The sequence below is a fragment of the Rhinatrema bivittatum genome, chromosome 9, assembly GCF_901001135.1.
Source record: "Rhinatrema bivittatum chromosome 9, aRhiBiv1.1, whole genome shotgun sequence".
Lineage (NCBI taxonomy): Eukaryota > Metazoa > Chordata > Amphibia > Gymnophiona > Rhinatrematidae > Rhinatrema > Rhinatrema bivittatum.
In genome coordinates this window covers 175,606,665-175,750,843 of record NC_042623.1, presented here as the reverse complement: position 1 = coordinate 175,750,843, position 144,179 = coordinate 175,606,665, and the positions used below count along the sequence as shown (strand labels likewise).

Here is a 144,179-nt window from a genome sequence, read left to right as displayed (position 1 = left end):
GGGTTCTCTGCCCTATAAGGGGAGACTGCTTTTCGGACAGCAATTGGAGGATATGATAAAGTCACTGGGGGAGAACAAGGTCCATAAACTGCCGGAGGGATAGGCCCAGGACGAGAGGCTCCTTTCCTCAGTGGGCGAGGTTTCGGGGGAATTGACGTTTTCGCTCCTCGTGGTCTGCCGGATCGTCCTTTTGCCAAGGACAAGGCCGCCAAAACTCAAGGGGGTCCCAAGTCCACACAATGAAGCGAGACCAGTTCACTCTTTGGTTCCAAGAATTAGGGGCAGGTTGTCCTTGTTCCTAGAGGAATGGACCACCGTGACATCGGATCAATGGGTCCTAAATATAATAGAACACGGCTACACTCTAGATTTTGCTCATCCAGTCCCCGACCACTACATGATTTCTCCGTGCTCATACCATCAAAAGTGGCGAGCGGTGCAGGAGACTCTACAGCGTTTGCATGCTCTGGGTGCCTTCGTTCCGGTTCCCACAGGAGAGCTCAGGCAAGGGAGTTACTCCATCTATTTCATTGTGCCGAAAAAGGAAGGCACTTTTCGCCCCATCCTCGATTTGAAAAGGGTCAATCGGACGCTAAAGGTACCTTTTTTTCAGATGGAAACTCTGCCCTCAGTAATAGCGTCTGTGCACAAGGGAGAGTTTCTGGCGTCGCTGGACCTGACGGAAGCTTACTTGCACATACCCATCCGTCCGGATCATCAGAAGTATCTACGGTTCGCGATCCTCTGACAACATTTCTGATTTTGCGCCCTACCATTCGGCCTGGCGACGGCACCCAGGGTATTCACCAATGTGATGGTGATAGTGGCAGCAGCTCTGTGAAAGGAGTGCATACTTGATGCACCCTACCTGGACGATTGGCTAATTCGAGCAAAGTCGGAAGAACTTTGCAGAGTGGCGGTCTAGAGGGTACTACAGAGGCTGACCTCGTTAGGTTGGGTGGTCAATCCCAACGAGTCATCTGGTTCCTTCACAGTCTCTGGAATGTTTGGGCGCCCGGTTCAATACCGTCTTGGGCAAGGTTTTTCTTACCGAAGAAAGACTATCCAAGCTTGTCACTCAGGTGGACTCCTTGAGGTCCTTGCTTTGGCCCAGGGCCTGGGATTATTTGCAGGATCTGGGATCGATGGCTTCCACACTCGAACTGGTCCCATGGGCATTTGCGCATATGCGTCCTCTTCAATCCATATTGCTCTCCCGCTGGAATCCGCTTTCCGAGCATTTTCAGCTTCGCTTGCCACGGATGGACTCGGCGTGCTCTAGTCTCCTCTGGTGGCTTTGTCCGGGACAACCTGCGTCGGGGAGTGGATTTGGAGATTCTCTCATGGATAGTGGTAACTACCAATGCCAGTCTCTCCAGATGGGGAGCAGTGTGCCTAGGGTCGGCGGTACAAGGTCAGTGGACAAAGATGGAATCCTCCTTGTCGATCAATCGTTTGGAGACCAGGGCGCTTCGTTTGGCGCTACAGGCCTCCCTACCCTTAGTAGAGGGTCGGTCAGTGAGGATACTGTTCGACAATGCCAAGATGGTGGCTTACATCAATCGTCAGGGAGGAACCAGGAGTCATCCAGTGGCAGTGGAAGCACAGCTGTTGATTACCTGGGCGGAGCAACACCTCTACAAGATTGCGGCCTCCCACATCGCTGGGGTAGAATATGTGCAAGCCGATTTTCCTCAGTCGTCACCAGTTGGATCCAGGGGAGTGGGAGCTCTCTCAGACGACGCCTTCATCTTCTGTGCAAGTGCTGGACCATACCGTCCATGAACTTCATGGCCACGTTTTGAAATGCAAAGGCTCCTCGCTTCTTCAGTCGGCGACGGGAACCAGGAGCAGAGGGAGTGGATGTCCTGGTCCTTCCCTAGCCCAGGGACGTCTTGTTTTTTGTCTTTCCGCCGTGGCTGTTGGTCGGAAAGGTATTGCGTCGAATTGAAGTTCATACGGGCAAAGTGATTCTCGTGGCTCTAGAGTGGCCACGGCGTCCGTGGTTTGCAGATCTTCTGAATCTGGCTGTCGACGGACCGCTGAGGTTTCGAACGTCTCCGCATCTCCAGCGTCAGGATCCCGTTTGTTTCGGAGAGGTAAATCGCTTCTGTTTAGCGGCATGGCTTTTGAAAGGCAGAGGTTGAAGAAGAAAGGTTACTCTCCTGCGGTTATTGCCACACTCTTGCACTCCCGTAAAACTTCTACTTCCAGAGCATACGTTACAGTTTGGGGAGTGTTTGAAGCCTGGTTTTTGGACCATGACGTGCAACTGTCCAGGACCTCAGTTCCGGAGGTTCTGGAGTTCTTACAGGCGGGGTTGTCCAAGGGCTTGGCTTTTAATTCCCTCAGGGACTGTTTTTGAGGTAAAGTGCAGGGGGTTACGCTATCCTTTCATCCGGACATGGCTCGGTTTCTGAGAGGAGTTAAACACTTGCGCTCTCCAGTCCGGAATCCCTGTCCTTCATGGAAATTAAATTTGGTTCTCCATGCACTTTGTGATGCTCCCTTTGAGCCGTTGAAACGGGCAACTGTAAAGGTTGAAGGTCGTGTTTCTAGTGGCTATTTCATCAGCAAGGCATATTTCAGAGATTCAGGCATTATCTTGCAGGGAGCCTTTCTTGCGGTTTTCTGCTTCTGGAGTTTCCTTACGAACAGTTCCCTCTTTTCTCCTGAAGGTGGTCTCTTCCTTTCATTTGAATCAGACAGTGGAGCTTGCTTCCTTTTGCGGATATGGATTCTTCTACGCCAGAGGCCAGAGATTTATGGAAGCTGGACGTAAAGAGGGTGTTGTTGCGTTACCTGGAGGTTACGAACAATTTTCGTGTCTCGGACCATCTGTTCATCTTATGGAGTGGACCCAGGAGGGGTCATAAGGCTTCGATGGCCTCAATTGCACATTGGCTGAAGGAGGCTATTGTTTCGGCATATCTCCTGCAGGGTCGTCCGATTCCGGTCAGACTTTAGGCTCATTTTACGTGATCGCAATCGATCTCGTGGGCGGAATGCCAACAGATGGCGCCTCAAGAGATTTGTAGGGCGGCTACCTGGAAATCTGCACATACTTTTGCAAGGCATTATCGGCTGGACGTTCGGACCCCGGAACCCGGTTCCTTCGGAGCTAGTGTGCTCCGAGCGGGACTCTCTCAGTCCCACCCTGGTTAGGGAAGCTTTGGTACACATCCCAGGAGTCTGGGCTGATCCAGGTACTTACAGGGAAAGGAAAATTGGTTCTTACCTGCTAATTTTCGTTCCTATAGTACCACGGATCATCCCAGAGTCCCACCCATGGTGTTATAGGGAGAGTCCGCTCAGTCGGTAGCTAACAATCTTTTTTCTACGAGTTACATAATGTCCCCCTTTTTTAGGGTAAGAATTATTGGGCATGATTTGGTTTCTTCAGTTACATGTTTTTTATTACCTCTGCTCTTTGGGGGGAGATTGTTCATGTGTAAGTTATGGATTTATTCTCATTCTACTTGGGTATAGTGTAATACTGACAGACTCTAGGTGGCACCTCAGGGGTATACGACAGGGTCCGTTAAAATTTCTCTGTCTCCATCTGCTGGAGGGGAGGCAAAACCCAGGAGTCTGGGCTGATCCGTGGTACTACAGGAATGAAAATTAGCAGGTAAGAACCAATTTTCTTATATTCTTTCTGCACTGTGCGCTTATTTTGGAAGACCACATATAAAGCTATTGAACTTCTTGTGCAGGGCTTAAACTGTTTTAACAGTTCAGCAGTTATTTTTGACATACTTTCAAGCTGCGTTAGCAAGGGCAACAAATCTACCTAGCATTTAGTGGATCTGATTGGTCCATATTAGCTGTTACTTCAGGAATGACCTTGAACATGCCATGAATGAGCTGATCTTATGTCATGTAAGACAATTTATGAAGTTGCAAAGAAGGGGTCCCCAAAGGGATCAGGAGAATTGCAGGGGAGCTGCTAAAATTTACAAATTATGGCTCATTAACATTTTTAACTGATTTGGGGTGGGTTTTAACATTTTGTGCATGTTTTGAAATAATATTGATGGCTACACAGAAATTTTGATTTGCTTTTGAGAACTGTTATGAGCTTTCCACTCTGGGAGGTCTGGGAGATTTTTTTTTTAATGTTTTAGTTTTTCTAACTGATTTATTGTAAGCTGCCTCAGGCAACCAGTTAGAAATATTTTTAAATAAAATTTGGAACCATTCCATATTTTTGTATTATGCTCGGAATTGTTTACTCTGCATAGTACAAATACATCTTGACCAAGCTTGATGCAGTGGGTTGAGCTAACAACTGCCCGAGTAACCTTCAAAGTATTTCAGCACTGTTACAGTGCTCCATGTTCTTTAGTTGCCTTGTGAGGTAAAAATGTAAACACTGGTGGTTGTCTGATGTGTTTCATGGCTAGCATGCAACATGCATTTAAGGTTTCTTGCCCAGCTGTATATGTACCCATCACAGAACCTACAAGTCCCCTAACAAAATAATGCTGCACACCCACAAGAGGGGAGCACATCAGTGTGAGTGACTTTCGAGCTGGCTCCCACAAAAGTGCTATTTGAGTGCCTTTCTTCTATCTGGATTCATTAGACTTGTTTTTTTAAAACTAGCAGTTAGCATTAACACTAGATTTCTTGCTTTAGGGCGAAAAGCAACAAGACCATTGCTTAAAATTGTTTTCTTTCCACAGGGTGACTGTCGCTCATACAGCTACGTATGTGGGATATCCAGCAAAGATGCTCCACATTGGGAATCCCTCATGTTCCTAGCCAAGCTTATACCGCGCATGTGTCATAACATCAACAGGTAGGAGGTCTCATCTGTAACACCGAGATATCTTGTGCTTTGTAACAGTGAAGTTAGAAAATAGCCTGGATGTTCTAGTTTATAATCAAAAATCCAACTTCTTGATTTCTGTTTTCATTAAGATCTGTGAAATTTAGGGTAACTTAACCAAATTTCTACCTGCTGAAATAGCTTTTTGTTAGTCAGAAATCAGCTTTATAGAAAACACAGCAGTATGTAATGCCACAGAAAAAGAAGATTGTTCATAGTGGGGTTTTTTTTTTGGTTTGTTTTGTTTTTTTTTAGCACAAATTCTTAATGTATCTTGCTTTCTAGCACTTTTAACTTGAGAAATTCTTATTTTTCCTAGCATGTAGCCAGATGGACTCAAGACCAATGGGTTATGCTCCCCTGCCAGCAGATGGAGACTTGAGTCAGATTTCAAAGCTGATGTCACCCTAGATACACCCCTCCAGTGACCTCAGCCCTTCAGTATTTCTCCGTCTCCAGAAGATGGTGGACGTACCTCTCCCTATGGGGATTGCTGTACTTTTTGGAAGGAGAAATTTTACATTTAAATTTAAGAAAAAAATTCAGCCCCGCTCTCCTGCGGTGATACCTAAAGGTCCCTCCCCCAGTTGAAAATTCCTGAGGCGCTTTCCGAGATCCCTCAGAAGTGTGCCTTGGCCCAGTAGCTGGTTCCCGGCGTGGACTTTGCTGCTTAAGCAGCTGAAAGGCAGCAGGTGCAGGAAGCTGAGCGTGGCGGTGACAGCCAAAGCCACCTTCCCCCACAGCCGGAGAACATCTCTGTACTCAGCCAGAAAGCGCTGAGCGCAGGTAAGTTTTTTTTTAAAAAAAAAAAAAAAGAGAGAGAGATTTACTTCCCGATTCAGAGACATTTGGAGGGGTTTGGGTAAGACTTCTTCCGGTCTCCTAGCTTGGTGTGCCGAACCAGCATCGGCCTCATTCCGTTGAGATAAGGGGAAGTGGACGTCCGAGCGGGTTGAGTGGTCCCTCTGGTGGGCTAAGCCCCGCTTTAGGCTTGGTTGGTACACTGCGTAGTAGGCTGCGGTGGCACCATCTTGCACACTTCCTTGTTCATGCAGTATTGTTCTCCATAGAACGTCGGTACACATAGTGCGTCGGCTCTGCGCAAGCACTGTGCACATAATGATACATGCGTACAACCTACTAAGTGCAGAATACAGGTAAAGCCGGGTGCACAGGCTATGCATGTGCCTCGCCGCGTCCCGCCTAGGCACCCAAAATCTGTGGGCATAAAATTTTAAGCATGAGCCAACAGAACACAGAATTACCTCCGCCAATGGCTCCAGCAGCAAAGAAACATAAGTGCCTTTCTCTCTGTGCTGCTTGTCATATTAGGGCTTCACAGTCTGACTTGGATTCCAACATTTCAGCACTGTGAGGAAGTCCAGGAAGAGATGGCCTCACAGGACTTTGCTAAGCCCGGCTCCTCCCATTCAAAGAATGGATTAGGCACAGCCTTAACTGGAAGTACGCCGAATCTAAGTACTCCCGGGACTGGGTCATCCATGGGAGAGGGAAATTCAGTGGCACCTATCCTAGTACCTTCTGGGCTAGACAAGGACCCGGCTGCCTTCTCATGGGTGGAATTTTTCCAGGGCCTTCAAGCCTTCGTACAGGCACAATCTGCTACCCTCACTTGCCCCTGTCTGGACAGAACCTCAGCCGGTAAGCCCTCCCTCTCCCAGTCTATCATCAGACCTCGAGGCATGCCTCTCCTCACCAAGGGTGTCCATGGCAGGGACCCAGATGGCACGGACGAAGAGGAGGATACACATTCCTTGGAAGATGGGGAAATCCCTCCTGGTTTAGAACCGTATTGGACCATGTTACGGTTTTTCTCCCAGGACAAGCAGGATGGTAGTCCTCACATGTGGGTGATGTCACTGGACGGAGCCCTATCACAGAAAACTTTTCTGTCAAAGTTTCTAGAACTTTTGACTGACACACTGAGCATGCCTAGCATGCCATAATCCCTATAGCCACAGGGGTCTCCCTTCAGTCTCTTTTTTTTCCCTGCTGCAGTTTGCCTCGCGGTTAGGAGCTCTGTGAGAATTCTCTCACACAAGTTTCCTCACGGAAAAAACTTGAAGATTACTTCATTAAAAAGTTCCCTCATGGGGGTCTCCCATCGCGATATTGCTTTCATCGCTCGGTGAGTAAAGTTCACTGTCCCCGGTCGGTTTCTGCCCCTACCTTTTTCGGTGTCCGCAGGCCATCGACCGTTTTTGGGCCTCAACCTCTGCCATCATGGCAACAGGTTTCCGAAAATGTTCGGAATGCCCCCGTACCATGTCAATTACCGACCCACATGATGTCTGTGTGCTGTGCCTCAGCTCATTACACGACGTTTCTCACTGCCCAAGTTGTGCCCAGATGACTCTGAAGGGTAGGCGGGCTCACCTCGACAAATTGGAGACCCTGTTTAAAATCAAGCTGACTCTATTGACGTCAACCTAATCGTCACCGGCAGGAGCATCGAAGAAATTAGTCATCATGCCTCACCGGGAGCACTAGGGCAGCGGTGACAGTCTGTCACTGACTCAGTCTAAGGCATCTGTATCATCTTCCTCGGTGCTGGAGAAAGACCAGACCGAGCACTGAGGGAAGCACCGACACCAGGACAGATGCGAGTCTACTCCTGGTGCCGGCACCAACACCGCACCGGCCTCGATGGCTATCGAGCCGCTTGCGAAGAGGACACGGGTAGAGGAGCCGTTAGCACCCGAAAAATCAAGGCAATCCCCACCAATATCTGTGCCAGATACCGAGCCCCCACAAGTCCCTGTGGAGGTGCCAGTAGCACCTAGCCTGTCTCCGCCTGTAGCTGCGATATCTATACCAGCTTTCAGGGAGGAACTGGATGGTTTCATCCGCCAGGCAGTGCTCGATGCTCTTCGAGACTTACAGCCATCAATGCCGGCCCCCATACCGACCCCGGAGCCATCGATATTTACACCGTTGCTAACCAGACTGGATGCACTCATCAGTGCCCTTCCAACACAGCCCGGGCCACAGATGCCAAAGCAACCAGCAAAGTCTCTGAAAGTCCCGATTCCCATTCCGGGATCCTCGGAGGACGAAGGTATGGACTCCAGTCCCCTTTCAACACAGATTCCACTGATGCTGGAACCGATGCCTGGTCCATCAGGGCTCTCGGGACAGAGAGGCCCACATTTGCCTTCGGTGCCGTTGATACCCACACCGGGGCCACCGCATCTTCCATCGAGGCCATTGAAGGGTCCAGCGGTGCCAACACGTCCAACAGTACCAACCTTCTTCCCTCCCGCAGGATCTCGACTAGAGACCTTTTCTGACACATGGGAAGATGTTGACACAGATACATCCACGGAGGACATCTTATCAGAACCATCTCCTTCGGAAGAAAGGAGAAAATCTCCCCCAGAAGATCTCTCCTTCGCTAATTTTGTAAGGGAGATGTCAGAGACAATCCCCTTTGAACTGATTACAGAGGAGGACACACGCCACAAAACATTTGAAGTTCTCCAATTTGTTGATGCTCCGAAAGAAGTTATGGCTATCCCTGTCCACAAAGTGCTAGTGGATCTCCAGCATCGTCTCTGGGAGCATCCTTGTACTGTCTAGCCAGTTAATAAGAGGACATATGCAACTTATCTGATCCAACATATTCCTGGATTCCAAAAGCTACAACTACCTCATCAATCGGTGGTGGTTGTCTGCACAGAAGAAGGCCAGAAGACTGCGACCTCACTCTTCAACACCTCCTGGTAAAGACCAAAATTCCTTGATATTTTGGGTCACAAGATGTTTCAGGGCTCTATGCTAGTGTCACGCATAGCTGCATACCAACTTTACATGACACAGTATCAAAGGAATCTCTGGAAGCAGGTTCAGGGAATAGCCGACGCTCTTCCCCAACAATAGCAAGAAAGTCTCAATGCCATACTACAGAAAGGCCTTGAGGCTGGGAAACATGAGGTTTGTGCTGCTTACGACTCCTTTGAAACAGCTTCTCGCTTGTCGGCAATGGGAATCAGCACCAGGAGGTGGGCCTGGCTGAAAGCTTCTGACTTGACACCTGAAGTCCAAGACAAACTTGCTGATTTGCCATGTACCTGTGAAAACCTATTCGGAGACAAGATACAAGACGCAGTGGCTCAATTAAAAGACCACAATGAAACCCTGCGGCAATTATCTACAGTTACTACCAAGGCCCCTACCTCTGCAAGGAGATCCACCAGAAGGGACCCTAGAAAATCATTTTATCGCCCACACAGATACTACACACCTACATCTCACGCAAGGCGAACCAGGCCTTCTCAGGAGAGCACATCCTCGACAGCCTAAGACATCCAGGCCTCAGCCACCACTGCAAACAGGCCAAGCCTCTGGATTTTGAGATCTATCCAGAGAATAGCAGCCGCTCTACAAATCCAGATCCAGATTTGCCAGTTGGAGGTCGAATTCACCACTTCATAATCAACTGGCTCAACATTGCCACAGACCAATAGGTTATATCCATCATAACACAGGGATACCATCTAAACTTCCTCATGGTACCCCGGACTCCCCACCCAATCCTCTGTGGTTTCAAAAAGATCACACAAGTCTTCTAGAGTCAGAACTATCCACCCTTCTGGGCGCCATGGCTGTGGAACCTGTTCCCTGGGCATAGCAGGGCAGAGGTTCTACTCCTGCTATTTTCTCATTCCAAAGAAATCAGGCGGCCTCCGCCCCATATCAACAAATTTCTACAAAAAGAAAAATTCAGGATGGTGTCCTTGGGCACCATGCTTCCCCTTCTGCAAAAAGGAGATTGGCTCTGTTCTCTGGATCTTCAAGACGCTTATGCTCACATTCCAGTATTCCCACATCATGTGTTTCCTAGTGGGACATCAATACTTTCAGTACCGGGTCCTGCCTTTCGGACTTGCCTCGGCACCCTGTGTATTTACAAGTGCCTAGCAGTGGCTATGGCCCATCTACTCAAGAAAAACATACACGTCTTTCCTTACCTGGACGACTGGCTCATCAAGAGCCAATCCAAGCAAGGAGCTCTCGACACCCTCAAGCTCACTATCAATCTGCTGCACTCTTTGGGATTTCTCATCAACTACCAAAAATCCCACCTGATTCCATCTCACCCTCCTGACTTTCATTGGAGCAGATTTGGACACCACAGTGGCAAAGGCCTTCCTGCCCAACGGCCGTGCATACACACTTTCCAAGCTAGCTACGACTCTGCGCACAAAACACACAGCTTCAGCCCGTCAATTCCTACCATTGCTGGGCCACATGGCTTCCACGGTCCATGTTACTCCTATGGCCAGATTGGCCATGATAATAACTCAATGGACTTTGAAATCTCAGTGGCTCCAAGCCACTCAACCTCTGTCAACCCAGATTTTCCTGTACGTACCCAGATCAGTCCAGACAGTGGGTTGAGCCTCCTGTCCAGCAGAGGGAGACAGAGAAAAACTGAAAAGGTATCCTATATCAGGACAGTGCTCACTCTGCGTCCCTTCAGTATTTCTCTGTCTCCCAGCAGAGGCAGGCAATTGAACCTGCGGTTCCCTAGCTTTCTCTGTTTTCCACACTGTGGTGATTTCTTTCTTTCTCCTTCTGATTGTTTCCAGGATCAAGCAAGTATTGATTAATTTCTATATGTAAAAAAAAAAAAGAATTTGAAGGGAATCAAACTTCTTGTCTATGTGAGACAGCTCTGTCTCACAGCTCTTATAGGGTTCCAGGGGGGATTTTCCCCTTGAGTACTCAGTCTGGGACCCCTCTTCCCGGTGACCACTTGCCTGGCTTAAAGGGGTGATACTGGTGGTCCAGTCACTCCCCCTTTTCGCGCCTGCCTCAGGTCTTTTAGCAGAGAGGCTCCCATTCCTCAGCTCGTTTCTTTGAAAAAAAAAAAGACCATCGGAGGCATAGATTACCCACGCTTTTCATTGCAGGCTCCAGCAAGGTAAGCAGCAGGGGAAGTGATTACTGGTGGTCCAGTCCCTCTCTTCATCCGTGTGTGTCTAAGCACTGTGTAAAAAAAAAATTCCTTGTTTGGTCAGCTGCAATCCAGGACCCCTGCCCACCTGAATCGCTGTGTTGTTGGCCGATTTTGTGTTTTGTGAGCAGTTTTTCCCCCCCACCATGCCGCGGCCATCCTGGTGTATAGCATGTGAGGAATCTGCTGCACGGTTTTCTAGGACTGGGATTTGCTCAAGGTGCCTTCCAGTGGGGGGGGGGGGGGGTTGGCAGCTCTTTTTCAGGGTCTGCAGCAACAGCCAAGCCTCGTGGGGCTCAAAAACATCAGGCTCCATAGGAGCTCAGAGCTGATCCTTTCTCCCTCAGTGCAGGGACAGCAGCCATCTTAAGCACATGTGCTGCAGCTCAGGCAAGGGCTGTGGGGGAGGGGGAGCTTCCTCCAACATTGTATCCAGTCCCTGCAACTCCTCAAGAGAATGCAGATCAGGATCAGGTTTTTTTACAGGAGGACCCTGCTTTTCCAGGAGATCAGGATTTATTTATTTATTTATTTAACGTCTCTTATATACCGATAGCCGTTCGCACATCGTATCGGTTCACAAAGAACAAAAAACTTATGGGCAGCGCCCTTACAAATAACAGATAACAATACAAATAACCGGGGAAGGAGGCAATGCAACTTAATAGGTCAATAAATAGGGAGAAACTATAAATATAACATGCATAAAACTATATACAAAGCATCAGTCGTCGTCAAAAACGTCAAGGCATAAATCGGTGGTCGTGGGCATTCTTGGTCGAGGTCGTGGAGCATACTTAATCGTAGGTTGCTGAATAATTATGAATTGGATGGTGTCAGGGGATAGGCTTGCTGGAAAAGCCAGGTTTTCAATTTTTTTTTGAACTTGGGGGTGTAGGACTCCATGCGTATGTCATAGGGCATGAGTTCCATATTGATGTTGATTCTGATTCCTTTTCTTTGGAGGGTGATGACCCTCAGGTGGTACGTCTGTTCCAGAGGGGAGGAGTTGGAACCCCTCATTCCTGGCGGAGCTCGGGGTTCGATCTCCACAGTCTGTAGCAGTGTCATGCAGCAGGCAAGCCTCAGGTGGGTTCAACAATTACTCAGTAGCCAGGACCTCCCATCTGCAGAGGTGGAACAGGCAGGCTGGAAGGCGCGATTGTGTATGGGGCTGATGCTCTCTAAGATCTCCTCAGGGTGCAAGCCATTGCTATGGTCTCAGTGGTGTCAGCCAGGCGATTGGGCTGCAGACGCCTCTTCTAAATCGCAGTTGGGCACTCTATCCTTCAAGGGTAAGTTACCTTTTGGCGAAGACCTGGACCAGCTTATCAAATCCTTGGGTGACAACAAGGTTCATAAGCTTACCAGAGGACCGCCCCAAGCAGCCCAGATCCTTTTTTTCCGTCGCGCTCTCATTTCCGGGGGCAGCACAGGTACAACAAGCCGCGTGGAGCTTTTCAACGAAACACCTCCACTAGGTCTTCAGCATGGTCTCACTCCTTTCGGGGTAGACGGCCCTTCCGAGTCGGTACCCATCAAGGCACCGCTGCAAAGTCCTCACAGTGAGATACGGCCGGCCCATTCCTCCATTCCAGACTTAGGTGGTCGGCTGTCCCTGTTTCTTGAGGAATGAGCCAAAATTACTTCGGATCAGTGGGTCCTCGAAGTAATCGAAAGAGGCTACGTGTTAGAGTTTGCTCGGCATCTCCTGGACCTCTACTTGATCTCTCCCTGCGGAACTCGGAAGCGCTCAGCGGTGTGCCAGACTCTCGACAGGCTTCAAGCACTCGGTGCCATAGTCCCGGTCCCCTTCCAGGAACAGAGATCCGGCCAGTATTCCATCTACTTCGTCATCCCCAAAAAGGACGGCTTCTTTCGACCGATCCTGGACCTCAAGATAGTCAACAAGGCCCTCAAGGTTCCCCATTTTTGGATGGAGACCCTGAGGGCAGTCATAGCGACGGTTCTACAAGGGAGTTCCTTGCCTCTCTCAACCTGACTGAGGCCTACCTTCACATTCCGGTCCACCAAGAACACCAGAGATTTCTTCGTCTCGACATCCTGGGATGACATTTTCAGTTTCGAGCACTCCCGTTTAGTCTTGCCACCTCGCCATGCACATTTACCAAGATCATGGTGGTAGTGGCGGCCTTCCTCCGGTGGGAGGGAGTCCTAGTCCACCCATACCTGGGCGACTGGCTCATTTGGGCAAAGTCGGAGGACCTGTGCATGATAGCGGTCAACTGGGTCTTGTCGGTTCTCACCTCCCTCGGGTGGATAGTTAATTTTTCAAAGAGCAACCTCAAACCCTCTCAGGTCCTCAAATTCTTAGGCGTATGCTTCGACACTTGTGTGGGCAAAGTTCTGTTACTTGAGGCCCGTGCACTCAAGCTCATGGGTCAAGTCCAACATCTATTATCTCTTATGGTCCCACGGCCTGGGATTATCCCCAGGTTCTGGGCACTATGGCTTCAACTATAGATTTGGTTCCCTGGGCCTTTGCGCATATGCGTCCTTTGCAGAAAGGTCTCGGAAGGGTTTCAGACACCCTTACCACTTTCCGATGTTACCATTGACAGCATGCAGTGGTGGCTCTCTCTCTTGCCCACCTGTTAAGGAGATTCCCTTGCAGACACCTCAGTAGATTGTTGTGGCAACAGATGCCAACCTCTCCGGCTGGGGAGCGGTGTGTCACAATCAGTCTACCCAGGGACGATGGACCCCAATCCAGTCTCAGTGGCATATCAATCGTCTGGAGACCCAAGCGGTCTGTCTGGCTCTCAAGACTTTTCTGCCCTTGATCCATCGCAAAGCTGTGCAAGTCCTCTCCGACAATTCCACCACGGTAGCTTACATCAATCACCAGGGGGGCACCAGGAGTTGTCCGGTTGCCCTAGAAGCCAGCAAGCTGCTAGCTTGCTGGCATCTGGAACGGATAGCGGCCTCCCACATTGCGGGGAAGGAGAACACTCAAGCAGACTTCCTGAGTCGTCAGCATCTAGACCCGGAGAGTGGGAGTGGTCCGGAGCAGCGATGGATTTGATTGTGCACAAGTGGGGGGGTCCCTCACTTAGACCTGATGACTACTCTGAGCAATGCAAAGGCCCCAGATTCTTCAGCTGCAGAAGGGAGCACTGCTCAGAAGGAATGGATGCACTGGTCCTACCCTGGCCTCACGATGTCCTCCTTTACGTGTTCCCACCTTGGCCTCTGGTGGGAAAGGTACTCAGAATAGAACTCCACAGGAGGTCGGTCGTCCTCGTGGCGCCAGAGTGGCCTCTGAGACATGCCAAACCTGCTCCGACAGTGTCCAGCATTTTTCAATCAGGCGGATCGCTTTTGTCTAGCGGCCTGGCTTTTGAGCGGTGATGACTAAGGAAGAAGGGTTATAAGGAGGAGGTTATCTCCACTCTGTTGCGGGCCTGTAAGACTTCTACCTCTCTAGCTTTTATTCGGGTATGGAGAATGTTTGAGACTATGTGTACTGACTCCGGAGTTCCAGCACATAAGGCTTCGGTGTCTCAGGTTCTCTCCTTCCTGCAGAATGGTCTCTCCAAAGCTTTGTCTTTCAATTCCTTGTGGGTACATGTTTCGGCGCTCGGTTCCCTCCTTGGGTGGGTCAATGGTTACGCATTGGCGACCCATCCGGATGTCATTCGGTTCCTCAGGGGGGCTAAGCACTTGAACCCGCCTGTCTGGGCTACTTATCCGTCGTGGAGCCTTAACTTGGTTCTCCGCGTTCTTTGCGAGGTGCCCTTCGAACCCCTTCAGCGAGTCACACTTAAGGATCTGACCCTTAAGACTGTGTTTCTGGTCTCTATTTCCTCAGCCAGGAGAGTGTCCGAGCTCCAAGCCCTGTCTTGAAGGGAGCCTTTCCTTCGCTTTTCTGATTCAGGTGTTTCCCTCCAAACAATCCTATGTCATCCTTTCATGTAAATCAGTCAGTGGAGCTCCCTGCTTTTTCTCCAGAGGACATTGCGAACACGCCTGGCGTGGATCTACGGCGCCTTGATGTGAAGAGTGTCCTACTGCAATATTTGCAGGTGATGAATGATTTTCGAGTCTCTGATCATCTCTTTGTCTTATGGAGCAGGCCAAGTAAGGGGAATAAGGCTTCTAAAGCTACTATCGCTCGCTGGCTAAAAGAGGCGATTGCGCCTGCATATATTTGTCGGGGCCAGTCGGTTCCGGAGGGCTTAAAAGCTCACTCTTTACATTCTTAGGCTACCTCTTGGGCGGAGAATCGGTCAGTCTTGCTGCAAGAAATCTGCAGAGCAGCTACTTAGAAATCCCTACATACCTTTGCGCGTCATTATCGCCTCGATGTTCAGGCACCAGTCTCAGGCTCTTTCGGCAGACAGGTACTTCGAGCGGGACTGTCTGTCCCACCCTGTTTAGGAATGCTTTGGTACATCCCACTGTCTGGACTGATCCGGGTACGTACAGGGAAAGGAAAATTGGTTCTTACCTGCTAATTTTCGTTCCTGTAGTACCACGGATCAGTCCAGACTCCCGCCCTGACTACATCTACATTGCTACGTCCACTCGGAGTTTTTCTTTCACAGGTTCTATTTGGGATTCTCTACTTCCTATTTGAGCTTTAAGACACTGGACGTTTATCCGAATTGTAAGGTGCCGGAGGGAGGAGGAATAACCTAGTGGTTAGAGCAGTGGGCTTCCAACCAGGAGACCAGGGTTCAAGTCCCGCTGTCGTTCCTTGTGACCTTGGGCAAGTCACTTTACCCTCCATTGCCTCAGGTACAAAACTTAGATTGTAAGCCCTCTGGGGATAGAGAAATACCTACAGTACCTGAATGTAAACCGGAGTGATATCTCAGATCGAATGTCGGTATATAAAAAATAAATATAAATAAATAAAAATATAATAGCTGTGTAAGAGCATTTTTCATACATGTTTGAATTTCTTGTTTCATTTTGATAGTTACAGTTGTTTACTTGCTTGATCTTATCCTGGTTCTCTATGCTATTTTGGCTGCTTTGATATCAATTTTACTGAAGGGACGCAGGGTGAGCACTGTCCTGATATAGGATTCCTTTTCAGTTTTTCTCTGTCTCCCTCTGCTGGACAGGAGGCTCAACCCACTGTCTGGACTGATCCGTGGTACTACAGGAACGAAAAATAGCAGGTAAGAACCAACCCACCAGCTACGTTTAATCACTTCTCTGGTGGACAAACAAAGCCAACTTGCTAACAGGTCTACACTTCCAGCAACCAGTTACATAAGTGACCTTAACCACGGATGCCTCCATCTTGGGTTAGGGAGTTCACGTGAACAATCTTCAAACTCAAGGTACTTGGATGAAACTCGAAGCAACATTTCAGATCAACTTCCTAGAGCTTCGAGCTATGTGCCCTATATGCGTTCAAGGACTGCCTTTCACACAAGACTGTTCTCATACAAACGGACAACACAGTTGCAATGTGGTACTTGAACAAGCAGGGCGGCACATCTTATCTCCTCTGCTAAGAAGCCGCGCAGATCTGGGCCTGGACCCTTGCACACTCCTTGTGTCTCCGGGCCATTTATCTGGCAGGCATACAGAACGTAGTAGCAGATCGCCTCAGACAACAGTTCCATCCCCACAAGTGGTCTCTGGATCCTGTGGTAATGACCAGAATCTTCCAATGCTGGGGTCAACCAACAAAAGAAAGTGGACAGATTCTGCGCCCTGCACAGGCAACAAAACAAGTTAACCATGGATGCCTTCGCTCGCCCCTGGAACACAGGCCTCCTATACGCGTATCCCCCGATACCGCTGATAGCCAAAACTGTAGTGAAGCTGCAACAGGACAAAGGGTCAATGATACTCATAGCCCCGTATTGGCCTCAACAAGTATGGTTTCCCATACTTCTAGACCTCTCGATCAGAGAACCCATTCGCCTGAGCACAGCGCCCACTCTCATAACTCAGAACCAAGGCATGTTACGCCATCCAAACTTTCAGACCCTATCCCTCACAGCCTGGATGTTGAAAGCTTGATCCTGCAATCGCTCAATCTTTCAACTGATGTCTCTCAAGTGCTTGTAGCCTCACAAAAGCCTTCCACGAGAAAATCTTATCGTTCTAAGTGGAATAGGTTTACCATATGGTGCATGCAAAAAGGTATTGACCCCTTTTCCTGCCCCACTTCGTCTCTATTAGACTATCTCTGGCACCTTTCAGACTCTGGTCTCCAGACTTCCTCGGTGAGGGTACACCTGAGTGCCATCTCAGCATACCACAGGGGAGTAGGAGATGCCCCGGTAACAGCACAACCCCTTGTGAGTAGGTTTATGAGGGGCCTGCTACAAATTAAGCCCCCTCTACGGCCACCAATCACTGAATGGGACCTAAATGTAGTACTTTCAAGGCTCATGTGCTCCCCATTTGAGCCTTTGCACTCCTGCGATGTTAAATTTCTTACATGGAAAGTTCTCTTCCTAGTAGCCATTACATCTGCTCGAAGGGTTAGTGAGTTTACAAGCACTTGTCACATACTCACCCTATACAAGGTTCCTACATGACTGAGTGGTCCTACGTACTCCCCCTAAATTCCTTTCCAAGGTGGTTACTGACTTCCACTTGAATCAGTCTATAGTCTTTCCCACCTTTTTCCCAAAGCCTCACTCTCACCAGGGCGAGAGGGTTTTACACACCTTGGATTGTAAGCGTGCACTTCATTTTACCTAGACCGCACTGCAGTCCATAGGAAATCCACCCAACTCTTTGTTTCTTTTGACAAAAACAGATTGGGAGTTGCAGTGGGAAAACAAACTCTCTCCAACTGGCTAGCAGACTGTATCAAATTCTGCTATGAAAAAGCAGGCCTTCCTCTCTGGGGACGAGTGAAGGTGCACTCAGTAAGAGCCATGACAACCTCAGTAGCACACTATCGTTCAGTACTGATTGCTGACATCTGCAAAGCTGCAACATCTTCACACATTTGCAGTACATTACTGTTTGGACAAGGAAGGACATCAAGACTTTGCCTTTGGCCAATCCATCTTGAAGAACTTATTTCCAGTATAACCCCAACTCCTTCCACATCCATTCTGCTGTCATTTTCATGCTGCCTCATTTTCCCAACAGTACGCCAGTTGTTGGGCCTGTTGCACAAGTTGTACACTGTTGGTACAAACAAATATGAGTCAGCTTGTAGCTTGCTAATCACCCACATGTGAGGACTACCATCCTGCTTGTCCTGGGAGAAAGCAGAGTTGCTAACCTGTAACAGGTGTTCTCCCAGGACAGCAGGATGTAGTCCTCACAAAACCCACCTGCCACCCCATGGAGTTGGGTCCAAAATGTTTTATTCTCATAGGACAAGCAGGATGGTAACCCTCACATATAGGTGACATCATCAAGATGGAGCCAATCAAGGAATACTTTTGTCAAAGTTTCTAGAACTTTAACTAGCACCTACTGGGCATGCCCAGCATGGCACTAACCCTGCATCCAGCAGGGGTCTCCCTTTAGTCTCTTGTTTTTCCTGCGCAGCTATAGCCTCGTGGATTTTTGGAGCTCTTCATAGTTCCTGATAGGAATTTTCTCCTCAGGAAATTTACTTTAAAACTTGCAAAAGTTTATACCCCCTAGGGGTCTCCCTTCTCCGCCGTCGAATGCCGAGTCGTACGGTAAGTTTACCCCGCTTTTCAGTCAGTTCCCGGTGGGGACCACTGTGGGCCTTGTCGGCACCGACCGCGATCAGCCAAAATTTTTTCGGCGGCCACGATGGCGACGGGTTTTCATCAGTGCCCCGACTGTCCGAGAACTATGTCAATCATGGACCCTCATCTGGTCTGTGTGTTATGTCTCGGACCGTCGCATGACGTGGAGACATGTACCAATTGTGCCGAAATGACCCCGAAGGGCCATAGGGCACGACTCGAAAAAATGGCACTTTTATTTCAGCGTCCATCTCCACAGGCGCCATAGTCACCATCCCCGGCGAAACATCAACATCGCTCCGAGGCTGAAGACTCCCGACCGGTGTCTATCTTCAGCGTCTCCTTCATCGATGCCGGAGTCAGGTAAAGCGGAGCACCGGGAGAAGTACAAACACAAGCATCGGAGACCAGTGCCTTCGACGTTCGCAATACCGGTGGTGCCATCGAGCAAGCCACAGACGAAGACCTGGGCTGAGGAGCGTCCCTTGCCCTCGAAGCCGGATGCACAGAGGCGTCCCTCGCCTTCGGAGGGCACGGCTACCGAGATTCCACCGGGACCGGTGGACACTCCAGTATTGCCCGCCATGCCTCCCACTCCGGACCTGGGGCTCACCACCCCAGCGCTCCGAGAGGAATTGCACCGCATGGTGAAGAGGCAGTGGTCCAGGCTGTCCAAGGCCTCCCGAGACCACAGACGCCAGCATCGGTGCCTGTGCCAGAACTGACACAGATGCCACCGATGCTGCTTCCTCTCCTGGATAAGCTGGATTTGCTAATTGGTGCCCTGCCGGGGGCACTGAGAAAATCACCATTACCCATGGCTCCATCGATGCCCATCCCACTTTCATTGGGAGAAGAGGATGTGTCGAGGCCGGAGCCCGTTCCGGGGCCTTCGGGTGTGCCCGCACCGAGGCCACTGGTGAAGTCCCCGATGCCATCGGTGCCATTGAGTCCGATAACTATTCCAGACCTCGATTTCTCGATGCCAAAGCCAGGTCCATCAATGCCAGCACCGATACCTTTGATGCCAAGACCTCCTCCGGCTGGAGGAATTCCACTAGGGCCACCGATGGATGCAGGGGATCAATCTTAAGATCCATGGACGGAAGATACATCTGAATCCCAGGACTCAACTGAGGTTCCGTCGGAGCCATCACCTCCGGAGGAAAGATGCAAGTCTCCTCCAGAAGATCTCTCCTTTATTAGCTTTATCAAGGAGATGGCAGAAACTATTCCATTCACACTGCAGACGGAGGAGGATTCCAGGCATAAAATGCTGGAAGTACTTCAGTTCCTGGATCCTCCAAAAGAAATCATGTCCATCCCAGTCCATGAAGTTCTGCAGGATTTGATGCAGCGAAACTGGGAGCATCCTGGAATGGTCCCTCCAGTGAACCGTAAGACAGCCTTCCCCGGGTTTCTAGAAGACATAATTAGCTCATCATTCGGTGGTGGTGGAGTCTGCCCAGAAGAGGGCCAAGCATCCAAAGCCCCATTCCTCGGCACCGCCTGGGAAGAAGCAGAAGTTTCTCGATGCTTTAGGCCACAGGGTGTTTCACGGGGCCATGCTCATCTCGCGTATTGCGTCATATCAGTTATATATGACACAGTACAACCGAAACCTATTTAAACAACTACAGGAGTTTGGCGAGTCCCTCCCAGAGCAGCTTCAAGAACAGCTGAACTCCATCGTTAAAAAGGGATTCGACACGGGAAAACATGAGGTCAGATCGGCGTATGATGTCTTCGATACGGCCTCCTGATTTTCAGCGGCTGGTATCAGCGCTCGCCGTTGGCCTTGGCTGAAGTCCTCCGATTTCCGCCCAGAGGTGCAGGATCGTTTGACTGACCTCCCATGCACGGGGGATAACTTATTTAGTGAAAAAATCCAAGAGATGATGGCCCAATTGAAGGACCACAATGAAACACTCTGTCAGCTCTCGGCCACTCATGCTGAATTTTCGGCTCCCTCCAAGGGCACGTTCAGACGTGAAGCTAAACGAACAGCATATAAAGCCCGGAAATATTATCCACCAGCGACTCTGGCTCGCCCGTCCCGGCCCTTCCAGAAGTCTGCACCGCGCCAGCCACGGGCTCAGAAAACTCAACCTCCTGCCCTGCCTACTCCTGCGGTGGGATTTTGACTTCCAGCTCCAGAGCAGAGAACATCCCTTTTTGCCCAATCTGCCTGTGGGCAGCCGACTATGCCACTTCTCCACCATGTGGCTAAGCATCACCACAGACTGGTGGGTACAGTCGGTCATAGCTCAAGGCTACCATCTAAACTTTCTCTCCGTCCCGTTGGACTCTCCACCTCGGCGGGGGTGGCCCTCTTCCGACAACTGTCAGCAACTGCAACAGGAAGTAACTTCCCTTCTGCAAGCAAATGCCATAGAACCGGTTCCTCTTTCCCAGAGAGGGCACGGTTTCTACTCCCGGTACTTCTTAATCCCAAAGAAGACGGGAGGCATTCACCTGATATTAGACCTTCGGGCCCTAAACAAGCATCTTTGGAAAGAGACGTTTCGGATGGTAACCTTGGGCTCCTTACTTCCACTTCTTCAACAGGGGGATTGACTTTGCTCTCTAGGCCTAAAAGACACATACATGCACATCGCAATTACCCCGGCTCACAGAAAATACCTCTGCTTCCTTGTCAGAGACCAACATTTCCAGTACAGGGTCCTTCCATTCAGCTTGGTGTCAGCCCCTCGAATCTTCACGAAATGCCTGGCGGTAGTAGCCGCATACTTAAGAAGCCTGGGCACTCATGTCTATCCTTACCTGGACTACTGGTTGCTGAGAGCTCAGTCATCGGTCGGAGTTCTTCACTGGCTACTACTATCATTGGGATTTCTAATCAATTATCAGAAATCTCACCTGATTCCATCTCAGTTCCTCTTCTTTATCGGAGTGGATCTCGACACAATCCAAGCAAGGGCTTTTCTTCCCAGGGACCGAGCTCACACACTGGTGTCGTTGGCGCACGATATACAGTCTCGTCAAACCACAATGGCTCGTGATCTACTAGTCTTGCTGGGGCATATGGCGTCCTCGGTCCATGTTACCCAATGGCTCGTCTAGCCATGCGGGTAACACAGTGGACATTAAAGTCTCAGTGGTCACAGGCACATCATCCAATGTCCAACCTTGTCCACATCACCATGCGACTTCATCTCTCCCTGGCATGGATCCTGGAGTCCCATCTGCTTCAAAGTCTACCCTTTCAAGCTCCAGAACCTCAAATAATTTTGACGACCAGTGCTTCAACTCTAGGTTGGGGAGCACATGTCAACAGCCTGCAGACTCAGGGAACCTGGTTGGCAGAGGAGTCGCAACATCAAATAAATTTTCTGGAGCTTCGAGCGTTCAGATATGCTCTCTCTGCGTTTCGGGATTGTTTGTCCAACCAAACATTCCTGATCTAAACGGACAACCAGGTAGCAATGTGGTACGTCAACATGCAAGGAGGAACCGGGTCCTACCTCCTATGTCAGGAGGTAGCACAGATTTGGGCTTTTGCTCTATTTCAGGCCATGCTTCTCAGAGCGACCTACCTGGCGGGTGTGGACAATGTTCTACCGGACAATCTCAATCAGGAATTCTAGCCCCACGAGTGGTCCCTCAACCCTGTAGTTGTGGACAAAATATTTCGGCAGTGGGGGCACCCAACTATCGACCTCTTCGTGTCACTTCAGAATCGCAAGGTGGACAACTTCTGTTCTCTACATCGCAGTCGCCAAGTTCCACCTCGGGATGCATTCGCCCTGTCCTGGAAGGAAGGCCTCCTCTATGCCTACCCACCACATCCTCTCATCAGCAAGACTCTTGTGAAGCTGCACATGGACATGGTCTGATGATTCTTATTGCCTCCTACTGGCCGCATCAGGCATGGTTTCCCATCCTTCGGGATCTCTCAGTGCGTCCACAAATTTCCCTAGGCTTGGATCCGTCCCAGATATCTGACAGCTTGGAACTGCCTTGCCTCCATAAATACCCTACTCTCCAATCTCCACCTCACCCTTAACTCCTCAAAAACCGAACTGCTCTTCATCTCACAACATATTCCCCCCAATCCCAATATTGCAAATGATCCTGCCTTTAATTCCTACCTTATGCAACCCTGTGCACGAAACCTTGGGGTGCAACTTGACCAGCAATTGAACCTAAAAAAACATATTTGTAAAATCCTTAAGGAAGGCTATTATAAACTCGTCATGAAAAAACTAAAACCTCTACTGCATACCAATGACTTCCGCACAGTCATTCAAGCCACCCTCGCTTCAAAACCTGACTACTGCAACTCATGCCTTCTAGGCCTCCCCTCTACCTCGCTAAAACCTCTGCAACTTCTGCAGAATGCAATAGCACGGACTATATCCAATGCCCGCATATATGACCATATCACCCCCATCCTCAAAGACTTGCATTGGCTCCCTATCCCTTCCCGAATCGTCTATAAAACCCTCTCCATAATCCACAAAGCCATACACATTCACAACTCCAGTTGGCTTGAAGAACCATTCTAACCCAAACGCTCGAAGCGACTCACTAGAGCCTCCAAGAATGGAACTCTTCATGTGCCCACCCTAAAACACGCTCACCTCACATCCACAAGGGAACGAGCTATTTCCATAGCTGGACCTACTCATTGGAACTCCCTACCCAATTCTAAATCACTGTTCAACATAGTAAACAACCTCATCGCCGAAAACAACAATCCCAATACCACTGTTAAAAAAAATTTGAGCCAAGATTTAGCCATCTTCTTTAAGAATAAAATTTCAAAAATTACTGATGCCTTCAACACCCCATCTATCATTGAAAAGCAATCATTATTAAACATAAGTCCTTGGCTTGAATTCAATCCTATCTCCAACTTGGAAACAGAGATAATGTTGAAAAAAATAAACCCTGCACGTCATGACATGGACACCATCCCAACCCGAGCTTTAAAGGAAATCGCTCATCCTTTAGCCCCAACAATAGCAGCTATCATCAACAAATCTCTTATTGAGGGTGAGCTTCCTACCAAACTAAAAATCGCTACAATCACACCTCTACTTAAGAAAAAAAACCTCAACCCAGAAGATTTAAACAACTACCGCCCAATATCAAACCTTCCCCTCTTTGCTAAATTGACAGAAAAGGCGGTTCTGAAACAACTAAACGAACACCTTGACGACCACAAAATTCTATTTCCCACACAACACGGCTTTAGAAAAAACCTGAGTACAGAAACCCTACTACTCAGTCTTTCTGACACCTTATTAAGAAGCTTCGATAACAAACTTGATCACCTTCTGATCCTCCTCGATCTGTCAGCAGCCTTTGACACAGTGGACCACAAAAGGCTTATTTTTAGCCTGGAATCCATCGGGCTAGCTGGAAAAACCCTTAACTGGTTCTCCTCTTTCCTTAAAAACAGATTTTTCAAAGTCTCCTTCAACAGCTTTTCATCTGAGGCTATCCCCCTGGAAACTGGAGTTCCTCAAGGGTCGGCTTTGTCACCCATTCTCTTTAATATCTACCTTTATGCCATCTTCTAACAAGCCTTAACATCATTTTCTACATGTATGCAGATGACATACAACTTCTCTTTCCCATTACTTCGTCTTTAGAAGAAACACTGTCAAAAGCAGCCTCACACCTTGAAGCAATACGAAAGCTGCTAAACAATCTAAAATTATGCTTAAATATGAACAAAACAGAATGTATACTAATTTCAAGAAAAAACTCTGGTATAACATCCACTCCACTCTTCCAATTTGACAACACTCAAATTCAAATCAAAGACAACGTTAAAGACCTTGGTTTTTGGCTAGATAATGAGCTAAATTTTAAAAAACACATCACATCAAAAACAAGAGAAGGCTTCTACAAAATTCAAATACTCAAACACCTAAAACCGCTGCTTCACACCCAGGATTTCAGAACCGTTCTTCAAACCCTCATATTCTCCAGTTTGGACTACTGCAACTCCCTTCTAATTGGCCTTCCTAACTCAACCTTAAGACCTCTGCAGTTACTCCAAAATGCAGCTGCTAGAGTCCTGACTGGTAAAAGAAAATCCGACCATATATCTCCAGTACTTTACAACTTACAATGGCTGCCAGTTAAAAAAAGAATAGAGTACAAAGTCCTCACTATCCTACACAAGTCAATTCACAAAGCTGACTTCACTGCCCTGGACAATATTATACATCTACATAAATCATCACGTACGACAAGATCAACATATAAAATTCAGCTGGATGTCCCTTCACTACCACAAGCCAAACTATCCTCCACTAGAAATAGAGCCATCTCTATCATCGGCCCAAAATTATGGAACTCACTACCTCAACACCTCAATTCACAAGTAAACTCTAAATCTTTTAAAAAAGAACTTAAATATTGGCTATTCTCACAGTCATACAATGACTGCTCACCCATTGACAGCAGAACTTAAACCTTTTTTTTTTTTTTTTTCATATCCACCTCTCATTCCTTTTCATGCCAGCAACACCCTCCTTCTGACTCTGCCCCGACTCGCAGAAACCTTTTTCTCATCTACGATATCAACCGTCTACTTTAAGATTTGCATACATTCATATCTAATGTTCAATGTATTTATTGAATTTTATTAAGCTATTGTTGTTCTGATTCAATCTCTGTCATACTGTTATGAATTTAAATGTAACTGGTTGTTATAATGTAAACCGGAGTGAAGGCAATGTCAGCTATACCTCGGTATATAAACAAATGCTAAATAAATAAATAAAAATACCCGCTAACCTACGGCTCAAAACATGTCCCTCCAAATTCCGAACTAACCTCAAGACCTGGCTATTTAAACAAGCATACCCCAATAACCTCAGCTCCGCCTCCCTCTCTGCCTGACATGCCAGCTCTCCTGATACGCTGTGTACTTTTCTCTGTTACAACTTTTGTTAGAGACTCTGCTGTGATTGTAATTGTAATTACAATTTCAACTACCCTATTTTTGTGATTGTGATCCCAGTTATAACTACAGTTGAGTATATATTTGCCTTATTATTAGTTAGTTGTTGTTCACTGGTTCGCTTATCTTTCCCTCGCTAAGCTTTCTGTTCCTATTTATCGCTTGTTGCCCCCCTTCCTGTTCAATGTAATTTCCTCTTCTTTGTTACAATGTAAACCGATATGATATCGCCACGAATATCGGTATAGAAAAGTTTATAAATAAATAAATGTTGAAAAGTTGATCTTAAACCGCTCAGTCTTTCGGAATCTGTATCCCAGATTCTGGTAGCTTCACGAAAGCCTTCTACTAGAAGGTCTTATCATTCTAAATGGAAAAGATTTTCATTGTGGTGCACGTAAAAGGAGTTAGATCCTTTTACCTGCCCCACAAATCAGTTTTTAGACTACCTCTGGAATCTCTCAGAGTCGGGTTTATAAACCTCTTCCATCCGAGTGCATGTCAGTGCGGTGGCTGCCTTCCATGGGGTACGGGGGATGTCTCTTATCTCAACACAACCCCTGGTGGTGCGCTTTATGAAGGGACTGCTTCACCTGAAGCCTCCTGTCCGTCCACTGGCCCTGTCTTCTTAATGTGGTTTTAGCGCAGCTCATGAAACCTCCGTTTGAGCCTCTGCATTCCTGTGAGTTGCGGCATATCACTTGGAAGGTCATTTTCCTTCTGGCGTTAATGTCTGCTCGCAGGATCATTGAGCTACAGGCGCTGGTCACATATTCCTCTTACACGAAATTTCTACATGATCGAGTGGGCTTTCGCACTCATCGTAAATTTCTTCCAAAAGTGGTATCTGAGTTTCATTTAAATCAATCCATAGTACTATCTACTTTCTTTCCAAAACCCCACTCACTTCCTGCTGAGCAGGCTCTGCATTCCTTTGACTGCAAACGTGCGCTTGCCTTTTATTTGGAACGCACTGCAGGCCATAGGAAATCCACCCAGCTTTTTGTTTCCTTTGATAAGCTTAAGCTGGGACTCCCGGTCGGAAAGCAGACCTTGTCCTCCTGGCTGGCGGACTGTATTTCCTTCTGCTATCAACAAGCAGGCCTTCCGCTTCAGGGACAAGTTAAGGCGCTCTCCATTAGGGCAATGGCAACGTCTGTTGCATACGTTCGTTCTGTACCTCTTATTGATATCTGTAAAGCTGCAACCTGGAGTTCTCTCCATATCTTTGCAGCCCACTACTGCATAGACAAAGCTGGTACACAAGATTCTATTTTTGGCCAGTCTGTTCTGCGCAATCTATTCTCAGCGTAATATCCAACGTCCTTCTGCACCCGCTGGGATATTCAGGCTGCCCATTATCCAATCACCCCTGTTGTTGTGCCTGTTGCACGTCTTTGGGTGTTTTTGGTACATGCGCGGGCATCCTCAGCTTGTTATTCACCCATATGTGAGGACTACCATCCTGTTTGCCTGTGAGAAAGCAGAGTTGCTTACCTGTAACAGGTGTTCTCACAGGACAGCAGGATGTTAGTCCTCACGGAACCCACCCGCCCGCCACTTGCGATTTATTATGTTATTTTTCGCACGCTCGTTTTGCTATTCATAAGACTGAAGGGAGACCCCTGCTGGATGCAGGGTTAGTGCCATGCTGGGCATGCCCAGTAGGTGCCAGACAAAGTTCTAGAAACTTTGACAAAAGTATTCTGTGATTGGCTCCATCTTGATGATGTCACCCATATGTGAGAACTAACATCCTGCTGTCCTGTGAGAACACCTGTTACAGGTAAGCAACTCTGCTTTATTTTATTTTTTTCGCTCGCACCTCTGTGGCTACAGGGATTATGGCATCCTGGGCATGCTCAGTGTGCCAGTTGAAAGTTCTAGAAAATTTGACAGAAAAGTTTTCCGTGATAGGGCTCCGTCCAGTGACATCACCCACATGTGAAGACTACATCCTGCTGTCCTGGGAGAACACCTGTTACAGGTAAGCAACTCTGCTTTCCTTAGAGACTAATTGCCAGCCCTGATTTCCCAGACCCTGAAGATGCTGGGAGTTCCTGGGGCAGACTCTCTGAGGGAACCAAAGAAGAACCTCATTCTGATTTCCCTATGGAAAGCCTCTTGCTACTTTCCAGTACTGGAAGCCATCCAGGAGTTGATTGACCTGGAATGGGATGCCCCAGAATCAAGTTTTAAAGGGGGATGAGCGTTAGAAGCTCTATACCCACTAGATCTGGCAGTGAGAAAGCGTTTGCATTTCCTTAAAGTGGATGCACTGGTCTATGCCATCTCTAAGTGAACAACTATCCCACTGGAGGGAGGAGCGGCCTTAAAGGATGCGCACGATAGACCTTTGACGCAATAGCAATGACCTTACAGATTGCTTCTTGTTGTGCCCTGGTAGCTTGTTTGTGCCTACTCCTCTCTCAGGAGGTAGATGACTCGGGGGTGAATTCCAGGGCAGTGTTGGAACCTGCCGCCATTTTTTAGCTGACACAGGCTCGGATCTAGTCCGTACTTCGGCCAGAGGAGTGGCCTCAGTGGTGGCGGCCAGAAGACAGCTATGGCTGCAGAATTGGTCAGCAGACACAACCTCCAAGGCAAATCTTACAAAAATGCCCTTTAAAGGAACACTCCTTTTCAGACGCGAATTGGAAAAGCTGGCCAGTAAATGGGGTGAATCGCCAGTTCCCTGGCTACCAGAAGATAAGAGAAAGCAGTTACAGTGCCTCTTGCCTATGAGGGGTTGATCCAGGGGCTCCCAACGATTTTGCCCCTACAAAAACTCAACATTTCAGAGGACTTGGCCTTTTGGGAAGGTCTGTCCTTTCGTAGTCGACAGCCCAAGAGAGGGGCAGGTTTAGGTTCATTCCAAACCCACCAATGAAAATTTGCTGACCCACCCTTGGAACGAGGAGATAGGGGGTCGACTGTCCCACTTTTACCAGAGGTGGGTCGAGATCACTTCGGACAAATGGGTACTGAAGATCATACGAGAAGGATATGCACTAGAATTTCACAGCACTCCTCGGGACATGTTCATGATGTCTCCTTGCCACTCCCAGCACAAGAAGCAGGCAGTGGAAACTACTTTTTTAAGGCTCCTCAGGATGAGGGCTATAATCTCAGTACCTGCGCCCCAGGAAAATACGGGGCGTTACTCCATCTATTTCATTGTACCCAAAAGGGAAGTTTCCTTTTGCTCCATCCTTGACCTCAAGAGCGTCAACCAACATCTATGAGTGAATCATTTCTGCATGGAAACCCTGTGCTCCATGATAATGGCCGTACAATCAGGAAAGTTCTTAACCTCTCTGGACCTATCCGGGACCTAACTACATATTCCAATCCATCAAGAACACCGTTTTCTACGCTTTGCGGTACTGGGTCTCCAATATCAGTTCCGGGCACTGCTCTTTGGCCTAGCCACCTCTACCAGAACATTTTCCAAGATTATGATGGTCATAGCGGCAGCATTGAGAAAAGAGGGAATCCTGATGCACCCGTACTCAGACGACTGGTTGATCTGGGCCAAATCTGTGGAAGAGAATCTCCGGGTGACCAACAGGGTGCCCTCCTTGCTTCAGGAACTTGCTTGGGTTGTAATCCTAGACGAATGCAGTCTCAAGCCCTCCCAGTCCTTGGAATATCTGGGAATCTGATTTGACACCAAAAAGGGCAAGGTCTTCCTTCTGACCACGTGGATAAGGAAGTTGATGTCCAAAGCGCATCAGTTGATGAGCATGATACACCCGACGGTGTGGAGCTATCTCCAAGTTCTCGGTTTGATGGCGGCAAACCTGGAGGTAGTGCCATGGGCGAGGGCATACATACGATCACTTCAACGCTCACTACTGTCACATTGAATTCGCAGTCTCAAGACGATTCGATTCGCCTCCACTTACCAATGGGAGTATGATCTCAGCTCTAGTGGTAGCTATAGGAAGCTCATCCAGGCAGGGGTGTATCTCTGTCCTCCCCGAACTGGCTGGTTCTCACCACAGACACGAGCCTCCGGGCCTGGGGAGCTCACTTTGGACCGAGGAAGAGGCCCTCTGGAATATCAACCGCCTGTAGTCAGATTGGCGTGTCTACAATTCAGCCACAGACTCTACGGACAAGCAGTCCATGTAATGTCGGACAACGCAATGAAGGTAGCTATATCAACCGCCAAGGAGGAACCAAAAGTCAGCAAATGTCACAGGAGATAGATCTCCTTATGGAATGGGCAGAAATACATCTACAGATGATCTCAGCCTCCCACATCGCAGGAAAAGACAATGTCAGAGCAGACTTTCTAAGCAGTCTTTCCTTGTGTCTATTAACCTTGAAAACCTTCCTGGTGGCTATATGCTCGGCACGTTGCATCTCTGAACTACAGGCATTGTCGTGTTGGGAACCGTTCCTCTGGATGGTTCCAGGAGCGTTACAGCTTCGTACCATTCCATCCTTCTTGCCCAAGGTAGTCTCGGAGTTTCATTTGAATCAGTCCATTTCATTGCCATCCCAAGATAAGCATAAGGACCCAGAAGAATACTGTCTCCACCATTTGAGTGTCAGTAGACTTTTGGTGTGGTATCTGGAAGTTTCAGAAACGGTCTGAAAGATGGGCCACCTGTTTGTCCTTCATGGTGGAAGGAAGCGGGGGCGAACCAGCTTCACAGGCTATCATAGCTCACTGGATTAAGGAGGTGGTCACGGGAGCCTATGTGGAGGCAGGAAAACCATTACCTTCTCAGGTTAAAGCTCATTCCACTAGAGCTCAGGCGGTCTCATAGGCGGAAGCTAGACTGATGTCTCCTGTCGATATCTGCCGAGCGGTGTCGTGGTCCTCCTTGCACACCTTCTCCAGGTTCTATCGCCTGGGCGTACAGGCCCAAGAGGATGCAGCCTTTGCAAGGGCAGTGTTAACCAGACTGTGGGCAGCCTCCCGCCCCAATCAGGAGTAGCTTTTGACCATCCCATCGGTCCTGAGTCCATCTGGCTACACGCTAGGAAATGGAGAAATTACTTACCTGATAATTTTGTTTTCCTTAGTGTAGACAGATGGACTCAGCATCCCGCCCATGGCTGCCAAAGAATGGGGCTAAGGATTCACCCGTGCAGTGCATATCTATTTCAAGAGATTACTGGTAATCCGTCATCCAATCCCTAGATCAGGGCATCTGTATTCTTACTGGGGTTCAGTGTTTGATTGGTTGAGTACAGTTATGGTTATCCATTTTTAATCATATTTTAAATTAAGTTTTTTCAATAGTATGTCCACAGTGACTTTTGAAAAGAATACTGAAGGGCTGAGGTCACTGCAGGGATGTGTATCTAGGGTGACGTCAGCTTTTAAATCTAACTCTGTCTCCATCTGCTGGCAGGGGAGTATAACCCATTGGTCCATCTGTCTACACTAAGGAAAACAAAATTATCAGGTAAGTAATTTCTCCGTTATCCACACTATAATTTATCATGATTGGTTTGTCCTTACATGTGTCAAGCTTGGTAGACATGTAAGTTATTGCAATATACACTTTTGCACAGATTCGTAAAACTGCAACAGTAAACAAGTTGACCGTAATGCTCATTGTAGAGAGATCTGTGGCAAATTGAAGTTAGATGTCCTGCAATGGAAACGGAGAGACTTAACAAGATCAAGAGTCATTACTCTGAGTCCTCTTGATGGAGGGCAGTCACTTTTTGGAATGGGATTATGATAAAATGCTACAATTTTATGTAATTGTTTTTCCCCATCTTCTGCCATTTCAATTTCAGTTTTTTCAGTTTTCCATATTCAGAGATGAAAATATTTTATATTTCATGGGCTCAAATTCAAAACAACCCAATTTTCTTTGAGCAGAAAAAAAATCTTTGTAATGTAAGGAACTATAGTAAGAAAGATCCATAAGAGGCAGTTTTTACCATTTGTACTCTTTAAATCAAGTGTATTTTACTTTCTTTCCTGCTTTTTTTTTTTTTCCCCTTAGAGTTGTCTATGTATTTGGTCCACCAGTCAAAGAACCTCCCACGGATGTCACACCCACATTTTTAACAACAGGAGTCCTCAGCACACTACGCCAAGCTGACTTTGAGGCTCATAATATTCTGAGGGAGTCTGGTAGGTGGATGTATTGAGCAGCTACCCCGCTGTTCTGAGATCAGCATCTCTATAAGTCTGGCTGGTCTGTGCAAAGCTGAAGGAGCTTCTCCCCACAGTTTATGCACCAGTAGGTGGCATTTGAGTTACTGGAATAAACTATCTGTATGTCATTTAGTTTCTTTTTTTTTTGGGGGGGGGGAAGAGGATGGAGGATGGGAGAACAGTATGGTCCACTTTCCTCCTCCTCCTTTGAGAGGTAGGAAACTGATCCCTGAGTGCCTTAAACAGGTTTGCTTTTTTAGGATATCCACAATGAATGTGCTTATCAGCTCTATTTGTATACAAGGGAGGCAGTGCATGTAAATATCTCATGCTGTATTTATTGTATATATCTTGGACACCAGATCTGTTTACAGCACTCCAGGACTGTATTTAGGCCTTTTGTTTGCAACTGTCGATAAGTTTTTTTTTGTTTTTTCCCTCACTTTTAATCCTTCTTCTTTAACCCAGCCATTGCAGTAAAAGTCTTGTGGCTGTAGGCCAAGGACCTCTGGAACCCAGTACAATCCAATCAGTAGTAGGGATGTAACTACTGTTTAAGTAGTTAACCTTTAAATGTGAGGCACAGTGACAGGCCCGCAAGATGCAAGGCTGAGGGCCTCTGCCACCACCTGCCTAGAGCTACAGGAGGACTGCTGTTGCTGAAGCCGTGCAACTACTTGATGTAACTCATAAGAGCAATTTGCTGGCATCCACTGCCACTTGATGTAGCCGTAGGGAGCGAATAGTAGGCCCAGGCTCAACCTCTCCTGCCTTTCCATTGGCCCATCTCCTTGCTTCCTGTAAAGCCTGAAACTCTTCTCTCATTTGCTGTCTGGCACAACAATTCCCTGCCTCACGCCCCAGCAGCCAGTTGCATAAAACTGGTGGTCTGTTGGGGGCAAGGGGTGGGGGGAAGATGCTTTTGAAAGTTGTTGGGAGTTTTTGTCGTCCAATGCCCTTGCCAGTATTAAATGGATAAATGAAGTCTAAATGGTAAGATATTTTATCATTTATACATTTAGAGGTCCATATTCGATAATTTGTGAGTTACCCAGCTAAATGCCGATTTTAAAAAATATTTCCGCCACTTATCCAGCAAAAATCCAGATAACTCTTTTCTGGAACATCCCTATGTTAAGCTAAGTGTATAACTAATCTAGCTTTCTCAGGTCATGCCTACACTAGTCCTGTAAGGTAATCAGGTGTGTTCAGTGGTGCACTACTCAATACCCTACTAAAGTTAGCCAGGTAAGTGGCTCAATATTACGCTCTTAATATTTTACATTCCTAGCCAGTGGGTGCAAATGAACAATTGCTAGGATTCACTTCCCCTTGAAATCTATGAACCATTTATTTAAATGCTTCTATAGCACCTTCTTGACAAAAAAAGGTTGTCCAAAGAATATACAGCTAGCAAATCAAATACAAATAAAATAACAATAACATAAAATTAATCATCTGCTCCAAATCATTTTTTCCTAGCACGTAGCCAGATGGACTCAGGCCCAATGAGTTATATGCTCCCCTGCTAGCAGATGGAGATGGAGTCAGGTTTGACAGCTGACGTCACCTTAGATAAACCCCTGCAGTGACCTCAGCTCTTCAGTATCTCTCGTTTTCCTACCAGATGTGGACGTGCTTTCCCTATCGGGATCACTATATTCTTTAGGAGAAGAAATTCTACATTTAAATTGGAGAAAGACTGAGTCCCTCTCTCCTGCGGTGATGCCTAAAGGTCCTTCCCCCAGTTGAGAATTCGGAGATTTCCGGGATCCCTCAGAGGTGTGCCTTGGTCAGGTAGCAGACTCCCTGCATGGAAAGGCAGTGGGCGAAGGAAGCCGAGCGTGACTGTGACAGCCAGAGTCCTTTCCTCCCGCAGCCGGAGATCGTCTCTGTTCTCAGCCAGTAAGCACTGAGCCCAGGTGAGTATAAAAAAAACAAAACAAAAACATTTCCCGATCAGAGACATTGGAGGGGTTTCGGTAAGATTTCCTCTGGTCTACTTGCTCAGTGTACCATACCGACATCGTTCCCAATCCATTGGTGTAAAGGGAAGTGGGCATCCGAGCGGGTTGAGCGGCCTCCCAGTGGGCTAGGCCCCGCTTCAGGCTTAGTCGGCACACCGCGTGCTAGGCCGTGTCGGTGCAGTTTTGTGCACCTTGCATTGCCCTCCATACAGCGTCGATACGTGCAGTGCATGTTTGCTGTGCGCATACACCAGTCAACCATCCTTTCCGCTCAAGTCCGAAACCTCTGAGTCATCTTAGACAAGCAATTAAACCTAAAAATATTCATTAATAATACCACCAAGGAAGGCTTCTTTAAACTACAAATCCTAAAACGGATCAGACCACTCCTCCACTTCAAAGGCTATCGTACAGTTCTCCAGGCAATTATCTTCTCAAAAATCGACTACTGTAATTCTCTTCTACTCGGCCTCCCGACTAATACCATTAAACCCTTACAAATGCTTCAAAACTCATCAGCCAGGATTCTGACTAAGACCAAAAAAAGAGAACATATTACACCTGTCCTGAAGAACCTAAACTGGCTCCCAATTAAGTATAGAATCACCTACAAAGTGTTGACTATCATACACAAATCCATGCACAACCTCATCCCTCTGGACCTCAATATACCTCTTCGACTTCACATACCATCCACACCGGTAAGAGCAGCATATAGAGACTCTCTCTTCGCTCCACCCATCAAATCCTCTCTAAACAAACGAGCTTTATCCACAGCGGGCCCCGCAGAATGGAACTCCCTACCACCAGAACTAAGGCAAGAACAATGCCCGAACACTTTTAAAAAGAGACTCAAAACCTGGTTATTCGAGCAAGCATTTAATTAAAGCCAAGCAATTACTCGTTCCTTACTTTACCATCCGTCAGACTACGCACTAGTCCATCAATCAGAGTACAGACTATTTATTTATTTATTTATTGATTGTTTTTATATACCGATGTTCCTGTATAATATACATATCACACCGGTTTGCAAGGAACTCAAACTGACGCCTCAGTGGGCAGTTTACATTGAAACAAGATAACAAGATAACAGGTAATATGGGGGGGGCAGCGGAACTTGGCAGAGGATACAGAGATTAAGCATAAATAGCTAAATAGAGGTAACTAAATATACAGTAAACAATGTACATAAGGTGAGATGGGTCAGAGACCAGGCTGATATTGTTTTCTTCCGGCTTTTAGATTTCCGGGAAAGCTTGTGCAAAAAACCAAAACTTCATCTCTCTCCCTCATCACAAATAAATGATCCATAGTCCGTATAATTTATTAATCTAATTCTCTCCCAAAGCTACAACCAATCTATCAAAAGATTCACAATATAACTATTATTTTATAAGTTATGGTTTGTTTACCCTGTTCTCTCTTATCCTAGTTCACTCCCCTGTTTTAATGTAATTGCATTCTTACATGCTTGTTATTGTTTTAATGTAAACCGAAATGATATGTAACTTTGCTACATGAATTGCGGTATATAAAAATGTTAAATAAATAAATAAATACAACGCCGCACACATTCGTAGGTGCACAACTACATAGGCGCAAAATTCTCAAGTGCATGTGCGTGTGCTTCGCCACGGCCCGCTTAGGTGCCTGAAAACTATGTGCACAAAAGTCTAAGCGTGAGCCAGCTGAATTTGCAGCTGCCATCTCTAATGGCTCCGGCAGCAAAGAAACACAAACGCCATTCTCTCTGTGCTACTCGTCATATTAGGGCTACACAGCCTGACCTGGATTCTTATGTCAGCACTGTGAGGAGGCCCAAGGACAGTTGGCCTCCCCAGACTTTACCAAGCCCGGTTCCTCCCATTCTGAGGATGGGTCAGCCACAACCTTAACCAGTAGTACCTGGGATATGAATAATACCGGGGTTGGATCTTCCGTGGGAATGGAAAATTCAGCAACACCTACTTCCTGGGCTAGGTATGGACCCGGCTGCCTTCTCTTGGTTGGAATTTTTTCAAGGCCTGCAAGCCTTCCTACAGACACAGTCTGCTTCACTTGCCCCTGTCCGGACGAAACCACAGCCGGTAAGGCCTCCCTCTCCTATTGGCAGACCTCGAGACATGCCACGCCTCACCAAGGGTATTCCTGGCAGGGACCCAGAAAATATGGACAAAGAAAGGGGATCCAGATTCCTTGGAAGATGAAGAAATCCCCCCTGGGTTTAGAACCATATCGGACCATGTTACATTTTTTCTATAGAGATGAATTGCCGGCCCTGGTTTCCCAGACCCTAAAGACGCTGGGAGTTCCTGGGGCGGACTCCATGACGGAACCTAAGAAGAATCCCATTCTGGTGTGTCTACGGAAATCCTCTTGCTATTTTCCGGTACTGGAAGCCATCCAGGAGTTGATTGACCTGCAATGGGACGCCCCTGAAGCGATTTTTAAAGGTGGTCCAGCATTAGAAGTTCTATACCCACTGGATCCGATGGCAGGGACCAATCTTTTCAGACCAAGCAGATCGCTTTTGTCTAGCTGCTTGGCTTTTGAAAGGCGAGTTTTTCACTTGAAAGGATACTCAGAGCCAGTGATTGCGACATTGCTTCAGGCAAGGAGGCCTTCCACACCTTTTGGCTTATGTCCGGGTTTGGAGAGTATTTGAGTCATGGTGTTTGCAGAACAGGCTACAGCCATTGCACATAGATGTTCTTCAGGTTTTAGCCTTTTTGCAAAGTGGGTTAGCCAAGGGATTGGCCTATAATTCCCTCTCAGTTCAGGTGGCAGCCTTTGGTTGTCTTTGAGGTAAAATGCAGGGAAGACCATTGGCGTCTCATCCGGATGTTGTGCATTTTCTTAAGGAGGCGAAACATCTGTGTCAACCGATCTGGAGGATGTGTCTGGCCTGGAACCTTAATCTGGTCCTTTGAATTCTTTGTGGTCCTCCCTTTGAACCGATTAGAAGGACTTCTTTGAAGGATCTTACCTTGAACTCCGTTTTCTTGGTTGCCATTTGCTCAGCTAGGAGGATCTCAGAGCTTCAAGCATTATCATGTAGAAACCCTTTCCTATGCTTTTCGGAGGATGGTGTATCGTGTACGGTTCTTTCCTTTTTTGCCCAAGGTTGTTTCCTCATTTTATCTCAACTAGATGGTGGAGCTGCCGGCCTTCTCATATTTGGCGCCCAATACTCTGCTTGCGAGGGAGCTTCACTTATTGGATGTACAGCGAGCTCTCTTGCGATTTATTTATTTATTTTAAATAATTCTATACCGTCTTAACAATGTGTATTGACCACAATGGTTAACAATATAATAAAAATAGAAAAATAAAAAGCATAATTTGAATGTCAAATCTTTGCTTGAAAATAAATAAATGCTTAAAACCAAAATAAAAAATAATGATAAAAGTTGGAGAAAAATACAAACTGTAAATACGCAAATTAATCTTACGTTTTATGCATCAAAAAATAAAAATCCCTATAATAGTTAACTAAATAAATCAAGGACAGAAAGAAAAAACGAAGAAACAAAAAAAAATCCTAAAGCCAAATTTTATAAAAATGATTGCCAACTCCGTTCTGATTTTGGTAGAAAGCCTAGTGATCTGTGATTCCAATTGCTTCTGTAAAAAGATATGGGGCAGATTTTAAAACCTGCGTGCGAGCGCAGATTTGTTCGCGCAACCCGGCGCGAACAAATCTATGCTTGATTTTATAACATGCGCGCGCAGCTGCGCACATGTTATAAAATCCAGGGTCGGCGCGCACAAGGGGGTTCACAATTGTGCAACTTGCGCGCGCCAAGCCGCGCAGCCTGCCTCCGTTCCAACCCGCCCCCCCCCCAGCCCTACCTAGAACCCCCCCTTACCTTTGTTGAAGAATTTACGCCTGCCGGCCGACAGCCAGCTCACAATCCCAGGCACAACGGCAAATGGCTGCTGTGCCTGGAGGCTCAGGCCACGCCACGCCCTCGGACCGCACACGCCCCGCCCCTTTTTGCAAGCCCCGGGGCTTGCGCACGCCGCCGAGCCTATGCAAGATAGCTTCGGCGCACGCAAGGGCAGGCAGGGGCAGCTTTTCGGGGGTTACGCACGTATCTTATGCGCGTAACCCTTTGAAAATCTGCCCCTATGTTTTCAGTGATTTTTTTAATTCTTTGCTGTTTGAGATTTGTCTTAAGATAAAGAGTTCCATAAAATGGGACCTGCCACAGAAAAAGCTTTGTCTTGTTATGTTTTTTTATGTCTTGTAATTTATCTTTAGCTGACGTTATCCTTTCCTTTTATTTCTCTCTTCGCCCAGTTCAGTCATCCTTGTTATTTGTAACTGCTTTTTTCTGCACTACAGTTCCAGTTTGAAGTTTATTATGCACCCCTGTTCAACTGTAAACCAGTATGATGTGATTGTATCATGAATGCCGGTATATAAAAACCTAAATAAATAAAATAAATAAAAAATGTTCAATCTGGCTAATCGTATTGATGGGACCTCTAACAAATTCATATTGGTAGATCTAAGTTCTCTTGTTGGTTTATAAAGACGTAAGGATGTATAAAGCCAAATGGTGTCATGGTTGTTAAGAAGAGTGTGTATTAGCGACAGTATCTTGTATTTGATTCTATATTTGATCAGTAACCAATGTAAATTATACAAAACAGGAGTAATATGTTGTTTCATTGTAATACCAGTTAGAACTCGAGCTACTTTGTTCTGGATTAATTGTAGCAGTTTAATTGCTGAATCTGATAATCCTAAGTATAGACCATTACAGTAATCTAAACCCAAAAAGATTAAAAATTGAAGCACTGATTGAAAGTCATGAAAAAATAGAAGTGGTCGCAACCGTTTTAGCAGATGTAACTTAAAAAATGAGTTTTTGACAGATTTTGAGATATGTTGAACTAAAGATAAGTTTATGTCCAGTAAAACTCCTAAGTTTCGAGCTACTTTATTGATTGGGATATTCTCTTTTCCTATAGTAATGTGAGACGGCAGAGTGTTGCTAGGGTTCTCAATAATGCTGTGAAACAGTATTTCAGGTTTTTTTGCATTTAGCTTTAATCTGCAATGAGCAAGCCATTTTTCTAATGTTTTAATGTAGATCTGAACTAAAGAGATGTTTCTGACCATGAAGATTTATACGGAACGAATAACTGGATATCGTCCGCATAAATTTTGAATTGAACATTTAGTGTAGATAATATTTGGCAAAGTGGAATTAGATATAAAACAGTATGGGGGATAGAGATGAACCTTGCGGGACTCCTGTATGTTGAGTATATGGTTGAGAGGAACAAGAGCCAATATTAATTTGACAGGAACGGTTTGAGAGATAACTATTGAACCAATTTAGAACTGTATCTTGTAACCCAATGGATTGAAGACTAGATAGTAAAATTTTATGGTCTAGCCTATCAAACGCAGCAGAGATGTCTAAAAGGATTAGAATAAAATCTATGTTGGAGTCAAAACCTCTAAGATATGTATCAAATGAGGAGAGAAGAGTTTCTGTGGAATGACCTTTTCTGAAACCATGTTGATTTGGATGTAAAATATCGGCGTCTGTGAGAAATTCATTAATTGATGAAGAACTACTGACTAATGTTTTTGAAAGTGAAGTTAGTGATGGTAATGGTCTGAGGTTGGAGAGATCGGTAAAAGAAGACTATTCTTTGGTATAGGTAATATTGAGGTTTGTTTTAGGTAATCGGGAAATTTACCTGATTCTAAAGATTGGTTGATTATTAAACATATATGTTCTGAACAGATTTCTCCTAAGCTTTTAAAAAATAGATCCGAACAGGGATTTAATGGTGAGTTCTTATGTTCTTATGATATTTTTTGTTTGCTTATGATTTTTCAAATTCTTTCAGCCGTAATTTTGTTAAAAGTTGACAGCGATTTGCAGGTTCTTGATTTTTATAATTAGGATAAGATAGACCTTTAAACTCTTGCGTTATATTTTTTACTTTTGATTGAAAGTAAATCATTATTTGGTTACAAGTAGAGAAATCGACATCTTGATTTTTATTATAAGAAGGTGTCATCAGGGATTTAACAATGTTAAATAATGTGGCTGGATTATTTTTTGCTATGTTAATTTTATTTGCATAAAAATTTTTTTTTCTAAGTTTACTTTACGTCTGTATATTCTTAGGGCCAGATTTTATAAAATTACGTGCGCGCGTACTTTTGTTCGCGCACCAGGAGCAAACAAAAGTACACCGGATTTCAATAGATACGCGCGTAGCCGTTAAAATCCGGGGGTCAGCGCGCACAAGGCTGCCCAAAATCGGCAGCCTGCGCGCGCCGAGCCGCACAGCCTGCCTCTGTTCCCTCCACCCCCCCCCACCTTTGTTGCACAAGTTACGCCTGCCCGAGGCAGGTGTAACTTGCGCGCGCCGGGCCGGCCGCCAGCGTCCCATGGTCCGGTCCGGGGGCTGGTCCGGAGGCCACGGCCATGCCCCCGGAACGCCCTCAATGACACTCCGGCCGCGACATGCCCCCGACGACGTGCCTGCCATGACACACCCCCCCAGGAAAGCCCCGGGACTTACGCACGCCGGCAGCCTATGCAAGGTTTGGGGTAGGTTTGGGGTAGGTTTTTGGGGGTTACACGCGTAACCCTTTGAAAATCTACCCCCTAGTGTGCAATGATAAGCATTTTTGTGGTACTATTTTTGTGTTTTTGCCATAGTTGTTCTTTTTTCCTAAGAGCCGTTTTTAATTGACGTAATTTGTTGTTATACCAAGGGAGATTGGGCTTATATTTGTTTTGAATTATAGTTTGAATTGGAACTACTGAATCTAATTGTCTTGGAGATGGTAGAGTTCCACTCTTCTGATTTATCGACATCATTGGACATAGCCAGTGGTAGTTTAGGTATGAGAGCATTAACAAAATTGTCAGATTTAATAAATTTCCTCTTTTCTATAGACTTTATAGGGTTTTTTGTTCTTTTTTGCTCTAAGAAATTTATAGAATAAGATGTCAAGTGGTAGTCTGACCAAGGAACTTTTTGATTGCTATAGTCATCTAGTGGTAGTGTAATATGTGATGGATATGTAAAAAACTAAGTCTAAAGTATTACCCTTAGAGTGTGTAGGTTCTGAAATGAGTTGAAGCCATCTTAACCATGACATTGCATCTAAAAAGGAAGCAGTATTAACAGACGGACTATCTGAATTGACATGTAAGTTAAAATCACCCCCATTACTGTTTCTTTTAAATTTAAAGTTAGTAAGGTAATGATTTCCAAAAAACTAGATAAGTGTAAATCTAAGGTTTTAGGGGGACAATATATTACAATTATATTTAATGACATCATTCTTATAATTAAGAAGTTCAAAAGGTTCAGAGTTGGAAATCTGCCTTCTAATAGGGCCAAGGGAAGATTTTATGAAGGCTAAGATTCCACCTCCTTTACGACTAGTTCTGGAAACAGAAAAGGCGCTGTAATCTTTAGGCATAGATTTATTTATAATCACCGTATCGGATTCAGATAACCATGATTCTGTAATTAAGGTGATGAATGCATTTTGGTGATCATGTCATCTTTGTACTATTCAGTGAAGTAAAGAAGGGAAATAAAGCTTCCAAGAGCATGATTGCAAGATGGCTGAAGGAGAGTGATATCTGTAAGGGTCGATCGGTTCTGAAGGGGGTTGCGAGCACATTCTGCTAGGGCACAGGCAACCTCCTGGGCAGAGTGTCAACTGATTTCTCCACAGGAAATTTGTCAAGCGGCAGCATGGTCTTCATTTCACAGCTGGTCAAATCCCACTGGTTCCGGAATATAGATAGGACAGCTTGAATAAAGGGTTGGCCCTTAACTCCTTGAAGGTCCAGGTAACGGTTCTCTCCTGTTTCAGGGGCGAAGTGAACGGAACCCGCCTGTCGGCGAATCTGGACATGACCCGTTTTCTGAAAGGAGTAAAACACCTCCAGCCACCCCTGCGGTGGCTGGTTCCCTTGTGGAATCTTAATCTAGTTTTGGAGTTTTTAGCAGGGCCCTCTTTTCGGCTGCTGTGCAGTCTTTCCTTGCGCTTATTAATTCTGAAAACGGCGTTCCTGTTCGCAGTATGCTCGACTCGTCGCATCTCTAAACTACAGGCATTGTCACGTCAGGAACAGTTCCTCCGGATCACTCCAAGAGCGTTACAACTTTGTACCATTCCATCTTGCCCGAGGTAGTCTAGGAGTTTCATTTGAATCAGTGTTTCATTGCCATCCCTAAATAGGCACAAGGACACGGAAGAATACCACCTCCTCCGCCATTTAAATGTCACTAGACTTTTGGTGCGGTATCTGGAAGGTTCAGAGCCAGTGCGCAAGACCAGACCACTTGTTTTTTCTTCACAGTGGAAGGAGACACTGGATCAAGAAGGTGGTCACGTATGTAGAGGCAGGAAAGTCATTACCCTTTCAGGTTAAAGCTCATTCCACTAGGGCTCCGGCAGTATCCTGGGTGGAAGCTTGACTGCTGTCTCCCATTAACATCTGCCGAGCGGCAACGTGGTCCTCCTTACACACCTTCTCCAGGTTCTATCGACTGGACGTTCAGGCCCAAGAGGACGCAGACTTTGTGAGGGTAGTGCTAACCAGACCACGAGCAGCCTCCTGCCCTGTTTGGGAGTAGCTTTTGTACATCCCATTGGTCCTGAGTCCATCTGGCTACACGCTAGGAAATGGAGAAATTACTTACCTGATAATTTCGTTTTCAGTGTAGACAGATGGACACAGCATCCCACCCATGGCTGCCCAAAAATGGTGCCAAGGAATCGTCCATGAAATGAATATCAATTCCAAGAGGTTATGGGTAAGCTGTTGCCTAATCCCTAGATCAGGGCATCTATAATCTTGCTGGGATTCAGCGTTTATGTTTGGTTGAGTATGTCCACAATGGCTTTTGAAGAGAATACTGAAGGGGTGTATCTAAGGTGACTCAGTCTCCTTCTGCTAGCAGGGGACTATATAACACATTGGTCCTGAGAACATCTGTCTACACTAAGGAAAACAAAATTATCAGGTAAGTAATTTCTCCAATTTAGGGGCTCTGATGACTTGACCTGCTGTTTCCCTGGCTTTTAGCATGATGCATGATTTTACTTTTGTTAAGAAAATCAATTTTTTTCAGCTTCAATCTTTTGTTTTGTTTTTTTCCTGAAGGTTATGCTGGAAAAATCAGTCAGATGCCGGTGATTCTGACACCATTGCATTTTGATCGTGATCTCTTACAAAAACAGCCTTCATGTCAGAGATCTGTGGTTATTCGTACCTTCATTACAAGTGATTTCATGACTGGTGTTCCAGCAACTCCTGGCATGGAGATCCCAGAAGAGGTATTTTTTAATTTTCTTTTAAAACAATAACTCCTTCTATATGTTTCTAAGATTTGAAGTCCAAGGGGCTCCATTCAGCTGGCCTTGGAAAGAAATAAAATTCATTTCATGAGTGTCCCAACTCTTTCACAGATGCTAAATATCTATCATTACTCTTGCTGTGTATATGTGAAATGCACATATGCACAACAAGAAGGGAAGCTTCCCAGAGTATTCAGCCAGGTCAGAGAAGTCCTCAGTTAAGCAACAAAGTTCTAGATGCAAGCAATTTGTGAGTTAGCTTGTTTTAAAGAGGGCGTTCTGCTGCTGCTCAGAGTATTCATTTTGTGCCAGCAACAGACATGAGTGATAGCCCAATCTCCTATTTCCCACAGGAGGGAGGGATTTCTGATCTGACTAGCACAGAGAACTGGACCATCATGCGAGGGGGAAAAGAAGTTGCAGATGCACGAGTGTAGTGGGAAATACAAAGAGTTCCTTCAGCCACTACATGTAGGTTAAAACCTGACACAGGAATGACTAAAGGAAGGTGAACTTAAACCCTAAGTTGAGGGAGATTTATTTATTTAGGTGTTTTAAATAGTGTCGTCCCAGAATCAGATCGCAGCAGTTTACAATATCAGCCTCTGGTTGCTGGATCAACAGTCCCATTCTGTTTCATTGCTCATATTCTAGATTGATATAACATCATACACATTTTCTAGGTTGATTTTATATAAAATCTATTTCATCTCGACAGTAAATGCATATTCCCTGTACGTACCCGGATCAGTCCAGACTCCTGGGTTCTGTCCACTCACCAGCAGATGGAGGCAGAGAAAGTTCCATCTGACTCCGCCCCTTCCGTGAGATGCACCTCCAGTACGTCAGTATTTCTCTGCCTCCAGCAGATGGTGGAGGTGCAAAACCTACAGTCTGGTTCTTAGTTAAAAAAAAAAATTAGTTTTTCTTTTCAAATTTTTCTTTTACTGTTTTCTTAGTTTCCTTTAGTTTAAAAAAAAATAAATTCTTTTTTGTTGAGGAAGGGTAAGCGGAGTCTAGCCTCCCAGGGAGTTGGCAGGTCCTGAGGGGACCATTCTCCCTGGTATTTGAGGCTCTTGGCTTTAGGGGTTGAGAACCCTTGGCCTCAGTTTGCTGCAGCTTTTGGGGTGATACTGGGGAGCCCGGTTCACTCACCCTGCAGAGCAGAGGACCCAGCTTCTTCTCAGCTCGTATATAAAAAAAAAATTTGAATTAATTATTTTTTGTCTTCTTTCCGAAGTAAATAAGTTTTACAACCTTTTGCTTACCTGTTTGGACTCCCCGTTGTTTTTTTTTGCTATTTTCGGTGGTCGGCAGGCTTTTTTTATTTTAGTTTCGTTTTCTCCTCAGCCGACTTGTTTTTTTCAGAATGCCGCGAAGTCCGGCCTGCCGTGCGTGTGGAGACGCACGGGCGAGAATGTCTCGCAACGGCTTATTTCCCTCTTGCCTCTCCGAGGGGGAGGGATCTTCAGGGGCAGCTGGGCTTACCATTTCTTCTTCTCTCTGTCGCTCTGCTAGACCGGGACACCCGCGTCTTTCTGCTGCAGCCTCTTTCCTACCTACTACTTCAACCGAGGCTATTTCAGGCTCTCTTTGCACTGCTACCCTCGCTCCGGAGTGGGGGGTTCTCCCCCTCCTCTTTCTCCACAGCAAGTAGCCTCTGAGGGAGGTGATTTTTTTTTGCTAATTCAGCTCCTGCTGGTGAGGAGAGTCCTGAGGGGACTTCAGACTCCTCTTCTTCATTTTCTTCAGACTTTATTATGCTTTTACAGAAAGCTTACAAGGCCAGAAAGTCCTCTAAAAAGAATCCTGAAGGGATTTCTTTCTGTACCGCTGTCTCATAAAGAAGCTTCCAAAAGGAACAAATCCTCGCGTGGGATGGACGTTCCTAAAACTAAACACTCTCTTAGGACTCCTGTGTCTCAGCCCTTACCTGACTCCTCTACTGATACCTCAGAGTCAGACCATGGTAACCGAAGCGATATTCCTCCTCAAGATCTTGATTCTGCTCAGGATCCCTTGCCCTTTCAAGGTTCACACGTGGTCAAAGGCGATGATCCTAAAGTGGTTCGCCTCTTTAGGAAAGATGGGCTTATTCCTCTCATTCCTGCTATCCTTGAGGAGTTGGGAATTGATTCCCCGCCAGAGGATTCTCGTATGGGCTCAAATTGACCCGGTCATGATTGGTCTTTGTGGTCCAACTCGGCCTTTTCCATTTCATCTTTCAGTCACAGACTTATTATTTCGCAAATGGGACACTCCTGACTTGGGATTGAAGGTCAGCAAGGCCATGGATAAGCTATATCCTCTGCCTGAGGATGCTTTGGACCTTTTACGGGTTCCCAAGGTTGATGCGGCGGTCTCTGCAGTTACCAAAAAGACTACTATTCTGGTAACCGGTACTACAGCTCTCAAAGATCTTCATGATCGTAAGCTGAAGGTTCAACTAAAAAAGATTTTTGAAGTTTCGACTCTTGGTGTCCAAGCGGCTATGTGCAGCAGTTTCGCCTTAAAAGCAGGGCTCCGCTGGGTTCAGCTCCTGCAGAATAATTCTCTTTCTGAGTCTGAAGCTATTCAAGCTGGGCGTTTGGAAGCCACTGTTGCTTACAATGCTGACGCTCTTTATGATTTGTTATGTACCTCAGCCAGATCGATGGTTTCGGCTGTCTCTGCCCGCAGACTTCTCTGGTTAAGACACTGGTCTGTGGATGTCTCTTTCAAAGCTCGATTGGGATCTTTACCTTTTAAGGGTAAACTTCTCTTTGGAAAAGATCTTGAAGACTTGATTCATTCCTTAGGAGAAAAATAAGGTGCATCGTCTGCTTGAGGATAGGCCCAAGACAAGGGGATCATTACCTTCCAGATCCCGTTTCCGAGGAAACCGCAGGTTTCGCTCCTCCCGCTGTTCAGGTTCTTCTTTTCGGCAACAGCCAGCTAGACAGCAATCTTGGTCTCAGTCCTTTCGAGGACGTCATTATGGGAGACCTGGTCCCTCCCAATACTCTGGTGGAGTGAAAACTTCTTAATGAGATGAGGCCGGTCCGTTCCTCAGTTCTGGTAGTGGGAAACAGATTGCCTCTCTCTTTCGAGGAATGGACCAAAAAAACATCTGATCAGTGGGTCCTTACTATAATAAAACAAGGCTATGCTTTAGATTTTGTACAGCGCCCTCGCAACAGTTTTCTTGTCTCTCCATGCTCTTACGCTCAAAAGTGTCAGGCAGTATGGGACATCTTACATCGCCCAAGTGAGCTTGGGGCCATTGTGCCAGTACCTCTGTTGGAGCGACGAAAGGGCCATTATTCCATCTACTTCGTCGTACCCAAAAAAGACGGCACATTTCGTCCCATTCTGGACCTAAAAAGAGTCCATCATTGTCTGCGAATCCCAAGGTTTCGCATGGAAACCTTAAGAGCGGTCTTGGCATCCGTCCACAAAGGCGAATTCCTAGCTTCCTTAGACCTGACCGAGGCATATCTTCACACAGGAATTTGTTCCAACCATCAGATGTTTCTCTGGTTCTCGATACTGGGGGACCACTTCCAATTTTGCGCTCTCCCATTTGGTCTCACCACAGTGCCCAGGACCTTTACCAAAATAATGGTTGTAGTAGCTGCACAGCTCAGAAGAGGGATTCTTTGTTCATCCCTACCTAGACGATTGGCTCATTTGAGTGAAGTCGGAACATCTCTGTTGCTCAGCTGTGGCTCGAGTTCTTCAGCTACTGCAGTCATTAGGCTGGGTTGTCAACCCGGCGAAGATCCACTTAGTACCATCCCAATCCTTGGAGTTTCTGGGAGCCCTGTTCGACACCCGACTGGGGAAAGTCTCTCACGGAAGAATGGATCATCAAAATACAGGATCAGATTCGAGTCTTATTGTCCAAGTCTCCTCCAAGAGTCATTATCTACAGGTTCTAGACTCCATGGCTTCAACTTTGGACTTAGTTCCGTGGGCCTTTGCTCATTTGAGACCGCTTCAGTCAGCATTGCTCTCCCGCTGGAATCCGGTGTCGGAACAGTTTCATCTTCCCCTTCCTCTTACAGACTCTGCTCGCTCCAGTCTCAATTGGTGGCTCCTATTGCAGAATTTGCATCGTGGAGTAGATCTAGTGGCTCCAGTGTGGGCAATAGTCACTACGGATGCCAGTCTATCCGGCTGGGGGGCAGTTTGTCTCGACAAGTCTGTTCAGGGCCAGTGGTCTCCAGAGGAATCTCATTGGTCAATCAATCGTTTAGCGACCAGAGCGGTGAGGCTAGCCTTACAGGCTTTTCTCCCGCTTCTTCAGGGGAAGTCAGTCGGAATCCTTTCCGACAATGCGACGACTGTGGCTTATATCAATCGCCAAGGGGGAACCAAGAGCCTTCCGGTGGCATTCGAGGCTCAGCTCCTGATAGCATGGGCGGAACAACATCTCCTTCGCATTGCAGCATCTCACATCACTGGGCTCGACAACGTTCAAGCAGACTTTCTCAGTCGCTATCGTCTAGATCCCGGGGAGTGGGAACTTTCCGAGCAGGCGTTTCATCTCATATGCGAAAAGTGGTCCACGTCTAGCATGGACCTGATGGCAACATTCTGGAACTCCAAGGCACATGCTTCTTCAGTCGACGTCGGGAGCCAGGGGCAGAAGGAGTAGATGCTTTGGTTCTTCCCTGGCCAATGAACATTCTGCTTTGTGTTTCCTCCCTGGCTTCTCATCGGCAAGATTCTTCGGTGCATAGAATCTCATCTGTCAAAGGTGATTCTATTAGCTCCAGAATGGCCGAGACATCCTTGCTTTGCAAACCTTGTCAGCCTCATAGTGGACAGTCCGCTTTGCTTTCGGGACCTTCCGAATCTTCTTTGTCAAGGTCCCGTTTGTTTGGAAGAAGCAGATTGCTTCTCTCTAGTGGCCTGGCTTTTGAAAGGCGTCGTTTGAAGGATAAGGGTTATTCTGATACGGTGGTCACTACTCTTCTCAGGTCAAGAAAACCTCTACTTCCCTGGCTTATGTCAGGGTTTGGGGAGTTTTCGAATCCTGGTATGAGGAGAATCAGGTGGTTCCTACTCGGGCTTTGATTCCTGACATTTTGTCTTTTTTGCAGGCTGGTCTAGCTAAAGGCTTATCTTGCAGTTCTCTCAGAGTACAGGTAGTGGCTCTAGGTTGCTTCCATGGGAAGATTAAAGGAGTCACCCTGGCTTCTCATTCTGATGTGGCTTGTTTTCTTCGGAGAGCAAAACAGTTGCGTCCTCCTTTTAAAAATCCTTGCCCTTCATGGAGTTTGAATTTGGTTCTTAAAGCTCTTTGGGCGGCGCCCTTTGAGCCTCTGATAATGGCTACTCTTAAGGATCTCACGTTAAAGGTGATTTTTCTGGTGGCTATTTCTTCAGCCCGTAGGGTTTCTGAGCTTCAGGTTTTGTCCTGTAGGGAGCCATTTCTAAGGATTACAGATTCTGGAGTTTCTTTGAGGACTGTTCCGTCTTTTTTTCCGAAAGTGGTTACTTCCTTTCACTTGAATCAGTCGATTGATCTACCATCTTTTCCTGCTTCACAGTCTTCAGATCCTCAGTCTAGGGATTTGAGAAAGCTAGATGTTTGGCGGAGCCTATTGCTTTACCTCGAAGTCATAAATAGTTTCCACATGTCGGACCATCTTTTTGTGCTCTGGAGTGGCCCCAAGAGAGGGCACAAAGCATCTAGGGCTACTATAGCCCGCTGGCTAAAAGAAGCTATTGGTTCGGCATACTTACTTCATGGTCGGTTGCTTCTGTCTGGTCTTCGTGCTCACTCTACTCTGTCACAAGCAACCTCCTGGGCGGAGTGACAACAAGTTTCTCCGCAAGACATTTGTAGGACGGCGACTTGGAAGTCTTTACACACTTTTGCTAGACATTATCGCCTGGATGTTTAGGCACCAGGATGAAGCTGTGATCCGAACGGGTCTCTCAGGGTCCCACCCTGCGTAAAGGAGCTCTGGTACATCCCAGGAATCTGGACTGATCCAGGTATGTACAGGGAAAGGAAAATTGGTTCTTACCTGCTAATTTTCGTTCTTGAAGTACCACGGATCAGTCCAGAGTCCCGCCCATTTTCAGTTTTCAGGATAATGGAGAGTCCGCTCGTTCTTGTTATTTACTTTGCAGATAAGTATTTTTCATATAAAATGTTGTTTCTATGCTGTTAGGTGCTCTGCTGGCATTTGGGTCAGTGAGCCTGGTTCTTATGGAATGTTCTCCCAGTTTTTAGCAGTTAGCTGCTTAGTTGGGTTTTTTAGTTTTTCTGCTTTGATACATTTAAATACTGATGTACTGTAGGTGCACCTCATGGAAGGGGCGGAGTCAGTTGGAATTTTCTCTGCCTCCATCTGCTGGTGAGTGGACAGAACCCAGGAGTCTGGACTGATCCGTGGTACTACAGGAATGAAAATTAGCAGGTAAGAACCAATTTTCCTTTCTGGGTCGATACATCAACATTAATTGGGGTGCTTTTGAAGTAGAATTATAACCTAAGATTTCCATTACATTATCCTTCATGTTATATTCAGTATACATCACTCAATACTTATTGCTCAGTTTGTTAGCATAGTCTAATGTTCTGGCAGCTATGTTATTAGCATATTGGAGTTTTACGTTAGTTCGTATGCATTTTTAGTTGTCGTTTGAAACTCTTTCTTTCTGTTATCTGGCGTAGCGACTCTAGAAGAGAGTTCCGTAGTGTAGGGCCTGCTATGGAAAACATTCAGTCTATTGTTTGTGTTAGGCGTGTGTTCCATATTATAGGCACCTTTAGGAGTCCTTTGTTTTGCGATCTTAGGGCTGTCTGCTGTTTCCTCCCTGTTAACAGTTTTTGTGCCTATGCAACAGTGTGCTCATGTAGCTTCAGCCTACTGTAGAGATGCTGAGGGGCCTGCTCTTGTGCATGTAAGGCTTTGAATATAATCCTTTAACTTCCATAACACGCTTTGAACACTTCAAGAAAAGTGTAAAACAAATAAATGATGATGATAACGACGGCACAAGTCAGTTCACAGCAAGCATAGAAGAAACTGGAAGGACAGACAAGTACAGATTCCGTAGCACAAATTGAAGATAGTTTCCCATCTCATCACTGGCTGAAATGTGCCGATGCGAGGAGGTCTGTATACAGAGAGTTCCTGTAAGGTAGCACGGCTCATACACTGGTAACTGTAAACACTGTAACACTGCAGTGCCAGCGAAGCATGGGACCATGACCCTGACAGAATAGCAGAGAGATTCCCATACCAACTGATAAAAAAAAAAAACTAGACGGTGTGGTAAACGAAAAAAACCACAAAAACAGCTTTGTTAATAGAAATATCAGTACCAATAAACTGCTCGATGCCCCTTAGTGAGAGAGAGAAGTCTACTGAGTAGCAATAGATGCAGTCAGAGTCCTGGAAAATGTGGCAGAAAGATTTAGAAATAGTTTGTCATTGCCACCAGCCTGAATAAAAAGAATTTCCAAGCATACATATATTTATTTATTTGATTTATATTTCGCTTTTCAGGCACTTCAAACAGATTACAGTCAAGTACTGTAGGTATTTCCCTGTCTTCATAGGGCTCACAATTTAACACCTGGATGTACAAGTCATGATTGGGTTTTTGGGTTGGTTTTTTTTTTTTGTAGGAGGGACCCCACAATAGCCAGGGAGGGAGGGGGGGTTTCGCCACAATAAAGGGGACCCCCTTCCATGAAAAAACATCGTGGTTCCATGGTGCATTATTTTGTCCCATGGTCAAACATCGTGGGACAAAAGAACATAGTGAGCAGCCCCTTAAATGCAATGGGGCCCCCACCATCAAGGGACCGCCGTCGCTTTAAAGGGCCGGCTGCTGGAAACTAGCCCAGCAGAAATGAAGAGTTGAGCGGGGGTCAACCCTGACCCCCAGCTCAACCTGAAATTGGTCAGTTGAACCTGAAATTGACCAACTGAAATTGGTCAGTTGAACAGAATGGTAAATTCATCCGACTGAATAATGGGCTGCTATGGATTTTGAACCAGCAATTCTGTTTTTATGGTTTGCTTCTTTGTGCATGACTTTTTGTAAATAATACTTTTGTACTGTGTGCTAGTGTTAAAACATATTTATATTAGCCAGGGCTTAATTTTTAGACATAAAGGAAGTAGAACTGTGGAGTGGGGGGAGGTGGAGTTGGGTGATCAGATAGGACCTATGTGAACTATCTCCTAAATACATAACATATATGTGAACACACCCAGAAGCCATGCTACTAACAGACCTTCACTTCCTGTCTCTTCAGCCTCGGTAATTCTCACTCATGGCTTCCTCCCTTGCGCCAACAAACTGCACAAAAATCAAGGCCGTGTGGCTGCTCCTATCTCAGGATAAGCAGCTCCAACAGACTGTGCTCTGCTTCATTTGGGGGGACTAGAAATGATCCGGGCCACTACCAGTTCAACTCCTTTTCTGCAGGGGAGTCTGAGCTTATTTCACCACTGTCTCCACTCCGCCTCCTTGAGTACTGGAAAAAATGGTGACAATAGGCCATTTTGGATGGTTGTGCCAGAAATTAAGCCCGGCGTAACAGACACAAAAAGAGGTTGGATTTGCACAAGTTTGAAACTTGGGAGCTGTAGGTGTTTAAGCATTAAGGCCAGGGCTGAAGCCTTGACAACTGGCACTGCTGCTCATAAATTTCAAACTTGCTCTAATCCATCCTCTCTTGTTCTTTGCTGTGCAGTGCCTACCTCAGTAGTATCCCTTTCCCCTGCTGTTAGAGGGAAGGGGCAACTTTAAGGAGCAGAATGGCTGTTTTCTGCTCTGTCTGCTCCAGGCTAACCCCTTTTTCTTCCATTTAGACTGCCTGGAGTAGAACACCCCTGCTTCTCTGCCTCTTAAGTCTGAAAAGAAGTGGTGGAAGTGCATTCCAGGCCGTTACCCCACAAATGAAGCGCTGATATTAGCACAGAGGAGTATAAAAATGAGGTTCTTCTGTCCAACTGATTTAAATCTCCCACTGGTGTGAGGAGGATGATCTTGTGGGACAGTGAAAATCTTGGTAAAGATTGCTTAGCTTTTTGTGTAGTTAATTGAGTGGCATGAATACCCATAGGGTCAGAAATCCCTCTCAAACCTGACGGTCATTTGGCCACCTACTGATGATAAATCAGTCTTCATGGCTGCCACTGACCTTCTGGCCAGCTGGGTTGCAGCCACTCTTCCAAAGATTAGTAAGAAAGCTTGGACAGATCATAGGACTGTACCCAAAATGTGGCATCAGATGCTGCATCACCTGGTTTATATATAGCTTCAACAAGATAACAGAAGAATGGGGTCAACACTGTTCTTGGCTTCTGGTTGCTCTTGAAAGGTGAATTTTCGGACCTACGCGCGGGAGTATATGTGTGCGACGATTTTATAACATAAGTGCATATATGCGTGCTTGTTATAAAATCGGCTATAAGCGTGTACATATGCACACGATTTTACAGCTACGCGCGCAGATGTCGCCTCGATTTCGTGAGGGGGGGAGATTTTAGAAGATACGTGTGCAGACGTAATTACCTGTTTCCCCAGTTCATTCCCAGTTTGCCCCAGTAAAGGAGAGGACTTCCCAAACCCCCTACTTGCCTCCCTTTTACCCTATTAGCCCCGACCCTTAAAACCTTGCTGACTAGTCTAGTTTTTTTTGGTTCATGACTTGCATGCCGTCCATAGCAGAAGTAAAGTTTCGCAGATAGGGACCCCGGCACACGCTGGTTTCATACACGTTTCCTGCCCATACCCCGCGCCTTTTATGAAAAAAAAAAAATTTTTACTCGCGTACCGGGAGATATGTGCGTACCCGGGTGCCTCTTAAAATCCGTAGGGCTCATGCTGGGCTGGTACATGCGCGCATCTCCCGGCTTTGGCGCACGTAGGGCTTTTCCACCATTTTACAAATTTATTTAGAGAAGCAGTTTGAAAGAAAAAAATAAAAAGGGATTCTCAGCCTGATCCACCTTCATGTTTTGTTTTTTTTTCTCTTTTGGGAACATCAGGTGGTCTTAAAGATGGTGACGGAGATTAAGAAAATTCCTGGCATTTCTCGAGTGATGTATGACTTGACATCAAAGCCTCCGGGAACTACTGAGTGGGAATAACTCACTTCCTTTTTTGTTTCTTTTGCTATTATTTTTTAATTAAAGTACTGTGTGCAGTTTAAATTATATCAGAAACCATTCCCAGTGTTGACATGCAGTACTGTGAAAAAGTCAACTGGACTTGCTGCACGACAACCAATTCTTTTGGTGGAGCCGATAATCTGCAGTTCAGAGATGTGTTGGGGATAATTTAAAGTGGGGCTGAGGATTTGTACGGGTAACCTAATCATGGCAGCATTGCCTGCGTGCAGACAGATTCGCATTGCTTTCTTTGCCTTTTGTCTTACTGATTCTGCCTGTTTCCACGTGTTTTATTGTCGCTGTCACGTCAAGGTCTCTTTGGGGGGGAGGGGGTTTTGTATACTGTATAAAAAGAGACAATTCATTTTATTTACCATTGTTATAGCCTAATGTAAAATGAATAACTGATGTGACCAATTGCTTTTGAACAGATTTATTATAAATAAATATTTTGCCAAATGGAGTAGCGGGTACTGCTGAGTTGTGGTATTAATGTGTATTCATTGTGAACTTTTTAGTCTGTTGTACATTGTTTAAAGTACTAGCTCTTGGCAATAATATTCCATGGAAAATGTTTTCACTAAACAATGTAAAATGGCTCTTTTGCCTCCCCATTTGTTACCTGTCTTCCTCTCTCTGGCAGAGGAATAGCCCGTAGCTGTGATAATTTGTAGAGACGGTTGCATTGCTGGCTGGAGCTGGAACGTGAGGCAGAGCCGATGACGCTTAGCTGCTTGCTCGAGACACTGAAAAAGTCCCAGGTGCTTATGAGCGGCGTCAGTAACTTCTGCTTCACCCTGTTTGGTTGATAGGCTGATTTTATTTGATTGAGGAGTGTTCACTGTCACCAGGAGCCTAAGACAGAATTAAATTACTTTATCATGGAAATTTGCCTGTAATTCTTCAGTACATGCCTTCCTTTTTGTGAATAACTGTTAGTCACACTTGTGTTGCAGAGGTGCACAATTAAAAAACAAAACAAAACAACAACCCCAAACATCTAAATACTAATAAGTGAAAACTTGTAAATGCTAGGAAAGGATTACAAAAAGTTGATTATTGCATAGCAGCTGTTTATAAGGCGAGAAAGAAGCATCACTTATTTTTTTCATAGCCGTGATACCTGATGTCACACACTGTCTTCATTAGGAACCCTACATCATTTTCAGTATCCACAGCCACTTTCCTGTATCTGCTTGCCACAATGAAGCTCTTGTGCTGTGTGCCTGCAAGGACATCATAAACTTAGGCAGACCACGCTAAAGTAGCTACTAAATCATATTTGTCAAATATACTAAACAGCTTTACTTCTCAAAACAGGAGGAGTCTGCTTTACTTTCAGACTGATGCCATGTTAGCCCATTTCCATGTATTTTTATATCCTACTAAAGGCAACCCACGGTGGCTTGCAGCCATCAAAAAAGTACATAACATCAAACAATACAAGGCATAGTGCCATTTAGATATACAGAAAAAATGTCAGTAATTCCTGTGACAAAATAAAACCTCAGCTGCTTAACTATTTCACTTAACTTCACAGCTCATGTGTGACTAAAAAATTCACCGAATAGCCATCCGCCATCTCCTTCAAACAAAACAGATCCTACCTTTACGACCCTATTTCTAACCCTCATCATCCATCCCGAAGGATGTGTAGAAATGAAGGTCAAACAAACAAGTTGTAGGCACTATGTTTTTTTTATTGGACTGACTGAATACATCTGTGACTAGCTTTTGGGAGTTATTCTCCCTTCATTCAGTCAGTCATCACCAATGAAAGGATCGCAGGTCTTGAAAGCTAATCACATATGTACCAACTTAGGCCAACAGAGCTAGGTATCACCTACAATTTGCTTCTTGACCCTTATTTCTACAGGCATAACAGAAAATTCCCGTTATTGTATGTTGTTGTAATGGAAGTAGTTAGAGGTTATTGCTCCTTCGCATGGTGACACCTCTACCACAGGGGCATGGGTTGCTGCCCCATTCTATTTTACCAGAGTTCACAATGTATCTAAAACCATGTAATCGGCTCATGAGAGATCGCTCATTGAAATTAGTGTCTTGTGGTAACTTAGACCCTCTGTACTTGTTTTCTTCACAAGAGGATTATGTTGCAGCTATTCAAAAATGTTTAACTTGTTGCTGTGAAGATTCAGGTATATCTCTTGGTGGAAGGACTGTATGAACCATAAAGTAGCTGTAAGCAGTAAATACTGTACTCTCCCAAGTATATTATGGCAACATTCTTAAGGTCAGATTTAAAGATTGCGCCAAACAAAAGTGCAAAAGGCACGCTAGATCAGTTTGAAATGACACATCTTTTGCCCATTACTTTCATTTCCTGCACTTCTGGAAATTAAAATTCAACAGTAAAATATATATATAAGCAAAAACACATGCAAAAGGCACTATGTGCCATCCTTAAATTTAGCCTTCAGGAGTGAAAATTCCACATCAATTGTTGCCTAATCTTTAAACCTGGGCCTTAGTGTGTCAAGTTAAAAACTTACGACTATGTAAAAAGCCTGATTTTGAATATCAATATCTGCAACAATAATCATATAAAAATGACTGTTTTTGCGGTCTAGCACTGTAAATAGTGCATGGCATGTGTTTAAGGCCAAAACCATGTAATGTATTTAGTTTGTAGCACTTAGGGATGTATGAGACATCTTGTACATAATGTAACATTCCTGGTATCCTGATTAGCTAAATGATATCTTGATCTAAGCCACATTTTATAAGATAAATATTTTATTTTCTTCTTTTTTTGTTAACTGTTTTAAAAGTAATTTCCTTTGCACTGTGCAAATTGGTTTTCTTGCTGGTAAAAATGTGTAACATATCTAGCTTGCGATATCTTTTATTGGACCAATAGAGAAATTATCCAAAGAACGATGTCTACATGAGTGGACATTTGAAGAAAGGACCTTGAGGTCTCAAAAGCTTGCATATCCCAGTATCCTTTAGATAACTGATGTTAGTCCAATAAGAGATGTCACAGCTGCTGGAAAAAAAAAATGCAGGACCAGTACAACTACTCGAACTTTTTACTACTGTAAATAACCCATGCATACAAACACGTCCTTGTATACTGAATTTCCATGTATACATCCTTACCTCTGCTCTAGAACTTGCATAGAGGTAATATGCTGTATCTACTTGAAGTGAAACGTCCTAATGAGTATTTGCTGTGAAGCCAGACATTAGACCACAATCCTGCAGTATTTAAAGCATATACATTGTACAAGTATGTAAAGAGTACAACAGGAAAAAAAATTCTTTTGTATGATTGAAAAGTTGTTTTCTACTCTAGGGTGTTTTTCTATTTCTCTGTCAGGGGTCTCCTCTACACCTTAACTTTCTAGACCTTAACCCTACATGAAGCCTTGATATTTCGGGGAGCTTGAAACTGAGGCACCATAAAACCATCATGTACAACCACCAGGGATTTTATCCTCTGAGGGTTTTAATGCAGAAGTTTGTACCCAGCAGTGGCCTATGTAGATCATCTATCTGTTTCATGGAACTCGTAGGGCAGCGAGAAGACATTTCATGGAAGATTTGGGAAGCTTAACTTTAGCCGCTAGCCTACTGCAAGAGCATATAGTATTTTCCTGTATAATATGTGAGATTCCTTTGAGCATTTTATAAACATCAGCACAGTTACTAATATTTTTTCTTTTTTTTGTTTGTGAGACAATGTAAAGTACTGTGAGCCTTAAGCTTTCTCTACAAATAAAACATATCTTCTTTATGAATAGTTGTCTGTTATTTTTCTAGTGTTCTTTCCATTGACAAAATAATTTGTAAAGAATATTTCTTGAAGTCGTACAATAATTCTAATAAAAAAAACCCAAACCCCTCATCACCTTGTAGCAGCAATAGGCTACTCTTATGGTACATCAGGTTATCAGTTAGGGTCAAGCTGTTCTTGTTTTGAATGTGGGGAACACCAAAACAGACAAAAAGCAGTTGCATCTCCTGGTATACATTGCTTTTTTGTAGGTGAGTCTCAGATCTTTACAGTCTATGGAACGGCGGGGATACTCCGGACAGCCCTTGTGACCTTTCATCTATTCGTTCTGGGTGGAGGCAACGAGTAGGTCCTTCCCCTGGAGTTTTGTATGTGCTTGAACAGGATGTTTTGTAATTACATGTGCAGCCAGGAGCTTGGACAGAGTTCTAGATTTAAATATCAGACTTAATTGAGGTTTTAAATTTAAAATCTTACTCTTTAATTTGCCGTTGAATTAAGAACCAACCTTTGCTAGTATGAGTTCCTTGAGCTACATGAGATTTTACCTTTTCATTGATTGCAGTTTTACAGTGTTTAATCTTCAGCAGCATCAATTAAGCTTCATTTATTATAGACTTTTCCTATAAGCACAAAATGGAAGAATACCCTTGAGCACACTATTACTGCTGTTAACAAAGCACAAAATTAGAACCTATGGTAAAAGCCAGTTCCACACAAACATCTTTCAGTGCTTAGCTACCTAAATGAACAGGTGTTATCTCTCAGCCAAGCCAGTTTGTTCCCCACTTTGGCCAGAAGCAAAGGTAACAGGAATGCCGATGTCTAGTAAGTAGTTAGTTGCTGCTGGTGCTGCCGTACTCTGTTTTCACACACACACATACAGGCACACTCGCCAGCACACCAGTTGACTGTATTGGACATGCTAAGCTAACGCCCAATGCAATAACGGGATTAGCACATCCAACTGAGCGCGTAGCTAATAGTGCTGGGATGCACAAAATGACCGCACGCCCAGCTCTCCCTGTTTAACTCGGAAAATTTAACGGTGTTGTCATTCTGCACTTAAGGGCTAAACAAAAAACATGCTTTCTGTGGTTCCTCCTATAAAGTTATCTTTGCGACACTATGGGCTGGATTTACTAATGCCGCAAGTCAATAGTGAATCGCGGGGGGGGGGGGGCGGTCCTGCGATAGCCGGCAGTGATCGCACCTCCCTAGTGCAATCACTGCTGGCGTCACGCCAAATAACTACACCATAAAAGGTGTAGTTATTCGGTGCGAAACTGACAGCGATAAAGGTGCTTACCTTTCGCTGTTGGTGCAGTCATTGCGGCGTCTGCCCTGGTGCCGCTCCGACTCCTCCTCTTCCGGGGCTGACGCTGTCCCTACTCCGCCCCCATCTTGGTATTGCACGCGATAAGGGACGTTTTGCGTGCAATCCGCTTGGGATCGTTTTGCGTGCGATCCGCTTGGTAAATGACCCCCTAAGAAGGGGGAACCACAGAAAGTTATATGAAGACCAAAAAAAGGCTTGATCGGGAAAAGAAAATTTTCAGGGCACACAACATCCACAGTCCAGCCTGTGTATATTGTACTGTAGTGGGGAAAAAACGGACACTCGTATTGAGCGCGTTTTTCTAACCTGCACTTATAGCCACTTCTCCCGGGCGCTCGTCGAGGTGCTAGGAACGAACAATTTTCCCTAGCACCTCCTTTTTTAACATGGCAGCTCGTTTCCCTATTGCATCGTGAGCTGGGAAAGGTGGATGGTGTATTTTAGGGAAATGGGAGATCAATACGAGTGCCTGTTTTTAGCGCGTCCATATTGCATCAGCCTCATCATTAGAACCCTTTGTTTCACAGGCTTATGCTGTATCCCAGGCCAGTTTTTCCTCTTATCTTTCCAATTAGCAATAGAGATTCTTTGATCCATGTTTGACTTGGCTGAGCTGTTTCAGTACTTGGTTATCTTCTTCAGGAAACAGGGGAGAGATGTCTGCAGGCATCTCTCTTGCTTGAAAATTCACTGTCCTTGTGTTAACCATGGAGCTTGTTAGCAAACTGGAGAAAATAGTTTTGTGTAGGTGGTTGTTAGAGCTCCATATTCCATGCCAAAAGCCCTTGAAGCTGCTGGGCATAATTCTCTCTTCTGTGTAACTGTGTTCATGATGCTATCTAGAAGTCTTTTTTTGCATACTGGCTCAAAGCAGAGAATAGGATGAGAATCCTTAATCTCAGTGACTAAGCCTTGTTAACGAGGTCTCATCCTAATGCTTAGGTCTACTCCAGCTCTGTGCTAAGCCTATGACTGACAGTGGGAGCGTAACCTGTAATAAACATGCATCTTTTTTTTCCTATGATTGGACAATGTCCAATCACCTTCAAGAAGAGACTTAAGACTTTGTTGTTTGGCCAAGCCTTCCCATAATCCACTCATTTCCGCTTTAGCCCCACCTGTCTTTCCAGAGCCCCACTTGTCTATGCAGACCCATACAACATCTATGTAATGGTAATAAAGCCTTTATTTTTTATCCCCTTATCTCCCCCCTTAACCAACCCTGCCCTTCCGGCTTTTTTCCCCCTTCTAATTCTTCTTATCACGGTTATATTTTGCTCTCTCCCAAATGATATGTATCCAAATTTTTCTCCACACTTGTCAAAGTAAATCAAGACTCTATCACGGCTTTCTCCCAAGTTATGTTATCCTGGTTTATCCAAGTTCGCTCCACACTGTTCAATACAATTCAAGACTCTGTCACTGTGCTCTCCCAAGTTATGTTTATCCAAGTTTTCGCCACCTTGTTCAATGTAAGACAAGACACTGTCACTGTTGTTGTTTGCTGGTTGTAATGTAAACCAAAGTGATAATTAATTCTGTTAATTGAACCTCTGTTTATAAAAGAGTTATAAATAAATAAATAAATGTTTTCTAGTAGATATTCAAGAGCAATGCTTTAATGTTGTATACAATATATGCAGTATGTGTTGCCAATAGTGAAATACACCTATTGTCTAAAATGAAGTGCTTACTCTTCTCAACCTAACAATGTAAGTCTCTTTTAGGATTGCGCTGGTAGTTGTGGCCTTAGAAATGATTTAACATTGAAAAAGCACAGATGTTTGAGGTATGTATACATGTACATAGATACAGCAAGAGAACCCTCTATCCTTACCTATACAGATATTCCTACCCATTGACACTTAGCAACTCATTTACAGGCCGATACAGTACAGTGTGCTCCGACTGAGCGCAGTGTTAGCCTGCTCTTGGACGTGCGTTTTCCCTTACCCCTTATTCAGTAAGGGGCGGAAAACGCACATCCAACCCACAGCACCTAATAGCGCCCTCAACATGCAAATGCATGTTGATGGCCCTATTAGGTATTCCCCGCGATACAGAAAGTAAAATGTGCAGCCAAGCCACACATTTTACTTTAAGAAATTAGCACCTACCCGAAGGTAGGTGCTAGTTTCTGCCGGCACCGGGAAAGTGCACAGAAAAGCAGTACAAACTGCTTTTCTGTGCACCCTCCGGAGATCCTGAAGGATAAAAAAAAAGAAAAAATTTTTTTAAATGGGCCGGCGGCTGTCGGGCTGAAAACCGGACGCTCAATTTTGCCGGCTTCTGGTTTCCGAGCTGTGGCTGTCAGCGGGCTCGAGAACAGACGCTGGCAAAATTGAGCGTCGGCTGTCAAACCCACTGACAGCCGCCGCTCCGGGCTAAAAGGAGGCACTATGGACGCGCTAGTATCCCTAGCGTCTCCTTTTGCCTGTTTCTACTGCACCACCTCATTTGCATACTGTATCGCGTGCACCGGCAAGTGGCCAGTGCACGCGCCGGGAGAGCGGGTGTTCGTCCGCTCTCACGCGTTTTTACTGAATCGGCCTGCTAGGGAGGAGTGTCATTTTATCCCTTTCAAAATCTAGAAATGATTTTGCAACTGCAGATCGGTAAACTGACAAAAACATACATCAAGAAAAACACGTGATGGTTTTGGTTTTGGTTTAAGTAGGGCTTACATTTATATGAAAAAAGGAAGTGGAACTGCAGTCAACATGAGGAGGGGGAAGGGGGTTTGAATTTTCTCACATGTGCACTGGCTCACACTCTCCGCCTCACTGCTGAGGCTGCCATCCTAGACTATGTCTGACACCACTGCTGCTTCCTCTGGTGAACATGGGCTGATTTTGACACCATGGCTTCCTCCTCTCACCGGTCCATGTAGCCAGAAGAAGGTGGAGTATGCGCCAAGCAGGACTAATTCCTCTTGGGGGGGGGGGGGGGGGGGGGGGGGGGAAGAGAGCAAGATGATGCCAGGATCCAATTGCACCATCTGCTCTCATCTGCCTTGGGCAGGGTGGGGATGGTGACTTGGATGCTTTGCCAGTGGTGTCTCCTGCATCATGTTTTTAAATAATACCCATCAGTTCATCTACTATACATAAATATTGAAAAACATAACACGAGAAGTCCTCAGGGTACTTTAAATGATTTAAAAAGAAAACATTAACAAGGATTATTGGCAACAAAAGTAAGTTAAATTATATCCCTACTATGTGATATTTCTCTGATCTTTTGTTGGACATGGTCTTAATGATTTTGAATTTAGAAAATCAGGAGCTAACCAGCCGTTTTTAGTCTTACAGTACAGACTGATGTTTTCATTGAAGGAGCATTAGAGTTGCTTTGCATGTAGCTATATTAAAGCCCCCGTGTTTCTGAGAATAAAATTGTAAAGCTTACTCTATGCTTATGGCCAGGGACACAAGAACACTTAGACTCAGTAAAAGTATAATGTATTTTTATTAATCAATGTGTGTTCTCGGGAGATGCTGGGTGCCCTTAGTCTTACAAACTGACCAGCATCTCTCTGGATACAGGAAAATGACCCTTGTTTTATAGATAACATTCAAATACAGGAAAAGGATAGAAGGTTCTAGAGATTTGCATGACTGCCCAAAGGATCATTTACATAAGTTGTAATGTCAACTGCATGATAACATCATCGCTAACTACCCTGATTGGCTTTCCAGGATGTGTAGCCCATTTCCCATGGCTCTCTTTGTCTTACTGGACAAGACAATCAACACGTCTGTAGTTATGCTGATTACAAACTCCTGAGAATAGTGCCTGAAGCTCCCCTGTGGTTTCTTCTTTGTGACCCTATGAATAGGCATCACCTGCTGGTGCCAGCTTGCCTGCTTCTACGGATATCCAGGGACATTCCGTAAGTCACTCAGAGTCCATTCAGCCCAGGCAGGCCAAAGACAGGCAGAGGCTTCTGGGGATTTCCTTCTCCATGTTGGTTTTCTGTTCAGGCATACTTCTCAAAATACTTTAAAAATGGACCAGTTAATTAACATTCATTCATTCTGGGGCTTCATGCAGTGTCTACAGAAAACGAAATTGCCCTAACTTTAGGTGGATTTTTGCAGTGATTCATTAAGTTTCATACACACACTTGTCTCACTGCTAGTTTTTCCCAGCAGCTCTCCTTGTTTCTTTCTTCAGTGGTCCTCTGTTGCTTGGTATTATTTCTTACCAATTGAATAAGATACACAGTGCTCATATGCCTAGAACAATTCTCAATGTTACTAGTTCAAGGGAGACTAGCTGCATGTCACTGTTTTCTTCTTTCCATTTACGTGCTCATGATGTGAGGAAGATAATGTCTTTTTTTGGTCATGTCAGTATCATTTTCAGTGGCCTTGTATAGAAAGAGTGTAAAAAGAAGTCCAGCTATGTTAAGTTTAATCTTCCTCACTAGTTTTCTTCAGCACATGGAGCTCAGTTTACCCCGGTGAAGACTGGAAAGCAGACCCCTGCTAAATGAGGATTTAACATGTTTATCCAAATATTTAAAGTGCTACGTCGTGCTAAAAAAAAAAAAAAAAAAATCAGTCTTAGGAGATTGATTAGGGGCAAATAGGCTGATAATGAATGTATAATGAAGCACATGGGTCAATAGAGTGAAAACTATGGAATACAATATCAGTTTCATTAAAGTATGTACGAAGCTCATTGTGTCTGTTCTCTCTGGGGGGAAAAAGCAGAGGACATGAATTATTTCAGTTTTTAAGTCTAACCAAAATTAGCCTCGTGGTAGTGTACAATGGAGAGAATATCAAGCAACAATAATATACCCCAATTAAAGAAATAAAATTGTACAACAAACTGTAAACGCAGTCAGCTTAAATTAATACAAATTCAAAAATGTAAAAAAAAACACTCAAATTCTCCAGAAATAAAATTGAACAAGAAGCCCAAGCCATTAAGTCCATGATGAATTTGGGTCTACTGATTATGATAAAAGAGCTTCTTAAAAGCTGCTATAAAAAGCTAAGGGGGTGGATTTTAAATTGCCTGAGCGTGTAAAATCTTGGCCTTTACAGGCGTGGCCAGGCCTTGCGCCGGGCAAATTTTCCAAGAGGCCCAGCCACACGCGTAAAGGTTAGTACAGGCACAAGTGCTGGGCTTCTTGTAAGGGGCAACGCGGGAGCTGAAGTAAGTTGCAAAATAAGAAAAAGGTAGGGTTTAAGGGGGTGTGGAGAGGGGAAAAGGAAGGGAGGTTAGGTGGGGGGGTAGGGGGTAAGGAAGTTCCCTCCCAGTCTGCTCCTTAACTGGAGCAGACTGGGAGGGAACTGGAGAAAGTTGGGATGCGTCGCTGCACGGAAATTGCAAAAATCCCCCCTTGTGCACGCAGCCTGCACATATGCGCGTGGCCTACGGATTTTCCACCATGCGTGCGCTTGATAGAAAGAAAATCACATCTGTGTGTGCACACGCACATGGACACAGCACATACATGTGAAAAATCTACCTCTAGGTTTTACCGCCCTTCCTGGAGGCTAATTATTTACTGATTGCATTTTGATATAGTATTCCATAAGACAGGGCCCAAACATGAAAATGCTCTCTTTCTAGTTTCAATAAGTTGTATTTCTGAAATGCAGAGGAGGGAGCATGCTCGGCCAGACAGAAGTGCATTGTAAGGGCAAACAGCTAAAAAAACCCAACTCTCCTACACACAGGGCCGGTACTAGCATTTTTGCGAAAGATTGCTGTGCTTGCCCCCCATGTTTTGTTTTGGGGTTTTTTTTTACACAAAATTTTTGTTGTTTTTCCCAATAGCCAACACACGAAGGGCCGGATTTTAAAAGGGTTACGCGCATAAGGTACACGCGTAACCCTTTTAAAACCCCCCCTGCGCGCGCAGAGCCTATTTTGCATAGGCTCGGCGGCGCTCGCAAGCTCCGGGACGCACATAAGTCCCGGGGCGTGGCTGAGTGCCCCGACACAGCGGCCTGTGTCGGGGCATGCCACCCCGGCGCGTGTAAGTTACTACTGACCGGAGGCAGTAGTAACTTTTCCGATAAAGGTAGGGGGGAGGGGAAGGTGCAGGGGGGTGGAAGGAAAGTTCCCTCCGAGGCCACTCCGATTTGGAGCGGCCTCAGAGGGAACGGGTGGAACGGGCAGCGCGTGCAGGGCTCGGCGCACGCAAGTTGCACAAATGTGCACCCCCTTGCGCGGGCTGACCCCGGATTTTATAAGATACACGCGGATCTTATAAAATCCAGCATACTTTTATTCGCGCACGCTCGCTGTCTTTTAAAATATACCCCAATGCATCTGACGAAGTGAGCTATCCTTGAAAGCTCATGCTTTGATAAATTGATTAGTCTATAAAGGTGCCGTCCGACTCCTGTCATTTCAGCACAGGAGAGAAACTGTCAGTCTTGCACTCTGTCCCAATTCCCCTTCCACTGCCAAAGAAAGTCTTACTCCCTCTGGCAATCAAAACTATGAGAATGAACTCACTCCCCCGAACCTATTTTACCCCATCCACAGGTCCAAAATTTCTAAATTGTGAAGGAATGATCCCCAGGTGCTCCTTCCTCACCAGTACATAAAATAGAGGTAGGCTGGGTCCTGTAGCTGGCACCAGTTTATTGAACTGTGGTGCCAACCAGTAAACCCTGCAAAAAAAAGACACTTTTAACCCATATAGTACTAAGCCTGTTGTAATGCGTCATAGGTGTGGATTTTGCCCTTGGACAGCCAATAATATAATAATAATCCCATACCAAACAGGATCAGCCCTATCTATGAAAAGGCAACTATTACACCAGGCCCTAACACCTCCTATTAAGAAAGCAGAACAAACCTGTCTGCTCTAAATTCCTACATAGAAACTATACATACTAGCAAAATACCTCACCTCGCTTACACATGCAGAACACAAACAGAACCTGACCAAACAGAGACTAAAGAGACCATAAATATAAACAGAAGTGTAAAGACAGAAACTGAACTGGAAACTCCAACATTACAAAGACTCTATACTGTATATTACAAAGCAATGGAAAAACAGAAATATCACCAATCCTCATAAATCAAACAATAAAATCAAGAACTGTAAATGAATCATAATAAGCCATACTAATAAAAAGAATATTGCCAAAAAGATGACAAATGGAATACCATCCAATAATTAAGAAACAATACAAAAATTTCCAAACGGCAATTCAAAATAGCAGACGCCTCAAACACCTAATAATTTTTATTTTTTATTTATTTTTTGTTTTTTTATACTGATCTTCCTACATTAGATGCAAATCAAACCAGTTTACAAAGAACAAAAACTTGCCTGACGGCATTACATGGAACAATGAACATTTAAGCAAGAAGGGAAAAATACCTCTCTTCCCATAGCTGAAAACTTTTCAGTCACCTTGAACTTGTCATAGATTAGTGAGGGTGGCAACAATTTTTCACTCCTTCCCCCCCCCCCCCCCCCAAAGGCAGGCTCACATTTACTCACGGCATCCACTCTGAAAGTAGTCCCATGGGCACGGGCTCACATGAGACCCCTACAATGCTCACTACTATCACGATGGAATCCACTGTCCCAGAACTACACCATACGGCTTCCACTCCCAGACAGTGTTCGGGCCCAACTACGATGGTGGCTACAAGAAGCCCATCTGAGCCAGGGAACGAGACTATCCTCCCCAACCTGGATCCTACTCACCACGGATGCCAGCCTACGAGGATGGGGAGCACACTGCCAGGAGCTAACCGCCCAAGGGCAATGGAACAAAGGAGAGTCAGGATGGAATATCAATCGCCTAGAAGCCCGGGCAGTCAGACTAGCCTGCCTAAGGTTCGGTCACAGATTCCGAGGCAAAGCGATCAGAGTAATGTCGGACAACGCCATAACAGTGGCCTACATCAACCGTCAGGGAGGAACCAGAAGCCAACAGGTGTCTCTGGAAATAGACCCCCTAATGTCCTGGGCGGAAGTGAATCTTCAAGAGATCTCGGCCGTCCACATTGCCGGGAAAGACAATGTTGCAGCGGACTACCTCAGCAGAGAAAGTCTAGATCCAGGAGAATGGAAACTGTGAACCACAGCATTCCAACTGATAGTAAACCGTTGGGGAAAACCAACCATGGACCTCCTCGCAAACCGGTCCAATGCCCAGGTACCCAGTTTCTTCAGCTGCAGGCGGGAACCCCAGTCCCAGGGAATCAATGCTCTTGTACAGACTTGGCCACAGGAGACTGTTATACGCCTTCCCGCCGTGGCATCTATTGGGCGCAATCATCCACAAGATAGAACACCACAGGGGGCCAGTACTTCTAGTGGCCCTGGACTGGCCAAGAAGACCGTGGTACGCGGACATGCGAAGACTGCTGGCAGGGAACCCTACTGCTACCTCCACACAGAGACCTGCTCCGATCCTCCACAAGGATCCAGCTCGATTCTCTCTTATGGTCTGGCCATTGAGAGGACTCGCCTAAGGAGGAGGGGATACTCAAAGGCAGTAATTGACACCCTACTCCGAGCACGCAAGTTCTCCACATCCCTAACATACATAAGGATTTGGAGAGTATTCGAATCCTGGTGCGAGGAGCACGACATCATACCACACTCAGTCAAAGTTCCTATGATTTTGGAATTCCTACAGAACGGGGATTGTCCCTCAACTCCATCAAGGTACAGGTGGCGGCCTTGTCATGCTACGGAACCAAGAGCGAGAGCAGCAGCATAGCCTCTCACCCGGATGTATCCCGCTTACTGAAAGGAGTCAAGCACATCAGACCACACCTAAAGTGGCCGGTGCCTCTTTGGAACCTTAACCTGGTCCTCAGTTTCCTAGCAGGAACCTCCTTCAGACCTCTCCACGGCCTGTCTCGCCGACTATTAACATTGAAGACAGCCTTCCTGCTGGCAGTCTGTTCAGCCCGTCGTATATCCAAGCTACAAGAACTGTCCTGCCGAGAGCCATTCCTCAGACTCACCCCAGGAACCATCCAGTTACGCACAGTTCAGTCGTTCCTCCCCAAAGTGGTGTCCCACTTCCATCTCAACCAAACCATCTCGCTACCATCACCAGATGAGCATAAGAATTCGGAAGAGGCTCGAAGTCTACACCATCTTAAAATCGGCAGACTCCTAGTCCGATACCTGGAAAGGTCGGAATCCGTACGAAAGATGGACCATCTATTCGTCCTTCACAGCGGGAAGAAGCAGGGGGAAGCGGCCTCACGAGCAACCATAGCCCGCTGGATCAAAGAAGTCATCAAGGTGGCCTACGTGGAAGCAGGCAAGCCACTGCCTTTACAAGTCAAGGCCCATTCTACAAGATCCCAGGCAGTATCCTGGGCGGAAACCAAGATGCTGTCACCCGCCGAGATCTGCAGGGCGGCGACATGGTCCTCCATCCACACCTTCTCCAGGTTTTATCACCTGGATGTTCAGGCTAGGGAGGACACAGCATTTGCAAGGGCAGTACTAAGTGGGTCCCGGGCAGCCTCCCACCCAGTTCGGGAGTAGCTTTTATACATCCCATTGGTCCTGAGTCCATCTGCTACATGCTAGGAAATGGAGAAATTACTTACCTGATAATTTCGTTTTCCTTAGTGTAGACAGATGGACTCAGCATCCCACCGACGGCTGCCGTTACTCATGGAATTCTCAGGGGACATCCCCGGGAGCGAGTGATTCAAGGGTAAGCCATGCTTTCCTTCATCTAGGACACCCATCCTACCGGGTGTCGACGTTTCTCGGTTGAGGGCACTGGCAGTCTCCAGCTATAGGCAATTCAACCAGTTCAAATTAATTAAGTTAACCAAGTTATAAAGTTAATCAAGTTATTCAAATTAGTCAGTCAGTCATACATATATCCACCATTGCTTTTCGAGGAGAATACTGAAGAGCTGCACTTCCTGCAGGGGTATATGTACTAGGGCTGACATCAGATTGAAATCTGATCCGTCTGCAACTGCTATCAGGTGTACACAATTAAGTTCCCGGCTTTCGCCCAAGCCATGATTACCATTGTCCCTTTACCTGCTTTCACCCAGGTTACCATGTTACCTATTTTCACCCGAGTTATGTTATCCAGGTTTTTTTTTACCTTGTTAAATGTAAGACAAGACTTTGTCACTGTTGTTTTTTGCAGGTTGTAATGTAAACCGATGTGATAATTAATCTTGTTAATTGAACCTCGGTATATAAAAAGTTATAAATAAATAAATAAATACACTATACCCATTGGTCCTGAGTCCATCTGTCTACACTAAGGAAAACGAAATTATCAGATAAGTAATTTCTCCATTTGTTGTCTATTGTGCTGAATCATTAATGTTCTAGTATTGCTGCCTGTACCTCCGTTATTTAAAAAATGTTACTTATTTTAATAAAGCAGGATCTTTTTTACTTCCTGATCACGAAATATCAACTGGGAGAACCTCTTTTACACAGCACTTTCTTCAAAGTATAGGCAGAGCAAAACGAAATCCTGCTTTGTTGTGAGTGATGGTGAGGATAAAATTAATTCCACTGAATGAAGAGCTGTTGAATTCTGCTGGAGTCCGTGCTGAATTCTCCATGTGAACTTTTCAGTTAGAGAATCATTCCCAGTAGTTCAATGTCCTATGTACTCATGAAGCTTAACAATACTCCACTTGGAGACATGGGCAGATTGCAAGAAAATATCAGCCCCAAGGAATTTTTTTTTCAAAACCAGCCCACGGGGTATCTGACTTCCTCATGTCAAAACAGGCCACAAACATCTAATAATTTTAGAAAGTCACATAAATTTGTTCTAATATTTTCCAAATACCACTACAAAATTTTAAAACAGCAGACACATGAAATAACACTCCAAAATGTAAAATAATGGGATTAAAAAATCTTTTGATTTCCAATCAGCCAGAGACTGTTGTGGATTTGGGGGGGGGCCACTCAGTCTTTATCCTCTGTCTCTCCTGGTCGCACACATAGGCATTCTCTCTCTCTCATATACATGCAGATGCTCACTCTCATACACTCGAGGCGCTCTCTTATACATGAGCACTTTCTCTCATATGCATGCAGGCTCTCTCACACATATGTAGGCTTTGTCTCTCATAAACACATTCAGGCTCACACATGCAGGCTCTGTCTCTCATGCACACTAGACACTCTCCCTCAGGCATGCACACCATGCAGGCTCTCATACACACATACCTTAGGACTACTCCTTTCTGCTGGGCCTTGGCCATGCTGGCGCTGCTCCTTATTTACTTGCCAGAGGGGAGGTATTTATTTATTTATTTATTTAAAACTTTTATATACCGGTATTAGTGTGCAAACATCATACCGGTTTACATTATAATGGACAGCTTGGAAACAAAGTACAATGAACAGGGCAGGGGAGGGGGAAGGTAGGAGGAGGTCAATGCTTCTGATGGCCTTGCTACTGCCAGATGCATCATTCATCCAGCCCTGTAGGCCTTTCTCTTTGAATTACAGCGGGGAGAGCCCCACCGAGTCTTTCATCGCAGCCCCACTGAGCCCTTCATCGAGCCGTAGCAGGTTGCACTCCATCTCGGCTCCGCCGAGACCTTCCGCAGCAGCCTTTCTGAGCAGACCACGTGACCGGTGCAGCCGGCCCACTGAAGGATGCCCGATCACCCAATAGGCCAATCCGCCCCTGTTTGGAAAGCACACTGGGAAAGCCATGCCCCTGGGCTTCAGTGTGTCTCCTGCAGATGTATATCCTTGGATATACATCTGCAGGAGACACACTCCTTTGTATATTAGGCGATCTTGGTTATGTCCAATACCTACATTGAAAAAGCAAAAAGGCCAAAAGGTATTTTGAATAACAGCACCTCCTCCAGCTTGGGGCCAAGTTTAACTCATGGCACTGCTAGCCATGGCCTTACCTGATTGCAGAATCAGGGCTCTTCTTCCCATCCTATCCACTACTATCGTCCCAAAACCCAGGATACTCAGACACTGACTGCCAAGGGGTCCATAGCTGTAAATGATTGCCACGAGTCTGTATCCCATGCACCAATTCTTTTTAAAAGCTTTTCTTCTTCTGTTTTTCTTTAAATTAAGTAGGGTTATCAACTAACTCTATATGACAAATTAACAAGAATGTGTGTGGTCATAGCTAACCATGTGGCAAAGAGGGAAAGGAGGCTTTCAATGCAGAAGATGTGACTGTGTAAAGTAAGGACTGAGATAAGCAGCCCCACATATGTTTGTTTTATCTATCCTCTCTCTTCCCATGTTGGGGGTCCAGGTGATCAAAGTCCCACCATGGTGTCTGTAATCTTTCTTGGCAGAGGTTTGCCAACATTACCTGGTCTTCCCTGGTGGTTCCTCCATCCAGCTACTACTCCGTCCTGACCCTGCTTAGCTTCTAACAAGTTCAGGTTCCAACCAACTGTAAAACACAGAAACCATACATGGATTGGCTTCCACAACCAGAAAGCACAGATGGTAAAATGACAGATGTTATCAGTGTTAGTGACAGAATTGTTGGATGGATATGCCATCATATGAGCATGCACTACAAACAGGCTGCATATAAAATCTCCCTAGCAATCAAACATTCACACACAATTTAAGCATTAGGAATTGCATTAAGAGGCCTATGCAATAAAAGTCACCTTGCAAGTTGGTAATGTAACATACAAACATTTTTAAAAAAAAGTACTTGATGTGGTTTTGTGCAGGTTACATTTTTTGCCAGGCTAGTGTGGTCACGGGAGTAGTAGCATGCATGAAATCAAAATAATCTATGCCTTGCACATTAGCAATTAGTCGAAAACCCCTCTGCTAACTTGCCCAAAATTTACATATGAGCAAGAATTTTATCCTTTATACAATGTATTGAGGGAGTGTTGTAACAGGCATGTTAAAAATAGCATGCTATGTAATAAGACTTTAACATGCATAAACAGGCATTAACATGCACATTGAAGTTTATTACAGAAGCCTAAAAATATATACCGTAATTACTACCCTGGTGAACAGGACTCTCTGGCTGGCCTTTCAGACTGAGATATTTATGTTCTTTTCCAGAATTCAAGGTACTCTCAAGTCCAGGTGTTCTCCTGATCAGGATCATGACGTCTTCAAACTCCTAGGAGGCAGAAATAGAGGAGGCGAGAGTGCTCTGTGACTGATGGAGGAGCTTTAGAGGCACTAGTAGTCCAGGTGTAGCTGGTGGAGAATCTTCCTGTACGTCTTTCATTGTCCATCATGTGTATTTGCAGGTGTCTTTTCATATGATGTCTGACTCTGACCTGCTGGTATGTTCCCTGCCGTGTTCTGTTATCTTGTTTGCACGTCACTTGGTCTATCTTTTCCAGAGTGCAAGATCCCTCCTGCCCTCCACTGAGCCTGTGTGTGCGCTAGAGCAGTATTTTCTCTTTCTGTGCTTTTGAGTGGGGTTCTCTGTTGCTTGCAAAGGAAAGGCCTGTACTATTTCTGGTCTTTGTCTTTCTAGGTTACATCCATATTCTGTTAATCTTTCCTTTACATTCTTTGTTAATGCTTTTTAATATAACTGTTACTCTTTTGTGTCTGAGTTTCTCCTCATTTCTCTAATCCCTTGACTGCCCAGAACATGCCTCTCCAAAAGGAACAACGGTGGATGAATGAAGGCATGCTCTCTCAGGAATTTGCTCTAGAAGTGAGCACCGAAATGTGAAATAGTTTTGGCCTTTTCTTACTTTTATGAAAAAGGATTACCACACTAGTTGTCAGGATCTACAGCGCTTGAACTGACAACCCTAGAAGGTTAGAGGCCTGAAAGCTGCAGAGGAGCCATGAGATATACAGATACAGAGAATGGCCAGGGGGACAATGGCCCTCCAATTATCAGGTAGGTAGACGCCCCTTTGGAAGGGCCCATTGGCATCTCAGTGCCAATGTATAGCTTTGAAATGAAATAGTGATATTTTAATCAAACCTATAATTTAATTGTTGAGTAAAATATAACTCTTAATTTAACCTAATAAAAAGATATCACCTACAACATGTCTGCAAGTTTTTATTTCAACCAAAGTAAAAGGCAATAGGGGGACTGAGCAGAAGCTGGAAAGCAGTGTTGAACTCAGATATTTCATGCTGGGGAACAAATCTGAATTTTATGCGGGGGGTGGGGTGGGGAGGGTACCAAAATTGCAACAGTTTTACGATTATAATATTTAATTTCTTACACATTAAAACTCTATATTGTCTAAGTAAACCATCTTTGAGGGGGGGGGGCCTTTTTGTTGCCTTAACTTCCCCAAAAGCAGTGAAAGTATCATGACCTAGAACAGCCCTACCCTCCACTTGCTGTAAACCACCAAGGGGGCACCCCCAAAGGTATGGATCAATGCAACACTGTAGGAAAGATCGACTGTGTCCTCCTTCAGGGCATAAATGTTGAGAGAGTAGTGTTCTGCATGTCAGAGATTTGTATTTCAGCTTAGGTGGCACCTCTCAGGTTTCGGTATATGGCGCCAAACTTTATTATTGGGAATGTTCCAGCAAAGGGAGGCCCAAGGGGGCGAGAAGGAGATAGCGAGTGAAAGGAGGATCTTTCCCCCAGAGGGAAGAGGGTATGATGTGGCTTAACGAGTCATAGGAAGGAGTTTTTGAGTCTGGCACCGGAGAGGCAGCATTTGGTCCAGAGGAGAACAGGACTAGTGTTTTTGGAGATATTCTGATTGGTTGGGGGAAGAGGGGAAGTGATTTTCTTTGGCAAGAGCTAAAGATCATCTGGGAAGAGTGGAACCTGTAATCCAGGAGAACACCATCCACTCCAGGGAAGTTTGAAGCCAACAGCGTGTGTGATAAAGGAGAAGACATTCCCCAGTCTTCAGTAGGGCCACAAGGAAGGAACAGGCCCTGCTGGGGACCTGAGAGGGAAACATTTTTATCCGGACTGTACTCAAGGCACATGAGAAAAAGATTGAACTTTTGGACTGCTTGAGAAGCTGTGCTTTATTTTTCCTAAATGTGTGGACTGCTTTGCTGATTTTTCTTCCCTTTCTGCTGGGGCTTTAAAATTAGATTCTTTAATAAATTATTTTTCTTTTTTTGTAGCACCAGTTTTTGTGTGCACTATATGTTTCTGTGATCCCTTGGGCCCCACAGGTAATCCTCCTCCCCTTAACATAAATCTGTGCATTTTCCAGAGGCTGCAATGAGTTGGCTAGTGCTCAGTAGCCAGTGAAGGGGGTAGAGAAGGGTATGAACAGATGCTGTTATCATAGACCAGGGACATCCTCCTTCCTGTTACTTAATTACTTGTGTCAATGGGAGTGAATATATTCAGCCTTTAGATTACTTCTGTGCTATCTTTTCAGGGCTACATTTTCCTCTTACGAGCCCCTAGGTGCAGGAAAGGAGAGGGGATGCTGGGTCCTCTCCAATGAATCGGGGGGAGAATGCAAGATCGGCTGAGGTGTCCTCGGGAGCTGTCCATGCTGCCTGGTGGGAAATTTGGGCCTCCTCAGCATGCTTAGGAGAGGTCACAGAGTCAGAGTGTGGTGAGATAGCACTAGAATGACCAGGTGGAAAAGGTGAACAGAGCAAGGCCCTCGGTTGGGGCCATCCTGCCTGGAACTCACAAACCAACAAAAAAAAAAAATGCTTAGACCTTGTTTTGCAAAAAAAAAAAAAGAAAGAAGTTTTTAAAGGATTGGAAGAAAGAGGTTTATTCTTTTCTTAAAGGGTTGCTATATATCTTGCAGAAGTGTCTGTAAACACAACATTTTTCATTTTTAAACCAATGGGTGGCAGGCTTAGAAAGTGATAAAATCCATGGTCCTAAACCTTTTTCACTTTTGATTTGAACTCTTGAAATGTCGATCTGCTGTTTGCACGATAAGATATGCTTAAAGTTCACGGAGAGGGTGGTAGATGCTGGAATGCCCTTCCGGAGGAGGTGGTGAAGATGAAAAAAGTGAAAAGAATTCAAAAGGGGCATGGGATAAACACTGTGGATCCCGAAAGGCTAGAGGATGGAAATGAAGACAAGAATGCACTGGGGTAACTTGCTGGTAAGGCAGTAATTACCCTTAACTAATAAACCTTCATACTCTTCATTCAACTCCATCATGGCTCTCTGCTTCAGCAGCAGGAGGGAAAAGGGAAATTGGTTTCAAATAGCGACAAACGAGGGCCCCAACTTTTATGGTCTGGGGAAACAAATAAGTATGGGGGTAACCTGCTGAAGTAGCAGTTACTACCCTTAACCAATAAGCCTGATGCTTTGATGCAACTCCAACAGTGCTCTCTGCTTCAATGGCAGGAGGGAAAAGGAGAATTTGATTCAGACTGCACCCAATGAGGGCCCAAGCTTTTATGATCTGGGAAACTGATAAGCATGGGCATAACCTGTACAGCAGTTACTACCATAAGCTTGCTGGGCAGATTGGATGGACCATTTGGTCCTTTTCTGCTATCATTTCTATGTTTCTATAGAATAATCCTTTGAACAACTGATCTATATTTGCTAAAACAAACAAATTGTATATCCAATCATCACAGAGAGGGCAATCAATATTTTAAAAAATCCTATTTGTGTGGAAATATAGGATCCAGATTTATTTTTTCAAGTTCCCAAAAGCTATCATATGCTTGTTGTCCTTTAAACCAGAGCTGGTACTGATGAACTTTATTGGGGGAGGAGCAGAAACAACGTCGTGCTGCTCTGACTGCAATGCAAAGTCACTGAACTGCTTTGGTGGCTGGTTCTGTAAACCTTCTGGAGAGGTTTTCCTGGGCTGAAAACTGGGGCCTGTTAAGACACTGCATATTTCACAACTGCGCACTGTATTATTTATATCACTTGCTGTTTCTAGCATTATAAACTGAAAACAGAGAACTTGCCAAAACTTGCATTCATTTGTTTTGTAAACCATTCGATGACATGAAAGCCGCTTCCTTGCAATTCACACTGAAGACCGCTGCATCCACTCTCTGCGTGACTACCATAACCTTTCCTGTCACTTTTTTCACTTTCCATGCTTACGGGGATTATCTGTTCTGCAATATTCTTGTGTTATTTCATTAACTGAATATTAGCAGATATGCAACTTGCGTCAATTCCCCCCCCCCCCCCCCCCCCCCGCAAAAAGGTATTCAGGCCATTTCAAGATACTCAGCTCTGTCTTAGGAAGATTTTCTCATGAGTATGTTTCAAATTCTGCAGATTATATTGGGCTTTGCAGATGCTTCATGTATGCACCTGCTAAATGTGCCTCACAGATAAGCAGAACATAATGGATGCATTTTCAAAGCACTTTCACATGTAAAATTAGCATATAGGCGCATAAGTAGCTCTTATTCACACAATCACTATTTTATAAAGATTGACTCGTACTTTAGATTTCAGGTGCATTTATACATGCAAAAAAAAAAAAGGAGAGGTCTAGAGGCATCCCAGAGTGGGACCGACACTATGGGCCAGATTTTCAAAGGGTTACGCGCCAAGCCTATTTTGCATAGGCCCGGCAACACGTGCAAGCCCCGGGTCGCACATATGTCCCGGGGCTTTGTGAAAGGGGAGGGGTGGGGTGGGGCAGGACCGAGCCCTCCGGCACAGCGGCCGTGCCGGGGGATCGCGTGCCAGCACTTGGCCGGTACGCGCAACCTATGCCTGCCCAGAGGCAGGCACAACTTATTAAACAAAGGTGAGGGGGGGTGGAAGGAAAGTTCTCTCCGAGGCCGCTCCGATTTCGGAGCGGCCTCGGAGGGAACGGGGAAAGCCATCGGAGCTCCCCTAGTGCTCGGCGCGGGCAAGGTACACAAGTGTGCACCTTCCTTGCGCGCACCGACCCTGGATTTTATAACATGCGCACGGCTGCGCGCGCATGTTATAAAATCGGGCGTACATTTGTGCGTGCTGGGTTGCTCGCGCGTACCTCTTAAAATCTGGCCCTATGTGTGTAAGTGGCTATTTTATAAGAACATAAGAACATGCCATGCTGGGTCAGACCAAGGGTCCATCAAGCCCAGCATCCTGTTTCCAACACTGACCAATCCAGGCTACAAGAACCTGGCAATTACCCAAACACTAAGAAGAGCCCATGCTACTGATGCAATTAATAGCAGCAGCTATCTTCCAAGTCAACTTGATTAATAGCAGGTAATGAACTTCTCCTCCAAGAACTTATCCAAATCTTTTTTAAACACAGCTATACTAACTGCACTAACCACATCCTCTGGCAACAAATTCCAGAGCTTAATTGTGTGTTGAGTGAAAAAGAACTTTTTCCGATTAGTTTTAAATGTGCTACATGCTAACTTCATGGAGTGACCCGCTAGTCCTTCTATTATCCGAAAGAATAAATAACCGATTCACATTTACCTGTTCTAGACCTCTCATTATTTTAAAGACCTCTATCATATCCCCCCTCAGCCGTTTCTTCTCCAGCAACTTCTTGGGTAATTGATATCAGACTTATTTATTATGTTCTAGTGGCTGGGAGGGAGGTCTGGGCAAACTGGGGGGAGTTCAGACTGAAGAACCAGGAGGGGCTCAATGATCTGGAGAAGGAGCGAGCGAATAGGTGGAAGAATTGGAAATTTTGTAATTTCAATTACACGCACATGTTTTAAAATATACTAACTTCTACACGTAATTTTGGTTTTAGTGAGCAAGTCCTACTTTATTTTTTAAGTAAAATATACACACATATACTTGGCGACTGAACGGTGGACCCTTGGGCCGGCCTGGCGGAGGAGGACAGATGGATAGGAGAACTCCACGGAGATGGAACAGGCCGGGAGGCAGTACCAAGACTGGCACTAAGGTGGGGTCTTCACCCTGGAAGCCCGAGATCCCCCCAGGAGGAGCCCGTGAGGACCCAGACTGCTGGGACTTAGGCGGCAGCAGCGAGACTTGAAGAGGAGACTGACCAGTAGTCGGGGCAGGCTGCGGCACAGCGAAGACCAGAGACGAGCGAGAAGTCGAGGTGGGCAGCAGACACAGAGTATCAGAAGCGAAGCCGGAGTCAGGAAGACAAGCCAAGAGGAATCCGGAACCGGAGCGGAAGCAGGAACAGCAGGACCAGGACCAGGAACGCAGCAACCAGTGACTCCTAGAGTGAACCTCGTTGCAAGGCGATTTCCCTAGTCAGACGCCGGGTTTAAATACCTTGCCGGCGTCTGACGTCATCTAAGGGGCTGGCCAGGACTCCATGCGGCTGGACCTTTAAAAGGCCTCCCCTTGTGCATGCGCGTGCATACAAGAGGGGCGGAGTCATGATCGGGGCTCGGCGGCGTCTCCCTCGTGGAGGCACCGGAGAGACCTGGTAGGCCCGAGGAACGCCAGACCCCGTCGCAGGCTGCAGAGCGGAAGGAAATGTAAGGACCTGGTCGCGAGTTTAGCGACCGGGACTGCAACAGTACCCCCCTCTTACGCCCCCTCTTCAAGGGGCCCGGTTTACCAGGATGGCCCAAGTGGAACTGTCGCAGGAGAGAGATTTGTCCAGGATGTTACGAGCAGGCTCCCAGGTGTTCTCCTCCAAACTGCAGCCCTCCCAAGCCAGCAAGTACTCCCAGCGACGGTGGAAGAAGCGTACATCAAGGACCTCTCGAACCTGGTATGTAGGGTCATCAGCAGCGGGGGTATCCGCAGGATCTGGCAGTCTCCGATGGAACCTAGAGAGAACTTCTGGTTTAAAGTAAGGAGACATGAAATACATTGTGAATACGTAAGGTAGTGGGCAAACGTAAGCGATAGGAAACCATTCCAACCCTTTCGGTGGCTCAGAATGGCCCGCAGAACTTAGGAGCCAATTTTTTAGAGGGCAACCTAAGGTGAATGTTCCTTGTGCTTAGTCCCCTGGGAGAAACACCGGTGCTGGCCGACGATGCCAATCGGCATGCCTCTTGGTGGAGTTTGCTGATGCAGTCAGTCAGTTTGGTTTGGATGGAATCCCAGAGTCTATACAATTGCTGAGCAGATAGCTGGACCGCTGGTAAAGGAACTGCCACTGGCAGAGGTAACGGTGGTTGGAGTTGCTTCCCATACACTACTTGAAAGGGAGACTTCCCTGTAACCGAATGAGCATGATTGTTGTAGGAGAATTCAGCCCATGGTAGCAGGGCTACCCAATTGTCCTGTTTCTCAGAAACAAAGGTACGAAGAAAGGTTTTTAAGGAGCGATTCATACGCTAAGTCTGTCCGTTGCTTTGCGGATGGAAGGCTGTGGAGAGGTTCAAATGAACTCCAAACGTTTTACACAGTGCTCTCCAGTAACGGGCATTGAACTGCGGTCCTCTGTCCGAGACTCTCTCTTGTGGAAGGCCATGCACCCGAAAGATGTGCTGTGTGAAGAGTTGGGCTAAGTCTGGTGCTGATGGTAACTTGCGCAGAGGGACAAAATGGGCCATCTTGGAGAACCAATCCACTGTAACCCAAATGACCGTCTTCCCCTCTGAGGATGGCAAATCTACCACAAAGTCCGTGGCTAAATGCATCCAAGGTTCTATGGGGATTGGCAAAGGTTGCAGGAGTCCCCAGGGTAGCCCCAGCAAGGGCTTCTGTTTAGCACATGAAGGTCAGGAACTGACATAAGCACAGACATCGTGCCTCATCCGAGGCCACCAGTAATAATGTCTTAGAAGTTCCAAGGTTCACTCCCTCCCAGCGTGTCCACCAGTGAGGGAATCATGGGCCCAACATAACATCTCCTTTTGCTATCGGCGTGGGATGACAGTCTTGCTCACCGGACTCATGCTTGCTACATTGATTCTTGCCGGATCTAGGATGTACTGAGGGGAATCCCCCTCCTCCTCCAGCTCGGTGGTTCGGGATAATGCATCCACTCGAATATTCTTGGCCGCTGGTTTATAACGGAGAGTGAAGTTAAAGCGATTGAAAAAGAGAGACCAACGGGCTTGCCTGGGATTTAGTCGCTGGGCTTTGCATAAAAATTCCAAATTCTTATGATCCATGTAAACTGTGTTGGGATGGATCGCCCCTCCTAGCCATTGTCTCCACTCTTCAAAAGCTAGCTTGATTGCTAAGAGTTCCTTGTCTCCTATACTGTAATTACGTTCAGCTGCTGAGAATTTTTTGGAGAAGTAAGAGCATGAGAGTAACCTCCCCTTGTTGGAAGTTTGACTAAGTACTGCCCCTACCGCAATGTTGGAGGCATCTACCTCTATTATAAAGGGTCGTAATGGGTCTGGGTGATGTAAGCAGGTGTCCAGTAGAAAGTCCTTCTTTAGATCCTCAAAAGCTTGACAGGCGAGTTCAGACCACATTTTGGCGTCCGCTCCCTTCTTGGTAAGGGCAGTGAGAGGTGCTACCTTAAGTGAATAGTGAGGAATGAATTGTCTGTAGAAGTTTGCAAATCCTAAGAAACGCTGGAGCGCCTTTACTCCTGTGGACAAGGTCACTCCTTAATGGCCGAAACTTTCTCTGGATCCATACGAAATCCTGTAGACAAGACGATGTATCCTAGGAATGGAAGTGATTCTTGCTCGAACAAGTATTTCTCCAGCTTAGCGTAAAGGTGATTATCCTTAAACACTTGCAATACTTGCTTCATGTGTTGTCGATGAGAAACCAAGACTTGAGAGTAAATTAGCACATCATCCAAGTATACGATAACTGAGGTGTGCAGAAACTCGCGGAGTACCTCATTCATTAAGTTTTGGAAGACTGCCGGGGCGGTGCATAAACTGAAGGGCATTACTAGGTACTCGTAATGCCCATCCCTGGTGTTAAAGGCAGTCTTCCATTCATCCCCAGGGCGTATTCGGACGAGATTGTATGCCCCTTGAAGATCGAGTTTGGTAAATATTTTAGCTCCTTGCAATCTGTCCAGGAGCTCAGGGATCAAAGGCAGGGGATAGCGATCCCGCCAAGTGATAGCATTTAAGCCCCGATAGTCAATGCATGGTCTTAAGGTGCCGTCTTTCTTCCCAACGAAAAAGAACCCTGCACCTGCGGGTGACTTAGAGGGTCTGATGAACCCTTTAGCAAGGTTTTCGGAAATGTATTTAGATATTGCTTGAGTCTCGGAGAGTGACAGAGGGTAGACCCTTCCACGGGGAGGCCTAGTCCCAGGTAGCAGGTCAATCACACAATCGAAGGGACAATGTTGTGGTAGGACCTCTGCCTTTTTCTTGGAGAACACTTCCGCAAACTCAGTGTATGGAGCTGGAGGTAGAACAGATGTGTTCAATAAGATCAGTCTCCGAGGAAACGGACTTTTGAGACAATTAGTGAAACAGAAGGGACTCCATCATGCTACTTGTAATGTGTCCCAATGTATAACGGGAGAGTGTTTTTGTAGCCATGGTAATCCTAGTACCACTGGGTGCACCGCTTTCTCCAGGACCAAGAAGGATAGCTGCTCAGAATGTAGCACCTCAGTCCGACCGGTAATGGGAGCAGTGGACACAGAGATATTTCTGGGCAGTACTGCGATTTCTGGGCAGTACTGCGATGGAGAAGGTACAGAGAAGGGCTACCAAAATGATAAGGGGAATGGAACAACTCCCCTATGAGGAAAGACTAAAGAGGTTAGGACTTTTCAGCTTGGAGAAGAGACGACTGAGGGGGGATATGATAGAGGTGTTTAAAATCATGAGAGGTCTAGAACGGGTAGATGTGAATCGGTTATTTACTCTTTCGGATAGTAGAAAGACTAGGGGGCACTCCATGAAGTTAGCATGGGGCACATTTAAAACTAATCGGAGAAAGTTCTTTTTTACTCAACGCACAATTAAACTCTGGAATTTGTTGCCAGAGAATGTGGTTCGTGCAGTTAGTATAGCTGTGTTTAAAAAAGGATTGGATAAGTTCTTGGAGGAGAAGTCCATTACCTGCTATTAAGTTCACTTAGAGAATAGCCACTGCCATTAGCAATGGTTACATGGAATAGACTTAGTTTTTGGGTACTTGCCAGGTTCTTATGGCCTGGATTGGCCACTGTTGGAACAGGATGCTGGGCTTGATAGACCCTTGGTCTGACCCAGTATGGCATTTTCTTATGTTCTTATGTTCTTACCTTGGATAGAGGTGATTCGTTTTGGTGGGTTACGAGGACGAGTGGGTAACTGAAGCTGTTGTACCAAATCGGACAGGGTAAAGTTCCCTCCTGCCCCGGAGTCAATGAACGCGAGAGTAGAGAACGATCCCCCTGGATATTCGAGAGTCACAGGGACCGTACATTGAGGAGCAGAGTTAACACAGCCTAGGAGTAGCTCCTCCATTGCACCTACGCTTTGGTGTTTTCCAGGTGCTCCTTACATTGAGCCAGGAAATGGCCCTTGCTGCCGCAGTACAGGCATAACCCCAATGCCTGGCGTCGACGTCTCTCTTCTGTCATCAGAGGGGTCCGACCTAACTTCATAGGTTCCTCTGCCGACGATTCGGAAGAAGATGCAGGATGGCCTGGAGTTGATGTCAAAGGTCTCGAGAAAGCTGGAGCCAAGGATACAGGTCTACGTGGTGGACGCCCCTCCTTAGCTCTTTGCTGAAGATGGCGATCAATCCGACCAGCCAAGTCAGTAACACTGTTGAGGTCATCGGGGATGTCCCTGGCAGCCAACTCATCCTTAATGCGGGCAGACAGTCCCTCCAGGAAGATTCCTCGCAGACTATCGTCTCGCCACCCAACCTCCGTGGCGAGGGTGCGGAACTCGATCGCGTAATCTGCCAGTGATCGAGGCCCCTGTCAAAGTTGCAAAAGCTCAGACGTAGCCGAGGACAGCCGTGCTGGCTCATCAAACACCTGTTTGAAGTTGATGAACTGCTGTAAGTTATTTAGCAGCGGGTCATTACACTCCCACATGGGTGAGGCCCAACTTAGGGCCTTTCCATCCAGCAGGGACAGGATGTAGGCTACTTTCACAAAATCAGAAGGAAACTGGCTGGGTAGAAGCGAGAATCTGATGTAACACTGATTCAGAAACCCTCAACAGGTCTTGGCGTCCCCGGAGTAGCAGAGTGGAGCAGGTAACTAGGTCGGTACAGACACTCCCTTGGTGGGTACCTGAGGGTGCGTAGGTGGCGCAGCATCCAAGCGGTTAGCCAGCCGCTTGACAGTCGCAGCCAGCACGTCCAAGCAGTGCTGCTGTTGTTGTAGGCACTGTGGCATCCCTGGAATGGCCTGCAGTCCCGAGATGTCCGCCGGGTTCATGGCCTTGCAAACTGTTGGGGACTGAACGGTGGACCCTTGGGCCGGCCTGGGGGAGGAGGACGGATGGATAGGAGAACTCCGCGGAGATGGAACAGGCCGGGAGGCAGTACCAAGACTGGTGCTGAGGTGGGGTCTTCATCCTGGAAGCCCGAGATCCCCCCGGGAGGAGCCCGTGAGGACCCGGACCACTGGGACTTAGGCGGCAGCAGCGAGACTTGAAGAGGAGATTGACCAGTAGTCGGGGCAGGCGGCGGCACAGCGAAGACCAGAGACGAGCCAGAAGTCGAGGTGGGCAGCAGACACGGAGTATCAGAAGTGAAGCCGGAGTCAGGAACCAGGAAGACAAGCCAAGAGGAACCCGGAACCGGAGCGGAAGCAGGATCAGGATCAGGAACAGCAAGATCAGGACCAGGAATGCAGTAACTAGTAGGGATGTGAATCGTGTCCTCGATCGTCTTAACGATCGATTTCGGCTGGGAGGGGGAGGGAATCGTATTGTTGCCGTTTGGGGGGGTAAAATATCGTGAAAAATCGTTAAAAATCGTTAAAAATCGAAAAATCGGCACATTAAAACCCCCTAAAACCCACCCCCGACCCTTTAAATTAAATCCCCCACCCAAATAACTTAAATAACCTGCGGGTCCAGCGGCGGTCCGGAACGGCAGCAGTCCGGAACGGGCTCCTGCTCCTGAATCTTGTCGTCTTCAGCCGGCGCCATTTTCCAAAATGGCGCCGAAAAATGGCGGCGGCCATAGACGAAAAAGATTGGACGGCAGGAGGTCCTTCCGGACCCCCGCTGGACTTTTGGCAAGTCTCGTGGGGGTCAGGAGGCCCCCCACAAGCTGGCCAAAAGTTCCTGGAGGTCCAGCGGGGGTCAGGGAGCGATTTCCCGCCGCGAATCGTTTTCGTACGGAAAATGGCGCCGGCAGGAGATCGACTGCAGGAGGTCGTTCAGCGAGGCGCCGGAACCCTCGCTGAACGACCTCCTGCAGTCGATCTCCTGCCGGCGCCATTTTCCGTACGAAAACGATTCGCGGCGGGAAATCGCTCCCTGACCCCCGCTGGACCTCCAGGAACTTTTGGCCAGCTTGTGGGGGGCCTCCTGACCCCCACGAGACTTGCCAAAAGTCCAGCGGGGGTCCGGAAGGACCTCCTGCTGTCCAATCTTTTTCGTCTATGGCCGCTGCCATTTTTCGGCGCCATTTTGGAAAATGGCGCCGGCTGAAGACGACAAGATGCAGGAGCAGGAGCCCGTTCCGGACCGCTGCCGTTCCGGACCGCCGCTGGACCCGCAGGTTATTTAAGTTATTGGGGGGGGGTTCGGGAGGGTGGGGGATTTAATTTAAAGGGTCGGGGGTGGGTTTTAGGGGGTTTTAGTGTGCCGGCTCACGATTCTAACGATTTATAACGATAAATCGTTAGAATCTGTATTGTATTGTGTTCCATAACGGTTTAAGACGATATTAAAATTATCGGACGATAATTTTAATCGTCCTAAAACGATTCACATCCCTAGTAACTAGTGACTCCTGAGAGTGAACCTCATTGCAAGGCGATTTCCCTAGTCAGACGCCGGGTTTAAATACCCTGCCGGCATCTGACGTCATCTAAGGGGCTGGCCGGGACTCCATGCGGCTGGACCTTTAAAAAGCCTCCCCTCATGCGTGCATGCCTAAGGGAGGGGCGCATGCCTAAGGGAGGGGCTCGGTGGCGTCTCCCTTGTGGAGGCGCCGCCGCGGAGAGGCCTGGTAGGCCCGAGGAACGCTGGACCCTGTCGCAGGCCGCAGCGCGGAAGGAAAGGTAAGGACCCGGTTGCGAGTTTAGCGACCGGGACCGCAACACATATTTAAAAAATTATCGGGAAATGTACATGCATTCAATACATTGCATGTATTTGCACGTAAGCACGCATACAATCATGTGTTGGGGGCTAAACATATGCGTATTTTATAAACCGCACATATGATATACACTGGTTATAAAATACCATTGTAGAACTCTGTGCTGCCATATACGCATGTAAATGCTGCCGTACAAAGTTGTTTAAAAGTTATCCTCAATGCGAGGATACAATAATTATTAGTTGCACTGGCAGCAGAAAAAAATGGATTTTTCCAGATTATGATATTCATTATTGAAATAATGTGACTATAAACTGTAACCACCCAAAATTTTACTCTTAAAAAATTTGGAGAAAACTCATTTGAGATAGGTTTGAATTAAACTGATTTTTTTGTTGTTTTTAAGGAAAGAATTTCCAGAGATGGCGTCTGTATCATATTTGTGCTGTCATTAGATGACAACTATTTATTTATTTAAACATTTTTCTATACTGTCGTTTAGTGATATACCATCACAACGGTTTACAAATAGGCACATAAATAAATTTGAGATGGATTGTACTTTAACTAGGGGGTGCCGCAGTTGTTCAGATACAGGATCACTCCTGTCCCTTAGACCCATGAATGGGGTACGCAGTTGGGGGAGGGGGGCTGGTGGGAGAGGGGGAAGAGGCAGGGTAGCCCCAAACATTATTCTTTGGGGGGGTTTGGGGGGATTTTTTTTCTTTTTATGTTTCTTGTTTGTTTCATTTTAAATAGATGAAACAAAATGAAAGCAACAAACGAAACAAAAAAAATGAATAAAAATAAAATAAGAAACAAAACAAAATGAAAAACTATTTAATGCACAACCCTAGTTTCTAGTCACAGGATTCTTTTTGGGAAGCTTTCATAAAATTTGCCCCTCTGTTTGTGGTTTCCCAAAGACCCAATAACAATATTATAATAATCACAAAAGGTATACTTTTTGGCTGGATTAACATAAGAATTATCCAAAGATGTCGGTCATTGTACATACATTTTACAAAACATATAGACTCCTTTTTTTAGATTTCTGCCCAGCGTTGCAGAGCAGCACTAATCTTATTTTCCAAAGCTGCTGCACAGCTAACTTTTCTGAAGATGTTCAGCCTGTGTTTGCCCTGTCCCTCTCTTTGCAACAGGCTCAGAGGGGTGGGGATAAGCTTCAAGCAGGAGCAGCAGACTTTTCTCTCTCGCCTCTCAGAGATGAGGCACGATACCAATGTACCATTATTTGCTTTATTTACAGTTACCAGCGTATATTTTGCTATAGATTTCAGTCTAGGTTGTGGACTCCATCTAACCACAACCTCTTAAGACATTTAAGCAGGCAGCCCCAAACCTTTCAATTCCAGGCTAGTTTGGAACTTTATATCATAAGTTTAGCACTTGCACCCTAAGCTGCTTATCCTAGATTTCCAGGTAAACCACCTTGCTACCAGAGTGATTTTTCTTGTGACTCCTAGCCCTCTCCAGGACTTCCTAGTCTCTTCCATTAAGGACATGCTCACCTCCCAATCTTCATCATCATCTTCTTCTTCTTCTTCCTCCTCCTCTGTCTATGGACTAGCAGTTTGGGCTTTTACATTTTAGCCCAAACCTTCTAGATGGTTCCAGGAGTCCAGATAACCCTAATTGTGTTGTTTGCTAGAATCACCCCTGAATTGCATGTCTCAGAGGGTTTTTCTTCCCTATGAGGTCACTTCCTGATTAGGAGCCTCAAAGACTCCAGCCCCCAGAATTCCTTTCTGGGTTCCATTATGCTCTCTTGAGCTCCCCCTGCTGCCAAACTGTTACAAATCCAATGACAGACTGCTCTGTCACACCGAGCTAATTAATATCAATGTAAAATATCTGTGCCTGCTGTTTGCACTCCTGGCTTGAACATGCCCATGGGAATGAATCTTTTTAATCTGGCTGAAAGTGTGTGTGCTGGGAAAGGCCAAATGCAGTTTAGCTGGGCAGAAGAGGGGCATTTTCAGACAGAATAGTGCAGCTGGATAAATAATGATTTACCTAGGCCAATGGCTTTGAAAATTGTCCTCTTTTATTACTAGTTTTGGTACTGATGAATGGCATTATTACTCTCTTTAATTTGAGAAGTCTTCCCATAATGTGAAAATGCCCTGGAAGAGTTAATGTGTCATGCAGAATTATTCATGTGCCAATCCTTGCAATATGTATTATGTAATTTACTCATCATTGCCGAGTCCCTTGACACAGAAGACTTTTTTTTTATGTATATATACTTTCTGGGTTCAGGTGTTTCCATTGCTTGAAGGTAAGGACAAGTAGTGACAAGTACACTTTGTTGCTGTAAGGACTTTACAAGGATAACATAATAAATGTGGTTTTTGTCCCAGGAGAGAGAGGGAGAGAGAGAGCGTGAATATAATAGTGTGAGAAGGCAGCATCTCTGCAGTTGATCAATGCGCTCTTCCATGGAATAGGTAGAGCTGGCAGCTGATCTGGAAGAAAAACAATTGCAACATATGTAAAATGCCACAGCATTCAGTGCTTCACATTACTACCCTATGTGCTCTAAATGTAAATGTTGAGCTGCTAAAAAGAAAAAAAAAATCTCTTTTTTTTTTTTTATGGCTTGGCATAGAAGTTAATTAGGTTTCATCCTTCATCATTACCCAGATGAAAGAGATGACAGGACCATTTGACTGAATTCAGCTAAACTGTCTATTAAAGCTCATTTGGGAAACTCCAAGACCCAATATCCCAAAGGGGAATGGATCGGATGCTATACTTAAGCATGGCTTTTTATAAGAAATAAACTCTTATTATACCCTGAGGTTCAACTAGAAGGACTTTCCAAAAGATAAAGAACAGCAGAGACGTGTTTTGTAAAGAAGAATCTAATTTTAAACGATTTCAGAATCCCAAAAGGAGGGAAGAGTAATTTTTAACAGAGCGATCTCATGCATGCCAAAAGGAAAAATTAATCATTACTGGGGCAAATGTAGCAGGTGAAAATAAAGACAACTCCCAGAGTTCTGGGTAATCCAGGACTACTAGAAGCCTGGCCTGCATGTCTCAGATAATGTTACAGAATCCAAGCTTCTGATTGCATCAGAGCTGCCTGAGAATATCATCGAAAAAATACAGCGGGTTCAATTATGGAATTCAACACTAGCTAAAAGCAATAATGCCTGACCCGACGAAGGGGGCAGAGTTATCGAAAGCTAGTCCCTAAGGGTGTGCAGGGAAAATATTTTGGTTTTGGTTCTTTTTTTTTTTCATTTCAGGTGGGGGGTGGGAGTGGGATTTAATATTTCAGTTTGTTTAATGTTTATTATGGTCTCTTTCATTTACTGAACCAAAATAAAAATTGGGAAGTCTGTATTCAAAAGCCATTGAGACAGATAATTAAAAAATTATCCATCTAAATGGCAAATGTGGCATACTTAACCGTCTATAATGTAGCTGGATTAAAAAAAAGGCATTCAGGGGTGGAGTTGAATTATCCGGCTAATTTAGTTGAATATCGGGTATATCTAGCTAGATTAGCCGGATAACCTTAGTCCTGATTCAGAGCAGACCTAAAGTTATCCATCCTTGTGTGGCCGGATAATATGCTACTTCAGCCACTTAACTGGCTATCTATAAAAGATATATGGCTAAGTAGTGCTGTCAAATCTAAAAAAAACAAAAACAAAAGAAATTAAAGAACCAGCAGCTCAATCCCTTACCTCTACTAAAAAAAATGTCAGTGAAGCTTCTAAAACATTAACATTATCCCCATCTTGAGGTTAACTTATGGGGAAGGCCCAGGATTGTTCATTTTAATTTTTTGATGCCAGGGTGAGCTGGCATTGGGAGGGAGGTAATTTCTTTTTGTGTATTTCTTTATTTTAGGTGTTCTAAATTTAGAGGCCAATATTCTGTAGGGCTGTTTAGTGGGCAAGCTAACTTGTCCTGTATATTCAGTGGGATAAACGCCCGTTGAATATGCTAGCCTAAAGTTATCCAGCTCCATGTAGCCGGGTAACTTAAAAACCTAACTGGCTAGATTTGAAAATGCCAGGTAAGTTTGTAAGTTATCCGGCCTTGTGTGGCTGGATAATGTGCTGCTTTACTGGATATCTTTATAAGATATAGGGCTTACGTAGTGCTGTCGAAGTAAAAAGAAACAAGGAAAGGATCAGCAGCCCCATCTTCTCCCTCCTCCACAAAAAGTCATACATGGCTCTGTCGGGCTGTGCTTCCTACACCTTTCCAACCCCTGTAGATGCTTTTAAAGTCCCCGGGTTCGCAGGCCCGGGCCCCGCCGTGGCCCCCAGTGTTTGCCGCTAAGGAAGGGCAGACATTCCCCCCCCCCTTCCCTCCCCCGCCACGCACGGTGCGGATAAGTGAGGCTGGCACGCACCACCTCCCCCCCCATCCCATCCAACCCTTCCCATCCTCCCTCCCATAGCGGAAAGTTCCCTGCCAGGGGCAAAGGATGCCCTTCCCACTCCCAGCACCTCCCAGAGCGGGAAGCATAAGCTTCAATGTAAGCGTTAACGCCTTCCCTGCTTCCTCTATTAGCGCTGGAGCGGGGAAGTGGGTCCCTTCCTCCTGGCAGGGAAGTGTTAGGTATCGGGGGGGAGGATAGGAACAGTGGGGCCAGCCTCCCATATCTGCACTGTGGGTGGCAGGGGAGGCAAGGATGGGGAAAAGCCTGATCTTTCCTTGTAGCAAACGGCAGGAGGCCCAGGCCGCAGACTGGGGGACTTTAACAATATTTACAAAGGTTGGGCAGGTGTCGGAAGCAGGGCCTGACAGGGCCATCCATGACGTTTTATGGAGGAGGGAGGGGATGAGACCGCTAATACTTTTTTTTTGTTTTTTTTTGCTTTGCAACAATCTAGCCAGTTAGGTTTTTAAGTTACCCGGCTACATGTAACTGGATAACTTTAGGCTAGCATATTCAACGGGCGTTTATCCCACTGAATATACAGGACAAGTTAGCTTGTCCACTAAACAGCCCTACTGAATATTGGCCTCTAAATTTAAAACACCTAAAATAAAGGAAAACATAAAAAGAAATTACCTCCCCCCTCCCCCCCCCCCCCCCCCAATGCCGGCTCACCCTGGCATCAAAAAATTAAAATGAACAATCCTGGGGCTTCCCCATAAGTTACCCTCAAGGTGGGGGATAATGTTAATGTTTTAGAAGCTTCATTGTTTTGGGGGGGGGGGGGGGGGTTTGTTAACTTTGCAAAATGGGGGAGGAAGGGCGCGTGTGTGTGTTTCATGTCATTTGAAACACAATTGTTACATTTTTTATTTTGTTTAAAAACGAATGCACATCCCTAAGTCACAGATGTATTGCTTTAGTCCAGTAAAAAGCTCTTACCCTCCCACCTAGACACCTGCCTAGGAGTAAGACATTTGAAACCGACCGACGATTGTAAGAGCAATATGTACTAATGTGTACAATTCTGGTCACCGCATCTCAAAAAAGATAGAGTTGCAATGGAGAAGGTACAGAGAAGAGCAACCAAAATGATAAAGGGGATGGAACAGCTCCCCTATGAGGAAAGGCTGAAGAGGTTAGGGCTGTTCAGCTTGGAGAAGAGACGGCTGAGAGGGGATATGATAGAAGTCTTTAAGATCATGAGAGGTCTTGAACAAGTAGATGTGAATCGGTTATTTACACTTTCGAATAACAGAAGGACTAGGGGGCATTCCATGAAGTTAGCATGTGGCACATTTAAGACTAATCGGAGAAAATTCTTTTTCACTCAACGCACAATTAAACTCTGGAATTTGTTGCCAGAGGATGTGGTTAGTGAAGTTGGTGTAGCTGGGTTCAAAAAAGGTTTGGATAAGTTCTTGGAGGAGAAGTCCATTAACTGCTATTAATTAAGTTGACTTACAAAATAGCCACTGCTATTACTAGCAACAGTAACATGGAATAGATTTAGTTTTTGGGTACTTGCCAGGTTCTTATGGCCTGGATTGGCCACTGTTGGAAACAGGATGCTGGGCTTGATGGACCCTTGGTCTGACCCAGCATGGCAATTTCTTATGTTCTTATGTTCTTAAGCATTTTCCCCATGGTCATATCATGGGAGAAAATATTTTGTATACTGGACCCGATGCTAAGTGCTGGAACACTAATGTAAGTGAATCATTGTCATAATCTTCATCAGATTGCATTCATTCATTTATTTATTTATTTATTTATTAACTTTTATTTACCGACATTCGTGAAGCACATCATGCCGGTTTACAAAGAACTCAGGCGGGAAATACAATGAAACAATATAACAATATAACAATATAACAATAACACATTAATAACAGAACCAAAAATCTGAATACAACGAGAACCAAAGGATCAATGATAACGGGGGGGAGGAAGGGGGAGGGAGCAATGGAGGAGGATAGGCAGGGGGCAGGTTATGGGGAGGGAGGGAGGGTATTCACTAGGATATAGTTTATTTAAAGGGAAACTGGAGGAGCAAAAGAGAGAGAGGTGTACTCGGGGAGATGATAATGGCCAGGAGGCCCAAGGATCTAGGGATGGCTAGGGGGGGGGGGAGAGGGGGTGGGGATGGGTCGGGCGAAGGGGGGGTAGGGGTAAGTGAGCCTGGGACTGCAAGCCTGGGACTGCAAGTAGTTTTGAGTCGATATCTTGTTTCCTTTTGGATTTGTGCAGTTTATATAATTTCATTTTCCTGGGTCTGTCATTTCTTATCTTTTAGCACATGGTATATTTTTACCATGGCCATACTTTCAGCCTCCCCATTTCCAGTGTGCTAAGTTTTGCCAGTAGCTGAAATGCTTTAGCGCACATGAAAACGATATGATTTCGTTAGTTTTCATGCGTTGTTTCAGATTTGGAAATGAGAGAAAATGATATAACTGTTGCGCTGGGAGGTGGACCCTTGGTCTAGTGCAGGATTGGGAGGCTCCCTGGTCGGACCCAGAGAGCGCCTGCCACCAGGAGGCGGAGCACAAGAGGAGACAGAGGCTCGCTGGAGCTTCACCACTAGCAACCAGGGGTTCCCTCAGGTTGAGCCCTTGGTTACCCGGGTCGCCTGGTCTTAGGTGGGCCTCGCAGGATCTCCTAGAGAGGAAGCGCAGGAGAGTGCCCAGCACAATCAAGGGTGCGTGGTCGATGTTCAGGCTAGATGTCCGGGGTGCCAGAGAGGGCCAGAAGAGAGTCTCTGAATGTATGGCAAGGATCAAGGCCAGAGTCAAGGTAACGTGGTCAGCCAATGCAGGGGTCAAATACCAGTAGTCAGTCCATGGATAGCCAAAGCAGGGGGTCAATACTAGTAGTCAGTCCATGGATAGTCAGCCAAAGCAGGGGTCAAATACCAGTAGTCAGTCCATGGATAGCCAAAGCAGGGGTCAAATACCAGTAGTCAGTCCATAGATAGTCAGCCAAAGCAGGGGTCAAATACCAGTAGTCAGTCCATGGATAGCCAAAGCAGGGGTCAAATACCAGTAGTAAATCCATGGATAGTCAGCCAAAGCAGGGGTCAGGTTCCAGGCAGCAGTCAGATGTGGTCAGGGGTCAGGCAGAGGTCGGTTCCAGGCAGCACATAGACATGGTCAGTAATCAGGCAGAGGTCAAATCCAGGTGGCGATCAATGTAGTCAGGAACAGGCAAAGGTCAGTACCGAGAAGACAGTCCGAAAGGTACTACCTGGGGAGACGAAGGAACAGGAGGGCGCTGGAACAGAAAGACGCTGGAACAGGACTGGAACGGAACTGGAACAAGGTTGGAACGAGACTGGAACAAAGACTGGAAACGCAGAGGCAAACTAGAAATCACAGATTGATCGACCCGATTGCCAAGGCAAGGAAGTGAAGGCAGAGACTTCCTCTTATACAGCGTTCAATCAGGGCGCGCCGCGGAGCTGGGACCTGCCCCTGGCACTTTAAGGGACTGGGCAGTCCGCATGCGCGCGCCTAGGGATGGAGCCGACGCCACAGAAGACGCCGAGCCCCGCCGAGAGGCCTAGCTGGAGGTGGAAGGCCCGGTGACCACCGCCGCGTGACGCCGAGACCTGGCTGCACTCGCTGCTGCAGCTGGGGAGGACGACCCGTGGAGGAGTTGGTAAGGTGAGCAGGCCCGGGCTCGGGCCGAGCGCGGACGGGACGAGCAACAATAACAAATCTTGTTTATGTCGTCAATGTTGTTTCGAAACCACAGCATCTCCCTAGTCTCCATTTTGCAAGATGCATGAGCTGCAAATCTGGACGAATTTATGGGGACACGTGGCATACAACATTGCTTTCTTATTTTGGGGGAAAAAAAACCTGTTGGGCAAGTTTAAACTCAGGAGGCATATTTAACTCTGTTCTGTAGAGATTTTGCTCTCTGCATAATTTTTTCATGCCCCTATATTTATGGAATGATGAATTATATAATATTGCAATAGTTTATGTACCAGCATACTTGCTTATCACTGGCAGTGGTTCTTTTTTTAAGCAGTAAATAAGAGAACTGTAGCCTCGCTGGAAAATAATAACAGAGAAAATACAAAGAGCATTGCTCGTTGTCTTGCAGCAGAGCTTCAGTCTCCTGCCTGACAATTATAATACAGCCTGTAGTATACAGCAGTACAGTGGTGAAAAAAATAGTAAGTTTCTCTCTTGGGAATCCCATACTCTTTCATAGGCTAACAGCTACTAGGAAATATCTGACAGCCTCATAAAAGCTTTGATATTATTTGCATTCATCATTTTATTGAAGTGCGTCCTATCAAAATGGTCAACATGAGATGGTTCCTGCTTATCGGACTACTTGTGTTTGTACAACATGAGCTGCCTGTCCAAGCGGAAGAGCCAACGTGCAGACTAATAGGAAAATTTGAACTACACGGGTTTCTCGAAGCAAAGGGCCATCAGCTGATCATAGGAGGAATGTTCCCCATTCATTCCAGGATTATTCTTGTGAACGAATCAACCACAGAAGAGCCCAAATCACCAAAATGTGAAGAGTAAGGCAGAATCCTTTCTTTTCTATGCTGGTTTTTTTTTGGGAGGGTGGGGGGGATGATGAGTTCAGAAAGTAAACAACTGCTAAAGGAGTTACATTATGGGCCGTGATTTGCTTAAGCCCTCTCTCCCATTCTGTGCAATGGGGCAAGAGGCGCATCAGGCCCTCGGCACTGGAAAGTGATAGAACACAAAACAGTGGGCTGTGTTCACTTCCATATCTCACTAACAAATCAGGAATAAGAAAAGAAACCAAAATACAGCTTTCTTTGATTCAGTATTTACGCTTTAAGTCAGATAAAATTAAGTTGATTTCAATAGATTTCAGCTACAGAGCCTGGAAATAAGAGTAACTGGTTTTTTACCTGTTTAACGAATATATTTTTCTAGACCTGGGACACTCTCTTTAAATATTTATAATGATTAAATGATATTTTCTAGTATAAAATGGACTTGGGTACTCTGCAAATAATCAGTAAATTAATTGTATAAAAATTAATAGGTTGTTATTCAAAATGTCTAGCAATATTTTAATATGTCCTTTGAAATGAAAATTCCGTAAATATTAAGTATTAAAAAAATGTCAATATCTGAAAGCAAGAAGAAGCAAAACATTAATGCCATGATAATATTTTATTCTGTGCTAATAGCATTAGTGCAATTTGGTTCAATTACTGTCAAATATCTGGCGTTACTAATCTAGGTTTTCTTGGTTTTTTAAATGCTATTCTAGTAGCCTCAAAAAATCATATTCTTCTGTTAAAAAGTATTTAGTGTTAATATTTATATGTTGAGCTGCTTAGGTATTTGTAACTGACTGCAGAATTTAATGAAATAGGCTTCTGGACACTAAATTTAGATTTGCTGCTCTGTTATTATTCAATTGCCTGGGTTTTCAAGGCTTCTGGCATAGTACTGAGGAAACGGATCAGATTTACAATGTGTTTAGTTAAAGCTAACGTAAGGAGCATGGCAAGCACTCCATACATTTTAGAAGCAGAAAGTGGTTTTTCTACTGTTTGGTAATAGCTACAAAATGAACAGGGATAGGTTCAACACTTAAAAAAAATCTAGCTTGCAGAATAATATGAATTACATCACATGCTTCAAATCATCTGAAAATATTTTAAGAAAGAAATACAACTGGTGAGAAATTGAACTACCTTAATATTTATGAAAAAGGATTAATTTATCAGTCAGTATATACAATTTAAAAACTACTGATGTTGACCATGAATGCTTTAGATAAAATATCCTAGTGTACAAAATTTGATTTAACTATAGTAGGTGCCATGATAGTGATAAAGACTTGAATTACCTTTTCAAACATTTTTCAAAATGTGAATTTTAGCAGTGTCGTCTGAGGAAGCTTCATAAATTTAGCCTCAGTTTGTGGAGAAAATTTGCCAGTTTCAGTATTGCATAGGAAAATCTCTTTGCCATTTCTTCTAATACCTATGTGGCAATAATCCCTGGAATACTGCAAAACACTAGCACATACCATAGACAGGCATAGCTTGGATGGTCTCTGGATCATAGGCTCTCTGGCCCAATAGTCTTGGACCTTAGATTCTCTGTCTTAGGGGACCTGGGTCAGTGGTTCATGGTTCAGAGGGTCTTTGGCCTACAACTCCAGGGTCTCTGGTCCAGGTTCCCAGATCAAAGATTCTTTGGTCCAGGCATCCTAGGTCAGAGGCTCCTGGCTTGGGGATCCTGGGTCTTGGGGGGTTCATGGTTCAGACTTTTTCTGTCCCAGCGGTCCTAGGTCTTGGTTCAAAGGGTTTCTGGCCTGGGGCTGCCAGGTCTGGGGGGTCCAAAGTTAGGGAGCCTCTGGCCTAGGGCTCCTGAGGCGAGAGGGCCTTACATCCAGACTCTCAGGCCTGAAACCCTCTGATTTTTCACACTGAATTATTGATTTCAGTGGCTGGAGACGTCGGTTAAACTCAACTTCACCTGAAGATAAACATGTAGTATTGAAAGTAGAATTATTTCAAGCTGAACCTTTAGCACACTTTTCAAAATACTGAGATAGTACTAGGTTATGTGTGCAGTAAAAATGATTAATGTTAACCGATGTGGTGTTTTTAACGAATGTCGGTATATAAAAATGTTAAATAAATAAATTAGCAAAAATATAGTAATAAAAGATGAGGCGGAGTTTCACTTATGTTTAATATGATGCATGGGCTGGCCTGTTCATAATCTCCTTCCAATGTAGATCAAAAATATGAAATGCCGCCCACCCGCATACCAGGTCTGCTGCTCCTTCTCGCTTTCTTTCCTGTTCACAGTTCTCATGTTCTCTTTCTTCATTACCCCACTCTCTCTCTCTTCTTGTCCCCCTCGCTGACCCTTGCTCACTCTCAAACTTCCTCTTGTTCACTCTCTCATCTCACGTTCCTTCTTCCCCTCCCCCTTGCTCACGCTGCCTCTCTCTTTCTCCCCTCCACCTCTTCCCCTCCTTCTTTCTCTTTCTCTCTTTTCCCCTTTCCCCTTGCTCGCTCTCCCCCCCCCCCCCCCCAGTGCTGTAGCTGAGCCAATACCAATATGGCCGATAGGCACCGCATGCTGGAGATGGGCACCGGCTGCAGGGCTGCCACCGAGGATGAGAAAGAAAGGGCCCCCCTAGCTGCCGTCGCTGATGATAAAGGGGCCCTGCCCGCTGGCAGGAAAGAATGGGCCTGTGCGGCTGAAAGAGGAGGGAAGCCCCCGTGTCGGGCTGCCCAGGTGCAAAAAAGAAAGAGGAAGGACTGCATAGGGGGGAAGGCCTACGAGGCTGAAGTGGAAGGAGAAAATGGCATTAGAGAGGCTGCACAGGCACAAAAGGAGGGAGGTAGTGGCTGGGACCACTCGCAGCCAGAAAAAGAAGGCGGCAGCAGGGTCCAGCCTCACAAGCCCATGGGGAGGTAGGCAGTGGGGTTGGGGAGGGGGGTGTGTGTCAATGAGTCCGGATGTGGAGGGAGCCAACAGCATCCAGCTCAGCGGGTACAAGGGGAGGGTGGTAGTGGCGTTGGGCCAATGAGGCTTGACTCGGGGGGGGGGGGGGGGGGGAGCACTGGTCCGAAGGTGGGCTGCGGATCTATTGTACCATGGGTGAGGTGGAGGTCTTGAATGGATGAGGAAGAGATGGGATTGGGGGAGTGGGGGGTGTGAGTCTGAGACAGAGTTGGGAGGGGAGAGGGAGCGGGGGGGGGGGGGGGGTGTTACCCTTTTCCCTTTCCCTCTTCCTGTACTGATTCCCTTGGTAGCTGGTGCAAAGGAAAGAAGCAGGGTTGCTGCAGTCCTGGAGAGAGCAGAGGGGCTCGCAGGCCCAGGCCTACTTCCTGTTTTGTTCTTGCTGGTGCTGCTCTAGACCCAAAGTCATGGATGGAGAGGACCCAGGCCAGGAAGAGATGCTGGGCAGGGGGAGCGGGTGGAGGTGGAAGGAAATGCAGGGAAGGGAGAGAAGGGGGGAGGGAATTGCAGGGAAGGGGGGAGAAGGTGGAGGGAAATACAAGAGAGAGGGTGGAGGAGAAACATGGAGGGAAATACTGGGAAGAAGGGTGGAAATAATGGGGCGAGTGAGGGGGAGAGATGCGGGGAGGAAAAGAAGAGGGAGGGAGATGCAGGGAGGAGGAGAAAGAGGAGAGAGATGCTAAGAAGGGAAGATGCAGGAGGAGAAAGAGAGGGGAATGCTTGGTAGGGATTGCTGGTGTGGAGAAAGAGAGGGGAGATTGGTGAAGGGGAGGTGAGATACAGGGATGAGATGGACCAATGGAGAGGAGAACTGGAGGGTGAAAGGGAGAGGAGGGGTAAAATCTGATTGGATATAGAGGCAGAAAGGAGAGAAATGGAGCAAAATGAAATGAAAACTGAAAAAGCAATGTCAGATACAGATGTAGGGGAGGACGTGATTCAGATGGAGACTGAGAGAAGAAACAGAAAATGGATTGGAGACCCTGGAAGGAGTTACAGGAATATCAACAAGAGGAAAGCAGAAAAAGAGAATGGGATCAACACGATTAGAAAAATAAAAAGACCAGGAAACAAAAGTAGGAAAAAATGTTATTTCTACTTTTGTGTTAGGAATAAGTCAGTTTTAGAAATGTGCACCTATTAATCTTTGTACTTTGCTCAGTACAGGAGAAAATGCATCTCTGCTTGTATTTCTCCAGCACTGTACTGCATGCAAAGTCTGCTTCTTGTGGGGGGATGATGATGGCAGTAGTGGCTGTGAGTGGAAAGGGGGGGACACAGAGAAAGGATGCTGGCGGGCGGTGCTGATGGTGGTGGGGGTGGAGTGGGGGGCAGAGGGGGTGCACTTTTTCACTTGGTCATAGGTGCCAAATTGCTTGGCTCTCCTCTGCTCTCCCCCTCCCCTGCCACTTGTTTACTCTCTCTCTCCCCCTCCCTCTTTGATCAGTCTCTCTCACCTCCCCCATCAATCATCTCTCTTCATGATGCTGCTCTTAGTCTTGCTGCAGGCTCGTACGCCTCCTCTCGGCTCTCAGTCATTTCGAGATGTTCGATGCCTGTTTTCCCCCACTTTTTGGGCATGGGCATGGGAACAGTGCAAGGGTAGTGGTATTGCATGGCTCAGACTTACTAAGAGTTGTGTGGACTGTGAGTCGGTAACTCAGTGATGAGCCAACGCTTCCTCCCACCCCCACTCCTCCCCCTCCCCCACCCCCTCTGAAGAGCTTTGCAGAGGGAAGAGGTGAGGGGGGCCCGAGATATGACCCATGATGTGGTACTGGATAGCGGCCCTGAGTTTGAAAAGCACTGATGTAAAGAAAGAACATGTAAGTTATCATCCTCTATGGAATGTTTTAGTGCTACCCTGTGTCTGTCTCTCTCACACACAGACACACACACATACACACAGACACACACTGCCTCCATAATACGCTTAAAAGTCAGGTGCAGCCTGGGGTGAATTCTGGGGCTGCTCACCCAACCCATTTTCTACTGTTCTCATATTGATTGTTCATGGGGCAGAGGTCTATTTTCTAGTAGCTCTACTCAGTTTGAGAAAGCGGTCTCCCCCTGCCTCAATTAAACACCACCTATTAACCCACCCTTGAGATTTTAAATCTTAAACCCTGGTTTGCCTCAAACACTTTCATCTGTCTTGCCTGCCTGTTCTGATTAGATTGTAAGCCGGGACCCATGGAGCAGGGTGTCTGTATAGAGCTGTGTATGTCTTCTACTGCAATAGAAATGAGTTTTAGTAGTAGCAGTTCTAACAATGGGAGGGGAAGAGGTGAATTTGTTGGATTTTCACTGTTCACACAAGAGTTTTTGGCGAAAGATGTTTCATGAATGTGACATTTATTCCTGCATTCACGAAGCAGAATATCGACATCTCATGTTTTCGGGGAGGGGGGGGGGGGTTGCATAACTTTTTGGTCAAATTAGAATTGGAACTGGCCTTTGCTGCATCTGCAGTTGTATACATCTTCATTTTTAGCCACCTGGCATCCCCTTCTCCCCAATTTTTACTTCTCTTCTCCCTCCCATTTTTCTCAACCCTCACAACAAATTTGGGAGAATTTATGCATCTACAGTATAAGGCTTACGAGCAACATTGCCACTCTACTGCTTAGATCTGTTGCGCAGAGGTGGATCCCATGCCTGGTGCAGGATTGGTACGGCCCTCTGGTCGGACCCGGGGAGCACCTGCCACCTGGAGGCGGAGCACATAAGGAGACAGAGGCTAGCTGGAGCTTCACCAATAACAGTCCAGGGTTTCCGCAGGTTGAGCCCTTGGGTAACCGGACCGCCTGGACTTAGGTGGGCCTTCGGTGGTCTCCCGGAGAGGTATCGGAGAGGTGTGCCCACCACGAGCAAGGGTGCGTGGCTGATGTGGAGCAAGTGGACTAGACCAGAACCGGAAGCTCCGGAGACCTCGGGAAGGCAACAGTTCAGAGAGGTCCTCCGGATAAGTCAGGCAGCACCTGCAGGTCCAGCCACGTGGAAGCCGCGGTTGTATCGGAGTGCGTAGGCCCAAATGTCACCGGGAGCTGGAAGAGAGTGTCCAAGTGAAGCGCAAGGGTCAATGCCAGAATATCAGTCCAAGACAGGTCAGCCAAAGCGGGGGTCAATACCAGAGTCAGTCCGTACGTAGTCGTGGCAAGCAAGGGTCGGTTCCAGGAGACAGACAGAAGAATGGTCAGGCAGGCAGTGGTCATTTCCAGGCGGCAGGCAGAAGAATGATCAGGCAGGCAGAGGTCAGTTCCAGGCAGCAGGCAGAAGAATGGTCAGGCAGGCAGTGGTCAGTTCCAGACGGCAGGCAGAAGAATTGTCAGGCAAGCAAAGGTCAGTACCAAGAAGTCAGTCTGGATAGGTACTATCTGAGAAGGACACGAAAGCAGGAGACACTGGAACATGAGACGCTGGAACAGGAGAAGCTGGAACGGGAGCACTTGGAACACGAAGGCAAACTCACTACACAAGGCTGTGTTGACCCGATTGCCAAGGCAGAGATCATGGGTTTGAGCCATGCCTTATATATGGAAGGCTGATGACATCATCGGGGCGCACCTCCCGGAGGTTTCCCGCACTGGGCCCTTTAAGAATGGTGAGGTCGGCCGTGCACGCACCTGGGTGGGGCCGAGCCGGCAGAGGACGCGGAGCCCTGACAGGAGCTCCGCTGTGAGGCCTGTAGCGATGGGGATGTAGAGGGAGGCCGCAGTGAGCGACAGGGATGCCAGGGATTAGCGGCAGCAGGTAAGCCTGCACTAGTTGAAGATAATGCCAGGTGAGGAGGCCCAGTCGCGGCGCCCACGCGGCCAGGATGCACAACAGTACCCCCCCTTCTAGGCCTCCCCATTACCGGCTTAGGATTCTTCTGTGGAAGTTCTGGAACAAGGTCTTGTCATAGATATGATGAGAGGGTTCCCAGGAGTTCTCCTCCAGGCCGAAACCCTCCCATGACAGGAGGTACTCCCAATGGCCTCTATGGCGCCAGACATCTAACACTTCTTTTACCTGTAGGGAGTCTTCAGGCTCAGCAGCGAGTTGTGAAGGTGAAGGAGGTTTTCGAGAAGGCCAGGACAAGACCAATAGTTTCAAAAGCGACACGTGGTACATGTTGTGGATTCCTAGAGAGGCAGGGAGTTGTAACTAATAGCTGAGTGTACCAAACCATCGAAGTATTGGAAAAGGCCCTATAAATCTGGGGGCTAGTTGTTGAGATGGTAGACACAAGCGAATATGCTTTGTACTAAACCAGACTTTCTGACCTGGTCTGAAGAGTGGTGCGGCTCTGCGGTGGACGTCAGTAAAACACTTGGCTCTTTCGACTGCTTGGTTGATTTCTCTTTTACTTGGATCCAAAGTCTACGTATTGTCTGTGCTGTAGACTGAGCTGCCGGTGAAGGTACAGTGAGTGGAACTGGTAGGGGTGGGCATGGTTGGCGGCCAAAGACTACCGTAAATGGTGTTGTGGGATAATTCTGCCCAAGGCAGGAAGTCAGACCAGTTATCTTGTTGGTCACTCGTGTATGAGCGTAGGAACGATTTTAAGGAGCGATTCATCCTCTCGACGTGGCCATTACCTTGCGGATGGTAGGCTGAGATTAAGTTTAGTGTAATGTTAAACTTCTTACAAAGGGATCTCCAATATTTGGCAGTAAATTGAGGACCTTGGTCAGAGACGATTTCCTTTCGGAGTCCATGCAGGTGAAAGATATGGGTCAAGATATGGGTCAAGAAGAGTTTAGCTAGTTCTGGAGCTGAAGGAAGGCCAGGCAGAGGGACAAAGTGGGCCATCTTTTGGAAACAATCAATGATCACCCAGATGACAGTATTACCCTTGGAAGGTGGTAGATCGACGATGAAGTCGGTAGCGAGACTTGACCAGGGTTCGGTGGGCACAGGCAGAGGTTGGAGGAGGCCCCATGGGCGACCAGTCGGAGGTTTCTGTTGGGCACACACTGGACAGGAGTCCACATAGTCATGGGAGTCCTTTAACATGGTAGGCCACCAATAATGCCTTTGAAGCATCTCGAGAGGCCAGGCTCGTCTGGGGTGACCCGCTAGCTTAGAGTCATGTGTCCAATGGAGCATGCACTCACAGAGATGACGGGGTACCGTGGTGGTCACGGTAATGGATATGCAGGTGGGGTCTATGATGTGCCAAAGGGTCTCAGGTGTATCATCTGGCGCGACGGAGCGAGAAAATGTGTCTGCTCGAAGGTTTTTAGTTGCTGGGCGATAGTGGAGTTCAAAGTTGAAGCGTTCGAAAAACAAAGCTTGTCTGGGATTAAGTGCTCCAGGTTCTTGTGGTCAGTAAATATGGTGAACTTGTGTTGTGCCCCTTCCAACCATGGACGCCACTCCTGGAGGGCAAGTTTCACTGTTAGGAGTTCCCGATCCCCTATAGTGTAATTTTGTTCAGTGGGGGAGAATTTGTGTGAGTAGCAGGAACATGATACTATAGTTCCTTTAGTGGAGTATTGACTTAGAACCGCTCTGGCTCCGATGGCAGAAGCGTCCACTTCCACAATGAATGGCCGATTAGGATCTGGATGGCGTAGACATGGGCCAGAACAGAAGGCTTCTTTCAAGGCATGGAATGTTGACTGGGCTTTGGGGCTCCACATTCGGAGGTCGCATCCCTTCCTAGTCATGGCGGTGATTGAGCGGCTAGAGAGGAGTAGTTAGTGATAAAATTTAGATACTAGTTTGTAAACCCAAGGAATCTTTGCAGGGCACGGAGACCCCCTGGAGTTTATCAGGGTCCAGGGTGAAGACACGGTTGGAAATGATGTATCCTAAAAATGGGAGGCTGGGTTGTTCGAATATACATTTTTCCAATTTTGCATAGAGGTGAAGTTCTCTGAGGTTTTGGAGGACTGTTTGGACATGTGCACGATGGGACTTTAGGTCTTTGGAGAATATTAGTATATCATCTAGATATACTTACAACAAAAGAGTACAAAAGGTCCCGAAAGATCTCATTCATTAAGCATTGGAACACTGCTGGGGAGTTGCAGAGCCCAAAGGGCATTACTATGTACTCGTAGTGGCCATCCCTCGTATTGAAGGCGGTCTTCCATATGTCTTCTGGTTGGATTCGTACAAGGTAGTATGTCCCTCGGAGGTCCAATTTCATAAAGATTTGTGCACCCTGCAGACGATCAAATAATCAGCTGATAAGCCGTAGTGGGTAGCAATCCTTACAAGTCACGGCATTCAAGCCTCTGTAGTCTATTTATTTATTTATTTATTTATTTAGCACTTTTATATACCGATTTTCCAGTAACAGAATTACTAATCAAGTCGGTTTACATTCAAAACAATAACCATGACAATAAGTTGTCTTACAAAAAACAGGATGATTCGAACTTGGATACAAATAACTGGGAATAACAACATAAAATAAAATAGTTAAGGAGCCTAATGTAGGCTGGAGTTAAGACCAGATGTTAAGAGTAGGACAAGGTTTTTAAGTTTTGACTGCATAGAGTTAAATAGATAGAACGTCTATGCAGGATCTTAATAGATAGAAGTCTATGCAGGATAGAAGTCTATGCAGGATAAAATAGATAGAAGTCTATGCAGGATCTTAAGCTACCATCCTTCTTCTTTACAAAGAAGAACCCGGCTCCTGCTGAGGAATTAGAGGGTCTGATGAACCCTTTATCTAAGATCTCCTTGATATATTCAGACCTGGCTTGTGTCTTAGGAAGTGATAGAGGGTAAGTTATGCCCTTCGGAGGCATGGTTCCAGGTAGTAAGTCTATGGGACAGTTAAATTCTGGAAGTGTTGGCAAGATGTCAGCGTTAGTCTTGGAGAAGACATCCTTGAAGTCTGAGTAGGGGACAGGTAATCCTGGAAGAGTTGTGGTGTTGAGCACGGTCACAGAGGGTGAAACTTGGCGTAAGCAGCGATTCCGACATTGAGGGTCCCACTGGGTTAGTTGTAAGGACTGCCAGTCAAAGTGGGGTGCGTGTAACTGGAGCCTGTTATTGTTTGTAAAGTTTTGGGTGGACCCTTGGACACTGTGGCAGCTGACCACGCCCACGGGGGGAAGTCCCATGAGGGGCCACAGGTCAGGCTCAGCTTTGGGACACACAACACAGAGTTATATCTTTTATTAGACAGAGTTGATAAGCCACCAGAGGTGGCAGTAGTGAGTAGAGATGAAGCCCGGCTGGGCTAGGGTTCCTCAGGATACTGGAACAGCGATTCCCTCTATGGCTGTGCTGTAGTGGAGAAAACTGAAATAGTGAGTACAGTGGAGCACACACAGAGTTCTGGTATAGAGCCTCTTTGGTAAAGTTACTCATACAGCGGTTTCTCCCGGAAGGTAACACAGAAGCTGGAATAGAGGCAGGCCCTCGAGGAGCGAGTACCTAGTTCCAGAGAACAGCTCTGAGGAAACAGAGTTGGTAACTCACTGATGATGTAGGCAGCGATTTCTTCCAAGCAAAAGCGATAAGTTCAGGCAGTGAGTCAGGGAACATGGGCCCTCGAGGAGCGAGTACCGGTTCCTGATAGCGACCTGAAAGAAATGAGAGAGGCCCCCGAGGAGTGGGTACCCCATTAGGATAAAGTCAAAAAATTGGAGAGGCAGAATAGCTAGGTACGGAGAGCGAATCCCATCCATAAGGAGATCCCTTGCTAACTTGTTTAGCTAGCAAAATGTGTAGGCTTTTGTATCTGAGATGTGTGACATCATCACAGGGGGATGCCCCTGAGGTTCGCGCCAAAGAGAGAATAAGAAGCAGGGCCACACGGCACACATGCCCTATGGTATCTGGACAACATGGCTGGATGCAGCGCCCAAGCCGGACCGAGGACGCCGGAGAGGACGGCAGCCAGACGCCACGGCAGCCAGACGTCCATCAATTGTGGGAGGAGTCGCAAAAAAGGTAAGGTGGGCGGAGTGGAGAAGTCGGGCAGCGACAGTCGTAACAGAGCCACGGGAGTTCAAGGACTACTGGGTGCGTGGACTGTCTCAGGACCAGAAGCGAGATCTCTTTGTCATGAAGAGTTCCAACGGTGAGGCGAATGGTCGTGGTACAATGGGTAATACATCCAGGGAGGTGTTCCCCCTGGATCGAGGCAATACGAAGAGGTATGCCAAGTGGTTCGGTCTGTATCTGAAGGATCTTTACGATATCTTCCATGATGAAGTTGCCACTTGCCCCTGTGTCTATAAGGGCGGTGGTAGCAAAGGATCGTGTCTCCCCTAGGAGGGAGATAGGGAGACGTAGTTGAGGGCCAGAAACAGTAGCACCCAAGCTCGGGACCCCCGCCGGGCTCAGGCTTTGGAGTTTCCCGGATGCACGGGGCAGGTTTGAAGAAGGTGTCCGGAACCACCACAATATAAACAGAGACCTGTTTATATTGTGGTGGACCTGTTTATAAAAAAAGACCATAATTGATTTGAATGGGCTCCTCAGGCAGCTGAGGAGCAGGCAAGGCTTTCAATGGGCTCGCTGTACTAGGTCGTGGAGCAGGAGCTCAGAGAGCCCTAACTTCTTTTGCCGGAGGTGGTAGTCAATTCTACCGACCAGGGAGATCAATTCCTCCAGAGAGAGATGAATTTCATGAGCAGCCAGTTCATCCTTAAGGGCTGGAGATAGTCCTTCGAGGTAGAGTGCCCTTAAGCAGTCTTCCTCCCAACCTAGTTTAGTAGTAGGGATGTGAATCGGGTTTCTGACGATTGAAAATATCGTCGATATTTTCAAAATCGTCAGAAATCGGGGGCTCCCCGAAATGATAGGAAAACCCCACGATATTGTTCGTGGGAGTTCTCTTATCGTTTTGGGGGAGGGCGGGAAAAACGGCACACAAAAATAACCCCTAAACCCACCCCGACCCTTTAAAACTAATCCCTTTGCTTCCCCCACCCTCCCGACCCCCTAAAAAACATTTTACAGGTACCCAGTGGTCCAGTGGGGGTCCCGGGAGCCATCTCCCGCTCCCGGGCCGTCGGCTGCCACTAATCAAAATGGCGCAGATGGCCCTTTGCCCTTACCATGTGACAGGGTATCCGTGCCATTGGCTGGCCCCTGTCACATGGTAGGAGCACTGGATGGCCCGCGCCATTTTTAAAGTTTTAGAGGGTCGGGGTGGGTTTTTTGTTTATCGGCTCGGGCGCAGCTGATAAACAAAACCGCGATCGGGCCCGATGGAAAAAAAACCACATGTGAATTGGAACCGGAATCCGAACCGATTCCGGTTCTGATTCACATCTCTCTTCAGTAGCGAGTGTTCTGAATTCTACTGTGTACTCCAGCAAGGAGGTGTGAGCCTTGACGAAGGTGGAGTAGGTGGTGTCGGCCTGGGTCCTCGAAGGTCCTTCGGAAGGTGGAGATGAATTGGGGGAGTTGACGAAGGATGGCGTCAGAACGCTCCCATAGTGACGAGGCCCATGTCTTCCCTTCCAGGTGTGACAGAACAAAGGGGAAAGCCGACAGTCGCTCAGCAGCGCATGGTTCAGAGAGAGGAATCTTCAAAGGATACTAATGATGCATTAGAATTAGGGCATCCCGACAGTGAGGTTCCAATTATAAGAAAAGTAGTCCAAGTGCCTGTAACTAAAAACTCAGCTGAGCTAAAAAATTCTAACTTATCCCTATCTATTAAAAAGCAGAATGAAAATACAAACAAAAACCAAACTGAAATGTTTGTATGCTAATGCCAGAAGTGTAAGAAGTAAAATGGGAGAATTAGAATGTATAGCAGTGAATGATGACATAGACTTAATTGGCATCTCAGGGACATGGTGGAAGGAGGACAACCAATGGGACAGTGCTATACCAGGGTACAAATTATATCGCAATGACAGAGAGGAGCACCCCCGGGAGGCGGTTTGGCGCTTTATGTCCGGGATGGCATAGAGTCCAACAGGATAAACATCCTGCATGAGACTAAATGCACAATTGAATCTGTATGGGTAGAAATCCCTTGTGTGTCGGGGAAGACTATAGTGGTAGGAGTATCCTACCGTCCACCTGGTCAAGATGGTGAGCTGGACAGTGAAATGCTAAGAGAAATTAGGGAAGCAAACCAAATTGGTAGTGCGGTAATAATGGGAGACTTCAATTACCCGGGATCACTGGTGCAGGTAAATAAGTATATTTCCATTCAATGGTAAATAACTATTTTATTATTGAAAAGGTTCCAATATCCTTACTGTGGCAACTCCATACAAAGTAACAGTCAAGAGTTACAGGTCCCCCGACACGGTCCCGTGTTTTGCGGTGGCTGCATCGGGAGGGACCAGATGACATTCAAAATCTGAAATATAACATGAGTAATCAAACATGGAAAAAGGCAGGCTGCAGGAAAACAAGTTACAGTGAGTAATCACATACCTTATAAACAATCATCAGGAGCGCGAGCGTCCTCTGCATTTGACAAACATTTAAAGGGCAAAAAGGCGCGAAAAGCTAGCTCTCGCGAGATGCTGAGAGTGGCAGGGAGACACCTGTAATCAGATTAACAAGTTAACAAGGAACCTAGTGAACCAGTTACAGTGAATGTTAACATATCTTATGAACAGGCATCCGGAGAGCAAGCGCCCTCTGCATTAGACAAACATTTAAAAGGCAAAAGGGCGCGAAAGACACGTTCTCCCAAGATGCTGTAATTGACAGGCAGACACCTATAGGAAAATCAACAAAGATCCTAGTAAAACTGGTACCGTTCAATATCTTTGTTAAGACCATGAGGGGAGACTGAATTTAGGGTAAAAATCCAGCGCTGCTCTCTCCGACCAAGCATACCGGGAAAATCTCCACCTCGTAGGGGGGGCGAGACCACCTCTAATACAAGGAAGGAGAGATCAGCGATGGAGTGACCGGCATGGATCCAATGCATTACAAGGGGTTCGTCAGTTCTGGATGATCTGATGTTGGAGCAGTGCTCGATAATGCGTGTCTTAATCATCCGTGAGGTTTTCCCCACGTATATAAGCGAGCAGGGACAATAAATCACGTAGACAACACCTTTTGTACAACAGTTTGACTGAGAGTGTAATTTGAACTCACGTCCAGACCCAGGGTGTTTAAATACTGTCAATGACTCAGTATGGCTGCACATCGTGCAGCGGCCACAAGGGTTATGACCACCAATGGTGCGTGAGTGGTGTTGCGTAGGTGATGAAGATATATGAACAAGACGATCTCTCAGATTTGTAGCTCTTTTAAAAGTGAAGCAAGGGGGACCATGCATCAAATCAGTGAGGGACAGGGCCGACCAGTGACTTTGTATGGAGTTGCCACAGTAAGGATATTGGAACCTTTTCAATAATAAAATAGTTATTTACCATTGAATGGAAATATACTTATTTACCTGCACCAGTGATCCCGAGTACTTGCTTATGTGCAAGGTTTGCTTCAGCTTATGATTGGATAGACTTCAATTACCCCAATATTGACTGGGTAAATGTATCTTCGGTACATGCTAGAGATATAAAGTTCCTGGTTGGAATAAATGACATTTTTATGGAGCAATTGGTCCAGGAACCGACAAGAGAAGGAGCAATTTTAGATCTAATTCTCAGTGGAGGACAGGATTTGGTGAGAAAGATAACAGTGGTAGGGCCACTTGGCAATAGTGATCATAATATGATCAAATTTGAATTAATGACTGGAAGGGGTCAGAAAGCAAATCCACGGCTCTCATGCTAAATGTTCAAAAGGGAAACTTTGATAAAATGAGAAAAATTGTAAGAAAAAAATTGAAAGGAGTAGCTACAAAGGTAAAAAGTGTGCAAGAGGCCTGATCATTGTTAAAAAATACCATTCTAGAAGCACAGTCCAGATCTATTCCACACATTAAAAAAAGTGGAAAGAAGGCAAAACGATTACCAGCATGGTTAAAAGGGGAGGTGAAAGAAGCTATTTTAGCCAAAAGATCTTCATTCAAAAATTGGAAGAAGGATCCAACAGAAGAAAATAGGATAATGCATAAACGTTGGCAAGTTAAATGTAAGACATTGATAAGACAGGCTAAGAGAGAATTTGAGAATAAGTTGGCCTTAGAGGCAAAATCTCACAATAAAAACTTTTATAAATATATCCAAAGCAGAAAGCCTGAGAGGGAGTCAACTGGACCGTTAGATGATCGAGGAGTTAAAGGGGCACTTAGAGAAGATAAGGCCATCGCAGAAAGATTAAATTATTTCTTTGCTTCGGTGTTTATTAAAGAGTATGTTGGGGAGATACCCGTTCCGGAGAAGATTTTCATGGGTAATGATTCAGATGGACTGAACCAAATCATGGTGAACCTAGAAGATGTGGTAGGCCTGATTGATAAACTGAAAAGTAGTAAATCTCCTGGCCCGGATGCTATATACCCCAGGGTTCTAAAGGAACTAAAAAATGAAATTTCAGACCTATCAGTAAAAATTTGTAACCTATCATTAAAATCATCCATTGTACCTGAAGACTGGAGGATAGCTAATATAATCCCAATATTTAAAAAGGGCTCCAGGGGCAATCCGGGAAACTACAGACCCAGTTAGCCTGACTTCAGTGCCAGGAAAAATATTGGAAAGTGTTCTAAGCATCAAAATCACAGAACATATAGAAAGACATGGTTTAATGGAACAAAGTCAGCATGGCTTTACCCAAGGCAAGACTTGCCTCACAAATCTGCTTCACCTTTTTGAAGGAGTTAATAAACATGTGGATAAAGGTGAACCGGTAGATATAGTATACTTGGATTTTCAGAAGGCGCTTGATAAAGTTCCTCATGAGAGGCTTCTAGGAAAAGTAAAAAGTCATGGTATAGGTGGCGATGTCCTTTCGTGGATTACAAACTGGCTAAAAAACAGGAATCAGAGAGTAGGATTACCGGTAAATGGACAATTTTCTCAGTGGAAGGGAGTGGACAGTGGAGTGCCTCAGGGATCTGTATTGGGACCCTTACTTTTCAATATATTTATAAATGATCTGGAAAGAAATACGACGAGTGAGGTAATCAAATTAGCAGATGATACAAAATTGTTCAGAGTAATTAAATCACAAGCAGATTGTGATAAATTGCAGGAAGACCTTATGAGACTGGAAAATTGGGCATCAAAATGGCAGATGAAATTTAATGTGCATAAGTGCAAGGTGATGCATATAGGGAAAAATAACCTATGCTATAGTTACACAATTTTAGGTTCCATATTAGGTGCTACCATCCAAGAAAGAGATCTAGGTGTCATAGTGGATAACACATTGAAATCGTCAGTTCAGTGTGCTGCGGCATCAAAAAGGTAAACAGAATGTTGGGAATTATTAGGAAGGGAATGGTGAATAAAACGGAAAATGTCATAATGCCTCTGTATCATCAATGGTGAAACTGCACCTTGAATATTGTGTACAATTCTGGTCACCGCATAGCAAAAAAGATATAATAGCGATGGAGAAGGTACAGAGAAGGGCAACCAAAATGATAAGGGGAATGAAACAGCCCCCTTGTGAGGAAAGACTAAAGAGGTTAGGACTTTTCAGCTTGGAGAAGAGATGGCTGAGGGGGGATATGATAGAGGTGTTAAAAATCATGAGAGGTCTAGAACGGGTAGATGTGAATTGGTTATTTAGTCTTTCAGATAATAGAAAGACTAGGGGTCACTCCATGAAGTTAGCATGTGGCACATTTAAAACTAATCGGAGAAAGTTCCTCTTCACTCAATGCACAATTAAAGTCTGGAAATTGTTGGCAGAGGACGTGGTTAGTTCAGTATAGCGGTGTTTAAAAAAGGATTGGATAAGTTCTTGGAAGAGAAGTCCATTACCTGCTATTAATTAAGTTGACTTAGAAAATAGCCACTGCTATTACTAGCAACTGTAATATGAAATAGACTTAGTTTTTGGGTACTTGCCAGGTTCTTATGGCCTGGATTGGCCACTGTTGGAAACAGGATGCTGGGCTTGATGGACATTTGGTCTGACCCAATATGGCATGTTCTTATGTTCTTAATAAAGGTGATCTTTGTTGCTTCATCAGGAAACAGTGAGGGTTGCAATGAAAATTGCATATAGCATTGGTTTATGAAGCCTCGACAAAGGCGCGGATCCCCATTTAAACGGGGCGAAGCTGGGATGGCCAGTGGTGCCCGAGAGGGTATGTTTTGGGCAAAATCCCCTGAGCTGGCCATGACTGACTCTTCTAATTGAGAGCATAGTCTTTTCAAGGAGAATGCCAATGACTCCAGGACCTGTTGTAGTTCTTGGACACGATTAGCCAGGCCAGGAATGGCCTGCAAGGCATGGGGCTTCGCCAAGTCCATGGCCTTGGCAACCTGTTGCGCTGGAGGTGGACCCTTGGCCTGGTGCAGGATTGGTACTGCCCTCTGGTCGGACCCAGAGAGTGCCTGCCACCAGGAGGCGGAACACACAAGGCTAACTGGAACTTCACCAATAACAGTCTGGGGTTTCTGCAGGTTGAGCCCTTGAGTACCCAGACTGCCTGGATTTAGGTGGGCCTCTGATGGTCTCCCGGAGAGGTATCGGAGAGGTGTGCCCACCACGAAACAAGGAAGACCAGAACCGGAAGCTCCAGAGACCTCGGGAAGGCAACAGTTCAGAGAGGTTCTTCGGATAAGGCAGGCAGCGCCTGCAGGTCCAGCCACGTGGAAGCCGCGGTTGTTATCGGAGTGCGTAGGCCCGAATGTCACTGGGAGCTGGAAGAGAGTGTCCAAGTGAAGCGCAAGGGTCAATGCCAGAATATCAGTCCAAGACAGGTCAGCCAAAGCGGGGGTCAATACCAGAGTCAGTCCGTGAGTAGTCGTGGCAAGTGAGGGTCAGTTCCAGGTGGCAGACAGAAGAATGGTCAGGCAGGCAGTGGTCATTTCCAGGCGGCAGGCAGAAGAATGTTCAGGCAAGCAGAGGTCAGTACCAAGAAGTCAGTCTGGATAGGTACTACCTGAGAAGGACATGGAAGCAGGAGACACTGGAACAGGAGATTCTGGAACAGGAGATACTGGAACAGGAGACATTTGGAACACGAAGGCAAACTCACTACACAAGATTGTGTTGACCCATTTGCCAAGGCAGGGATCAGGGGTTTGAGCCCTGCCTTATATATGGAAGGCTGATGACATCATCGGGACGCGCCTCCCAGAGGTTTCCCACACTGGGCCCTTTAAGAATGGTGAGGTCGGCCGCGCATGCGCCTAGGGGCAGGGCAGAGCCGGCCAAGGACGTGGAGCCCCAACGGGAGCTCCACTGTGAGGCCTGTAGCGATGGGGGATGCCGAGGGAGGCTGCAGTGAGTGACAGGGATGCCAGGGGTTAGCGGCAGCGGGTAAGCCTGCGCTAGTCGAAGGTAATGCCAGGTGAGAAGGCCCAGTCGCGGTTCCCACGCGGCCGGGATGCACAACAAGATCTAGGATATAATGATGCGTTTGAAAGGTAGACCTCATCCCTTTACATCAATCATCAATCAAAATATCTCTCACTCAAGATCAATGTATTTAGCTACTATTGGGAAATCAAAGCAAATATCCAGTATTTTTTCGGCAAGAAAACAACTTACTAAAAGCACAGAATAAGATCAGCATTTGCCATCCTGTAATTTGCTCAAGCTTCCTGCCCCAGACTGCTCACTGGGTGGTTTTACATTCAGCAGGGGTGAGAAAGAATCTCTGATACTGCCAATGTTCATGAAACACTGGTTTCAAATTGTTATTGAACTGCAAATGAACTGTGTTCAGTCAGCAGGAAACTGACTTTGATTGTGTTGTGGGATAAGCAGGGTTTTATGGAGCAGGAGAAGTGGGGTTAAACGTGGAGCGTGGGAGAGGGAATGGGGTCAGGGTCAGGTGTGAATTCTCTTTCTCTCTCACACACACACAGGGCCCGTGCAAGGGATTTAGGAGCCCTAGATGATCCTTCTGCCTTTCACCCTCCCCCCTTGACCCCCCTCCCGCCGGTCCAGGCCCAGGCCCAGGCTCCAGCTCCAACCCCAACCTCATTCACTCAGACCGGCCCCCTCTCTTACACACACTTAGGTTCCTTGTCTCATTTACACACACGCACCCTTACACAGGCTCCCTCCCTCTCTCTCACTAACACCATTGCTCTCTACACACATAATCCCTCTCACACACACACACACGCCCTAGGTGACCGCCTAATTCGCCTATTGGGACGCGCCGGCCCTGCACACACACATGCAAACACACTCCTTACACTCTTCTTCCTCCTTGTCCCAGTGATCCTCCATCTCCACCCCCACCCCACCAGTGTTCAACCCCAGCCTTTCTTCACCCACCAGTGCTTGATGAAGCAAATTACAGCAGGGGGTTGAGCACTGGTTGAGGTGGGGGATGGAAGATCACTGGAGTAAGGAGGCAGTAGAGAAAATGGGGGCCCTTTCTTTCTTCCTTCCTCCTCCTCCTCTTCCTTCTCTCTGCCCTGGTGATCCTGGTCCTCCACTCCTCGCCCCCATCCCATAATCCCCCCCCCCCAGTGGCCCTTGTTCCCTCCCCCCCTCAAGTGGCCCTAAAACCCCCAAGTTCACAAGTCCCCATGGAAAATTACCCTATCCAGCAACTTTCCTCCTTGGCCAGTAAGACATCGGCCTCCTCTTCAAGCCAGAATCAGTTGGCTTTTTGTGCCTTGGGGGCTGGGAGTAGACGGGTGTGCACTGCCTGCTTTGCTCAGCCTCCTCAGACAGGGGACAGACTGGAGGGTAGTGGAACTGAAAAGCATGGCCTTGCGAAAGGAAGGAAAGGAACAGCTCCGTGTGATCCTGCGCACTCTTTCCTTTCTCCCTCCCCCCATCACACCCCCTCCTAGCCCCTCTCCTCCTCCTTCTCTGCCTTTCCGATCCCCTCCCTCACACCCCCACAGCACCTTTGTTCCCCTCTCTCTCCCCCATACAATCCACAGTACCTCCAATCCCCTCACTCACTTTTTTCCCCCCTCCCATTCCCCTCTCACTCTCACTCTCCTTCCCCCATCTCCTTACTCTCTTTTTTTACCATTCTCCTTCCCCTAATGTGGTCACCAGTGCAGAGGCAGCGGGCACCAGGAAGCCGATCCACCCAGTAGCAGTAGAAGCAGAGGGGCTGACAGGTATTCACCCCATGTCTCTTCAACCTCGTCTGCCGTCCCTCGTGACTTCCTGAATTGCACCGCTAAATCACACAAAAATCAGCTGATCTGCTTCCTTTGCAGGCTGGGAGGGGGCAGAAATGATCCGTCATTACTGGTTCTGCTCCATTTTTACAGGGGAGAGCTGAAATTGATTTACCCCTCTGGCTCTGCTTCATTTCCATAGGGGGAGCCAGAACTGATTTATACCCACTGGCTCTACTCCACCATCTCGAGCAGAATGCAGTTCTTCCACCAGAAAATTAAGCCTTGGATAAATGGACACAAAAAAATGGTTTGAACGAGCACAAATTTGAAAATTGTGAACAGTAATGCCAATCCCGAAGGCCAGGGTTGAAGCCTTTGTAATTGGCACCACTGCTGACAAATTTCAAACTTCTTCTAATTCAACCCTGTGAGGGAGTGCGCAGAAAACTGCCTCAGACAACCTTAAAGGCCCGGGCGCAGCTGTCTCGCCCGCTCCTCCTTAAGGCTGAGACCCGCCGGGAATCCTGGGTGAAGGGGAGGAGCCCCTCACCAGGGTATAAGACCTCAGGGCCGAGAAGGGTTAGAGGGGGCGACATAGGCCAGCCAGAACCTGTCATGTCCAAAGGTGGGCTGCGCGACATGGTTTTGACCTGAAGTCAAGGTGAACCTCACTGGGTGTTTTGAGACTTGAAGTTAACTTGTGCTGCCCTTTGTGTTTCTCCCTCCACTGAAAATCAAGTGCACTGAGGGAACAGTCAGAGTCTGTATCCTTTTTCCTCTGACTGTTCTCACCCACTACCCTCCAGTTGCCACAAACCCCCTTTTTTTTTAATGTTTGTTCGTTACCCTGCACCCCCTTCTCTTCCCTGCAGAACAAGAGGGCAGAGGGGCTGGATTAGGGAGCAGAGTGGCTGTCCCCTGCTCTGTCTGCTGCACGCTCACCCCCCCCCCCCCGCCCCCCCTCTTCTCTTCCCTGCAGGCGAAGTGGCAGAACTCAGGAGATGTCCGGGAGGGCCCTTTTCCCCAGAAATTAACCCCTTGACTAAATAAAAAAAAAAAGACCAGCGTGGATGACTTTAATTTCAGTTAATACTTTGGGAAAGTACAGTATGTCCAGATGTACCTATGACAATGTTACATTGCCATAGGTACAGCCCATTTCAAAATATGTAAATCGCTTAATGAAGTTACGTGTTGCAGAAGTACAGTACACGCTGCTGCGCTGTGAAACGCTTTTTTTTTTTTTCTTTGCAGGTTTAACTTCCGAAGTCTACGCTGGACCAGAGCCATGATACATGCAATTAACGAGATTAATAATAGATCGGATATTCTTCCAAACATAACGCTGGGATATCAAATTTACGACACCTGTTTCACCATCTCCAAATCGGTTGAAAACACCTTAGCTTACCTGACCGGGCAGAACGAAACGACGCCGAACTTCAGATGCAGCGCAGGCGCTCCCCTTGCCGCTGTCATTGGAGCTGGGGGCTCAGCGCTGTCCATTGCGACGGCTAGGATCTTCGGGCTCTACTATTTCCCACAGGTACAGTAATTACAAACGTTTTTTTGGTGTCTTCCAGGGTGAAAACCCCCCTGTGTCCGATCGAGTGGCTACGTGAAGCAAAGCAACTGGTAATCACTCTCTCGTTACGCAAAAAAAGGCAACAACCATATTGCTACTTTTAATGTGCAATAGTCTTGGTTAACAATTTATGGCACAGCTGTTTTTAAAAAGTCGCACGAATAGCCACAACATGAGACAGAGGAGTTAGGTGCTAGAATGAAAGAAGGATTTGGATCTGTTGCTCACCTTTCCAAGTTCAAGCTCAAGGCAAGTTATATTTCAGGTGCAGTTGGTAGGTCCCTTCCTCACAGGGCTTACAATCTGAGTTCATCCCTGAGCAATGAAAGGCCAACTTGCCAAAGGTCACCAGGAGAATCAGGGTCTGAGCCCTGGTTTCCCCGCCTGCTGCTGTAACCCCTAAGCTAGCCCACCCGTCATACAATATGGAGGATCAGGTTTAAGTGTCGGGAGAAAAAAAAATGCCCTGGTGCTTCATGTGCACATTTCCAGTTCTGCCGTATTTTTGTTCAAATATTCCCTTCTGTATCAAAAGTTAAGCCTCAGGCAAAACATGTTCTGTTTCAAAATTGCATGAGACCTTTTGCATAGATTCCTAAAGGATATTAATTTTAAGGAAACTTAAGCAGTTCAAAAAGGAATATTTCTGGTGTATATCTTTGGAGATGAAGTAGATAATTGAATGAGAAAAGGGTCAGTGAAGCTGGAGTTTGCTCATCTTTAGATACATCTGAACAGGTGGGGCAATTTGTCAGCTCCATTTACAAACCGAGGAATGTCTGGCACTCTGCAAATGCTTTTCCCATCAACACGTTTCAGAAGAGGAGAGAATGACTCTCACACATGCAATTTAACAATCTTGGAAAAGATTTTTTTCAGAACGTGCCCCCACCCCCCAGAGATGCTAAAACATCCTCATTGGTGGAATTGGCTAAGTAGAAGGAGCTCCTCAGTTATGCCAGTGCCGGTATTAATCTGTGATGACAGAAGATTCTGAAGTAAAAGGGGATCATTTACATTTTGGGTGGTATTCAATGAAAATGGAATTGTTTTTGTTTTTGTTTATTTCCTGACACGATTGGTATAACTTTCTCACAGATTCTACATTTACAAATAACATCTTCATCTCTAATAATAATCAATCACAATGAAACAGTGTATTTTATTTCTCGTACCTAAAGCAGCTAAAAATATTGGCAAAATCTTCCAAGACAAGGCATATCTCAGAAGTGTAACAACCTTTGTCACAAAGCCTAGTGTGGCTTCACTTTAATATTTACACCAAACATTTTGCAATTCTTTTTAAATCAAAGTTTAAAGTAAATGCTATGGAAAGGTTATTCTGCTCTTTGCCTGTTGTGTCTGTGGAAGCTTAGGCTGTGGGGAGGAGTCTGGCAGGTTCCCACCGCCAGCAGGTGGGAGAAGGCTTCACCTGTACCAGCCCTCGTCCCCCTTGGGTTGAGCCTTTGGGTATAGAGGGCAACAGGACTTGGGTTAGGGTCTCTGGGCGAAGATGAAATAGCAGAGTCCAGGGCCAGGCAAGGGTCGAAGGCAGGCCGCAGACAGGCAAATACGGAAGTCCAAGCAGGGGTCAAGAAAAGATATCAGTCCGAGGAGCAGGAAGGCAGGACAGGAAGAGGATCAGGCTGGACGGACGAGGCAGGAACACGCAAGCAGCAGGCACTACGGAGGTAGCTGGACCTGTTGCTGAATCGAGGGAAGACTGGGAGGCCCTTATATAGGGCCTGAGCCAGCTTTTTTGTGCCGTGAGCCCTTTCAATGTCGGGCCGTTGGGCGAGTGTGCACAAGGAAGAAGGCAGCTGTGGCGGTGTCCTGCCGCGTAATGAAGAGCCGCGAGGTCCAGCATCGAGGGTGAGTAGCACGGCTCCCGGGAGGAACCCGTGAGCCACGAGACACAACATTGTCTTTGTGCTTTTGGAGGTGGTGGTGTTGGGGGAGGGGGGTGTTTCACATTCATGTACTTCTCCAGTTGATTTCCAAACATGTGGCTTTCTGCCACATCACAGGCACCCCTAGGGCCCTCTAGGGCAGGGGTTTTCAGCCCAGTCCTTGGCACACATTTAGCCAGTCAGGTTTTCAAGATATCCACAATGAATACACATGAGAGATATTTGCATTCACTGCCTCCATTGTCTGGAAATCTGTCTAATGAATATTCGTAGAGGATATCCTGAGTCCAGCATCCTATCTCTAACAGTGGCCAATCAGTGCTTATCTGGATCACTTGGCAGTACCTGGCAGATCCATTCCCTCTTGCTCACTCTCAGTATAAGAGGCTGAGAGCCCTATGTCTAGTATCTCTCCCAACTTCCTTCCATTTACACACCCTCAAGGGAGCTCCAGTGCTCCCAACTAGCTCTTCATTCCTCTTCTCCTCTGATTTTTTATGGACCAAACATTTGGAACAAAGTGTACTAACCCTGCACCTGATGCCATGCTACCGTAAGTTCAGGAAAAAAGCAAAGACATCGCTTTTCAGCTAGGCCATTCCCTCAAAAATCTTCAACCTCCAGATCTAACTACCTAAACTCCCAACTAGGGACTTTGCTATACACAAAATGGATACAACTTGGACTCCAAAATTATACACAATAGGGGCGGATTTTCAGAGCCCTGCTCGCCTAAATCCGCCCAAAACGGGGCGGATTTAGGCGAGCAGGGCTCTGCGCGCCGGTGAGCCTATTTTACATAGGCCTACCGGCGCGTGCAAAGCCCCGGGACTCACGTAAGTCCCGGGGTTCTCCGAGGGGGGCGTGTCGGGGGCGGGCCCGGTCGTCGCGGCGTTTAGGGGGCGTGTCGGCAGCGTTTTGGGGGCGGGTACGGGGGCGTGGCTACGGCCCGGGGCGGTCCGGGAGCGTGGCCGCGCCCTCCGTACCCGCCCCCAGGTCGCGTCCCGGCGCGCAACAGGCCCACTGGCGCACGGGGATTTACGTCTCCCTCCGGGAGGCGTAAATCCCCGGAGAAAGGTAAGGGGGGGGTGTAGACAGGGCCGGGCGGGTGGGTTAGGTAGAGGAAGGGAGGGGAAGGTGAGGGAAGGGCGTTAGAGGATTCCCTCCAAGGCCGCTCCGATTTCGGAGCGGCCTTGGAGGGAACGGGGGTAGGCTGCGCGGCTCGGCGTGCGCCGGCTATACAGAATTCATAGCCTTGCGCGTGCCGATCCAGGATTTTAGTGGATACGCGCGGCTCCGCGCGTATCCACTAAAATCCAGCGTACTTTTGCTGGCGCCTGATGCGCCAGCAAAAGTACGCCTATTCGCGTTTTTTGAAAATCTACCCCATAGGTTCCCTGTGCTGGATCCCAGTGCTACTCTAATTGTAATTTCTGATTCTGATTGCAAGCTCTTCAAATTCCTCTGTTGATGTAAATTTGTTGGCATCCACCTTGAGACCAACTTTGGGAAAAGGTGGAATATCAAATGTCTATACATAAATAATAAACATGTAGACGATAACTTTCCAATGGGCGCACATATCTGCCAGTCGGTCGGCGTCTGCCCAGAGATGCAGCCATTTTATAATACGTGTGCACGTTCGCACGTAGGCGTGCGCTGAATTTCGCAAGCGGGCGGACACGGTCGCGTAAGGTCGGGTTTGAGCCGGGCACGTGGGGGGGAATTTTATAACAAGCGTGCATCCACGCCATTTTCACCAGTCTACCCACCAGTTTGCCCGGCCTACAGCGGTGTCCTCCAGACCCTCTGGTTCATTACCCTGCACGCCCCCCCCCCCCCCCCCCACACACACACACTTAACCCAGACCTTTCAAACATCTGAGAGATGCCTACAGTTTTATTTCGATTTACACCTCCCCAATAGCAGAAGTAAAGTTATGTGGCGCTAGACCTTGGTGCACACTCGGGCACGAACGTTCTTGTGCACACATCTCTTGGCCCCAGCCCAGAACACCCACACCTTGCCCACGCCCCCTCCCCCACGCCACACCCCTTTTTTTTTTTTTTTGCCCAAAGTGAGATGCGCACTCATCATCGGGACTTGCGCGCGCATGTGTGGGTGACTTTTAAAGTCGGGCGGACGCGCGCACGTCCCACATTGTGTGCACAGTCTCCCGGGTTCTGGCGCCCGCATCTCTTTTAAAAATTCGCCCCATCGTATCAATTCATGGTGCGACCATCCCTCCGGCGTTGCGTGCGGTTCTTATCGCCTCATCTCGATAAAGATACAGTAGCACTTGAAAGGGTACGGAGAAGGGCAACCAAAAAAAAATAAATGGTGAAAGAGCTGGAACGGCTTCTAATGGAGAAAGGTTAAACAGGTTAGGGCTCTTCAGCTTGGATAGGAGGCAACTGAGAGGGAATATGACAGAGCTTTATAAAATCATGAGCAGGGTGGAACAGGTCAAGAGGGCACAGTTATTTCAAATAGTACTAATGCTAGGGGACACTATGAAACTAACAGCAGATTTAAAACAAATCAAAGAAATGCATTTTTTTTTTCACTCGATGTGCAATCAAGCTGTGGAATTTGTTACATGGAGGGTTTGATCAAGGCATCCAGCATAGCTCAATTTAAGAGAAGTTTGAACAAGCTCCTGAAGGAAAAGTATTTAAACGTATTATTAGCTGGAGAGCTTGAGAAAAGCCACTGTTTATTTATCCCTGGGGGTGAGCAACAAGGAATGGATCTACTCTTTGGGATCTGCTGAGTCCTTGTGACCCGGATTGGCCACTGTTAGAAACAGGATGCTGGGCTTGATGGACCTTTGGTCTGATTCAGCTTGGCACATCTTCTGTTCCTAAATACCTGCCTCATAGTTGTTAATGTGACTGGCCAAACTTGTCCAAACCTTTTTAAAACTCAGTTATACTGTTAGCCTTGACCACATTCTCTAGGAATAAATGGAGAGATTTAACACCTCCAAGGCTTCCATGCACAGGAGACGAGCCTCTTTCAACGGAAAAGAGGCTCTAGGTCAAGGGATGAGGGTGAAAGGGGGCAGACTCAGGAGTAATCTTAGGAAATATTTCTTTATAGAGAGGGTGGCGGATATGTGGAACAGCCTCCCAGTGGAGGTGATGGAGACAAGAACGGTCTGAATTCGAGAAAGCATGGGACGGAGTGATGGGACTTATAAAACTGAATTAGTTGGGTAGATGGGTGGGTACGTAGACTAGATAGGCCATACGGTCGTTTCCTGCCATCACGTTTCTATAACTGTGCATTGACAGAAAAATTCTTTCATCAATTTGTTTTACATCTGCTGCCTTTTAGTTGCAAGGAGTGTCCCCTAGTCCTTGTGCTATTTAAAAGAGTAAATAACGGCTCCCTATTAATTTGCTCACCGTACTGCCATCATGCCATGGTGAATGGTACATCAGATGTTTGCATCAGTGTAAACATTGTTCCAGTTCTATCAATCACAATATCCCAGTATTTTCAAATGAAAAAAATGACCAGAGAAAAACCAGAGTGATTTTTTGCACTGCAGGAAACGTTTGATAAATCTGACACCAACCAAATCTAATCTACCAAATGTGCACTGTTTGCAAGATATATCAAATGTAGAATGTATGTTTGCACTACAGTCACGTTACAGCTCTCTGAGGTAATTTGATTTACTGTTTTACAGGTGGGTTATGCCTCCTCTTGCTCAGTTCTTAGTGATAAATTTCAGTTCCCCTCATTCCTTCGGACAATACCAAGTGATGAACACCAGTCCAAGGCAATGGCAAACCTTATCAATTACTTTGGATGGACTTGGGTGGGAGCCATTGCAGCAGACGACGACTATGGGAAATACGGAATAAAGCAATTCAAAGAAGAAGTTGAGAAAATGGGGATTTGTGTAGCTTTTTCGGAAACCCTCCCAAGATTTTACAACAAAGATGGAGTAGAAAAAATCATAACCACTATAAGAAAATACACTGGAAAAGTCATTGTTGTATTTTCATCTGACATTGACCTAGTTCCTTTAATGGAAGCACTTGTAAAGAGTAACATAACAGATAAAACCTGGATAGCAAGCGAAGCCTGGGTAACATCTGACAAGATTGCCAAGCCGGAATATTTCAGCCACCTGGCTGGAACCATGGGCTTTGGAATTCGAAAAGCTTCAATACCCAATTTTGAAAAATTTCTCTATGAACTTCATCCAGAAAATGGGGAAGATGAACTGGTTTATGAATTTTGGGAGTATGCCTTCAATTGTACGTGGCATTCAAAAAGAGCATGGCTGTATACAGACAATAGCACAATCCCCAAACATATTTCTGACAAGCCTTGTACTGGAAATGAGAGACTACGAGATATTAATAATACCTACACTGATGTTTCAGAGCTCAGAATAACATACAGTGTCTATAAAGCTGTGTATACTGTCGCTAACGCTCTTCATAATTTAGATGGCTGTGTAGAAGGAAGTGGACCATTCCTTCCATTTAATTCATGTGCTAATATTCTTGATTTCGAGCCATGGCAAGTATGTATTGTGTTTTATTTTAATATTGTGTAAAAAAAATTTTTTTTTCTAGTGGACACAGTTTACGATGAAAAGGCATTGAACAGAGGTGTGACTTTAATGGAAACATCAAACTAATTGTATCAAAATTTGGTGTAATCAAAACAACAGATATTTGACACAGAGAAGAGTTTAGCCAATGTGAAGGGAAAATCATTAAGAACTTAAGAACATGCCATACAGGGTCAGGCCCAGGTCCCATCAAGCCCAGCATCCTGTTTCCAACAGTGGCCAATCCAGGCCATAAGAACCTGGCAAGTACCCAAAAACTAAGTCTATTCCATGTTACTGTTGCTAATAATAGCAGTGGCTATTTTCTAAGTCAACTTAATTAATAGCAGGTAATGGACTTCTCCTCCAAGAACTTATCCAATTCTTTTTTAAACACAGCTATACTAACTGCACTAACCACATCCTCTGGCAACAAATTCCAGAGTTTAATTGTGCGTTGAGTGAAGAAGAACTTTCTCTGATTAGTTTTAAATGTGCCACATGCTAACTTCATGGAGTGCCCCCTAGTCTTTCTATTATCCGAAAGAGTAAATAACCGATTCACATCTACCCGTTCTAGACCTCTCATGATTTTAAACACCTCTATCATATCCCCCCTCAGCCGTCTCCTCTCCAAGCTGATTAGGTGTGGGGGAGAGGGGGGGGTCTACTGAATTGTGACGGAAAGCAAATTGGGCAGACTAATGGTCCTTTTGTTCCATCATATTTTCTGTTTCATGCATCAGACACAACAAGAATGATTGAATTAGCACCGGATTGAAATACATGCGCACAAACTGCTTCTACCCATGTTATTGTCCCAATAACTCAACTCTCATATCGTTCAGCCCGCAAGTCTACCAAATTGTGTTTGTGAGATAGATGTGGGATGCAAATGATATGAGGGCAGTGTGTCTGGACAGTAATTCAGCTGAAGCCTTCACATATTTAATAGATTGTTTGAGATTTCAGCCCAATAAGGAATAATGTGACCGAAGCACAGTACAGAACTGAAGCATCCCAGTGAAGACATGATCTCAAAAGCTACGCAGATACGGGAGAGTGCGACCATCAGATGTGCCCCGTAGTTATAGTGTTGCTAGGACAGGAGACTTTGTTTACTGCTTGACTAGAGATATCTTTAGGGGCCTTTGTTTTCAGTTTTTACTTTACTTTTCTTGGAAATTTCAATGTTAATTTAAAAAATATCATTTGAAAAAAAAATGACTTCTTCACTGATTTTTCTCCTGTTTGTTATATCAAAGTCATTTTTCCACTGATTTTCTTTTGTTTGTTTTAACATTTACATTCCCAGGAAAAATAAAATTAAAACAGAAAGTGAATGGCCCTAGATTGTTCAATATTCTTTACAGAGATTTCTAAAGATGTGATTCATGTGCTGTCCAATAATAGTGCATTAGTGCTGGCTTTTCTACCTATTTGAAGTTTACATGATTGATACTACCATCTAAATGTTTTTTCCCTAATCTGTTAAGAGAGTTTGCAAGTTTGCAGACTGCTGTGGCTGCATCTAGTTTTCTTGCTGTCATCACTCTGATTGACTCCCACTATCATTGCTAAATCCCAGTTCTTAGGACTCACCAGCCAGTCTGGTTTTTCAGGATATCCACAAGCAATAAGCATGAGATACATTTGCATGCACTGCTTCCACTCTACTGGATAGTGGATCCTGAGAACCATAGGAGCCGGCTTCTGAAAATGACTGGGGGTGCTGAACTCAACACTTATTACAGCGCCCCCAGCAAAATAAAGAAAAAAACAACCCCTAGAATACAGTGGGTCATGGGTGTGACTGTCCGGTAATTAAATGTCCAGAGGAGCAGGTAATGAGGACATGGGGAAGATTCATGTGGCCAAAACAAAAGCCAGGGAAGCACGCGGAGTCCCACAATTCATTCATCCCCAACCCCAGCTCATCCCCACCAGTCTTCTCCCTCCTGCTCCATTCCACTCCCCCCACCCTTAGTCACACCCAACCTCTCTCACCCCCACCTTCTCCTAATCTCCTCTACCTAGCTTTTCCTCTTCCTTTCCCCTCATTACACCCTCTGTACTCTCCTGCATGGGCATACTTTGAATTGTATATTTGGGGGAGGGGGGTTCCACTCCCTGAGCCTGCCCTGCTCCCCACTTCCCACTGACCTCTCCTTTTCTCTTCCCCTCCCAGTTCCTCTTCCGCTCCCTCCACTCCCCAGCAGGTTCCCCCTCAACCCTCCTTAGCCAGCTGCCCTCCCCTGCAGGCTTCATTCACCCATCCCTTCACTCATTCCCATTCCTCATCAGCAGTTAGGCTTCCCTTCATTGGCAGTTTCAGCTCTCCTTTCGATTTGTGATGTTCCCCTCCTTCATAAGCTTGAATCATTTCCCTGTTCTGCACTCCCTGAGAGCCCAGGCTCCCCACCCTTCTCCCAGCACTTCCAGATTCAGGCCGGAGCCAGTCCCATGCCTGCAGAATTCAGATAAGACTCTCCACTCCACCACCTGCAGGTCCTGAGGCCTAGCAGCTCAGCAGTCAGCACCTCCTCAACTCCAGGGCCACAGCTGCATGTGGTATTTTCTGCTCTCAGTTTGGAAACCGGTAACTACTGACTTCTGTGGGATATTTAACAAGGGAAGATTTTATTTAGTTTTGTGAATAAGGGGACCAATATTCACCTCGATTCTCCCGCAAGTCAAGTCATTACCGCAGCCCCTTTCAATACTGGAGCTGTCAATTTGTAAGAGAAACATTTTGAAACATTGGTGGTGGCATGTGGTGATATCTCATGGATATCACCACATGCCACCACCACAACCTCCTCTCCCTTCCTCATTCTTCCAGTAAAATATCTGATGGACCCTGGTGACTTCAGATACCACCTGCCTTCCATCCTTGACCCTGCTAGCACTTGGCTTTTTCTGTTTTCTCTCTGTTTCCTCATTCCTTTTTCTTTTAAAGCTTAGTTTCTGGTCTTCCTCTCATTTATTTATCATTTGTTATTTCAACTCCAGGTGCATATTTCTATCCACTGGTGTTACAGTTGTGAGCCCTTTGTGCTGTGGTGTAGTGATGCAGCGTAATAGGCGAACCTATTAGGCCCACACCGACAGCGGATGGACACGCCCTTTGCTGGGACTGAGCTGGACCTTTACCTATACCAGCCCTGTTCCCCATGGGTTGAGCTGTTGGGGTCCAGGGGCCAGCAGATAATAGACCCCCAAGGGCAGTCAGAGTGAGAATGGCCAGAGACAGGCTGAGGTCAGGGCAGGCAGCGATCAGTTCCCAGATTCAGGCCCAAGAGACAGGGCAGGCACTGAGCAAGGAATAGTTGCTGTCCGTAGCAACGGTCAATACCAGGTGGCAGGCAAGAGCGTGGTCCGTGTCCGTGGCAGGCAAGAGAGGGACTGGGACAGGGCAAGGCAGGAGGCAGGAATGAGGCAAGGCTGGATCAGGCAAGGTAGAATCAGGAACAAGGCAGGCAGGATCTAGAATTAGCAATGTGCACTGCAAGGCTGCAGAGGATCTGTGGCTGAGGCAGTGTACTGGTGGTAGCGCGGCTAGGTTTAAATTCCCAGCTGCATGTCGTCATCCTTAGGCGCTGGCAGAGAGAGTACCTGTCGCGGGACTGGTAAGTACAGTAACAGGTGTGCCATGTGTGCGCATCCCTAAGGAGTCAAGGGGGAGATGGAATGGCAGCGTCCTTCGTGTGGGTGGGCCATGGCATTGGGTGATAAATGTGGCCAGTCACGGGACATTCTGCGACCGGCCGAAAATGTTACAACAGGCCATCTCTCCACAGCTCATTATTTTCTCTCAGTTTCTCCTAGTCTCACCCCCTTTCCTCTTCCATCTCTCTCCTCACCTTTTTGCCTCTTCCCTCCACCTGATCCCCTTTCTTCTGCCAGCCCTTCTCTTGGTTGACCTCCTCTATCAGTCTCCCACCTCATCCTGCACAGCTCCTTTTCCAGTCCTCTTTACCTCTTCTTGGGCTTCCTTCACCTGAGTCCTCACTCCAGCTGCTCTTATTACAGCCCATGTCCTCTCTCCCAGCTTATACCCCCCTTTTCCCTTTTCAGCTACTTCCACCTTCTCAAAGCCCATTTTCCTTCACTCTGCTACTCTCCTAACCCTTCCCACCCTCACAGCCTGTTTCTACTCCTCTCCCAGTTCCTCTCGCAGCCAGAATTCCTTATTTCAGTTCCTCTCCAGACTCTCACAGTAGGTATTCTCTCTCCCCGCCAGTAATCCCCTTTTACAGCCAAGCTTCTCATCTCCCAGCCTGCACTCCATCTCCTCCTCACTCCTCTCAGCCCCTTTCATTGTCCCTGGGTCAGCAGCCATTTCCATCTCTTGGGCGCCTCAGGAAGCCTGTCTGTCCTGCACTGCTGCTGCTGTTCTTCACGCTCTCGACGCTTAGTCAGACAATAGGCTGCAGGGGGAGGTGGGAGCTGTAGTGAGGGGACAGAAAAACTTCTTTTTGGCCTTCCCAGAGAGTCCTGCAGCTCTCAATTTACAGGCGTGCAGGAGACAATATCGGGGTGCTCGAGCACCCACAAAGCTCACAGAGCTGACGCCTATGCAAAGACCCACTTTTCTTCATTGCTTCAATATAGTATTGACCACAAGGTTTCCCTGATAAAGAAGAAGTTCTATCTAGAACTAATGGAGCCTACTTTTCGGGATGCACACACTCATGAGTCCGCGGTCTGTACATACGCATGGATCTGGAAAATAAACCACCGTGGTCAGAATCCTCATATCCCCCTGACATGTCCTGAAAAACTGATGTGGATAGACCAAACAGAAACATTACACACACACCCACACACACACACACACACCTATACACCCCAATCTCATAAGCCTTCTTTATCTTCAGAAAGCAGGCAAAAAGCTGCAACATACAATGGGAAACGTTCTTACCAAATGGATATTTGCATGAACAAATGCATGCTGTTCCCCATGCCTCTCACTGTCACAGCACACAAATATAGCAGGACGGGTTCAACCACAAGGTGACGGGAGCTAAGGCATGCACTGCTAGATTTAGGAAAAAGTTACCCAATCTTTTTTTTTTTTTTTTGCCTGGCGGTAGCAGCACAGAGCAGTGGAATGATGAGACCGATCGAGTCTATGGTGGGTGGCATGAGTGTTGTTATGAGCTAGGGCAAAGAGGAAGAAAAGGGAAATCTTCAGATTCAATTGAAGTATCTTAGAGCAGGAGATAGATCATCAGCATCATCAATTTTTATTTAAGACCACTCTTTCATAACAATCACTTCTGGAAAACACATCTTGAATGCCAAACTAATACCACAGAATACTTGCCTTTTATTCTGCCACATAATGAGTTTAATTTTTTTGTTTTTGTTTACTCTGCATTTTAATTATTTATTTGATATTTTAACAATATGCATTGGAGATTGGAGAGTATACCCCCAAAACAGAAAAACTTCATTTGACAATAAAGGCAAATCAAAACATTAAGCATATAATCTAATTCTTAGAAAACAAATTTATACGATTGCCACATAACACATTTAATCAGAGAAAGAAAGGGGAGATCCAGTTAAAGAAAAATAAGGCAGAGAACCAAGAAGAAAAGGAAACAGATGATGTATGAAACAAGCCTCCAGGAAAGCTTATAATAAATAACACACAGCAAAACCCTCGCAGCCACCAAGGATCAAAGTTGTCTGGGTGGTCTCTGCTGGACTAGCTTTACTAGCAAGAAAATCTTTGAACTGACTTTGTTCACAAACAATTTGCATGTTTCCTTCAAACTTTGACACACATTTTCAAAGAAATCATAGACAGAAGTGTTCTCGAAGGGAGACAGCTTCCCACCTCGTAGCTATAAACATTTTACACTTTTGTTGTGTTAGCTTACATAAATCTGGAAAGACAAAAAGTTTATGACCAAGAAAAGATAATGAGAAAACAGCTTCAAAATCCAATCCTAATCATGTTCCAAGACGAGCCCCTTCCACGTCTGAGGACTTCTCCCAGTTCAGTTTGAACTGTTCACAGCAAAATGACCTGTTCCACGTTTCCCTTCTCTTTCCTGTTGATCTCTCTTCACTTGATAACGATAAAATGCCTTCATAATAGAGGATAAATCTCTGGTGGGATCTTGAGATTTTTCAAAAGATATCCCCTCCGCATCCCTTCAGGGGTTACAGACAAAGCCTTAAGGAAATGCAGAATCCTTCAATTCAGGCATTTTCCCTGATTTCCTATGGTCTCTAATTTCTGATGCACAGCTAACTTGCATTTAACTATGGCATCATTACAAGACTGGACACCAAGTTGTTGCCCAATTAGCTTTTCCCCCGTTTCTTCAAAGCCTTGTCATGCCATAAGATCTGAGCTTGCAAATTAACAGTAACAAGCAACACTTTATCAATCTTTTGCGATAATAATATTTACTATGTCACCATGACTGCTCCATGGTGGTGATGATATTCAGACAGAGTCCAAAAGTACTACTTATGACTTGACCAAAACCCTCTGAAAGATTCCTAACTCTTTTCCATTCAAGTTTATCTAGCTGAGTTCAGTATCTGTCATGGCCATGTTAGAGGGGCCATCCAACATCTCCCATCGTCACCATAGCTGGGGAAGACAGCACTGGAGCAGGTCCCCAATGGATGCTGATCACTGCACTCCTTCCATGGATGCCCAGTCTCTCCCAGAATCAAAGGGCCACTGTGCATCTTGGGACTGAGCAAGTTATTAATATATCTACTGACATATATGGCTCAACTAAGAGCATGGCTTGTGTGAAAACCACTGAGAAGTGGGCAACCAAGCCGCCAAGGGTCACCTGAAGGAACACTGCAGTAGGCATGAGTTGGGCAGGGTTGACTTGCACTTTGCCTTTTCATTTGCCCATACTTTACAGGGCAAGGTAAATCAGGTCAACGATTAGAGCTCAACAAACTCACTGCTAGCAGCAAGATGCCATCTTGGATCTCTCTTACATACATAGTGAGGTTTTCAATTTAAAGATCAGCCTTACATGCAAATGTGTTTAAACCATGTGGAAAACAACAAGCATTTGCTTTGTATAGAAGACAAGGCAGAATTCACTTTATTTCTGTTTAGAAATATTTCCGATTTTGGGCCACATGCACTAAAAATTATTCCCACAGACAACAAAATATGTGAAAAACTTTAGCACATAGGACCTTTAATTTCTCATAACGTTGGGTGATGGCGGTGTAGTGTGAGCACTGCATAGAAATAATAGTCAGCCAATGTCTTTCTACTGAAAAAATGTACTTGTCTAATTGACATTATTTCTCTTTCTCTGCTTTCTAGTTGATGTATTACTTGAAACATGTTACATTTAAAACTTTTGCTGAGGAGAAAATGAATTTTGATGACAACGGTGATGTGAATGGAGAGTATGATATATTAAACTGGCAGTTATTTGATGGGAAAATCACTTACGTGAAGATTGGACGCTTCAATTCCTCAACTGGACAATTTGATTTGAGGATACAAAATAGCTCCATATTTTGGAATACGGAGACAGGAAAAGTTAGTGAAAATTGCCTCATTTTACACACACAGTGTAAAATAGCATTTTATATTTTACCACCACTACTGATAGTCACTCACTGAGAAAGAATACTAGCAGGTCATTGTGTATCAGAACACCTTTATGCTTTGGGTGTGCTGAAATCACAAAATTAAGTCAGGGGCCCGGCCTTGGTGGCTCCATGGCGGCAGTGTGGAGAGACTTGGGTTTGATTCCTGGCTCAGGTCTTCCACTCTCCGTGTCGGTCCGGAATGGAGATGCTGAGGAGGTAATGCTGTGGGAAGGCGTTGTGATGCCAGGGTGACCCCTAGTGGCCGGATACAGAGCCTGCAATTTTAGGGCTCTGGAAGAAGCTCAGGCTGAGAATCTGTCCAAGCAATGACCGTAGAAAAATACTTTGGGAGGGGTTATAAAATGAGGAGGAAAAAAATCCCCAGGTAATTGAGAATAAGGTTCACGGTGCTAGATCCCAGGACTGGTTCATGACTGAATTGGAAGCACAAAGGAGCAGGAAGAAACTGCCAGACCTTCTCCTCCCACTCCCAAAACAGATCCAAAAAACACAGTGAAGCCAGCCACCTCCCGCATACCTTAAATGCTAATATTCTCTGATATGCAATGCTCTGCAGTGTATTAATGCTCTTATGAAATACTGCTTTTTTGTTAAACATATGCGATTATTAGTTTTTGAAAGATGAAGATTGCTCAGAATGCCAGTTTACGTGATTTGTTGTTGCTGTTGTTATTGAAGGGAAGAGATCTATTGCTTCTTTGGGGCCAAAGTGTGAAGCTATGAGCAGCCTCGCAAATGAGATTTTAGGCATTAAAATGGCAGTGTGCGCATTCGCATTTCTGAAATTTTGTACACGTGAGTTGCTGTTTTAATGCATGAAATTTTGCATTTGCAAAGCCGTTGGAGGTATTTAAATGTCTCTGTCCTTTTCATCCTTTCCTTCAGGGTGTACATGTTTAGATCTTTAAGTCTGTCCCCATGTGCTTTAGAACGAAGACCATTGATCATTTTAGTAGCCATCTACTAGGCCGACTCCATCCTGTTTATCTCCTTTTGAAGGTGCGGTCTCCACACAAATCTTACCTAGAAGCATAAATTCATTCTTGCTGTCTAAAAGTTTCTTTATTTTGTGCATTTCCCAGTCACCTCGTTCTGTATGCAGCGATAGCTGTGTCCCTGGCTTCAGGAAGGGCATCCGACAAGGGGAACCGGTGTGCTGTTTTGACTGCATTCAATGTGCAGAAGGAGAGATAACTAATGAAACAGGTATTACTTTCTAATAAAATCTTTTTACTCCACAAAGAAGCATTTGCTGTAACTTGTACAGTTTTGTGCTACGAGCACATATTTATTTTATTGGGCGGTGGCAGCTAGGGATGAATATATAATATTACTCTTTTCAACCTGAGTATCAAGCGACAGGCAGGAACACATCACTATGGAATTTATGTGAGCTTAGAGAAGAATATGAGTATATGATTATTTTCCTCCTTGTTTTATTTTTTTTTTATGGGTATATGTCACTCCATCTTCAAAAGGAAACTCTGTAGGGCTCACAATCATATCAGCAAAATACAGAATAATTAAATAAAAAGACATCAATACATAGCAACATTCAAATCAAATAAATAAGTAAATGAAAACTAAATTAATTACATTTAACATCAAATATTACAAAATGTCCTTACATTTTAGATCATATAAATAAATATGTAATAAATTACAATTGAATAAAACTCACTAAAATAGCAATTAACTCAGAAAATTATAACAGGATTCTTGGAGGTTTTTTTTTCCCTCAGAAACCTTTTCATTACAAGATAAGTTGAGGATAAACCCTATTGTAGCTTTTCATTTGTTAGTCAGTTTATATGTGACTAAAAATGAAGGAAATTCATTTGATATAGCAGCATTTAGTGCCTGCCACAAGCTCAGTGCTGGGCACATACATTATAGATTGTCTTTATAATGAGGGCAATTTTCAAAAGGATTTCCACAGGTAAAGAACGGTACACCCACGTGAATCGCCGGTCTGAAAATGACCCGCCCTTTGTGTTGGATAAAGTATGTGTGGAGCTTTATAGAGCACATGCTTTCACCCCACATTTGAGTGGAGGTGTTTCTGGGTAGAATTAGGTCATTGGAAGAGAACTATACACAAGGTTTGGGATTTTAAATCTCTGTGAGGGGTTTTTCCTTTGGCAGTTTTCACAGTGACAGTTTCCCTTTGAAAAATGGTGCAAAATCTAAAGGTAAAATGTATGCACAAACTTTACACTCATGCAGAGAATTTGAAAATTGCACCCTACCTGGGGGGGGGGGGGGGGGGGGGTGTGTGATCTTGTAAGAGCCCACATACAGGTCGATACAGTAAAGTGTGCTCCGTCGGAGCGCACTGTCAGCCTGCTCTGGACGCGTGTTTTCCCTTACCCCTTATTCAGTAAGGGGAGGAAAACACGCGGCCCACCCGCGGCACCTAATAGCGCCCTCAACATGCAAATGCATGTTGATGGCCCTATTAGGTATGCACGCGCGATTCAGTAAGTAAAATGTGCAGCCAAGCCGCACATTTTACTCTAAGAAATTAGCGCCGACCCAAAGGTCGGCGCTAATTTCTTCCGGCGCCAGGAAAGTGCACAGAAAAGCAGTAAAAACTGCTTTTCTGTGCACCCTCTGACTTAATATCATAGCGATATTAAGTCGGAGGTCCCCAAAGGTAAAAAAAGTAAAAAAAAAAAAAAAAAAAAATTTGAATTCAGCCCGCGGCTGTCGGGCCGAAAACCGGACGCTCAATTTTGCCGGCGTCCGGTTTCCGAGCCCGTGGCTGTCAGCGGGCTCGAGAACCGACGCCGGCAAAATTGAGCGTCGGCTGTCAAACCCGCTGACAGCCGCCGCTCCTAGCCGCTCCTAGCGCCGCTCCTAGCGCCGCCTTTTCCTCATTTGCACCGCGTCGCCTCATTTAAATACTGAATCGCCCGCACCGGCGAAGGGCCGGTGCGCGCGCCGGGAGAGCGGGCGTTCGTCCGCTCTCCCGCGGTCTTACAGTATCGACCTGTTAGTGGTAGCTGGCAAATATGGACAGCAGTTACACCGATGTTCCAAGCAAACCTACACGCTCGTCTTCACTACGAAAATTGCTCCATCGAAAACTACCTGCACATATTGACACTTGCTAAACTGTGTACAGAAACGTTTATGTGAAAACATGCACAAAAGTCAAAACACTTCCCTAACTCTGCCCCCAGGAATGACGCTGCCCGCTGCAGGTAAACCTGCCTGTGAACAGGCAGGACACCCTTAAGTTGGTTTGTACAACTGGCAGACAATTTTTCAAATGGCCATTTCTTTTCATAAAACTTTACTTGCACAAATGCCTTTGAAAATTACCCTCTGTACATATAATATTCCTGACTCGCTAAGAATGAATGAAACAACCTTACCATTATATTTATGGTCTGTACATTGCCTAGTACTTTAGGAGAATGATACAGAATTAATGGAACAAGGCAGGCACCAGGAAGATTATTTTGCTTGGTTGCAAAGTAGGAATGCCAATCTTGAGTTGTATTTAAGAGGACCATACATACACACTATACATTTGCCCAAGAGACTATTTAAACTAGAAAAGAATAGTAGGCTTAGAGGGCATAAGTTTGAATTTTATTAATGATAAAATGATTTTAAAATTGCAAGAGATATTTAGGTTCATCTGAAAGGACTTTGAGAAAATGTACAATTGCATCTTCCAAAGAGGTTTTTAAGCACCAGCCAGGCATACTCTCAGCTGCTAAAAAATACCATTGGGTCCAGATAAGTATAAAAATAATAAAATGTATCTAAGACACTCAGAAGGAAGCTTAATATGATGAACAAATGTCTATACTCAGTCTAAAAAAATTAAGAAGCTGTGTTTTTAAAAGTGATTCACTTCTGTGGCATCCTCCATTTTGTGGCCTGGCAAACAAAGAGGCTCACATGTGTAAATAGGCTCAGCCAAGAAGCTTATAGAATCATTTGCAGACCTGGGAACTCCTGAGACTCAGGGGAATTTGCATCAGTTGCAGGGTCTCAGGGGAAACACTAGAAATCTCAGGGCCTCTCTGTATTCAGATCAGCCACTCCCCTTCCTCAGTAAGCCTGCAGAGAACAGGAGAAGTGGGGCGAGCCTGGAGCAGACACTGCAAGCAGCATGTGGGGAGAAACTGGAGAGGGCCTGCAACACACAAAACACAATCCGCAGCTCTGATTCCAGGCCTTGGGACTCACGCAGCCAAGGGTAGAGTGAAGATGCATAAGTCATGGAGCTGAGACTTATAGGGGGCGGGAGCAAGGAGGATGCTGGGGTCAGGGAGAGAGGAAGGAGAAGTATGCTGGGATCATCTCTGGAGGGGGGACAGGTGATGGTGATGGGTGGAAGAAAGAGAGAGAAACTGTGGGGGTAGGGGCGGGGGTGGAAGAGAGAAAGCTGTGAGAAGTGGGGGGGGAGAGTGAAAGAGAGAAAGCTGATACATATTCCATTCCTACCAAACCCCCCCCCCCCCCATCTGCTAATCAACAGCGATCTCAGGGTGACCATAACTCAAAGGTTCCCAGGTACGATCTTTTGAGCCTGACAGAGACCTACTAAAATTGAGAAGCCTCTTACCGTTTATTCTGATAAACATCCAGATCTTAATTCTTGTTATTTGTTCAACAGATGCAAGAGAATGCATGCAATGCACTGGAGATTATTGGTCAAATGTCTACCGAAATGAGTGTATGCTGAAGGAGGTGGAATTTCTTGCTTATGAGGAAGCTTTGGGGATTACCTTGATAGCCTTGTCTGTATTTGGCGTCCTTTTAGTTCTCGCTGTCACCATCGTCTACATTCTGCACAGGGATACACCGCTTGTAAAGGCAAATGACCGAGAACTAAGCATTATGATTCAGTTCTCACTGGTCATTACTTTGCTAACTTCAATACTTTTTGTCGGCAAGCCGGAGGAATGGTCTTGCATGGCACGCCAGACTACTCTTGCCCTTGGATTTTCTCTTTGTCTCTCCTGCGTGTTTGGAAAAACAATTGTATTGATGCTGATATCCAGAGCGATCAAATCTAAATCTCCAGAAAAAATTGGTCAAATACCAGTGAAGCCTATCCATCAAAAATGTATTGCTCTCATCGGTTTAACAATTGAAATTGGCATTTGTGTTGCCTACTTACTACTGATACCGCCACGTGTTTATAAAAATATGGAATCTCAAAATGTAAAGATCATTCTTGAGTGCAATGAAGGTTCGATTGAATTTTTGTGCTCTATGTTTGGATTTGATGTTTTCCTGGCCATTTTAGCCTTCATTGCTGCGTTTATAGCACGTAAGTTACCTGATAACTTTAATGAAGCCAAGTTTGTCACGTTCGGGATGTTGGTTTTCTTTATAGTCTGGATATCATTTGTCCCTGCTTATTTAAGTACCAGAGGAAAGTTCAAAGTGGCTGTTGAAATATTTGCTATATTGGCATCAAGTTTTGGGCTGCTTGGTTGCATTTTTGTCCCTAAATGTTATATAATTTTGGTGAAACCGGAAAGAAATACCGAAGAAATAGTAGGAGGCAAAGCCAGAATGAATGATAAAAGCGCTCCACCAACCTCTGCCTCTATCACCAGTGAGGTCAATAATGCCACTATTTCTACTGTTGTCCTTGACGAGTAGCACAAACTCTTTAGCAGACCAATTTAAAATCAATGGTTTCAGTCTCGTTGCTTTTGTTTAGCTCCCCAGTCACTTGCAGGTGATCACTTTTACCTTTCATTTCGCTATTTAATTTGTTTGTTTGCACCTCAGTATATTAACTCTTCTCAAGAAAGGAGCAGAAAGAGAACATGATTCAAAATTAAGCTAAATGAAATGATGCAGTATCTATGTACCTATAAAACTGCATTAGAATCTGAAAGATACTTTGTCAAGAAAGAATATGAAATCTTTCTTAAAAAGAGATTTTATGGAAGAAAGGATAATTTCATATACTACAGTATATAAATCCAACACAAATGCTGGTAGTGAGTAATACAGTCCCAAACACTTCATTCAGGAATATATGAGTATTTAATTTCATTTATTCAGAAATTGGCAACTCCATTGTTATAAAGCATAGTTTTTCATGCACACGGGGTCCCCCGACACGGTCCCGTGTTTCGCCAGCGGCTGCGTCGGGAGGGATGCCCATAAACTTAAACAGGAAATTCTTTAGACGGAGTTCTTAAGTTCCTGGCATGGAGTGCTGGCCACGGCTCGGTTGTTTGTGGTTTATATACTACAGTATAAACATGTTAAACTCAATTTATGGTAAAGGTTCTTTAATCCTAGGCCTACAAAAAACTCCCCAATTTTTTTCAACTAGGCCAGGTTATGGCTGACAATGTCTCAATTTTTAGCACAGAAAAAGCCGGCAAGTGCACCTTCTCTAATTCTACGGCACAAATTGCCAACTGAAAATCATTTTGGGGAGGGGGGAATCCATGCATGGAAGAGCGTGCATGAAACTCAATTTTGCGCATAGTAAGTAGGCACTCCGGGGACAGAGCTGGGGAGGGAAAAGGACTTCCGTGCATACTTTCAGCTTTCAAAAGTATGCGTGCAAATCTGCTCTCCAGCAGATGTAACTCTGTGCATGGGTGCCTCCTGGGACTCCGCGCACACAGCGGATTTCTGCGTATAAATACTCTTGGAAGAATTTGGGCTCAAGTCTGCAAGTTAAAAGAATGTAGGCCGTTGAAAATTGCCCTCTCAAAGCTCATCGGTCAGAGAAAATAAGTTTCTTCTGCTGGCAGGGTCTTCTCCTTATTTCTTGCAGGGAATCCCTTATGCAAGGCATCCAGGGTTTCATCTGTTTTCTCTCCAAATATTGCAATGCTTTTTCATGGCCGTAAGTTCAGGTTGCAGGATCCTCCAGGGTTACTTTCAGGCAGTCCAGGATAACTCAAAAAAGGAAGCTCTTCTTATTCCTGGGACTGCTTTATCAGCAGTGTCAGGGGCAGTGGGAGAGCAAATAGTTACATAATGATACTACATCCTATCAAGAGATATTACACAGTACATCCTAAAAACCTAGGGTGCAGAATGGCTTGACAAGAAGGAGAAGGTATTGAGGGATTTGTGTGGAGGCTGTAGGGCACAGAAAAATTAAAGAGAGATATGTGAGGTTATCATTTGTGTGAAAATGTTAGAAGAGCAAAACTGGGACAGTGTTTAGAGAGAAGACTGGATCAAAGTAATGAGATGGAGGGAAGCAATGCTTTTGGGGAATAAAATGGGGGAAGACGAGAGGAGGAGAGGGAAGGGAGAAGACCATTCACGAGGGTTGCAAGAGTGGTCTCCAGGGATTTGGTACAGAGCTGCTTGGCTGCAGGCAGTAGACACAGTGAACTACTCCAGCCTTCTGCAGGAACCAATGAATTGTTTCAAAGTTCCGCAGGTATAACTGGGTGGAGCTACCATGGGACTCCTCAGAGGGGAGGAGTTATGGGGTTCTTTGGTGTGTCTAGATGGGGGGACACTCCTGTAGCACAACAAGAGATGTGGGGTATCTGGAAAATTTCGAATTGAAAAACTTCTGGAAAATTGTCCCAGTTTTTTTTCTCATTTGCATACATTTGTTTTCCTCTGTTACGATTTCCTGATGCCCTAGATTGGTGATCTGATTTGGCGTGTTCTTTTACCACCCTATTCACTTCCCATGCTGTAATCACAGACACGTAAGGGCTTGATTTTCAAAGTGACCTGAAACCCTGATTTTTGCCCGTTAAGTGGAAATTTGAAAAATCAGTTCCGGGGTTGTGGAACGTAAGAGTTACACCTGAAACCCCATTTTGCCTGCTCCTTTACGGCACATTAGCAAGAGGAGTTGCTGGAGGTGGAGGTGGAGTTGGGAGCGGGGATGCCCATGCTTGGGATTTTCAAAAGCGGGCTTGTAAACGCACGTGCAGAGAGTTGCCCCTGCTCGGGAGCTGCTGCATGTGAGTGCGCAGACAGGGACAACCCACAAACATTCAAAGCAGAGTTCTGAGCGGAAGTCCACCTTGAAAATTTAGGGTAAAGTCTGCGGGTACAAAGCACAAGGTTACCTGCAGAGATTACTCCTGCAATGGCTATTTATAAAATTACCCTCCCTATGTGCAATTAAATGTTACATTGAAATTGCCAGCATTGCTGAATACTCGCATCCATGCATTGTTACTAATGAATTAAAAAAAAAATACAGATTTTTTTAGAAATCTAAAAATTTTCCATGGAAAAATTACACATGGGAAAATTTCCCAGGAAATGTTCTTCCCCCACAGCGTGGAACATCTCATAAATTGGTCTGACTGTCTATTTGGCAGAAAGTATGAAAATCGTGCAGGTTGAAAATGGGGGAATATTTGGCTATTTTTTATTTATTTATTTATTTAACAACTTTTCTATACCGACATTAAAATACACATCATATCGGTTTACATTGTAACAAAAGGTAGAAAATACAAATAACAGGGGGTGGGGTGGGGGGAAAACTAAGAACGTGGGGTCAGAGGGGAGACCCCAAACTAAGATAGGGAAGGGGAGAAGGCGATAGGAACAGTAACATGTTAATTAAATGCAAAGGAGCACAAGATATACTATAAATAATATACATAATATACAAATGGAGCCAGGAATCGAAAGGGTGGAGGCAGTTATACGATTAAATGAGAATACACATATGCAATTATACAAGGGGGGTGGGGAGGGGGTTACCGGGGGTCTGTGGGGGTGAGAATGTTAATCTGGGAAGGCTTGATGAAAGAGCCATGTTTTTAACTGTTTTCTAAATTTGAAGGGGCAGGATTCCATACGGAGGTTGGGCGGTAGGTCATTCCAGAGCTTAGGGCCGGCAATGGAGAAGGCGCGATTCCTGGTGGTCGAGAGGCGGGCTTTCTTGAGAGAGGGAACTAGGAGAGTACATTTATGAATTGTTCTGGTCGGGCGTGAGGGTTGTGTGGGTTGGAGGGGTTCATTAAGCCAGGAGGAGTTGTGGTTGTAAATGGCTTTGTGTGTAATGGTGATGGCTTTGAACAAGATGCGGTAGGGGATAGGGAGCCAGTGAAGGTTTTTGAGGATAGGGGTAATATGATCTGATTTGCGTGAATTGCTGATGATCCTTGCAGTGGCATTTTGCAGTACCTGGAGGGGTCTGATAGAGGAGGAGGGAAGGCCCAGATACAGGGAGTTGCAGTAGTCTAACTTAGCTGTTAAGGTGGCTTGTATGACAGTTTTGAGGTCATGGGTGTGGAGAAGGGGCTTGAGTTTTTTTAGGATCATGAGTTTGTAGAAACCTCCCTTGATAACCGATGTGATGTGGTTTTTGAGGTTCAGATAGGGGTCGAGTAGGACACCTAAATTCCTTACGGGGGGTTGTGAGAGGAGAGAAGTAGTCAGGGGGTCAGTGGGGGTGTTAAGCATAAAGGTTTGATGGTTATGTATGAGGAGTAGCTCGGTTTTGGCAGAGTTAAGGGCGAGTTGCATGGATGTGAGAAGGTTGTTGATGGAGGAGAGGCTGTTGATGGAGGAGAGGCTATTGACATGACTACCAAAATTTTTCAAAACAGGGGCTTCTAGCTGCATTCTGAATTGTGCAAACTGTCAAATATCTGGAAATATTTGTTTTGCAGCATTTTTCTCATCTTGCAATAAAAATCTTTGCGTCTGGCCCAAGAAGATTTACTAGAGCATAATTTTTTGCACACCTAGCACATTGCTTATTCAAATGATTTCTTAGCCAGCAAAACTTATGTATTTTGTGTTCTGCATAAAAGTAGGTACCAATTTTGTCATTATGTTTAGATATTATGATGCTTATTTCTTATAACATTTCCCAATTTTGTGCCTAGGAGATAAGTACAACTAAATTCCTCAATCATAAAGCAAATCATGTATCAAAGAAAGAAGGCAGTTATATTATACGCTTTAAGAATTGTGTTAATCAATGACACCAAATGTACAACAGAAATATTTTTAAATAAAATCTATGGATGTCTGGATTGCATCCGAAATTACTTGTGCTGTGTGATATAGAACTTTTTCTTTTCAGCGATAACACCGTTGAGTTATCAGTGAGTTAACGTTCTGGGAAACCCAATTTTTTCCTGGATTGCCACGTTGATGCTAAGGAGTGAATTTTCAAAGAGTTACGGGCGTAAAAATGAGCATATATGGTCATAAGTAGCATCTGCTTATGTATGTGCTATTTTATAAACATCAAACACATGCGCGTATTTTTGCACACGTGTATACGCATGTTAATACGGGGCTGTCTAGGGGGTGTTCCGGGCTTGGAGGTCCCGGTGAATGTGAGGGGAGTTCAGGCTGAAGAACCAGGAGGGTCTCAATGACCTGGAGAAAAATTTGGTGAACTGGTAGAATAATAAAATTGGTAAGTTTCAATTAAGCGTGTGTGTTTTAAAAAAATACCCGACTTACGCATGTAAATCCTGATTTACGGGAGTAAGTCCTCCTTTATTTTCACACACAAAATATACGTGCATATTGTTTTTTCAGATCGGTAGGAAACGTACGCACTTTGAAATGGTCACTCTCAAATCATTGCACGTATTCACATGTAAGCATACATGATGCATGTATGTTGCAGGGCAGAAGTACATGTATTTTATAATACATTATTTATTTATTTTATTTAATATCTTTTATATACCGACGAACGTTGGGAACATCTCGTCGGTTTACAGAGAACAGAACTTAGCAACAGGCTTTACAATTATCACATGATTATAAGAGGAACAGTAGTTATAATAATTATAATAACAATAACATATAAATAAGAGGGTGGATTATACAAGTAATAATTAACTAGGTGGGATACAGGATAGGGGTTACCTAAAAAGGGGGGGGGGGGCAAGGAGGTTCTGATAATTTGGGATGGACATCAACATTTGTAGGACGTAGATATTTGTATTTACAATTATTGTCAAGGGATATATACACGTTTGTGAGTAAAATGTTCTTATTTACAATCTGATATGATACATGTATCATACTCATGAGCTATATAATGCTATCATAACTTTATGCCGCTGTGCACAATTTGCAAGTTAACTTTTAAGAGGTGAATTTTCAGAAGATGCACGTGTAAAAATAGCACGTGAGCGTGTAAAATAGCATATGAGCGAGTAAAATCAGGGTCCCGAGAGTAAACTGGAGTGTATGAGAAAGGGGCGGGCAGAGAGGTCAACATTTGCACATGAAAGTTGCTGTTTTACAGTCTGCCAAAGTGATGCGCATAGGTCTTTTACTTGCGGATATTTATTTCTGCTCAGTATTTGGTGTGAGTGATCGTAAATATCTTAAAAGTGAACAAAATGACTGGTTTGGGGGGTCTGGGTGCACTTTAGGCTCAAGAGCATGGAGGGTCATCATGAGCTGCAGATGGACTTGGCGAACTGGTATACGAATTGGTAAAACTGGTAATTTCATTGACACGCTCATGTTATGAGATCCCCTGACTTTCGCATGTCACAGCCGATTTACAGGGGTAAATGGGTCTAAATCATGCTAATAAAATCTATTCGCCTATCCCTTCAAAATCCCAAGTACAACTATGCATGTATATCATTTGTGCACATGCATCCGGCTAAATTCTGACTTATCTGGCTAAGTAGCCCCTTTACAGCTACTTAGACGGACAAATGTGAACTTATGTGGAGAAATATTGCTGTTTTTATTAGACTTGTCTGACTGTCTGTATATACCTATATAAGTCTGAAAAGTGCTACTTAGACGGACAAGTAGCGCCTTTCAGACTTATCCATATAAGTGCCGCTACTTAGCCACATAAAACAGAACTTATGTGGATTAGTGTTGCTATTTTTCCGGATAAGTCCGAATTTGATGGCTTGACGTTTTTACATACATGAGCATGTTTGTACACATATGTACTCAGATTTTATAACCTGTGTAGGGTATAAAATACAGTATAAATTTTTGTGTCCCCCTACATACACATTTATATGGGTGCATGCCAGCAGCTTTGAAAGTTATCCTCCCTAAGGAGGTAATTTTGAAAGGAGTTATGTGTGTAAAGGAAACTACTATCAGAGCAATTTTCAAAAGCCATTTACTTGAGTAAAGCCCAGTTTTATGCAAGTAAATGCTTTCTAAAATTGGGCCCTTAGGGGTAGATTTTTAAAGTTATGCGCGGGCATAGATTTGTTCACGCAACCCGGCGCGAACAAATCTACGCCCGAATTTATAACATGCGCGCGCTGCCGCGCGCATGTTATAAAATCCAGGATCAGCGCGTGCAGGGGGGTGCACAATTGTGCAACCTGCACGCGCCGAGCCGAGCAGCCTGCCTCCGTTCTCTCCGAGGCCGCTCCGAAATCGTAGCGGCCGCGGAGGGAACTTTTTTTCTGACCCCCCCCACCTCCCCCCCACCTTCCCCTCCCTTCCCTTCCCCTGAGGCAGGCGTAACTTGCACACGCTGGCGGGCTGCCAGTGTGCCATTCCCCGGCCCGGGGGGCTGGTTCGGAGGCCTCGGCCACGCCCCCGGAACGCCCTCGGGCCGGCACCACGCCCATGACCTCGCCCCCAAATGTCGCACCGCCCTGGCACGCCCCCGGCATGCCCCCGACACGCCCCCAAGCAAAGCCCCGAACTTACACGTGTCCTGGGGCTTTGTGCGCGCCGGTGGCCTATGCTACATAGGCACGCCAGTGCGCAAGTTCCCTGTGCACGTAAATCCGGCTGGATTTACGCGAACAGGGCTTTTAAAATCTGCCCCTTAGTGTATTGTATAAAATAGTATACCATGCTGAGTGTATTGTATAGAACAGTATAACATGCTGGGTGTATTGTATAGTATATTATGCCATGCTGGGTATATTGTATAGTATATTATACCATGCTGAGTGTATTGTATAGAACAGTATAACATGCTGGGTGTATTGTATAGTATATTATGCCATGCTGGGTATATTGTATAGTACGGTATATTATACCATGCTGGGTGAATTGTATAAAATAGTATAACATGCTAGGTTTATTGTATAGTATATTATACCATGCTGGGTGTTGTGTTTTAACTTGGTTTGTGGGCCCTTGAGTTATGGAGGGAGCTGACTCCACCCACAGAGAAGAGCCCTGTGGAAAATCTCCACAACTGGTGGGGTCTGAGCAGTGATGGACACAGGAGTCAGAGAATATTTACTATATAGCTGGAATATATAAAGAAAAAACTGTAAGGTCGGAGGAGGTTGGTTAATGATTATATGGAGCACATTACTGGATGGTAGTGACAAAATAACATGGTATGAAACTTTCCACTCCTGCCTTAAAAATTTTATTTGCTTCTTGTCGAGACATAATTAGAATTTTTGGAAGAAGGGTTGAAAAATAGATTTCAAGTTTTCACAGGAGTTTAAAAGATATAAAACAAAAAAAGAAGTTAATAAAATAATCAACTAAGGGGGTGACAATAATTGAGTAATCGAGTTTCAAGGTGTGTGTGTCCCTCCTAATATAGTTTTAGTGCATTGATTTATTGCAAACGTTGGAGGCATCTAAGATTGAATTGTGCAATGCCATGGAAGAGATATAATAAACTGATGTGGCTGGTTATCAGTGAGTGTATGACAATAGCTAAGTCATGATTCTCAAAGTAGTTACGCAGTTGACGAATTTGGCATACGTGCATAAAGCTTTTTACCACCACTGAGATGCGGGTTTGCATTGTGAGAAACTGGTGAAGTTGCACCCCCAGACTATGTACATTGTCTTTTGGTTATAAGGGGATTCCTGACAAGGAGGGTAAATTTAATAGAGGATGCCCTTGTTGGCTTAACCAGAAGAGTTCCAGAGCAAGGCAGAACATGGGGTAGGAAGTGTACATTTGTTCTAGGACCCTAGAACAAATGTACACTTCTAAAAGGCAAAAATCTTAATTACCGGTAGTTTCAACCTCTCCCTTATGCGGGAAGGGCCACAAAAATAACTCCACCTCTCAGCTGTGCGTTTAGGGACAGACACATGTAATGCACCCCCACAACTAAAGGGCCTCCCAAGGATGGGGAGGAGAGGTTGGAGCAGAGAATAGAGCAATAAAGTCATAACATAAAACCCACCTTATGTAGTTACAGCAAGTACTGCATATAAAGTCAGTGCCTGCACAGTTACACAGCACATTAGGATTCTTATACTCTACAGCAAACACAGACAAATGGCATTATAATAAAATGAAAGAAGATTTTATTATCATGGAAAAGTAGAGTAAATCAGGTTGCAAGATTTAAAAGAAAAATCACTAGCCCTTCTCTGTATCTTAGTTAACTTGCAAAATACTTCAAACTCCCATCTAAGTTCTGGCCAGAATAATATAAGTTCTCAGTGAAATCTCACATGAGTTCTGCTTCCCTTTTCGTTAGGCAAGCTGCTCTTCTTTGTGCTTGATGAAGCTGATGCAGATTCTTGAAATCCTAAGCTCAGTTCAGCTGAAGTATCCACTTGCTTCAGGAAACTGGAAGTCCTGGGTCTCACAAAAAAAATATATAAGTTCCCTCTCTACTCTATATAAAATTCTGACAAATCTTCTGAATTTCCCTGCAACTAAGTCAGCCTGATACTGAATGTATGCAGATCCTATTCTAAATACTGTTCTTTTAGCTATAAATGAAGCAAAAGGTCAGAAAATTCTTAGAACTCACACTCTTTTCCCTCACTACAAAATAAAAAAAATCACTGCTTTCTCAGCACTGCTAGATAATTACTATTTTACAGTCTATAGCTAGGAGGAATGCTCCCCTCTATTTACAACTGCCCTCTCTATTGTGGTAGCAGCCAAGTGGCTATAGGGGGGGGGGACCTCAACTCATGCTATGTACTTATATCTTTTCCTCGCTCTGCCTGTCTGACTGTACACAAAAGACAACCTTTTTTTTATACATAAAAGTTCATTAGCAATTGATCCCTTGCTCCGCATTGGCTCTGGTCTGGGATTACACCCCAAGTTCTGATTCCAAGAATTGCCATAGGTCTATTCAACTCAAAATTTTCCTTCTGCCAAAATATCCAGTTAACCTAAGCAATTGTAGCCAGGTACACTTGGTTTTACTGCAGTACAACGGATAATACTACTGGCTTCTGGCCATATGTCACCTCCACCCCCCCCCCCCCCCCCCTTGTAGTGAAACCAGAGGTAATTTAACATTTGTATGGACGGGAAGGACTTCTGTGGGCTTCAAAGGGAAAGAATTTTCATGGCTCCTCTCTGTCTGACCACCAAGGTACTGCTAAGTAATTCACATATCACCATTTGCTAGTCAGAGCAAGAACAATTTCTTTGCTTCTGGCTTCCACTACTATACAGATTTAAATTGGCTTCTTTCTACACAAAACTACCTCACAGAAACTTAAGGCACAGCAGGAAGCCAGTACTTAAATCAGTCAATTAGAGAAAAATGAA

The 144,179-nt window shown here is 45.6% G+C and overlaps 2 protein-coding genes and 1 long non-coding RNA gene across 4 annotated transcripts in view; 2 read left to right on the top strand and 1 right to left on the bottom strand.

Annotated features, from left to right (window-relative positions):
• Positions 1-56,099, top strand: part of GMPS (guanine monophosphate synthase) — a 130,569-nt gene extending 74,470 nt beyond the window's left edge. The window contains exons 13-16 of the mRNA XM_029615875.1: positions 4,689-4,804; positions 31,409-31,539; positions 42,704-42,876; positions 52,908-56,099. Coding sequence (XP_029471735.1) covers positions 4,689-4,804; positions 31,409-31,539; positions 42,704-42,876; positions 52,908-53,009 — 522 coding nt within the window. The 3' untranslated portion in view covers positions 53,010-56,099. The remainder of the gene's footprint in view (positions 1-4,688; positions 4,805-31,408; positions 31,540-42,703; positions 42,877-52,907) is intronic.
• A 6,013-nt stretch (positions 56,100-62,112) lies between these two features.
• On the bottom strand, positions 62,113-85,786 carry LOC115099119. 2 transcript variants are annotated; one of them, XR_003858687.1, is made up of 4 exons: positions 85,617-85,786; positions 71,091-71,223; positions 70,438-70,521; positions 62,113-62,670 (listed from the first exon to the last, which is right to left on the bottom strand). It is a non-coding gene; the product is annotated as an uncharacterized LOC115099119 (long non-coding RNA). The 2 variants fall into 2 exon arrangements; XR_003858686.1 differs by lacking the exon at positions 71,091-71,223.
• Positions 85,787-92,826: 7,040 nt separating this feature from the next.
• LOC115099592 (vomeronasal type-2 receptor 1-like) lies at positions 92,827-134,404 on the top strand. The gene is made up of 6 exons (XM_029617327.1): positions 92,827-93,059; positions 114,333-114,624; positions 120,272-121,120; positions 128,475-128,696; positions 129,853-129,976; positions 133,407-134,404. Exons 1-6 carry the CDS (start codon positions 92,827-92,829, stop codon positions 134,402-134,404), a joined length of 2,718 nt encoding a protein of 905 aa, XP_029473187.1.
• The last annotated feature ends 9,775 nt before the right edge of the window (positions 134,405-144,179 follow it).

Coding starts and splice junctions, on each gene's coding strand:
- LOC115099592 (XM_029617327.1), top strand. CDS start 92,827: ATGGTCAACATGAGATGGTTCCTGCTTATCGGACTACTTGTGTTTGTA. Junction 128,697..129,852: donor GGAATACGGAGACAGGAAAA/GTTAGTGAAAAT, acceptor TGCATTTCCCAG/TCACCTCGTTCTGTATGCAG. Junction 129,977..133,406: donor AGAGATAACTAATGAAACAG/GTATTACTTTCT, acceptor TTTGTTCAACAG/ATGCAAGAGAATGCATGCAA.